General features: G+C 41.3%; 5 protein-coding genes across 5 annotated transcripts in view; 3 read left to right on the top strand and 2 right to left on the bottom strand.

Annotated features, from left to right (window-relative positions):
• LAPTM4B (lysosomal protein transmembrane 4 beta) overlaps nt 1-29,165 on the top strand; it is a gene marked incomplete at both ends in the record, with an annotated part of 62,647 nt that extends 33,482 nt beyond the window's left edge. The window contains 2 exon segments of the mRNA XM_079533509.1: nt 3,687-3,782; nt 29,091-29,165. Of these exon segments, the coding sequence (XP_079389635.1) occupies nt 3,687-3,782; nt 29,091-29,165 (171 nt within the window).
• Nucleotides 29,166-49,725: 20,560 nt separating this feature from the next.
• Nucleotides 49,726-105,105, top strand: MATN2 (matrilin 2; the record flags this gene model as incomplete). Its single annotated transcript, XM_079533228.1, has 26 exons — nt 49,726-49,879; nt 63,215-63,784; nt 68,561-68,683; nt 73,171-73,293; nt 77,185-77,307; nt 80,866-80,988; nt 84,720-84,842; nt 86,157-86,279; nt 87,857-87,979; nt 88,141-88,263; nt 88,621-88,743; nt 88,835-88,957; nt 89,172-89,294; nt 93,195-93,317; nt 93,412-93,534; nt 93,631-93,753; nt 93,939-94,061; nt 94,285-94,407; nt 94,549-94,671; nt 94,824-94,946; nt 96,662-97,075; nt 98,275-98,427; nt 102,413-102,484; nt 103,049-103,159; nt 103,386-103,473; nt 105,030-105,105. 26 exons carry the CDS (start codon nt 49,726-49,728, stop codon nt 105,103-105,105), a joined length of 3,852 nt encoding a protein of 1,283 aa, XP_079389354.1.
• Nucleotides 105,106-107,004: 1,899 nt separating this feature from the next.
• RPL30 (ribosomal protein L30) lies at nt 107,005-110,405 on the bottom strand. The gene is made up of 5 exons (XM_079533345.1): nt 110,394-110,405; nt 110,265-110,316; nt 109,104-109,249; nt 108,174-108,304; nt 107,005-107,156 (listed from the first exon to the last, which is right to left on the bottom strand). Exons 2-5 carry the CDS (start codon nt 110,283-110,285, stop codon nt 107,107-107,109), a joined length of 348 nt encoding a protein of 115 aa, XP_079389471.1. The 5' UTR covers nt 110,286-110,316; nt 110,394-110,405; the 3' UTR covers nt 107,005-107,106.
• Nucleotides 110,406-132,240: 21,835 nt separating this feature from the next.
• RIDA (reactive intermediate imine deaminase A) lies at nt 132,241-138,143 on the bottom strand (the record flags this gene model as incomplete). The annotated part of the gene is made up of 6 exons (XM_079533142.1): nt 132,241-132,309; nt 132,721-132,776; nt 133,718-133,786; nt 134,618-134,672; nt 135,166-135,271; nt 138,079-138,143. 6 exons carry the CDS (start codon nt 138,141-138,143, stop codon nt 132,241-132,243), a joined length of 420 nt encoding a protein of 139 aa, XP_079389268.1.
• A 263-nt stretch (nt 138,144-138,406) lies between these two features.
• Nucleotides 138,407-144,179, top strand: part of POP1 (POP1 homolog, ribonuclease P/MRP subunit) — a gene marked incomplete at both ends in the record, with an annotated part of 19,792 nt that continues 14,019 nt past the window's right edge. Inside the window, 5 exons of the mRNA XM_079533180.1 lie at nt 138,407-138,533; nt 139,569-139,736; nt 140,576-140,751; nt 143,060-143,308; nt 144,151-144,179. The exon at nt 144,151-144,179 is cut by the window's right edge and continues 59 nt beyond it. Of these exons, the coding sequence (XP_079389306.1) occupies nt 138,407-138,533; nt 139,569-139,736; nt 140,576-140,751; nt 143,060-143,308; nt 144,151-144,179 (749 nt within the window). The remainder of the gene's footprint in view (nt 138,534-139,568; nt 139,737-140,575; nt 140,752-143,059; nt 143,309-144,150) is intronic.

The raw sequence follows: 144,179 nt of genomic DNA, 5'->3' as shown, positions 1-144,179 counted from the left end.
TTTGGCTGAGCAAGGACATCCAGCAGTATAAAAGTATGTACACAGAACTTCAAGTAGCATATTTGAAGCATATAAAGCACAGCAGCTTTTGGACTGCACCCCTCTCTGCAGCTGCTTTGGTGAATGGGGCCTTGGTTTCCCCTGACAGCTTCAGCTGTTGAAATAGAAACCCTGGGACTTCAACCTGCCCTTCCCAGCCAGGGCAAAGCCTCCAAGCCCAAATCAGCCTGAGTTGGTAAGCACAAGCACAACCAAAATAAACTCTTCCCCCAGGCTTCTCTGAGCACTCTGTGGCTGCTGAAGATGGCCTTTTCTCCTTCTCCCTGTTGGCCTTTCTTTTGCTTGAAGTAGGTAGGAAGAGGCAGCCCAGAGGTTTTCCAATTCAGTGAGACAGTGTCAGCAAACTGTTATCCTGGTCTCTTGTGATATGCATATAAGTTGTCTGTACAAACTGGTGAGACTGGAAATGGACCACCCCTGGTGGACCTCAGCAGGTGGGAAAGGATACTGCTCACTACATTTTGGGCTCAACAGCAGAGATCCAGTGACCTTTATGTAAGGCCAGTTCCAAATGTGAACATCAGACTCCCAGGAGAAAACTGGTGTGTTGCCAGCTCTGTGGTGTGCATCTTCACTCCAAGAGCTAAAGTGGACCTCATCCTCTGAGATCCTCATGCATCTAGGCTGCAGGGCTAGAACAGCAGCTGGAAGGTGAAGCAGTTGTGTGTGCATATATTGAAGTAAAATACGAGTAAGACATACGAGGAGTGGCTGAGGTCCCTGGGTTTGTGCAGAGCAGAGGAGCTGAGGGGAGGCCCGATGGCGGCTGCAGCTCCTCACGGGGAGCGGAGGGGCGGCGCTGAGCTCTGCTCCGTGTGACAGCGACAGGGCCCGAGGGAACGGCATGGAGCTGCGTCAGGGGAGGGGCGGGTGGCGGTCAGGGACAGGGGCTGCAGCGGAGGGCGGCGGGCACGGAACGGGCTGCACGGGGCAGTGGGCACGGCCCCATGCCGGAGTTCAGGGAGCGTTTGGGCAGCGCTCAGACACTGGGTTTGGATTTGGGGTGATCCTGTATGCAGGCAGCAGCTGGATTTGATGATCTTTGTGGGTTCCTTCCAACCTGGGATATTCTGTGAGTCTGTGATTCTATGATACGTTCACCACATATAACAGAATGAGGGAATTCAAAAATAAATCTCCCAATAACTTTTCCCAAGGAGTCTGAAATGGAGCTTCCCTCAGTTTGGATTTGAACAGAAGGACTGTAGAGATTGGTTTGCAAATGAGTGGCTTTACTGTGCACATGTTCCTTGTGAAGGTGTGCCACATCTGCACAGAAGTGTCCTGCATTCGGCACTCTGCTCTGTACTCGCTGTTATGCCTCTCTCAGTGCACTCTGAGCACTGCAAGCCACTGAGGGACTTTGTATTGTTTGCAGTTAGCAACAGTGGCATCGCTACTTAATTCTGGAAAGAGACACAGTCCTTCATTTACACAGGTTGTTGCAGTAGGCCGTGGCTCACAGAGCCCACAGCTCAGGGTGCAGAGCCAGCCTGACCTCCTCAGCACTGAGCTGACTCATACATGGCTTGTCCTCACTTGATGGTAGAAAGTAACATTCCCAAGTCATCCAGGGCCATAAAGAAGAGGAAGCAGGCTTACTGGATTCTAGCCAGCTCGATCCAAGTGGAAAAAAAAAAACAACACCCTCTTCGTGATGTGCAGTCGAGTGATCTGTGAGTCATGTGGCATCCTAAAAAACAGCTCGTATGTGACTGCTCTGGAGGGGAAGGAGGCGCAGGGCAGCTGAAGAGGATACGAGGGTTTTGGAAGGTCATCAGTGAAAGTGAGTCACAAAATATGACTCACTCAAGAGAGATGCACATGCAAATCCAATCAGTGCTAGCAGTTTAACTTTGCATACACTAGGTTTCTGGAAGGACTGCTATGCAGAACCTGCTAAGTAAAGATTTAAGATGGGCATTATCAAAGCACACTGTTTTTATCATTGTGTGTGGCTATGTGAGAAGCAGAAAACTCCAGAGATAACTGCTTAGCCTCACTCTACCAGCCTTGCTCCGGGCATGCTGGGGATCTGAGCCCAGCTGGTCCACATGTGTTCTTGTCTCCTCTCTCTTCCAGCCACTTTGCTCCTCTCTGCTGGCCAGACTGGAATTTGTCCTGCTGGCAGAGGAGTTGCTGGATGTGTACACTTTTCCTAACCATTTTAAAAAGAGCTGGAGACTCCTAGCTCTTTGCCAGGCAGCAGCCTTATCCCAAGCTGAGTGAGCTCCAAGAACAAAAACAGCAAAACAGCAGTTTATGATCCTGTGGTAGGATTATTGCTGCAATAACTTTTTGTTTCTTCATACGGAATATATAATATTTTTATATTACATTATAATAATAAAGGTTAAAAGGAGGGGAATGATTTCAGATTTCAGTAAATACTTTTACACTGGCAATTTTCTCTGGTTAGGCAAGAATAAGAAGACCCTTGGCCCTTTCAGTTATATGTAATGCATTGATTTAATCTCAGATTAAATGGAGTATTGAAAAAATGCACATGATTTATGAGACCATTACGTAGTCACCTGCCAGGCTTCCACTCGCAAAATAGGAAGGGATTCCTGTAATTTGCTCGATGATGCTTCAGTCTCCAGCCTGCTTGCACTCATCTTAACTGGGGTTTGCTTCAACTTCTAGTACCACTAACCACCCAGCAATGATGCTTAACAGCCTTACCATGGAGGAGCCCAGAAGTGATTTCTGTTTACATTTTACTATCATCCATGAGGTATTCTGTATCTGCAACACCTTATCTCATGTGTACATTCATTTTATATTTTAAAACTTACTCCTGGTAGTGTGCAACATCTCATGCATAGCTTTGAGATGTCTGACTGAACTCACGTATCTCTGTATTTAGAGAGGCATAGGAAAGAAAGTCTGTGTATGTGATGTGCACATTTCAGTAAAATGGGGGTTTTATACACAAAGTGTTGTTATTTTGCTTACATTCAAGCCCAAAGAAACTGATGTTTTTTTTCAAAAAATTAGTCCATAATAAGTGTGCTGTAATACTAAGTATCTGTAAACAGTAAATTCTACTCAGATAGGTCTAGACTGTCTAAATGAAGCAGCCTTCTCAGTCCAACCCAAGTCTCCATAAACTCCTGCTCACTATGAGGTTTGGTGTCAGATGACTTGCTGAATTCCTAGATATGCTTACAAACACTGCAGCAAGCAGGCTTATATTCATATTTGTATTAGTATTTTACTGTTTAACTGCCCTGCTTTGTATATGGAGCACTGGAAAGCCCAGCTCACCCCACACTGCTCTGCCTGATCTTTCTGTGTCTGTTCCTTCTAGTCACAAGACTAAAGCAAGCACACAACTTAAAGAGCATCATGGAAAGCTTCCTTTGTAATACGGCCTTTCATAAAGACAAAGAACAAAGAGTCACGAGGCTAAATTTTTAGTACTAAAAGAAAGTTTGAGAATCACATTTACGTTTTTCTCAGTGTTTGTTTGCATTGAACTTGCAGTCTTCATGCTCCCCTTCTGTTCTTAATGCCATGCCAGGGCTTTTGCTCAGTCCAGGATCCAATTTGCACAAATCTGTGGCATGAAAATATACATGGTTTATTTTCTGTACATAATGATATAACACTTCTCTTTACAGGGTTACTTGATAAGCTGCGTGTGGAACTGTTATCGATACATTAATGGCAGAAACAACTCAGAAGTGTTGGTGTACATTACCACCAATGACACTGCGGTAAGGATGTCAGACCACAGAGAAAACCTTTCTCTAATATTCTATTTTATATCTTCATTGTCTGTAAATTTCTGACTCCTTAGTTAACCATCTTAATTCTTTTGAGAGTTGTCATCCATTGGTTTTGTTTAGGCTTGAGATTTAACAGCCTGGTGCTCTGTGGTTGAAATGGCACCTGTTGCTAAAATACCGGTTTTATTTTATGTATATAGTCTAAAGAATATGTGTTAAACATCAACTAGAGCTGACTTCATCATCCCAGGAATGCTGCCAGCCCTGAGCTCTCCAGCTGTGTGATAATCCCTTATTAAGCTATGAGATGGCACGAGCCCCCCCTGCACTCTGAGGGACACAACTGGGCCGTTCAGCCTGGAAGACAATCCCATGGAATGTCCCAGCTGAAGCTATTATCTACACAGTGTGGGGCATGATTAGGAACCAGGGATGCCATTGTCTACACCTGCTGTGAGGTGTGGATGTAGTTAGAGAAACTGTGATTTAGGACACTCAGCCCTTGGCATAGCACCATCACAGAGTGTCTAAAAAGCGACACAAGTTCAGTGATCGTCTCTCAGTACATCATTATTCTGTACAGCAAGGAAACAGAATGAAACAGAGCAACATGAAAAAAGTTAATCAATGAATTTTAACCACAAAGGATGGCAGATGTCAGTTCACTTTGTAGCAATTCAGTGCTCATCGATTATGTGCAGTGCTACTGCTAAGTGATTTCTTGCTGGTTGTAGAAGGCACTGAAGGAAAGAGGCAAGAAGGAGTCCCCCAGAAAGAGCCAGTTGTGTTTGCAGTGATCTCTATGGAGCTACCACATGGTTCCACCTAAGCCACACATGGAGGGCACTGTGCCAAATCAGTCCCTGGGTGAATCCACTACTTTATGTGATTAGTTTATGTAATTTGTATAACAGAATCATAGCAGCATGAGCTTGGTTCTTTGGAGTACCTATGTAGAATTTCAGGATTGTCTTCCTCAGGTTTTCTGAAAGCGTGTGTGGTCTCCACACACTGACATTAGGTCGACTATTATTAGAATGAGTGATTTCCTGTGCAGCCACAAAGGCTAGGAAACTTCAACTGCTTGCACGTCAAAGCAGTAGCTCTTGCATTTGTCTACAGTATCTGGAGCTTTAAGAAAAGCATAAGAAATGTTACAGGCTATTATCAGAGCTGGCAACTAGGACATTTAGGTATAAAAATATGGGTTTATTGAAAACTAAGAAATATTACTACATTCTTTAGGGGAATCTACTTTGAGTAAAACCAGGAGTTTTATGTGAAATGATTTTGATAGCTCCTTTGTTCAGCTTGTGGGTGGCTGTAACTCATCTTCAGGCATTGCTGACTTCACAAGCCACAGAGCTGGCAGGCTCACTGGTGGCAAAATGCCAGCTGAGCTATCTAAAAACCTCGACTTACCAACGCTTTTTAAAACCTGCGTTAAAAGCATATATTACACTGCTGCCTTTGCAAAGCAGACGACTGGTTTTCAGAGATATGTGGTTACTGCACTTCTCTCAATGCTTCTGTAGTTACCCTGTGATTATGCATATATCTACCAAAGAGATCTGAGCTGCCTCCTCATTTTTTAATTCCTTGTAAGTGTTTCTGTGAGGAAAGACAGCCCTTATATATACTTCTATACAGATGGCATATTCTTGCACTGAGATTTTAATGTAACTTTGTTTATCTTGATCTTACAAGACAGCTCTGGCAGATATAGGTTTTGGGAAAGGCTGCACACCCTTGGCTAGTGCCCTGACCATTGTACATTTTATTCATGTGACTGTGGTCAGAATCTCTTGCTTTCAGCTATGATGTATTTTTGTTCATTCTTTGTAAGTAAGCTCAATGCATGACCTTAGATCAAGTCCTGTGGAAAGTACTGGTTGGGATTTCTCAGCTGTCACTTTCACCACGAAATTCTAGTTCAGGAGTACAGAAATGCTAAAGAGCTGTGCTGCTGGGGAAGAGTTTCACAGGCCCAAACGGGCAGGAGGACAGAGAGTAACTACTTGTCTGGGTTTAGGGATGGCAGCAAGATTCAGTAATACCCATGCCTGACTGCTTCTCTCCAGTTCCTTCACCTCAAAGTTTCACAGCCTCTCTCCACCTTATGAACATCCTTCCCAGACAAACTGCATGGACACCTGCCAGTGCAGTGCTCTCAGGGACGTGATGGAAGAGGTGACGCGCTCCTGAGCAGCCTTTCTTACTTCTGCTTATTGCTAAACTTCAGCAGAGAATAACAGTTTGTAGGGCTAAATCCTCATCACTTTCCATTATGAATGAGAAGATTCAAGAAGATTATGCTCTTCCTCTATTCCCCAAGTGGTGGGCTGGAAAAGATGTTTTTTCCTGTGCATAGAGTGAAAGAGATGAGCAAAAATCCCTTTTCACATAATTTTTAAAAGTGACCTCAAAACAGCTGGAAAAAAAGAAATATCAAAATGAAGTGTGGAAGAATGGGGCTTAGAAAATTGAGTGCTGGGGACTACGGAGATTTTAGGAATCTTGAAGAAACACCAAGAAATTTAGAAGTGTTCTGATAGGTCACTCTTGTCTGTTGAATTGTATAACATTCCTTCCACACTGAAGTGCATTCATGTATAAAACAATAAGTTTTCATTCTCTTTGATGCTGGGAAAATTCTTTTGGCATGGCCCCTCACCCCAACATGCCCTTAAATTATAAACTACAAGTTTCTTAAAAAATGTGGGTCCATCTTGCCCTCTGCTTCAAAATAAATCTGTAATTTTTGGAATCAAACCTGCCACATGAATTCCAACAAAGCTGTAGATTTTATCTATTTTATCCATAGGGCATATTGTATTCAGGAATCATTTTTGGTTTTTTGTTTTTGTTTATGTATGTGTACACTTATCATCTGCATTAGCTGAAACAGCACCAATCTGTGCAAACAGAAGTGAAAATCTGAGCTTAAATATGGGATTGGATTTAATATTCGGTTGTTTCCCTTCCTTCTTTTTGTGGTTTAATTCTCATGTAACTTAAAATGTGAGAACAAGCAAAGTGTAGACTGTTTCTAGGGGGAAATTCCCAGCACAGAAATTTCTAGTTAGTTTTCCCTGATCTTAATAATAACGCTGATAAATGTGAACTGTAACTCAGTTGCTGCAGTTATTGACTACCAGATAATCTGATTTTTGTCACACAATGTAAGTGGCTTAAGCCACGCTTTTTGCAAGCCTGCCATCTGGAACAAAGGCACGTCCTCTCCACTGCTGGTTGTGAACGGGACGTTCCTGTTAACTCCATTAGGTGAGATATCCTTTTCCTGTGGCCCTTCATTTAAGTTTGACACCACAGGAATGTACCCAGCTTGGCTCCATGACAGCCAGTTTGGGGACCAGCAGGTGCTGGGCTGGGGACCCCAGCTGATTGGAAGATATCATGATGTTATGCGCCGAAGGGTGATAGTGGCAGGTCCAGCTGTAGAAATAATGGAGAGCCAGTTCTGTAACTTAGTCACAACAGCATCAGTGTTGCTCAGGAACATGTAATCATCTCCCTCCTCTAAGCTTTATTCCAATGCTGCAAGAGATTTTGGCATTGCAGTAAGGTAGCTCCCACACAATGAACCACAGTAACCTGAGGACAATTTTTCTCCTTTCTCAGTCTGGGATTGCTTTTCCTGCCAACTGCTTTGAGCACACCACGGATGAAGATTTGTTTTCTACACTAATTTAAACTGTCACAGCAGTGCCATGGAAATGATGGTCCAGTTTGGAGATATTGCCAATTTATGAGTGCAGAAGATTACACAAAGTTATTTGTTCTCTGCAGCATGAATAGCTTCTTTGTGCTCTTGAACAGTCAGGGGATTTCATTTTGTTTGTTTTTAACCCTCGCAGTAGCTAATCAGTGAAAGTTTCATCTCCAGTCATACTGCCAGTGAGCTGTAAAGCTGTAAATATCTCTCCTCAAACTGGGATTTAGTTACTTACATACCTCACCAAATCACTCCAGTGAATCCTATCCGACACACGTTTATCTGCAATGGTTCATTTGCATTTTTTTAGCAGAGACATATTTGTTCTGTTGACATGACAACCAAGTAGTTTGTAAATAATCTGCCAACACTCCTTTGTTTGTTCTCCCTTTCCCAAAGCAATGGGAGACCTATTTCAGCAGTGCAGTTAGGTCTTTCATTCCTGCTAAATGATTCCTGTGAGCAGGAGGTTGGAAGAGCCAGTCTTCATGTTACTGTGTAATTCTGCATGTGTGGAAGGTGACTAGTTTATGTACAGAAGGAGAGAAGGATCCTTAGACTCATGCCAATTAGACAGAATTGTGAGATGAAGCCCAGAAACAGACATACCATGTGCAAAAATGTTCGTTTCTGAGAGGATCTTTGGGACTTCTGATTACCAAATCCTGAGCCAGTGACAAGAAGGTACTCACCTGAATGGAAGACATCTCTGAGAAAACTGCTTCTTTAAAGGTTTTTTGGTTTTTTTTCCCCCATAGTGCATTATAAAAATCCCAGAAACATGGCAGCTCTCACCAGGTAGCTTGTCTTGTCTTGTGCAGTGGCCTGTATACGCAACATTATGGCTAGGCCACTAAATCAGAGGCAGCTTTTTCCACTGATTAGCAACCACAAGCATACTTGAAAGTTAGCACACACCACAAATGAATGCTGAATGCATGACTCAACCTCTGAGCCCTTCTCAGAGCCTCAGCTTAGTGCAAGGCAGAGGAGTTTGCATCTTCCTTGGTGGAAACTGTCTGATAAAACCTGCAAGAGGAAAGCAGATAAAGAGGGAGGCAGAGAAGAAGCAACAGAGGCAAGAAGGAGGAAATAAAAAGGATGCAGGCAGATCTGCCCAGCACTTGAATTAAAATGGGTGATTAATTAATGGCCACATGTAATGGTCTGTGTTAGAGACCTGAAAGTGTTTTCAAAGGCTGGATCTGTTCTGCAGAATTGGTCTTAGAACTTCAAATTGTACATTCCCACAGCAACGTCTTTAATCAGAGAATCTTCAGAGGGCTCATGTCCCATGTGGATGCCAGCACTCACATCTCTCTAATGTACGTGAGCACTTCTGCTTCTTCTGTTTGATTCTCAACTGCAGAAAAGTATGAACAGCCTGTTTCTTTCCACAAACAGCTACTCTGCTGCTCCAGCATTTCACTTTCCACTGCAGTGAAGTCTTATCCCTTGTCAGTTGTCCGTGAGTCTTAATGAAGAGGTTGTGTTGCTTCTTCCTTCTTCCTTTTTTTTTTTCCAACATTTCCACCTACCAATTATCTCTACTCAGCTCTTTCTTCTGATATTTCCGTGTTTAAGTATGGATATTTTCTTAAAATCCAGCATTCTCTGCTGAATTGCTTCATGCTGCCTGTTTGCTCTGTTGCTTAGTGCTGTTTGCCAATCAAACTTCTTGTTATAGGTCTCAGCTATTACCAGGTGCCTGCTATCAAAAGCCAGCTGTGCTGCTTGGAAATGGCTGTTGATGGTGTTAGTATTGGGCAAATGCTGTCCTAAGATGAAAAATAATACTTCCAAAACATTTTCATTTCTCTTTACAATCACTAAATTTACATTCACTTGCAAGTAAAAGTACGAGATCAAAAACTGTTTATCTCTTTTCCTCAATATAATCTTATTTCAGTCAAATGAAATATATCCAGTGATATTTGCAGCTCAAATACTGGAATTACTCTAATTCATTAAAAAAAAACAACCAAATGAACAAACAAACAAAAAAAAACCAGTAAGAGGTTTGCATTAGAAAGAGAGAAATCTGTTTTCATTGTTCATAATTAAAGAAAAAACACAAAGAGGAGATGTGTAATTTAGTTCTTCCTTTTTTTTTTTTAAATTCAATAATTCAGAGTGTTACAATGCAGGAGGAAAAAAAAAAAAGTGTTTATAAATTGACAGTGTTTCTTCACAGACCGTTTTCTAGCTGGCTTGATTCACTGCCATCGGACAGCTGCCTTTTTGTAGGCTTCAGAAAATGAGTCCAAGTCTTCAGTATAATTCTGAGGATATGTATCAGCGTGGCAAAAAAAAAAACAGTGACAGCTTAAATCCTTATTGCCAGGGATATATATGGGTTTTTCAGGTCAAGCTCAAGCCTGTGTAGTTACACAGCATAAAGAAGCATGGGGGAAGCCTGAATACACCCAAGCAAATATTGTTCAAACCAGGAAGAGTAGTGGGGCTATTGGGTTGGCCCTAGAATCCCTGCCCTTCTATGAGGCTGCCTTCAGCTCAAAAGCGAGCTCACCCTGCTAGCTTTGCATCACATCACCTTGCTCAGAGCAAGCTGGGCCATTGCCAGGTGGAGGAGCAGCTCCCCACAAGACCCACTTGTTCTAGCCCTGGGCTCCTGTGCTCCAACGCTATGAGCTACGCAGAGGCGGAAATAACATCAGCTGTAAGTTGGGTAGGAGGGAGATGCTGTCGATGGTGGTTCAGTAGGTGGCATTGTTCTCCTAGAGATTGCACTGAAACAAAGCTTAGAGCTTAGCAAGGCTACTGGGGAGCTGTGCAGCTGCCATTGTTTTGTTGAGGGTGTGACAGTTGTCTAGAAGACTGACTTCCTGCAGTGAGCAGCTTCTGGTGAATTCTGGACCCTTTGTCCAGTCTGTATTCATTTTCCATAAAGGCAAGAGCTTCCAGTAGAGCAGTTGCTTTCTTCCCAAGCCTCCCTCAAGACTATAGAAATCAGGCTTCCTTGCTCTGCTGCAGCCTGTTCTGGGCTGCACAGCACTCACAGTCTCAGTCTTCTGTCTTACGAGCAGTGAGGAAAGTGAGATCTGATTTAAATGAATGCCATAGCAAACTTTGCTTAACTCCAGAATGGCTGAACTGTCAGTCATGTGCCAGATTTAAAAAAAAATTAAAAATTCATGAGAGCTTCTGTTTGACAGGTGCTTTACAAATGTGATTTACAGACATTAAGAGATTTCTACATAAATGTAAGACTTTTATCTCAAGCTGCCATTTCATCACCTTTCTTGACACTGGTGCTTTGTAGTCTTAATGCAGTGTTACAGTAATTTTGTTATAAACAAGGATTTTCCTTCTGTTTTCACTAGGAAATGCCTAAGCGCATTGTGCAAGACAAATTGTATTTTATATTAGTGACACAAAAAGAATGTGCTTGTATAAAAATAGTAATTAGTGAGAAATATTGATGGAAGACAGAACTGGACATCTCAAAGTCCCATATCTTACTGCTCCCAAAGTTATAATGAAATCAAAATCTGCCTCCAGATTTTACAATTGGCCTATCTCTGCTGTGGTGCGCAGAGATGACTGTCCACATCCCTAGACAGAGAGAGCAGAACAGTCCATCTGGTGTGAGATAAACATAAGATGGAAGTCTTTCCAACAGTACCTAGAATCATCCTAAGATTCTATCTGTAGTGCAGGTACACCTGATAACAACACTCCTGGGAGATGACCACTGCTATTAAACAATTTGGCTGCCCCTTGGGAGCTATCTATAGGTTAACTTCATCTTGTAAACTCTGGAGTGGGAGCAAATGTAATTATAAGAGGCGACAAGGTTGGAGGTGGATGTTAGTAATAAAAATGTCAGTTGAAAGATTAGTGTGCTCTCACAGCGTGTGCACTCAGGACAGCACATCAACCATTTGTTACACTGAGCCATAATGTACTTCTCCAAGTCATCAGTACTGGTGACATGCAGTCCAGTGCTCCCTTAGGAATCACATGCTCATCCACTAAATGCGTTTTGAAAGCATGAATGATGAGCGCTGTCCACACGAGATCATGATGCACAACGGGAGACGCAGCAGCAGAGCGCTGGCCAAGATGCAGAAAGGCTTCTGTGGCCTGAGGTGCACTATCTCTCCATGCTTTGAACAGAGAGGATAATTACATCATTATTCTGGATGACTTTTATGAGGTTGTGCATGATGAAAAAATAGACAATAGCTTCCTCAATCCAATTTTCTTCCCATGCAAGAGCAATCACAATCTGTTTCTAAATATTGCTGTGCCCTAGTAATACATGCATTTATACATCTATCTGCAGTGATGAAACCGTTTTGTTTCATTACAGAAATGCATAAGTAAATCATGTAAAGTTTCTTAAACAGTGTCTTGGAGAGCTGGTGGCTTAAATAATAATAAATTATAAATAAATGAGCAGTTTTGTGAAAACCCTGACTCTATACAGAAGATTTTGCAGCACTGAGGCCTACTTTTTCAATCATTCAGTTGTAAGTTGTCTCCAAGCTAGTCTGCTTCCAGTTATTCCATCTGCAATCATTCTAGTGTGGTTTCCAATGGAAATGCAAGCATAAAAACATGACAATACTTCCTGTCCATGTTGAGAGGAAGGTCTCCTGGGATTTGACAGATTCATGAATCTTTTGACAGAATCATGAAACGCTTAAACCAATAGCAATTAACTAGAATGTTTTGGGCAAACTTTTCAAGGAAGCACATCTGTGAATACAGCGAAGTAAAACATTTCTCATTTGATATTAAATGCTATCTGGCACTAATATGAAACTCTGGCTCTGTATCCAGAGGTTGTTTATCTGAAGACAGAGGAAGGAAAAATAGGCAGATGGGAAGATTTTTGTAAACATCACTTTCTACTCTCCTGAAAAGAGGTTCCTTTGACTGCACTCATGTGACCAGAGCAGCCAATTCAGATATTTATAAGCAGCAAAGAAAAAGAATTGCTTCCGTGGCATAATTGATCTCAACTGGAAGAGCAGAAGTCATGTAGAGGAAAAAGCCTGGCAGTCTCCTGAGTGTGAAGGAAGCATCATTCAGATTGAGGCCAGCTCCCTCTCCAGCACCTTTCCTGCTTCTCTAATGTGCCTGGCCTTGGAAATCTGCTTTATCCTGGACTCAAAAGTGCCAAATAAGTTACTTAGTATTACAGAATTAAGTGAAGACTGTCCTGCAGGGACGTGAGGATCCTCAGTTGGAAGAGAGACAGAACAAGAAAAGAATGTGACAGAGGTCTTTAAAATCACAAGTTGCAAAAAACGTAAACAAGGAAAAATGTCTCTCTGCCTTAGCAAAAGAAATAGGGGAAATTCAATAAAATATCAAGTCACAGATTTTATAGCAAGCCAACAAAAGTATTTTTTTTATGTAACACCAAGATTACAGAACTTCGGGATGGCCGAGGCTGGCCCATGGCCAGGCAGCTTCTGAAGGTTTCCAGTGAAGAAATCTCACAGCTACTGGGCAATTCGTGCAAGTGCTCTGGCACTGCACTGACTGGTGCTCAGAGTGAGTCCCTGTGCTCCATTTTGTGCCCATTGTCTCTGGTCCTGGCACTGGGCACTACTGAATGGAGCATGGCTGCATCCTCTTGGCACCCTTCCTTCAGATATAGACACTGATGAGATCCCCCCTGAGCCTCCTTTTCTCCAGCCTGGGCAGTGCCAGCTCTCTCAGCCTCTCCTAACAGGAGAGGTGCTCCATGCTCTGCAGCATTTTGGTGGATCTGCGCTGGACATCTTCCAGAATGTCCAGGTCACTCTGGATGGGCCCAGAACTGGACAAAGTACTCCAGGTGTGGTATCCACCAGTACTGAGTAGACAGGATCACTTCTTTTGACCTGCTGGCAAAACTTTGCCTAATGCAGTCCAGAATACCCTTGGCCTTCTTAGTGGCAAGGGCACATTGCTGGCTCACGTTCCACTTGGTGTCTACCAGGACCACTAGGCTCTTTTCTGCAGAGCTGCTCCCAGCTGAGAGTCTCCTGCATGTGCTGGTGCCCGGGGGCTGTTCCTCCTCAGCTTCAGGGCTTTGTGCTGTTTGTAAACTGCTTGCTTGCTTCCCCACAGATGAAAGTTGTCTAGGCTGCAGTTAATGGCTTCTCACGGCACCACAGCTATGGAAGGAAATCCCTCTCCTCTTGAAGAGGTGAATCACAGGAAAGCAAAGAAGTCAACATGAAATTAGAAAATATGATTGGACAATATTTTGTGGTCTGAAAACTCCTTCAGACCACAGAACACCTGTACATTTATCAACCTGTACTTTTACATTCTTAGACTGGTACAGATAGGTAGTTGATCTCATGATGGGATCACTGAAATGAAATGAACCCAGAGTGGAGAACAAGTGCAATTGGGCTTGTGCTGCTTGAAGCTTCAGATCACAATCAAGTTTTCCCTGAACCCAATGCATCAGCCCTGTGTTACACTGAGGAGAAGCTTCATCCTGAATTCAGAAAGGAAAGGGCTAAAAGACCAGCCTCAGCCAAGAAGACATGCAGTAATGTTTTATGTCAGCCTGCAGCCCGTGCCAGCACTCCTCCCATCACTGTGCTGGGGCTGCATGTTGGACAGAGGTTCCTGGATGAGGAAATTCCTGTGGTTCAGCACTTTTACCCAACAGCACTTCACGATTCTTGCTCTGGCTCTGCCATACTCTGTCTATCACTATTCACTTTGTGGTTACTCTCTCTCCCTAATTAAACAGGAAGGAAAGCCTGTACCTACTGATACTTTCTACATCAGCTGCTTGAAACAAAATGCTTCTTTTGCCCTCTCTCCTCCCTGGATATCATAGATTCATAGAAGCACAGAATGGTTTAGGTTGGAAGGGACTTTTAAGATCATCTAGTTCCAACCCACTGCTATAGGCAGGGACACATCCCTTTAGACCAGGTAGCTCACAGCCTCCTCCTGCCTGGCTTTGAGTGCTTTTAGGGAGGAGGCATCCACAACCTCACTGGACAACCTGTTCCAGTGTCTCACTGCCCTCTCAGTAAAGACTTTCTTTTTATTATCATAATGTCTGCCTGGGCCTCTCGTAGAGATTACTGATAATGGCCTGGGTGTCTGGGAAGCAGAAGTCACTGCTGCAGGAGGATGAGATGTACTGCTGTGTACTGTGGCTGTGATGAGGCACTGGGGGTAAACATTTCCAGGTACAGGTCAAATTCTCTGCAAATATATACGTAGGTTGTAAGCGTATCCACAGTTTACTCCCTGTCTCATACAGCCATATACAAGTTTCAGCCAAGAGGGTTTTAAATTGATTTAGTGGTCCTGATGAGTGAAAAGCTGGACATGAGAAAGCAGTGTGCTCCTGCAACCCAGAAGGCCAACAGTATCCTGGACTGCATCAAAAGAGGGGTGACAGCAGGGAGAGTGAGGGGATAGTCCCCTCTGCACTGCCCTTATGAGGCCCCTTCTGGAGTACTGTGTCCAGGCCTAGGAGCCCCAGTACAGGAAAGATGTGGAGCTGTTAAAGAAGGCCCAGAGGAGTGCCATGAAGATTATCAGAGGACTCTCTTACGAAGAAAAATTGAGGAAGTTGGGATTGTTCAGCTTCAAGAAGAGATGGCTCCAGTGAGACCTCAGTGCTATCTTCCAATACTAAAAAGGAGCTTATAAGCAGAAGAGGGGAACAACTTTTTATGCAGGTAGATAGCAACAGGACAAGGAGGAATGGATTTAAACTGAAACAAGGAAGATTTAGTTTAGATGTTAAGAAGAAATTTTTTATTTGGAGGGTGGTGATGCGCTGGCACAGGCTGTCCAGAGAGTTGTGGGTGCCCCATGCCTGGAGGCATTTAAGAGCAGGCTGGGTGGGGCCCTTGGCAGGCTGGTCTGGTGGGTGGCAGCCCTGCCCATCGCAGGGTTGGAACTAGATGATCTTTAACAGCCCCTCCAATCCCTTCCCCAATGATTCAATGAAATCTGTCTTTCAAGATGTTTCAAACAGTGTTCCTGCTTTACAAATGGGAAATCTTTCCATGAGAAAGTCAAATTATTTGTTAAAACTCAAAAGGTCCCAGACAGAATCAGGACTGGATTGCCGTAGCAATGACTTTAATTCTACTCCAATCGTGCGTTGATCATATGTCCCTGTTTATGTATTGTGTTTTGATGTAGTGTGAAGTCCTTTTATGAATTTTAATTTTAATGCTTTTAATGAATAGCTCATAGGTATTGTTTGCTGTCAGACCCTGAAATGTATTCACATTGCCCCATGGGCTCTTTAGCAGTAAATCTGGAAGTTGCTGTGCCTTGGAAGTGCTCCTCTGGGTGACAGAGAACTGGAAGATAAACACTTGTTTGTGAAGTAGAATCCAAGCACGTATTCCTTCCAGATTTATGAAGAAGTGATACTCTGCATTTTACAGAGCAGTTGTTGAAGTACAGAGGATTCATAGGGCAGGTCCCAGAACATACCGCTCATTTCGATACGTGGAGATGGGTCTTGTTCATGCCACAGGAAGAATTCTCAAACACTGGGCAGCAGCTGGCTCTGTTTCATTTCATATTTGAAAAATCAGAATTTAAATTATTTTACAGTAAATTTGTATTTGTTACAATTTTCTTATCTAACCTGATTGATGTATAGAATATTGTTTTCCAAATGTATTCTATATTTTATATAATAATCCTGGGTTTACAGACAGTAGATTGAAGGGCTGATGGGTCTGGCAGTGAAAGTCTGAGAGAACATCTTGAATGCTGACTACCACCATCAGCACTTAAAGTAGAAATTTTTAATCTGTAGCTTTTTTGACATTATCAAGCACATATATATTTGTTCTAGAAAGTGTCTGAAAAAAGTATTGTAGAGCTGTCTCTAATAGTGTTTATTTCTATTTTTCTGTGGGAACTCACAAAGGTTTCACATTGTTGCCAGCAGTTCAAACCAGAAGCTGCTTGTGTCAACTGTACACTTCCACTCAGAGAAGAACACACATTGCACAGGAAAATGTGATCCAATGATTTCTGTTCAGTTCAGTGAGTTGTGGGTCAGGCTCACAAGAATGCAGAAATAATTGATTACTCAGATATTTAAGTTTACTCACACAGGACTAAGCACATTTTGTCCTCTACAGATGTACTAGACACCAAACAGATCCAAGATCTTGAGTTAAAACTGGAGTACATGTAGCAATATGAGAGAACTTGCACAAATGCTGAAGAAAAAAAAAAAACTTTCTAGTGAAGGTTCAGGTTAGTGGGGAAACATTTGCAAAAAAGATGGAAGGATTATTGAAATTATACAATTCCTCCTTACCTCCCAGGAGACCTTGGGGTAAGATTGATTCCAAACCATTTGAATCTACAAATATTTGCCTTTGTTTCTTTTTAGACATGTTTCTAAGTAATGACTTTAAAAACTTATTCTCCCAAAATAGATTAACTAGAACGTAAAAAATAAGAAATGACATATGATCATATTAACCGAATGTGTTACAGCTATTGGAAACTCATATGGTAATTATTTCTCCCAGAGAAGATCATGTTCCTTGTAATAGAGAGACACTTATGTAATACAACTATCCAAATAAGTGGGATGACAGCAGCTAACAAAGAATCAGGATTTCTTATGAGTTACTTCTGGATTTCTCCTGCATGCTATAAAGCAAGACTGCTTATTACCAAACGCTTAAATGGCACTGGGTGCAAAGCTCAGAACTCAGGACTCTCTCCGTCTCACCTAAGTACTAACTATGGAGTTACAGAGTCACACTTTGTCTTATTACCTTCCTTTCCCATAGTTTCTTTCATACTTGGCTTTGCTCTGACAACAGAAGGGTGGGAAATAGCCCTTCCAGCCTAACCCTGTGTCTGAGAAATTTATCTGAGAATTGGGAGATGTGGGTTTGAATCCTGTTGGTTTGGGAGTCCCTACAGCTCTGATCTCACAGTCTCTGGGCAATGTTTTTGTCACATTATACAAACAGTGAGTAATGTCACCTCCTTTTCTGGCTGCATATTAAAGGATGATATAACAACCCTATGGGATTCTTAAATACAGTTATAGGGGTTGTGAAAGAAGTTAGAACCTTTCTTCTTTTAGGTTTTAGGCATCCAGTGGAACTGAACCCTAACCTTAAAATGTGCTAGTTGGTCTAGCCATAAAAATACAGGATTTTGCTTCACAGGAATCAATGAGTTCCATAAAATGGGGGCCCTCTGTATTTACTCACTGTAATAATTTTCAAGTGACAGTCTCAAATACTCTGTAAACATTAGTTCTGGAGCAATGAACAGGCAATGAAATGCTCAAATGTAGTGCTCAGGAAGCAAAATGCTTCAGTTGTCTTAGGGGATACCATGGACCTAAAGTATGCTTATGCTTTTGTCATTCACTAATTATTTTAGGCTGTACCTATCCTAATTAGGTTCTCAGATAAAACTGAATGGAGTGTTTCTGTATACTTCTCCAGCTTTTGAATTTATCCTTTCACTAAGTTACTGGCTTCTTCCATGTTAGGTCTTTGGAGAGCATATTTTGCTGCAGTAACCAAGCAGTTTATGACCAACGCACTTATCTGCTTCCATTACATCACACTGAGATTTAAAATTAAGATAAGACATGAGAGAAGTGTCGTGATTATCATTTCATCTAGTTTGGTATAAATTAATCCATTAAAATTCAAATGGAATTCTCTCTTCCTTGAGATTTTTGTAACCATTTCAAGAGTAAGTAGTTAAAAGATGAGATAATTCAGCTTTTATATTTCTCCATTTGGCCAAAATTGACTTAACTGTGAAAAGGCAGAGAAAATATTAGGGGAAGTAATGACCTGAAACTGTTCCTGTCAAAAACAGAACTGCAAGATTTATAAGTATCATATCATAGAATGGCTTGGGTTGGAAGGAATCTCAAGTATCATCAAGTTCTGACCCCCCTTCCACAGGCAGGGTTTCCAGCCATTAGATCAAATGCTAGGTCAGACTGCCCAGCGCCCCATCCAACCTGGCCCTGAACACCTCTAGGGATGGAGCATCCACAAGCTCTCTGGGCAGTGTGTTCCAGCACCTCACCACTCTCTCAGTAAAAAACTTCCCTCTAACATCTAACCTAAATCTCCCTTCCTTTAGTTTTGTCACGGAGTTGACCAGATCAATCTATGTCCGTGACAGGGGCGACAGGCCTCTGCCCTCCCCCCCCCCCCACCCCAGTCCCACAAAAATGGGAAGGAAGGAAGGGAGGAAAAGAACAGCGGCAACAATCTATGGAGGAAAACTTATTTTACTATAATATCGGAATACAAAATAACACACTATATACAATTTAATTGAAATTGAGATTAATAAATCAGACAAGATAAGAGAGAGAGAGTTCCCGGGACCGATTCAAACCTGAAAAAGCTTGGAACGGCTAGGAAAGCACCCTCCAGCACCCACTGCAAGGCAGCAAGAGAGCACCCCCCCCCACCCGGAAGGGCCAGATCCCGTGACTGCTGTAATGGACAGGGATAGGTACTTGGAACTGGGGCAGTGACACTTTAATGCCCCGTACACTACATGATGTTTTGATGTGGAATACTGAAACCCAAAAACAAAAAACAAAAACAAAAAAAACATAGAACCATGACATTCCACCCCTTATTCTACATCGTTACATCATGCTTAAAATATATATACATATATACAAACAAACAAAAAAATGATTAAAATGCATTAGTCACACATGGCTATATATATATATATATACACATAGAATTACTGACTGCACTCCCCCGGCATCAAGTTTCCTTGTGGTACACATTGGACATCCCCATTCTTCTGCATTATCCACCAAGTGGATCCTGGTCCCTGGGCAAAAACTGTACCACGGAGAGGTTTGCCCTTTCCAGAAGCTGGAAGAACCCAAACTGCCTTTCCTAACATGTTTTTTACATGTACAACAGGGACTTTATCTCCCTCTACGGTATGTAGGGAACTGGATTGGTTAGGACCATCACGATTGATAGATCCTCTGGTATTGACTAACCAGGTAGCTTCTGCCAAATGCTTCTCCCAGTGCTTAAATGTTCCGCCACCCAGTGCTTTTAGCATCGTTTTTAACAATCCATTGTATCGTTCAATTTTACCAGAGGCTGGTGCATGGTAGGGAATATGGTAAATCCACTCAATGCCATGATCTTTGGCCCAAGTATTTACAAGAGAATTTTTGAAATGAGTCCCATTATCTGACTCAATTCTTTCTGGGGTGCCATGTCGCCACAGGACTTGTTTCTCGAGACCCAGTATGGTGTTTCGGGCGGTAGCATGGGGTACTGCATATGTTTCGAGCCACCCAGTGGTTGCCTCCACCATAGTAAGCACATAATGCTTACCATTGCGAGATCGTGGCAAGGTGATATAATCAATCTGCCATGCCTCCCCATATTTATACTTTTGCCATCGCCCTTCCTCCCAGAGAGGTTTCATCCTCTTGGCTTGTTTGATGATGGCACATGTTTCACAGTTATGAATAACCTGTGCAATGGCATCCATAGTTAAGTCCACCCCTCGGTCTCTAGCCCATTTGTATGTTGCATCTCTCCCTTGATGACCTGAGGTCTCATGGGCCCATCGAGCTAGAAATAATTCACCCTTGTTCTGCCAGTCCAGGTCTATTTGAGCCACCTCAATTCTGGCAGCTCGGTCTACCTGATGGTTGTTTTGCTGTTCTTCAGTAGCCCGACTCTTGGGCACATGAGCATCTACATGGCGCACCTTTACAACTATAGTCTTTGTTCGGGCAGCAATGTCTTTCCACAGTTCAGCAGCCCAAATAGGTTTACCCCTTCTTTGCCAGTTATTTTGCTCCCACTGCTGTAACCACCCCCATAAGGCATTTGCTACCATCCATGAGTCAGTGTAGAGATAGAGCATTGGCCACCTCTCCCGTTCAGCGACATCTAAGGCCAGTTGGACAGCCTTTACCTCTGCAAATTGGCTTGATTCGCCTTTCCCTTCAGTGGCCTCTGCAACTTGTCGGGTGGGGCTCCACACAGCAGATTTCCATCTGCGATGCTTTCCCACAATACGACACGATCCATCTGTGAACAGGGCATATTTCTTTTCGTTCTCTGGTAGTTCATTGTATGGTGGGGCCTCTTTAGCACGAGCTACTTCTTCTCCTGGTGGTGTTCCAAACTTTTTACCTTCAGGCCAGTCCATGATGACCTCTAGGATTCCTGGACGGCTGAGGTTCCCCATCCGTGCTCGTTGTGTAATCAGTGCAATCCACTTGCTCCAAGTGGCATCAGTAGCATGATGGGTGGAGGGAACCTTTCCTTTAAACATCCAGTTCAGCACTGGCAGTCGAGGTGCCAGAAGGAGCTGTGTGTCAGTACCGACTACTTCAGAAGCAGCCCGAACCCCCTCATACGCGGCTAAGATCTCCTTTTCAGTTGGAGTGTAGCCCTCTTCCGACCCCCTGTAGGCTCGACTCCAGAATCCCAGGGGTCGGCCTCGGGTCTCTCCTGAGGCTCTTTGCCACAAACTCCAAGTGGGACCGTTCTCTCCAGCAGCGGTATAGAGGATGTTCTTTATACCCTGTCCCGTCCGTACTGGCCCTAGAGCCACGGCACGGGCTATCTCCTGTTTAATCTGTTCAAAAGCCTGCTGCTGCTCAGGGCCCCATGTAAACTCATTTCTCATTCGCGTCACATAATAAAGGGGACTTACAATGAAGCTGTAGTTTGGAACATGCATTCTCCAAAAGCCCACTGCACCCAGAAAAGATTGTGTCTCTCTTTTGCTAGTGGGTGGAGACATAGCAGTGATTTTGTCGATCACATCTGTCGGGATGTGACGACGGCCATCTTGCCACTTTATGCCTAGGAACTGAATCTCCTGGGCAGGTCCTTTCACTTTGCTTCGCTTAATAGCAAAACCAGCACTCAGAAGAATTTGGATTATTTGCTCTCCTTTCGTGAAGACTTCTTCTGCTGTATCGCCCCACACAATGATGTCATCAATGTACTGCAGGTGCTCAGGAGCACTGCCCTGTTCCAATACAGTTTGGATCAACCCATGGCAAATGGTCGGGCTGTGTTTCCACCCCTGGGGCAAACGGTTCCAGGTATACTGAACGCCCCTCCATGTGAAAGCAAACTGTGGCTTACATTCTTTGGCCAAAGGGATGGAAAAGAAGGCATTAGCAATGTCAATGGTGGCATACCATTTGGCCGCTTTTGACTCCAGTTCATACTGGAGTTCTAACATGTCCGGCACAGCAGCACTCAGTGGGGGTGTGACTTCATTCAGGCCACGGTAGTCCACCGTCAGCCTCCATTCTCCACTGGCTTTACGCACTGGCCATATGGGGCTGTTAAAAGGCGAGTGAGTTTTGCTGATCACTCCCTGGCTCTCTAGTTGACGAATTAACTTATGAATGGGGAGCAAAGAATCCCTGTTGGTGCGGTACTGCCGCCTGTGCACTGTTTTTGTGGCAATCGGTACCTGTTGCTCTTTTACTCGCAGCAGCCCCACAACAGACGGATCTTCTGACAGGCCAGGCAAAACAGACAGCTGCTTAATGTTGTCTGTGTCCACAGCAGCTATTCCAAAGGCCCATCGATACCCCTTAGGATCCTTGAAATGCCCCCTTCTGAGATAATCTATACCTAGTATACATGGAGCCCCTGGGCCCGTCACAATAGGATGTTTTTGCCAGTCCTTACCAGTGAGGCTTATCTCAGCCTCCAACACAGTCAATTCTTGAGAGCCCCCGGTCACTCCAGAAATATGGATTGATTCTGTCCCTTCATGACTTGAGGGCATCAGAGTGCACTGTGCACCAGTGTCCACCAGGGCCTTATATTTCAGTGGTTCTGATGTGCCAGGCCATCGAATCCACACAGTCCAATATACTCTATTATCCCTTTCCCCCCCCTGACTGAGGGCAGGGCCCCCCTATTCATTACCTGTGGTAACTGGAGCAACTGCACTGGTGGTTGATCTGCCTTGTAATTCTTTCACCCGGGCTCGTAGTACAGGAGTAGGTTGACCGTGCCACTTCCTCATGTCTTCTCCATGGTCACGTAGGTAATACCATAAGGCAATTCGTGGTGTATTATCCCTTACTTGAGCCGGAGAGCGTTTGCCTCTAACAGCTGAGATTTTTGATGGTGCACGTAAGAAGGAAGGTTCATCGTCTTTAGTTAGGTGGGCTCGCCAAAATTTCATCATCTCCTTCACCTCCTTCGCTAGACTCATTTGATTATCCTGATCTTCATCAAGCGTCTCTGATACTGCTACAGGTTTGTCACGGTTAATCAGTTGAGACACTTGCTCTGTCATTTTTGATATAGCAGCAACGGCAGCATGAATTGGGGACAGCAATTGTTCGTAGTTTTGGAGCGTAACAATTAATTCATAAACTAAGGGCGTTCTCTGTTGTTCTTGGTATCTGTCACATGCTGATGTTAGTGTAGCGGCATATTTGTCCGGTGCTGTTGTCACGATTTTCTGCCATATCTCAGGCGTTGTCCTCACTTTTTCAGGGTCGCGGTTTTGTTGTGGGTGGTTAGGAACAAAGTTAGGGTCATACAGCATTTCCACCACGCCTATTTCCCTCAAATACTGGATACCCTTTTCAACTGTATCCCATTTCTTCATCGCAATCTTCAAGCCATTTTTGAAGGGATACTTTTCCTTCACGGCTGTTAACACTCGTTCCCAGAGGGAGGCAGCCTCATCCGAACATCGACTAATTCCTCTATCAATAGCTGGATCTCTGGCAATGGCACCTAGTTGGCGAGCTTCATTACCATCCAGAGACAAGCTATGGGCCCCACTGTCCCAACAGCGAACCAACCAGGAAACAAGAGTTTCATTCGGGCGCCGTGTAAACTCCTTTCTTGAACCTTGGATTTCAGTCATCTTTAGAGGCCGGCGAGTAGTAATAGAGACTTCCTCTTCATCACTCTCTTCTGCATGTCTCTTAGTTTTCCCTTTTGCCTTTCGCGATGGTGGTGGTTCTGAGGAGGGCCCCTCGCCTGGATCTTCCTCCTCCTCCTCCTCTTCTTCTCTTTTTCGTTCAAGACGCGAAGACACTCGTTTCCATTTCTTGCCCTCCACAGGAGCAACTGGTATTGTTACTGGTGTCTCCTGTGATTGATTAGATTTGACTTGGGGATTTTCCCCTTTGGCTTGAACCTCAGCTCGGAAACTCTCTCTCTCCAGAATGGTATTATATAGGGCACGGTAAGCACAAGCCAAACCCCAAATAAGTTGTACCTCCTTAGATTTATGCAAGCCGCATAGTCCCTGACTCAAATACTGGCTTAGTTTCTCAGGATCCCACAGGTGTTCAAGAGTAAAATCCCATGACACTGCAGGTCCCCATGCTTCTAAGACCTTTCCTAAACCTCTCCATATTCCCTGCCAGTCATCCTTCTCTAGTTTTGGAGGAGACTCCTTATTACGGATGCGTTGGAGTACATTCAGGAACATTAACGACATGCACACCAACATGAGTATTGATGACACACTCACCAACATGAGTATTAATTCAAGATTCGAAAAGCGTTTGACAAACCGAAAAGAAAACCCGGACACTGGTCTGAACATCGTGTTGTTTGTAAAATTAGCTATTCCATTTGGGATGTAGCTGTTTGTGAAATTAGCTACTCCATTTGGGATGTAGTTGTTTGTGAAATTAGCCATTCCTTCTGGGATGTAGATGTCAAAGTTCAAATCATACCACATTGCAAATAGGTAAAACATAGGTGTCTCCATCAGTGCCCTTAGATAGTTATATACGGATGCAATTCCAAAACACACAAGTGTGAGATGGATTATTGGCCAGTAGGTTGTGACTAACACCATTGCTTTTAATCCTTTACCCAGCACCCCCACGATAACGAGTGGGTTCATCGCTGGTGCTTGCTAAAAAAGGGTTAATGAATTGAAGCTAACAAGATGAGGGAAAAAAAAAGAAAAAAGGCACTACTCAGACTAAGTAGTGCTCAAAGTTTACAAATATCCCAGAACACTGGCAGTACGCCTAATCTTTCAAGGTCAGGTTTTCCAGCACAGAAACCTGAACTACTGATAATGCTCCCTAACGAAGCTCTCTAAGAGCAGAGAGAAAAAGAGATTCGTTCAAAAAGCTAAAAAACAGTGCCCCACGTTGGGCGCCAAAAATCTGTCACGGAGTTGACCAGATCAATCTATGTCCGTGACAGGGGCGACAGGCCTCTGCCCTCCCCCCCCCCCACCCCAGTCCCACAAAAATGGGAAGGAAGGAAGGGAGGAAAAGAACAGCGGCAACAATCTATGGAGGAAAACTTATTTTACTATAATATCGGAATACAAAATAACACACTATATACAATTTAATTGAAATTGAGATTAATAAATCAGACAAGATAAGAGAGAGAGAGTTCCCGGGACCGATTCAAACCTGAAAAAGCTTGGAACGGCTAGGAAAGCACCCTCCAGCACCCACTGCAAGGCAGCAAGAGAGCACCCCCCCCCACCCGGAAGGGCCAGATCCCGTGACTGCTGTAATGGACAGGGATAGGTACTTGGAACTGGGGCAGTGACACTTTAATGCCCCGTACACTACATGATGTTTTGATGTGGAATACTGAAACCCAAAAACAAAAAACAAAAACAAAAAAAACATAGAACCATGACAAGTTTAAAACATTTCCCCTTGTCCTATCACGCTCTACCCTTGCAAAAAGTTGATTTCCCTGTTTATAAAGTCCCTTTAAATACTGGAAGGCTGGAATGAGGTCTCCCCACAGCCTCCTCTTTTCCAGGCTGAAGAAGGCTGTCTTCATAGGAGAGGTGCTCCAGTCCTTGGATCGTCTTCATGGCCCTCCTATGGACCCTCTCCAAAAGCTCCACATCTTTTCTGTGCTGGGGGCCTCAGACCTGGATGCAGTACTCCAGCTCATGAGGGCAGTACAGAGGGGACCTTTTCCCTGCTGACCACCCCTCTTTTGATGGAACCCAGGATACCATTGGCCTTCCAGGCTGCAACAGCACACTGTTGACTCATGTTAAGTTTTTCATAAAATATATTTTCAAAACATATTTTATGTTGTTTTGCTTTGTTTTATATGTATTATCTTATTAGAGTGCTTGAAGAGCTTTTCAAATCATCTTGGAATCTGAATGATTACTAGCCTTACAGCTGACAAATGATTAAGTAACAGTAACAAAAACATACTGACTGAAAGTAAAACAGTTAAATTAGATTAAAAGACTTTTACTGTACTAACAATGTGATACACTTGGAGTCCCACATGGTGCTGTGGTGTATTCCATAAACTCTGCCTCCTCTCCTCCAAGTTTTGTCCATCATGTGCATTCCTATTAATTTTTATTAAGCATCCCATACTTTTTTTAATAACTCAAACACTGCTATGCAAATGCAAAGGAAGTAATTTTGAATTTTGCTTATTATACACTTTTCCTTTTTTTTAATCTCACAATTCTGTTCATGTCAAAGAAATGCAAGATTGGGGTATTTAAACATGAAAATCTCTGGAGAATAAGCGTGTAAAATTCATCACTAAGGGAACAGCTAAGATAAACAACCCTTACCAGCAATAAAGTGACTATACACCTTACAGACAATTGCAGACACTGTAGCCTTACACTGTAGATAATTTAATGCAAAACTTCTGGACTTCTTTAATAGCCTCCCTAGTTAATAACCTATATGCCTTGAATATTCCAATAGAAGTTCAGATGCCTTAGGAATGGCCAGTGGCTTCTCCAAAGTGACTCCTGTAGATGCTCCTATCTCCTCTCACTTCTTACAAAACTGTTGAGAATGCATTTGATGAGGCTCCTTGGCGTTAGTGATGTACGTATGAGTTTTGGGTCCATAGAACTTAACAGAACATTCATGTCTTCAGAGCATGGTAAAAAGACTTGCTGAGAAGCTCTTCTCCTACTTGGGGGATTTCATTTTGTACAAGAGTGAAGGGAGTGAAAAAGCAAATTCTTCAGGAATGACAGTAACCACAATGCTAGAGTAGTGATTTTAATGTAGCAACAGTTATTTTAGCTTTAACAAGACCAAGTGCCTGGTCCTGCGCTTTGGCCACAACCCCATGCATCGCTAGAAGCCTGGAGCAGAGTGGCTGGAAAGCTGCATGGAGGAAAAGGACTTGGGCATGTTAGTTGGCACTGGCTGAACATGAGCCAGTAGTGTGACCAGGTGGCCAAGAAGGCCAACGGCATCCTGTCTTGTATCAGAAATAGTGCAGGCAACAGGAGCAGGGAGGTGATCATCCTTCTGTACTGGGCACTTGTGGGGCTGTGCTGTGTTGTTTTGGGCCCCTTGCTACAAGAAAGACGTAGAGGCCCTGGAATATGTCAAGAGAAGGGCAACAAAGTTAATGGGGTGATTGGAGCACAAGACTTACAGACAGGGAGCAGCTGAGGGAACTAAGATCATTCCATCTGAAGGAGGCTAACGGGGGACCTTACCGCTCTCTACAATTGCCTGAAAGGAGATTGTGGTGAGGTGGGGGTCAGCCTCCCCTCCCAGCTAACAAAACGTAATGCCTTAAGATGCACCAGGGGAGGTGCAGGTTGGATATTAGCTCAGAAAGCGTGATGAGGTATTGGAACAGCCTGCCCAGGGAGGTGTTCAAGAAGAGGGTTGCACTGAGTGGCATGGTCTAGAGTACTCGCAGGCATGGGTTGATGGTTTGACTAGATGATCTTAGTGGTCTTTCCAACCTTAGTAATTCTATGATTCCATAACTGAACTAAATGAGAGAGAAGTGGAGCACAGGGAGAGGTGTTGTTCTCTATTAATTAACTAGTAGATTTGGAAAATTGACAGCTTTTGGAAATGAATCTGCTGTAATTTCTTATTATGTCTAGTGAAATGGATGCTAAACTTGAAAGAAATAGACAATAGTTTGCGGCAGAGCATTACAGAAATACAAAAAAGAAAGCTAACATCTCAAAGTGAACTTGATTCATTTTTAGAATCATCTGTGGATTACATTGAATTACAAATTACATTGTTTCATAATGCTAATGAATATGTTCCAGTACATTTTAGAAATAGTGCCTTTTTTTTTAGAAACAAAAGGCTTTTACCAGAGACTTTTAAGAGTAGTAAATTAATGGTCAGCACCAGGGAGATCTCAGTTTTAGTGTTCTTCACAGTTTACATGTTCTAGCGGGGTGATTTACTGAGGTTACATTGTAATATATACTTATGATTTTTATCACAATATTTTACAAAGTTCTAAATGTTGTTATAATTTAATTAGATAAGTGGTTTGCCATAAATTGCTTACACCCTTTCAACCTGACATAATTAAATTCATTTTAATACAGAGCTTTTTACATGTTGTAGCTGATGTATCTATCATATACTGCATTTAGAAACTTAAACATATGGTATTGATAAAGAGCAATGACTGATAATTTCCTTTTCTAAATAGTGAAACTTTTTGATTGAGAGCAGCAGATGCCAAGGTATCTGTTTTGTAATCCAGTGAACATGTGCACTTGAACATGTGTACTTGAACACAGTCATCAGTGCACGTTTGTAAACTCACATAAGTATTATATGAATCATGCTTGGAACCATCCTACAAATAACAGATCCAAAGTCTACTTAAATCTATAGGAAGATTCCCACTGATTTTAACATGCTGTGGATGAGGTCCAAGCTAAGTGACTATGAACGTTTCTTTGAAGAAAGCAGATTATCAATTTATTTAAAAAGAAATCCTCTCATAGCAAAGTTTCCATTGACTTCAGTGCAGTCAGGATTTTCCCTGTGCATGTTTAGACAGTCAGCTTCATGTGCCCTTTAATGACCAAGAAAGGATGTTTATAAATTTGGAAATTCCGTCACGAATAATTGATTGAGCTGTGTAAAGTATCTCTGCCAATGTACCACAACTGTTATTTTTATACACTATTGATATATTTCAGGGAATGCAAACTACATCTTTGTTTAGACATCTATTTTACCCTCAGTTCCTGCCGGGATTCACAGGCCGAGTGCTCTGTCACTTCTTTACATGCAAACTACTTACTGTCAGTGCAGATGTCATTAAAGCTGCACGATAGCTAGCATGCTGGCTTAAAGAAGCTGAAACCTTGGTTCAAATCCTTCGTCTTCCCTGTGTGGTTTAAACTTGCATCTCCCATGTTGTAGGGAGCTGCCTGGCCTCCTGCAAATGGGCTGATATATGATTAAAGCTGCTTTAATTTCTATCAGATGTTATTTACTGGAGGGGCTTCTGGGAATGCATGTCTTCCCTCTCACAGCTGAGAGCCCCCGAAGCACAAAAGTGGAGATGTATTGAGACATTGGGTAATTTGTTTTCAATTTTCTTTCCTTCTCCCCACTCCAAAGTAATTCTTAGCTATTCCAGTGAGTTTTCGGAGAGGCTCGGGAGACTTTATTCACTCTGGCTTAGGAGCCTGTGCGCTCTTCCAAGAGATGTGGTTCAAGTTCTCCAGACAGAGGGCAGCTGCAGAATAGGCAGCTACTGTCACTGACACACTGAAGAAAATCCTTTTTGACAGTATAACCTTTTTCTGCTTTCCTGCAGGTGCTGCTGCCACCATATGATGATCCTGCAAACGGAGCTGCTAAAGATCCTCCACCACCTTATGTGTCAGCATAAGAGGGAGCTCTACACCTAGGGAGGATAGCTTTACTTTTCAGATATCGGAGCAATAGTTTGATAATTTCACTTCCATGTTTCAACATCTATGGGTTACACACTGCTGTTCTGCTGACATATTGAAACCTAAATTTTATGATTAAAATTCTGTAGATAGTTTTAATAATTTGCTGCAACTACAGCTGTGTGCTGAACTAGTTTCAGAGCAATTCTGGGTAGTGATAAGGTTACAGTAGTCACTGAATAGCTTTGACCACTTGCAGTCATAGAGAGTGTAGGACTTTGCATCATCAAACAGGTCAAACAGGTTCAGAGTAATTTCCTTTTTTTCCCCCTTAATTTATAAAAATTCCAAAGCATTACCTTTTTTCTCAGATGCCCAATTTGACCTTCAGAACACAGACCGAGTCCAAAAAGTGACAGTTTCATTCCCGTTCTGCAAAAAATTATTGTGCTACAAAAAGATGATTATTGCAAGGAGTTTTATATATTATTCTCACCTGGCTAGTAAAAAGCAAATCTAGTAGGGAAAAATAAAAATAGGAAGTCAGAGTACACATAGTAGTACTCTGTGACGTCTAACAAGTCAGAACCAGAACAAGTGGTCCAGCAGGACTTACTCTGTCCCAGCCTGCAACTATTCTAATATTCAGAGCAAAACTTAGCAACTGGTGATTTTCTCTTCCTGCCTATGCCCCCTTTTCCTCTCTAGAAACTTCTCAGATAGTACTTTGATGTCACGAGATCTCTGTTTTTAAAGCCCCATGGTTAGGTGACAAAGCTGCATCTTTCACAGTCAATATGCAAATGTTTTCCCATTGGAATGTGCCTGTAAATATCGCAGTGTTCTGTTGAGAGTGAAGTAAATTATACAGATTCTAAGATACAAGCTCCCAACCGATGGGAAACTTATGCATGTAACTTCCTCTAGCATTAGCAGATATTTTTAGTGTGTTTCTCATGTACACCAACGTGGGGATTTTAGATTCCTTTTGTAACTGAACTGGTAATGCTGAGAATCCTTCTCACAGGTCTCATCCATCCATGAATGTTTGTGTGAGGTATTTTTTTGTTCCCCAGAGAAGTGCCTCCTGCACATATAACCTTTTTTGTTGTTGATGAAGGTTCTACTTTTAATTGGAAAGCATCAGGGCAAGGAAACAGAATGTGTGTCTCTACCTCTCACCACTCCTCCCTGTGGTGCCTCCTCTCCTTCTAAGGTGATCGACAGGCTGATGCCACTGTGCACAGGGAAAGGGCAGTGCAGAGGTGGACCACAGTTTGGAAGAGCACCAGAAGGACCCAAGGTGCCATCTCCCTGCGACCCAAGGTGCTGGCACAGGAGCCCATGCCCTTTCCAAGGAGGACATCTGTTCTCACACTCAGTGCATTGACTCCATTCTGCAGCCCAAAGGAGAGTGGAGCTTTTCTTGCCTTTTTCTGGAAAAGAGCTTTCCAGGGGAAGACAGGACCAACTGCTTCTTTTCACAGAGGTTCTCACTGTGACCTGTCCTTGCATGGGTCATAGAAGGAAGAATCAAACTCTTCTACCACACCTCTGGGAAATGCAGGTTCCAATCTGCCTTTTGGCATTTTACATTGTGGTTCACTCAATCTGGGATCAAAATAAACAATGATTTTGACCAAACACATCCTGAAGTCCATCCATCGATTTCTGTCACAGCCCTATTGCTTCCATCAGAATAACTCCATTTATAATTATCTCACTGTAGTTATCTTTGGGAATTTATCTGAATTTGAGGGTTGGGCTGGCTGGTTGGGCTTCTGAGCTTCGTTTTCTTTCATTCCTGACAGATTTGTGAAGGATTTTAAATAGCCATCTGTTTGAGAAAAGCTGGTTGTAAATACATCACATCTGTGTATACAAACTTCTCTACAATAAAGGGACGTTTCCTCAAGAGTGTGGAAATCATTTTTGCTGAACTTCCAAAAACAAACCTACACAAATTCCTCTCCAATCAATCTGACATGGTAGGATTTGCTCTGTAATGAACTAAACTACCATCTTCCCTCTGTACTACATAAGCAGAGAAAAGAATAGGAAGTTTATCAGGTAACTTATTGTATAATAAAAACAAATGATAATTGAAGCTTTTGGTTTGTTGTCCAGAAGTGCAGGCAGTTTCCCAAGTCTGATGAAGTGCATGATACAGAACAGGGCTATACTGAGCTATACTAAAAGCTGTGGCTTCTTTTTCTGCACATCGTTACGGGGATAATGTTGTGCTAATTCATATGAAATTTCTGTAGATGCTAGCTTGTCAGAATGAAAAAACAAGACCTCTTTATTCACACCATACATGCATAAGTGTGACTGCATTTGTGCTCCTGTCAGTTCTCCTTATATAGTTCAGATTTTGATCAATTTGAGATAAAGGGATCACGGGTTATGGTGTCAAAACCATGACATTTCAGCACATCGTGTTGACAGACAGCTAGGTAGGAGGGAGCAGATAATGCATTGTAAGTTCAGCTCTGCTGTTGTATCAGGGGATATGCATGGGAGATGAGTTCCCCCACTCCCAAGGAGAAGCTGGATGCTCAGGGTCATAGGAAGAGATGTGAACCCCAGCCAACAGTTTTTTATCCTCAGTTGTTGAAATAACTCTCCATTTCTGCATCTAAGCCTGGGGAATTTACACCACAGCTTTTCTGGTACTCATTTTTAATAGTCAGTCATCTGTGACACACAAACCCATTAAAAACCTGGCTTGTTGGGTTGCTGGGAGCTTTGGGAACTGCTTGTTTCTAATAGTCTTTTCTCACTATTCTTTGCACTTTTCTTCATCTCCTAGATATTAGGAGCACACACTTCCTCAAAGCGTTTCCTGTTTGCTTATCTTAAACTCTAAGGCTTCATGAAGTCGACACATGATAAAACATAAATTCCATTTCCTTCATCTGTTCCTAACATTCTTATTCCTAATGAAACAGAATAGCTTCCCTTTCTCAAACACACATCTGTGCATCATCCTGGGGATAGTAAAGAGGAATTCATTCATATGGTGACCCGAAACATGACACTTGTAAGTACATGACATTTTCTCAGAATTAACAACCATTGTTTTAGATGTTAACCTGTCCATATTTCTTTGGGAAAACTTTTGGTCTCCAGTCCAGAATTGATATCTTACCAAAGGCCGTATCAGACTCATTTACAACCAGAGAAAAGCTTGGCAAGGAAGCTGAGGGAAAAGAAATGCATGCCCTTTAAACAACTCAGAGGGAAAGTGTTGTTGCACTGAGAGATTCACTGCTACAAACCTGGTTGGTTTATGTGCCTTCTCCTATGCTATGGTCAGAAATATAATTGCTCCTGTATCCTTCTATTAGGCTGTTACACCAGCTCTGTTGCAAATTTTCATCACTGGAATGGATAATATCTTGGTCTTACATGTCATTTGAAGACATCTCTGGATGTCTTTTTCTAAATCTAAGGAAGCAATGATTAAATTCCTACCAAACTGTCCAGTTTGACAGAGGACTCCAAGAATTTATTTAGTGGCTGCTTCTCTGAAGCTAAGTTATATCCTCCCCATTTATAGGTCTACAGGAGGTCTATTTCTTGCAAGATGTTGGTTCCTGTGGCTAGAGAGATGTTCCCGCATTGTCTCAGTTCACAGCTCAGAGAAATCCAAACAGCAGCCACAGCTATCTAAAGGAAGGCTGGGCTCTGATAAACCAGGATTAGAATCCTTTCAGGGAAGGACTCTGGTATTTGTAAATGATGGCTCCACACCCATGGATTTGACCCAAAATGGTTCTGCGACGTGGCCAGTATTTCAGCAGAATAGCTCAACAGGGTGTGGAAGGCATATCTGTGACCTTCTGCCTGCAGCCTGCCTACCTCCAGCAGAACGGGATACCGGAGCAACAGGAGTGCAGCCCCGTGGCCTCCCAGCCAGCACATACTAAGTCATTTCAAAGCAAAAAGGCTGTTCTACAAAAAAAAAAAAAAAAAAAAATCCCGGACAGTGAGCTACAGCTGTAGTTTAAGTGAAGAAATAACATGATGTGCGATGTGTATCTTTGTTTTCTTTCAGTTTACTCAAACCTTTCAATCAGGACTGGTCTGAAAAAGTCACGAAATGTCTCTGTCCTTAGTAGCCAAAACTGGACTTAAGTAATTGGCCGGAGATGAGAAAAGCGGGTTCCTTGGAAGGCTGACTGAGCAGTGAGGTGATGAGTCAGGGATGTGGCAGGGCTAGCCAGCAGAGGAGCTGCAAGGCTACCCTAAGAAAGGGAGCTGCAGCTATTCCAGAGGGCTCCGCTTGCTCTTTCAGGTCAGTGTGACCAAGAGTAGCAGGGATGAGCCACACAGTTTTTTAGCCCAGAATCTGGGCATCATTCCAGTACCTAAATGCATCCTGCTTATAGCTCTGTCTGTTTTCATGTAGACTATGTCTGTATATACAAAACAATCTTTTGTTTGTTTAATTGTTTGTTTTGGTGTTGAAAGATGTTTTGAGCCTTCTTTTGCTTCATCGGTAGGAACTCTGCAGAGATCGTCCCCCTCCAAAATGCTCCATTTCAGATTCATTCATGACAATGGGGACAAGGATGCAACTGGAGACAGAGGTGCAGCACTGGCAGACTTAGCATCAAGTCCCCTGAGCACATTTAGTATCAGGGTGGGCTAGGTGCTCTCAAATACAGGTGCCATCCCAATAAGACAGGTGCATTCTGCCTTATGGATGGCAGATCTTTTGGGCTGCACAGATATCCTGTGTCTTACGGATTTTCAGTTATATTTTGTAACTTTTATAGTTATATTTTGCATATCACCCATACACCAGTCTAAGACTGCTAGTTAAACAGCAAATTGGTGGAGCATTCTGAAGATTGGTCCGATTTATATCGATGAGGTCATTCTTGGCAGCTTCAGATACACTCAACTGAGGACAGCAAGGGCAATAAAAGTTCAGGAACAAAGGTGAGAGTTGGACGTTAGTTGTAAATATTAATCTTTTGTGAGTTCATGAATTTTTCTCTTCATCAAATTGTTATAAAATTGGAATTGTTTCATTTCCTTTACTGTATTAGAGCCAAGGATGAAATTAAGTTTATCAGTTACACAGACCAGCCTAAGTTTCCTGCTATTGTGTGATCCTGATTCTTTGCTTTTCATTAAAAAAAAAAAAAAAAGTAAGAAAAAGTTCAAAATGCTTTTAATGAAGAAAAGCAGCAATTAGGTACAGCAATTTGTTGTTATTGTGGAGGAAGTACAGCTTCACCTTCACCAGGTGGAATCACAAGCTGGGAAAATTTTGTGATACAATCCTTGATCATGTGTTTGTGATGACTACATGCATTCCACACGCAATGTCTTTTCTGGACATTTTTTAGTTTAGTTTAGTTTTTACTGCAAAGAATGCAAAATCTTGATGTTGATTCTACTTTACTTTTGAAGCAAAAAAGAGTTTATCCATTTTGTTGTGAGTCTGTGACTTTTCCTTTTGGTTGGAACGTGTTTGGGTTGGACTCAGTTTATTGCCCAAATACGTTTACCACATCGACAAGCTATATTGAAGATGTTACTACGGATCTTTGTCCTGGCACAGTTTTTCTTTACTGTGAAATCTAATCTTGCTTTTGGATATTTGAATTTTCCAGATATTTGGGGTCAGGGAAGTTGAGGAATTTTTTTTACATCACTAGGAAGGCATGACATTATTTAAGATATTATATAGCTTCAACCAGACAGTAGTACTTTCAAGAAATCTTTCATTCTATGCTTTCACCAAAACAAAGTTATCTTTCTTTTCAAACTTTATAAGCACAGCGGCCTGGTACAAAGCCAAAATATTGGCAAATGCCATTGTCAGTAGTGGTATTCAAAAAGCATATTTTGGAGAGTTTCTGAATGCTTAGACTACACATATCATAGAATATCCATTATACAAAGCTGTAACCAAAAGAGGCTGAATACTGTTCCTGGGAATTTTTTAGGCCACCTCCTCTCTAATTTTTTCTATTAATTGTGTGATTTGGTGCATTACTCAGAAAACTGATAACGGAACACAGGACTGGGAAAGCAGATCTTTTCAAACTTTCTTAATGGGGCTGTGGAATGGATCAGTATGGGTTTGAGTGGAAGCATTGCACACTTGGACATTTCTTAGGCACTTCATCTGATACAGTATAATATTTTGACTAGAGAACTAGAATAACATAGGGACTGCATTTCACACATGAAATAGATCGCAAAAGAGCTGATGAATCTCAGCTGTATGTAAGCAACGAACTCTCAGCAGCAGGAATCAGTTTTTGACTACATGGTGCTTAAAATTCTTAATCCAAGTTATGTCTTGCCTATACCTTAGGGCTGTAAGTAATTCATACAGAATGTTTTGAAAAGACTGGAGTGGATTAGTGAAGACCTGAAAGAGTCATTAGAGAGTTGGAAAATATGCCATTAAGCGAAAAATTCAGAAAATGCAATGCCTGTAATAACTCAGATTTAAGAGGTGACTTAAGGACACTGCATAAGTATGTAGGGAACAAAACTTTAGTAACAGGTGTCTTCAGTGTAACCAACAAAAGTTAACAGAACCAGTGGCAGAAAGCTGAAGTTAGAAAAATCAGACTAGAAACAAGCTGACTTCTTCTATCCTACATCCCTCTCCTTCACATTTGATAACATTTTGTAAGGGCTTATTTTTTCTTGTTTGCCAGTTTTTTGAGTAATAACTGAATGCTTTTGCAAAGCAATTCATAAATGTATTCAGGAGTGAACAAGTGTTGGAAATTTCTGCCTCTTTTGATATGTCGAAGCTTTAAAGAAGAGTTCCAGTTTATTCCAAAACTGGTATCTAGACACGTTCAGTCACTGCCTATCCTTATGGATGCTTGAAAAGCATTTGGGGTCCTCTGCACAGCCTGGCAAGCACAGGAACAGCCTGGGCAGTAAGGACCAGCCTTATTCTCTTCTCTTACCTTGAAACAGGTCTGGCAACCAAGGGAACTAACACCTACATTTCTCATGCTCTCTATAAGGCACCAAGTCCTCCAGGAACTGTTGTCACAAGTCCAGGTATTGCAGGACCAGTCTTTCAGGAGTCAAATCTGTTTTAAGGGGATGACATTTTTAAGAAAGCACCAAAACTTCTGAACACATATTTAACTCAAATTTCCTTTCCATCTATGCTCAGTGTAGGCTTTGGTGCCTCCTGAACATATCCCTTTATCTTCTTGAGGTGGGTGACAAGCTGGACTTATCTGGGAACCAGCATGGAAGCTGGAAGAAAAGATGCTTTCAGTCTGCAACATTTAATCAAACTAGTTCATAATAGCTACAGTTCTACCAGAGGAGCCTTTCGACAGAATATATTGCTCCTGAGTCACTTTGTATATTTATATCTTTATACCTGCTACGACATAGCCTGCTTCAATTTAATAGTATTAATACTATCAATTAATTTCATTAAAGATGAAATCAGAGTAAAACTCAAGTCAGGAGCACTCGGGGCATGGCTCAAATTACATAGGGAAATGTTGCAAATGTAATTGTATTGTACACATGCTGAAAGTTACAGGCAAAAGTAAACTGTATGAATACAGAGCGGCAATCCCAGTATGATGTTTCAGCTACTTGAAGTGGGTGAGTGGGTTCTGCAGGTAAATTCAGTACACTTTTGAGCTATTGCAGTCATTTGAAAATCTCTCTGTAACTAGAAGGAATTCATGTTGCATCTTTTTTAATTACCTGCAGATCTAGCACTTTCAAGAATCAGTGAATTAATTTCATTGAGAATTGAACCCAAGAAAGAGCATCTCATCTAATTAAGGCTGGTGCTTCCAATGATGGCTTTCAATCTGCATACATATTGTAAGCTGTGCTTGAATAATGGCAGTGCAATCTGCATTATCAACTGAATTACTAGTACACACACATTTTCATATTTCCAATCATAGGGCTATGATACAAGCTTTCAGTGACTTAAAAATACAGACCATTTCCCTAGAGATTAATATGGACACTTAATAGTACAGCAGCTTTATTATTTTACTTATGAGCATTTCAGACCTTGCATGTGAATAGAAAAAAAAAATGGAGTTATTCCACTGGCAAAAGCTGTAGCCTTTATAGCACTGACACCATTTTAATATACTAATCTTAACCTTTTGGGGTTTTTTTGACTACAGTCTAATATTTTCTTCTTTGTGATAGAATCTAACAAACCATTGATCTAGGCCTTTCAGAAATATGACTTGCTAAAAACTTTGCTGTCTGCAAATACTTTATTATAGTCAACACATAGGCAGTAGAATAAGTAAGAATGACAGCAAGTGCAAGTAAGGGAGACATGAACTTTAAAACACGTTCACATCATAGGGAGCTGACAATTTCCATACAAATGACAGCACAGGTATAATGCCAAATTTTCTTAAAGTTCTACTGAATCAGAATTGTGCCCAGTGAATAGCAAACAGTAGCTAGGAGGCACTTAATTTGTACAAAGGAGGCACTTAACTTGTACAAATGCATTCTTAGTTTAAGGGAAAAAAAATAGAAAAAGCAAACAATAATTAAAGATGCTGCAGAACATGGACAAGCAATAAAGACAGGACTGGTTTCTCATCACTAGGCTGTCCTCATCTAACCTGTTCGTTTTAGGCAAAGGAAATGCATTCGATCTAATCTACCTGAACTTCAGCATAGCATTCCCACAGGAGAAATTATTAGTTTAAATAGGAACTCGGAGAAAGACTGTAAGTACGGACTTAGCTAATAATAGGAAACTGGGATGAGAGAGTGTTCAAAGTGAAAAGTTATTAGTGATTTCTGAAAGATCAGTTTGAGGACCTTATTAACATTTAATTTTTTCAGTCATTAAATTAGCAATCAAAAGTGAAAGTTTCCTGGCAAAACACAAAAGTCAATTGGTATTGTAAGTGGAAAGGAAAAGAAGGATTTTACTTGGAAAGAACTGAATTATTTGAAGAAAGAAAGAATTGAAAGTGAGATTAAATGTAATAGTATTAAAAAAAGATCATGTATTAGCTAGATTCATCCGCTAGAAAACAGGTGCAGCTGCATATATCAAGGATACAAGGAAAGCAGTGGATGTTATGTACCTTGACTTCAGCAAAGCTTTAGATACTGTCTTCCATAACATCCTCATAAGGAAGCTTAGGAGGTGGGATAGATGAGTGGACAGTGAAGTGCATTGAGAACTGGCCGAGTGGCAGAGCTCAGATGATTGTGATAGTCTAGCAGGAAGCCTTAATTAGTATTGTTCCCCAGGGGTCAGTACTCAGGCTGGTTTTGTTCAACATCTTCATAAATTATCTGGGTGAGGGGATAGAGCGTTCTCTCAGCAGGTTTGTTGATATAGAGCTGGGAGGAATGGCTGACAGAACAAAAGGCTGTGCTGCCATTCAGCAAGAGCTGGACAGTCTGGAGACTTGGGTGGAGAGGATCCTAATGAGGTTCAACAAAGAAAAAAGGTAGAGTTTTGCACTTGAGGAGGAATAAGCGTAAGCTTATTCTCCCCGATTCCATGCTTAAGTACAGGTTTGGGGTTGAACTGTTGGAAAGCAGCTTTGCAGAGAAGGACCTGGGTGTCCTAGTGTACAACGTTTGCCATGAATCAGCAGTGTTCTCTTGTGGCCTAGAGTGCCAGTAGTATCCTGGGGTGCATTAGAGTGTGGCCAGCAGGTTGAGGGAGTTGATCCTTCCATTCTCCTCTGCCTTGGTGAGGCCACGTTTGGAGCTGTGTGTCCAATTCCAGGCTCCTCAGTTCAAGAAAGACAGGGAACCAGCTCTGCCTTGGCTGGCACTCCACGCAGCATGGTTCTTGGATTTGCAGGGCTTAGTGATTTTAGGGCTGAAAACGATGATGAAACCACTTCATCTTTGCCTTTTGCATTCCTTTTCACTGTTTTTTGTTTGTTTTCAACTTGCGAACAAAAATCACAATGCTGTGCAACAAAGCAGAATTTTTTGCTTCTTCATAAGTGGCAAAACCTTGTAAAACTACTGATAGAAACGCCACACTCTGCTTTCTCCACCCGGACGGTGCAGCTGCGGGGACAGCTCAGCAGCGGTGTCCTCCTGCACCCGACTCGCTTATTCCACCGCCTCTCGCAGCATTTTCCCTGAGGGGACTCCTCCAAGCTCGGGCAGGGGCGGACACACCGCATGATTCACCGGGGACTGTTTGCCTTGGCCCCGGAGGCCCATCGTGCGGGGAATGGGATTTCCATTCCCCAACGCGTCCTTTGGTAGGCTTCCCTGGAAGGCAGCGCGGGCCCACACGCCGCCGGCGGAGGCTCCACGTTCCCGTGCTGTAGGGAGAGCCCCTGGGCCGGGGCAGGGCCAGGTCTGACGGCTGCGGGAAAGGGGCTGGAAGGGGGGTGAGACGGGGACACCGCGGCCGGGAGCTTGCGTCCCTCAGCGGAGCGGCGGGAAGGACGGAGCCGACGCGAGGGCTGCCTGCCCCGCTCCGTCCCTCGCGTCAGGCGGGAGCGCAGCCCCGTGCCTGGCGGAGCGGGCGGGCAGGAGCGGGACCGCGTCCCTCAGGGCGCCGGCAGCTCCCGGGGCAACCTCTCGCCAGCCAGGCTGCTCCCTCCCCTGGGGCTTCCTCCGCCCGCGGCCGCCCGGGAGGCGGCGGCTCCCCTCAGCCCGCGGCGCTCCCGGGGGGGCGGAAAGGGGAGCGCTGTCCGGGGCCGCACCGAGGGGAGGAGGCTCCCGCGCTCGCTGCCGGCCGCTGCCCGCCGTCCAGCGGAGCGGCCCCTCAGCTCGCAGGTAAGCTCCGCGCCGCCCTGCCCCGCCGCTCCGGGACACGGCACGGCCGCTGTTACCCCCGGCCCGGGGCCCCGCGCGGCGGAGGGACCGTCCTGCTCTGGGCCCCGCCGAGTGAGGGGCGGCCGAGCCGGGGGCTGCGGCGGCGGGCCGAGGGAGGCGGGGGGCCTTGCGGGGTGCGGGCGGCTCAGAGATCAGGTCCTGCAGATAGCCTCGCTGGAGGGTTTCCCTTCGGAGTGCGCGGTGCTGAGGAAGTTCTCCGGCTGCCGTGTTCTCCCGCGCGTGTTTCTCTAGTTCGTGTAGCATGCGCTGTAAGGGGAAAAACTGACCGTATTTTACTAGCGGTGCAAACATGGAGCTGACTTTACCTAGGAAGGTTTGCAGCGCGCAGCCTGCAGGTGCTTTGCCGGCCTGCAGCACAAGCAGCGCTGTGTAGCCCCGCAGGTAGGGCCGGGAGCGCTGCCCGCGGCCGGTTTGACCGGAAGGGAGGGGCAGCGGGGCTCGCGGCGTGCCACGGAGCTGCCCTGGAGACCCAGCCTGGGCGGTGCTTTGCAGCCTTGCAGAGGTGGTTTTGGCATCTTTAATAAGTGCGTATCGCTGCTTCAGAAGACAGTACTTGGAGTGTCAGACTGACCTGTGCCATGATGCTTGATAGTGCTGGCTCAGAGAGAAGATTGCAGCCTCCTGATCTATGTAATGCTTCATAGAATCATAGAACGATGGAATGGTTTGGGTTGGAAGAGACCTTGAAGATCACCGAGTTCCAACCCTCTGCTATAGGCAGGGACACCTCCCTCTAGACCTGGGTGCTCACAGCCCCGTCCAGCCTGGCCTGGAATGCTTCCAAGAAAGGGGCATTCATAACCTCACTGGGCAACCTGTTCCAGTGTCTCACCACGCTCACAGTAAAGAATTTCTTCCTAATATCTAGTCTAAATCTGCCCTTTTCCATCTTAGAAGCATTTCTCCTTGTCCTGTTCACAGAATCACAAAATGGCCAGGGTTGGAAGGGACCTCAAGGATCTTGAAACTCCAATCCCCCCTGCCACGTGCAGGGTCACCAATCTCCCCATTTAATACTAGACCAGGCTGCCTGGAGCCCCATTCAATCTGGCCTTGAACACCTCCAGAGATGGGGCATCCACAACCTCACTGGGCAGCCTGTTGCTACATGCCCTTCTAAAAAGCCCGTCTTCAGCTTTCCTGTAGGCCCCCTTCAGGTACTGGAAGGCCACAATAAGGTCTCCTTGGAGCCTTCTCTTCTCCAGACTGAAGAGCCCCAGCTCTCAGCCTGCCCTTGTAGGGGATGTGCTCCAGCCCTCTCTTTGTGGCCCTTCTCTGGACCCACTCAACAGCTCCATGTCCTTCTTATGTTGCATCACCTGTATCTGTGATAAATACCTGTATCTGTGATAAATGCCCAACCTGTATCTTTTCCTAAATGCCTGGGTTTTGTTTTCCTGCCATCATTCATGGGGTCAATGAACCTCACTGAGATCTGGAAAGGTGGCATGTTGCATTTTTGCTGTGCTATTCTCAGGCAGCTGACATCAGAAGAAATTGTCACACAGGATCCCATAATAAATTTGTAGGTCAAGAACTTAATAGAATACACATTGGGCTTTTATAGCAAAGTCCTGAAACTTGATCCAAAATAATTTTGATTGACATATTGTTCACATAGATATGACAGCTTTAAACATCAGATTTTTAAGAAGAGGAGTTCCAACTCCTCTGCCACGAGCAGGGTTGTCTGCCACTAGATCATACTGCCCAGGGTCCCATCCAGCCTGGCCTTCAAAACCTCCAGGGGTGGGGTATCCACCACTTCTCTGTGCAACCTGGGCCAGTTGGGTAAAGATGTTCTTACTAACATCTAACCTAAATTTCTACTCTTTTAGTTTAAAGCTATTCCCCCTTGTCCTATCACTATTACAGTGTGTAAAAAGTCGATCGCCTTTGTGCTTATAAGCTCCCTTCAAGTACTGGAATTAAACTTGATTTATATCCTAAGGAAAGGTAGCACTTAATTACTTAACGCTGAGATCCTACACCCTGCAGGCAGTATTTATACAATTATTTTACGTGAATCTTTCCATTGACTTCACTGGAATTTCTCACAAACAAACCCACACACGCTTTAGGGCTTATGAGCTGGGACCCAGCTGTAACAGTAAAGACGTTTTAATCAGTTCATGTGAGCTAGGGAAAGGCTAATCAGATCTAAATACTCTCCTATGACTTATGAATTGTCTCCATGGGAGGGTAAACCACTATCCTTTGCTATTTAATTATACTCTGGACATCATTAACAAGCTCTTTTTATATAGTGTAATCATTGTTAGGTTGTTTTCATTGTGAGTAAGGAGTATTGGGAACAGAGTGTGTTCTATTCCCAAAGTACCATTTTGCACTATGCTGGTACTGAGGTCAGTGTGGGTTTGCAAATAGGTTTTAGAACTACGATGTCTTTCTGCAAATTTTCTGTTTGCAGTTAGTCACAGTCCATTATGGTCTTCACAGAGACAAAACTCAGCAGTTCACATACATATTGTATGTCATATAATATGTGGTTTTATATAAATACCTACTCAGAGTTGTAAAAGTGAAATTTCTGTTTTGCCACACAGCTCATCTGCAAACTTAGTGGAAACACTGCTGCCTAGATCCAATTCAGAACCAGAAAGTACAAGTAAGTCTGCCCCTAAGGAACATGATAATGAAAAGGTCTGTTGTCCAAGTGGCAGCTGAAGGAATTGTAACATGGAGATTGATGCTGTCATAAAGTGAAAATTCCCAGTGCTAAAGCTTTCTGTCTGACCACTGGAAACTATGCAGTGTGAGCCATACTGTGGGGGCACTGTTTTACAGCATCACTGGTAACTTTTGTATGAAATTATTGAAATGATCTTCAGCTCTGAGCAGAGGTCGGATCTGATGACATCGGTGTTCCCTTCTTACCTCAGTTATTCTTTGATTCTGTGATTTGGTACTTACTACTTTTACCTCGGCGATATCAGGAAGCCTGTAAGTGATTTAGATGAGTGAGATAAAAAAAATAAATAAATAATAGATTCCTTAGTGTTCCTTATTTTGTTAGTTCTAGAAAATTAATTTCTGCATGTAGCATGCATACTCTAAGCTCTATACTCTAAGATAATGAAGTCCATTGCGTAGAAGACCCACTATCATAATTACACCTCGCTATAAAATGTAATGCAGAATCAGCGTGCTGATCTTTGCTTTTCCTGATATGTTCTCTGTTTTGGCGTGCACGCTCTCTAAGATGTGTGCATGTGGCTGGCCTCAGTGCTTGAATAGGCAGACTGTTCTCTCCCACCCACAGCGCTCCTCTGACAGCTTCCAGAATGTGGTCTCCCTTACTGCAGCACTTGAGCCACGCTGCGTATGGGAACTGCACAGTGCTGGGTTTGTTGCAAGATTTGGCTGACCACCTGATGTCATTCATATCCCTTTTAGAAACTGCCCTGTTTTGGATCTTCCCTTTACTTTTTGTATACTGTAATGTACAGCCCCGTGCCATTTTGGCTTTATTATGATGGTTTTATTGTAGCAGCAGCAGACAGAATAATTAGGTACACAACTTTTGGCCTGAACCCACTGCAGGCTTTGGTTACTGTTATTGTCTCAATGCTCATTATCTCACATTGGTAAAGGACTTGATGTTGCCAAATCAGCAGTTAGTTTTGCCATTGTAGCTTGCAGTGCTGTTATGAAAGCTACTTGCATTTGGGTTTTTTTTTTTTCTGAGAATACACCTCATTTACTAATGTACTTTTAGTTAATGGGTTTCCCAGATTCTTTGATAGTACTGACAGCACAAACGGCCTAAGTTAGCCACCTGGAAGGAGCTAATGAATGTATTAACGAGGGAGTGCTGCTCTCCAAGGCTTGGTGTCACCCTGGGTAGATTCATGCACTCCTGTATGCATGGTGGTGCCTGCCTTGAGGACTGGGGAGAAATTTGCAAACTTGGAGCACCTGTAGCCTTGTTCCCTCATAATACTTTAACTGCATCAGTGATTTGTGTTTTAAAGCTGTGGCTTTAGGGGAGTTCTACCTGTGCTGTTCTCCCGATACTAGCAAAGATGTGCTTGTGCAATAAGGAGTCATGGAAAGTCCAGTTTATCTGTAATGGAACAGGATGACAGTAGTGTGCTCCTTTGTAGGGATGAATGTTCTTCTGCTGATATGATAAATATCTTCTAGCTGCCCCCACACAACACCTGCATAGCTAGGGCAGATATTTTCCAATGCTCTGAGGAATTCTGTAACTATTTTTCAGATTGGAAAATGCCTGTGTCAGCAGTCCGGTCCAGAAAGAGGGAGGAAATTATTAATAATCTGTATCCCGACATCCATGCCACACACAGTGATTTTAATGAGTAATGGACTGGTAATGCATTTGCTGGCTTGTGGTAGTGAAATACCTTGGAACAAGTTCTAACTGATAGTTAACGGGGCTGTAAAGTATCTGCTGACTGGTTTTGTTGTTTGTTTTTTTTTTTAATATCTGAGGCAATAGGGATTGAGCGTTAGATATCTTCTGGCTTGCTGATTGGTTTTCCCAGCAGCTCACTGTGCTTTCTAGATGGAGAACGTAAACTCTGACTTTATTGACTTGCATTGATTGCTTGCAGTTTCTTTAACTTCAGTAAAAGTTCTTTTTTTAATCACAGTTTGCTGTAATCTTAAAAATGGGGTGGATAATGAGCACTGAAAGAACTTGAGAACTTTCCTTTTATGCATTTATGGACTTTACAACTAAAGTAGAAGCAGGAACAGGTAACTGGGGAGGAGTATAGGGATGCTGCTGGGCTGTGTAGGGGTGGGGTCAGAAAGGCCAGGGCCCAGCTGAAACTGAACTTTGCAGGGGGCACAAAGAGGAATAAGAAAGGCTTCTACAGGTACATCAACTGGGAAAGGAAGGTCCAGGTGTGCATACCTTCCCTAGTGAGCAATACAGGTGGGCTAATAACAACAAGGAGAATGCTGAGGTGTTTGACAACTTTTTTACCTCAGTCTTCACCACTGACTCCTCTACACACAGCCCTCGGGTGGATGGTTCTGAAGGTGGGAAATGGGGGAGTAGCACTGCTCCTCCTGCTGTAAGCAAAGGTCAGGTTTGTGACTGCCTGTGGAACCTGAACATCCACAAGTCTGTGGGTCCTAATGAGATGCATCGCAGAGTCATGAGGGAGTTCACTGACATAGTCACCAAGCCACACTCGATGATATTTGAAGAGTCGTGGTGGTCAGGTGAAGCCCCTGGTGACTGGAAAAAAGGTGATTGAGCATCTGTTTTGAAGACGGATAGAATGGATGACCCAGGGAGCTGCTGACCTGTTAGCTTCACTTCTGCACCAGGGAAGAACATGGAGCAGATTCTTGGGAATATATGCTAAGGCACATGGAAGTTGGAAAGTATGGATTTGCTGAGTGGACTGTTCAACGGACAAGAAACTGGTTGCAAGATTGTACCCAGAGAGTGGTGGTGAATGGCTAAATGACTGGATGGAGATTGATGACAAGGGGTGTCCCTTAGGGATCAGTACTGGAGCCAGTGCTCTTAAATAACTTCATCAGCGACACTGGCAGTGAGATTGAGTGCACCCTCAGCAACTTTGACACCAAGCTGAGTGGTGCAGTTGACACAGCTGAGGGATGGTATGTCAGCCAGAGAGACCCAGACAGGCTCAAGCAGTGGGCCCAGGTGAACCTCATGAGGTTCAATCAATCCAAGTATAAGGTCTTTCAGGGGTCACAGCAACCCCTGCTATCAGTACAGGCTGGGGGATGTAAGGATGGAGCATAGCCCTGCTGAGAAGGACCTGGGAGTAGTGGTGGGTGGCAGGCTGACCATGAGTCGGTAATGTGCTCTCACAGCCCAGAATGCCAGCTGTACCCTGGACTGAATCAAAAGAAGCATGGCCAGTAGGGCAAGGGAGGTGATCCTGCCCCTCTGCTCTGTGCTGGTGAAGCCTCACCTGGAGTACTGCGTCACTCCAGATGTGGAGTCCTCAGTACAGGAGAGACATGGACCTGTTGGAGTGTGTCCAGAGGAGGGCCACAAAAATGATCCAAGGGATGGAACACCTCTCCTGTGAGGATGAGCTGAGAGAGCTGGGGCTGTTCACACACACCTCTGGACACACTCCAGCCTGGAAAAGAGAAGTCTCCAGGAGACCTGAGGGCGTCCTCTCAGTGTGTAAAGGGGGGGCTGTAAGAAAGACGGAGACAGACCCTTTAGCACGTTATGTTGTGATAGAATAAGGGGAAATGGTTTCAGACTAAAAGAGGGGAGATTTAGATTGGATGTAAGGAATAAGGTTTTTTTATATTAAGGGTGATGAGATACTAAAAGAGGTTGCCCAGAGAAGTGGTGGGTGCCCTGTCCCTGGAGACATTCAAGGTCAGGCTGGATGGGGCTTTGAGCAACCTGGTCTAGCCGTAGGTGTCCCTGCTCACTGCAGGGGATTTGGACCAGATGACTTTTGAAGGTCCCTTCCAACTCAATAATAGTATGATTCTAAAAATACTGAAGTTATATCTCCTGGCAGCTTAATGAAAATAAGTGTATCTTAACTGTCTGTATCTTAACTATCAAACAATGAGAGCTGAAGTCATCTTTGTAGCAGTAATTGCTATCTGTGGTGCCTTTTTGTCTTCCTTTTCCTTCCCAGCAATGATGAGAAGCTATATAAGGTTCAAGAGAGGGGATGCTTTCTGCACTTAGTAAAGGTGTTAAAGTCCTGGGTTAATGCTGAGAATTAATTATTCCTTCTGTACATTGAGCTAGTTCTGGTAGCAGCCGGAGAAGGTGGAGAGGCAAGGGTCTGTGGACTTGCTGTGTCTGATTCAGCCTTGGGAAGGAACTCCTACTGCAGGGTGAGGATTGAGACCACCCAGAGCAGCAAGAAGCACGAGCTGAAACATTTTACTGCTCTGGTTTCCTAGTTTGTTTTTCTGTATGATCTGACCAGTGAAAACATAAATGAAAAAGGTGCCCAAATAAAAAAGTTGTAGCCTTTGTGGCTTTCAGGATCAGAGGAAGGGTTTCCTAATTATCTGTGCAAAAGAAGTTTCCCTAAAGTGGGGTAAGAGATGGAAGAACTCTGACTGACTGAAGAACACTGGCATGAACCACAGAGCATCTCTTTCCTTGTTTGAAAGCTGTCTCTTGTTTAAGAGTTAACCCAGGAAAGAGAGCAAATATTTATAACGTGCACCATGCAATGGAGAAGGTCATTGATACATCACTTCTGGCCCTGAAAAGTTAGTAGCATCTCTGTTCAAACCACAGCATTACTTGCTTCTGAGAAGACTGACTTCCATAGAAGGGTATTTAAAATGATAGAAACAGGCTTGTATCGTTTGAGTGTTGTCCACTGAAAGAAATGTGATTCTGAAAGATGGAGCCACAATTTCATTTTTCAACATTCTTGCACTGTAATTCATGATGTTTGAAAATGCATTAGAGGGTATCAAAAATCATTCCATGGCGTGGCCATATGGCAGAGTAAGCACAGGTAAAATTGATAAGAAAATACCTTGGAGCGTTGAACTCTTATCTAGGAGCCAGCTGGGGAGCAAGGGAAACCTGCAAAGGAGAATGAATCCTTCTTCTTGATGTCTTTTGCTTTAGAGGTGTGGGGGATGTTTGTCATACAGCAGCTCGGTTTGGGGTCAGCCAAGCTGAGTTGTCTCCTGATAAATATTTATTTCAGCTGAGGCAGCAGCTGGAATTGAAGTGCTTGAAACATGTTTTCCAGGTAGTTACTAACAGTAGGTGTTTGTAACTTCGGGAGCTTGCTCTTAGCTTGGGAGAGCATGGGTTAGTCAGCAGCGTGATGCTGCAGAGGGCTTGCCAGCAGCTTGGCTTAGCCTGCTGGGAAGATGAGGTGTTAAATACCAAGTGTGGTGCAGTAAACACCATCCAGCTTCTCAAGTGAAGACAGCAGACTTTCAGAAAACCCAGAAAATAAACAGAACCGTGGGAGGGCTGTGAGCAAAGGAGCTGTGCAGCCACAATGCAAACTGGTCATGTAAAAAAGCAAGCAGCAGCAGACACGAGTATGTACCTGGAACTTGTGCAAAGCTCCTGAGTCAAAGCTGCCATCACCTCTGCAAAGCAGTGTAGATGTTTTCAGTTTGGGTTAAAGGGTGGAGAAAGATGAACGTGGGCTTTGATCAGTGGTGCCTTCAATCACATATGCAGCTTTTGGATTTGGGATTTTTTATTTAATTTTTTTTAAATTTGAAAATTGATGCAATTTCCCATGAATTTTTATTTTGGGTTATCCTTGTGTATCCACACTTGTAGGATGTGGCAAGTAAATGGTGAGAGAGCACTGGAAAAGGTTGCCCAGAGAGTTTGTGGAGTCTCCTATGGAGATGTTCAAGTCTGGATGCCTCCCTGTGTGACCTGTTGTAGGGTACCTGCTTTGGCAGGGGGGTTGGACTCCATGATCTCTTGAGGGCTCTTCCAAGCTCTGCAATTCTGTGCTTCTGTGAAAGCTCTCTGTAAAACATTGCTTTCTTTTGAAACAATTTAAAAGTGCTTGTGAGGGTAGGGGAACTTTGTTAATAGGATGCTTATTGTTCATTTGTTTTCTTTACGAGATATGGACCTTTTATGGTGGGACTGCTCTTACGTTTCCTGTTACTGAGTTTTATTGACTATTTAAGCGTGGTTGGGCATTTTGAGGGCAAAGGCTCCCTTTGATTTGCTCTGTGGCAAAATGGCATACGCACCACTGTATTCATATTTGGGAATGCTGAGTAAGATGCACAAAAGGAAAAATAGATTGATACGCAGAAAAATAGCTCAGTGTGTAATGGTTATGTGAGATAGGCCTAAGAATCATGCATAAAAATCTCTTTATTAGAAGATATTTACACAATTGTGTATTCTGCCAATGAGTGCCTCGTTGAAAAAAAATCTAATTCTTGCCCCAGGTAAACAGGACATTGAGTTGCTTTCTGTAGCAGATGGGTAGCTCTGTGTCATTCTCCTTATGGAGTTTAGGACCCTATTAAAATTGTTTTCAGCATCTTAGTTACTTGGCCAGGAATTGTCATTAAAATATACACTGTTTTAAAAGTTGCCACTCAGTTTTATGTGAAATTGTCCTTTTTTGGTTGTGAACGTGTTTTTTACAATTTTTTGCATACCTAGAGAAACTTCTGACCAAACCTCATCATATCACCATTCCAGGGTGAACCTAGCTACTGTGGGATAGCCTTTTCACAACACAAAACAGTCATGGTTTAGGGAAGGCAGCGCATCTGAGGATGTCAGGTACAGCAGACATGGCTGGAAAGTGAGTCTTAGCTCTCTGCTCGTGTGCAGAGTCAGCCATGGCTTTTGATGGTGCCCTTAACAAACTCCTTTTTTTGTCAAAAAAAATTTATTCTTCTGTATGAAAAAACTTCTTAACTGGCAAACGATCGCCAGTTTTAGAAGCCTTCTGGAGTAAACAAGGCTCCACCTGCGTGCTTGTCTTCATGCCAGCAGCAAAGGACAGTCTTCTGAAAGAAAAGTGTGAGCGGTTGCCAGTTCACATTTATTGCTGCTGTTTCTGGAATATATTTCTTACACAAGATCTGCATCTAATTTCTTGAAAGTGTGGGTATGTGGGTATATCTGTGTGATGGCACATGATGAGACAGAAGCATTTCAGCTGGGTGGTTGGAAAGGTTACAGTGTATTTTTCTGTCAAATTACAGAGCTCATCTCTTTCTCTCCTTATTGCAGTTTTGCATCCTTGAATGTCCCTCTACTTCTTGAAAATGAAGACAATGATTGCATGCTACTTTCTGCTGTTTGGGCACGTTCTACTTTCCACTGTTGCTGTCATGGCAAGAGATCTCCCTGGAGGATATTTTACCCGAAAAAGGGATGTTAACTCTCAATCTCTACTAGGTAAGTTACAAAAAGCACAAAAAAAAAAAAACAAACAAAAAAAACAACAGAGGAGTCACCACCAGCACTTGAATCAATTTCAAGTATAAGGATAATAAAGATAAAAAGCACGAGCAGTTGGCCAAACCTTGGCTGAGTTAGTTTATAATAAAAAAGGAGATTGTCGTTTTCAAGCAGGAATATGAGAGTTTGGTGATTTAGCAGCTCTGGAAAGAAAGCGTTTACTTTCGGGATATTAGATTTATTTTATGTAGGTGCTGTGAAATAAGTATTTGCTACAAGATTCTTGTACTGGATAAAAAAAAGTTACTGAAATCAGTAGCTGTTGAAATGGGGCTTATTAAATTACTTTTCCTTTGCTCACTGTTTAGTTCAGTGAGAAAATCACAAACTCAGATTACAGACAGATAGCATGGACTTAACTTTGGATAAGGCCTATCTTTATGGCTTCATGATGCACATTAGTAGTAGATCTCACTAAATATCTCCCTCTAGTCAGGAGATGGTAAGTAGTCTGCCTCCTTATGCCTTTCACCTAACCTAGGTAACAGAATCACAGGTAAACATGAGGAGTGTGAAATGTCCAGGGAAGAAGGCAGAAGATGGGAGAATGTGTGAGAGGGAGGAGAGCAGTGGGTTTTATCAGAGTTAAACTCTTCTTCATACAAAATGGGATCCTTTAAACAGGTAAAGATACGTGAAGTACCATTCACAATTTGGCATGACTTAGCTTAAAAACCAGAGGTTTTCAATTCCTGTAGAACAAATTTCAGTCAGATGACAGCAGGTTTCTGACTGTCTCAGAACTAATACATGTGGTCTTGGGACTCTTAGGGGTCTGCCACTGGGGGCTGAAAAGCACAACTCTGAAGAAACAGCCCTTCAGAAGGCACAGATGTAGAACAGCTAGAGAAACACCTCCATTCACAACTTATTCAGCAAGACTCTTAATCTTTCTAGGATCCTAAACTCTAAAATGAGATTAAATGACAGCCTTTCCTGAAACTTTCAGTCTTCAGCAAATATCCTGAATTAACTTATTATTTTAAGAAATGAATTACCTATTTCCCTAAAAAATGAATGCAATAGTAAGGTGCTATGTAGAGAAAATAAAAGTATAATCTTTCTCACCTTGCTTTATTTTTTTCTGTGACTTTATAAAATTACTCCTATAGTCCCATTTTTATATTTTGAACTGTGGAAAAGAATGGAAAGAACTAGTACTTGCTATCAAATCAAAATGCATAGATTAAATTCTTTCTTCTTTTAAAAGTCAAGCAATTTTGTGGTCCCTACAAAAGTCTGGATCCCTATTCAGTTTGGCATATGCAGGATGCAAACAGTTCTGGCAAATCTTACTGAAAGAACTGTTTCTAGACATTAAATGATGCAAGAGACTGGGGACAGTCTCTGGTCCAGCACGTAAAAGTACGTGGCAGTTTGGAATCAGACTCTTGGGCATTGCTTTCTGTTACAGTAAATTAGGTCACCTGCTTCAAATTCAGCAGTTGCGTATAAACAGTGGCATAGTCAAAACGTGCCTCTCTGCAGAGAACAGAATGTGTAAAATGTGTGCCACTGTGCTCAGAAGCTGCAGCGATCTTTAAATGACATGAGAGAGAACTGGGCCAAATCATGATCTCAGTGACATCAATTCTACTGACTGAATAAAATCACTGCAGACTTAAAGTAATTTAACAGGGATTAAAAGCCATACCATCCTGTGTAATATGTGTACAATAAATAGTGGCAGTGACAATTGCTGCTGTTGTGGAAAGACTTGCTTAGCAGGCAAAAGTGAGCAATATAGCTGCACTGAACCAAGAGATGCATGGAAAAGCAATAAAAGTTCAGGAGTTTGGGATTTTTTTTTGTTGGGTGGAGCTCTCTGCTTTTAGGACTAAAATGTGGGATTATGCCATTTGAGTATTAAGTAGCATCAGTATAATTTAATTCTTTTTCATTTTGTTTTAAGTTTTTAAAAATGAATATGCAGCTATGATTGGTATTTATTGGTAGAGTACAGGCAGTGGCTATGAACAGAAGTAAAAAATCCTTCCTGTGTGAGACTGGCAATATGAATAAACAAAATGGAAAAGACTAAAAATCCTGTGGTATTGTTCAGATACATGTACAGTTACTTCAGGATCAAGCTAAATTGGGATTGATCTGACTTTTGGCAGCCGTATGCTTCATAGATTCCTTAGTTATCTTAGGGCTAATAGGTTATGTTTTAAGGGGACTTTCAGAAGAATTGAGCTATGTCATTTCTGTGTTTGTCTTACTGTCTTTCTGCTAAGCCTCAGTGTGTGTTGTTCTCATTTTTCTAGATCTTTGCATAGGTTATCATTGTTTAAAATTATTACTGTAGCTAGTGATTTCCATTAAAATTTGATGTCTTGTTGTGTAGGCGTCAATTGGATGTCAGTAAAGCATTTGGAACTCAGTGTGGCTTTTGAAAGACAGTCTACTTTGGATAGGTTTGACTTTTCACACTTTGCTTTTTTTAAATCCTTAAGCAAATCCCTGGGTATTTAAAACTTGTCAACTGTGCTGATTTAATTAACTTTGTTAGTATTGTCATAAATCTTCCTTGCAGTGTGGTTAGCTCTAGAATAAGTGTGATTGGTTCAGAGATAGAAAATGTGTGTGTATTTCTTGTATTCACAGAATTTACATTAAGTTGTTGGAAATTAATATAAAGGATCATTTCCATGGTTCTGCATGTACTTGTGAAATAACAGAAAGAGAAGAGGTGGCCCATGGAATCTGTCTTTCCTGGAGCAGAGGGCAGTCCCCTCTCAAATGATACAATAACTAAAACTGGTGTTCTCTTTCCTCTTATCAGTAGTTTGATCCCAACTATTGGATGTGTTTGCTTATCCTGGTATCTTAAAGGAAATTAATCTTTTGCTTCAAAATCTTCTAAGTATTTTATTAGAGCTCTGAAGAGTTTTTACTGAGCTGTCTGACGAAATCTTTGTTCCTGCTGAGTGCAGCTGCTTTGTTAGATTACATACAGATCAGTGAAAGCACAGTTTGCCAGCTGAGCTTTGCTTTTGGATACTCAGGAAAAGAGTAATGGAAATAAAGTTGGCTACGTGTTTTTCAGTATAAAATAATGTCTGTTGCATTAGCTAATTTCCTTCAGGTGTAACTGAGATGGACCTCTGCACTTAAATTGACTGATTGACCAAGGTATGTATCAGTTGTCCAGAGTGGTGGTTACCATACTGTGATTTCAGGCTCACAGCAGCTGTCCACAGCATCTTTCAGCAGGTTGCATGTTCAGAAGTGACAAATGCCCAGTCCTTGCAAGATATGCTCAACATTGTGTATTAGGGAAGGACGGAGGGGGTGGGGGCAGGAGGCACCGCGATGTTCCTACCGCATTTTTGGCATTTATTGTACAAGAAGGCAAAGCAAAACTTCAAAATTGTGCTGAACTCACAATTGTGGGTGTTGTGTTTTTTTTGTGAACTCTGATCCTGTAAACTTAAAACTGATCATTTATTTCATGTCACATGGGCATGTTTCTTTGGAGAGCTCTGAGGTGGATGCATGGAAATTTAATAAGTTGTGGAATAATATTCTAGCAGTTACATTCTATCTGCTCTTTAGGAATTTACATCTAAAACATACATCTACCTGTTTTTGGAAATAACTACGTAAGTGAGCGACAATGCTAATCCAGGAAGCATTCCTACATGATACCAGAAGAAAGAAGCTACAAGAGATTTACTGATACTGCAAAAAACTGAAAGAAAGGGAGGGGAAAGGAGGCCAGGAGGGAAATGTACTTGGCCGCTGTTCAGTAGAAACTGCTGCTGAGCTCAAGTGTCTCATCTGTGTTGAATTACATTTTGCAGCAAAATATATAATGATTTATCTCTTGGTTGTATGTATGTGGTTTCAATAATGATACAAAGGGAAGCTATGAATTACACAGTGCTCTCTGAATTTATGAATCACTGCTTCAGTCTGTTAAAATTATTTCAAACATCCTTATATCCAACCAAGCTCTTAAGCTGGTGTGTATGTAACTTCAGGGCTCTAGAGCATTGTCAGGTTAACCGTACAGGTTTAAATTTTAGACACAACTAAGAGCAGAAAATAAATGATGAAAGTGAGTGCACTCTGTAATGCTTCTGTGAAGTGCAGAAAAGATTTTTGTTTAGTTTTGGTGCAGTTCATTGTACATTTATACACTGAGGGCTGTCCAGAGATCTCTAAATCCTGCTCATGTGGGCTACTGAACCACACGATAACTGCTGTAGAAATCTTATTTACAGCCTCACCATAAGTGTGTTCATGTTATTTTTTCATATAGATGTAATTCTTCCAAGTTTTTTTTTATCCTCACGGACGTTAAGTGATCATTGCAAGGGAAGACTGCATTGCAGTTGAAGTCAGGATAATGTCATGACAACTGCAACATGTTTTTGACATGAGATGCTGGTATTATATTTGAGGAGATTAAATCTTTTTCATGCAGTAGATAAAGACTGGAAACAGTTGCAAATGGCATCTTTTGAATTATCATATATTTAGCTAAAATGTAACTGAAATCCTTTTCTAATTAAGAGTTAACCAAACTTTTATAAGGTTACGAAGTAATCAAGTTCTTATCAGTTTAGACTTCCATTGATGGAAACATAAAATTGCCTCATATACATAGACATATCTATATAGATATAGATATATCTATATATAATATAGAAAGAAAAGAGAGATCAAAGCGTTTTATAGTCTGAAATCACCAGTTTCTTCCCTCTGAGATGTTTAGGTGCAGTCATTGTGCTATAATGGAGAATTAGCAATTGCTTGCTTTGCTTTCAGGCAGTGATAGCTGAGAGGTCTCTCATGGCCTTTATGCCAAGGCTTCGCACTTCAGTTTTCATTTTAACATCCTAGCTGTCAGCCTCTTCCCTGCAATAGCTGATGTCCTTAACCTGCCTGGCTGGGTGTTAAGCAGTAGTAGGAGTTGCACCTGCCCAGATTCCCCCACTCTCTTAGGCTTCTGTGTTTTCCTGGCAGTAAAAGACCCTTTCTCTGTAGCTCGGAAGCTTGATAATCTGACTTTCACTAAGGCTGTGCCTCCCCAACCCTTAGTAGAGGACCTGGAGGATGAGAAGCAAGATGTGAGTGGGGCCGTATCCCTGCCAAGTCAGTTGTTCCCTGCAGAAGCTGTTACCCCTTAAGCAAGCCCAGCTTGTGGAGGACTTCTGGGACTGCAACAGACTTCAGGGATTTGTGTCCTGTTCTGGATACACTCCTTTGCAGCCAGACGTTACAGAGATCAGAAAGTTTGGGTTTTGATTTGGGTTAGCAGTTTCTAGCCACGTTACACTGTTATGCTTGCCAACTGTTGTATTTAGATTTCATTATTAATTTTAAAGTCTTGCATCAAAATAGCATTCGCATTTCAGCCACTTTAAGTGCAGTTCAGTAATTAATGTTATATATGATATCATATTTCTAGCAGCACAAGTAATTTTCTACTTGTGCATTGCAAAAGTATGATGTAGATGTATTTCCTTTGCATAATAATTACCTGTAATAAAGCCTGTGTATTTCTCTCTTTTCTTTCTTTTTTCTTCTTTCTCCTTCTTTCTCCCTTTTCTTTTCTGTTGTTTCATTTTCTTATGCTCTTTTTTCCCTTTTTTTCCTTTGTTTTTTTTTTTTTTTTAAAGTGACTTGCAAGTTTTCCACAAGGAGGAAAGAATATCTCTTGCTACAAAGATAACTGAGTTATGTACCAAACTGAAGATGCTCTGTTTGTGAACTTCTTTGTTACAACCCCCACCAGTTACTGAGAAATGCAGCTTCTGTGAAAAAGAATTAACTTGTCTTAACGTGTGCTAAGTAAAATGACAAGCTCCATTTTATATGTGTATTCTCAGAGGGCTCAAAGCCTCCTCTTGAGTATTTTATTTTAAGGAAGACTAGGCTGAAAAAAAGAATACAAACACTGAATGTTCAGAAGTTTGGTGTTTTTGGCTTCACTGTAACAATTTAAAAAAGCAAAAATGCAAGATTATGTGGAAAATCTTGGAAACGGTATTTTTGTAACCTAAGGGACAACTCACTTTATAAGGGTGAGTGGATAATCAGGCAGCATTAGGTAAACAGATGTGCTCTTTAGGTCGCTTTGAAATCTAAAGATTTTCTACCTACTTAAGTACTGCTGTACTGATAGAACTACAGTTTGCCAGTGGGTATGATGTCCCATGTGTTTATGGGGGCAGTGGGAGATGGTATATGGCAGTACCCCATGGTGCTGTTTCTGAAACTATTCTGGGAAAGAGTACAGTACTTACACTGTTACCAATGGATAGAAATATGTGGTTTCAAGTCAGCTGATCAGTGAGTAATGTTGAGGTTGCTAACAGCTTTCCCTATAAACAAAGACGTGAGTGGCTTTGAAAAAAAGTACGGATAGGAGTTTTTAAAACATTATGCTAATGTTGTGAAAGGAAAAGAGTTCAAACTCTTTGGTCATTTTGTTTCATTCCTGCTTTCTACACTCCTGCTAACAGTTGTTTACTTTTTCTACCTGTTCCTTTTCTAATAATTTCTGTGTCCCTCAAACAGTGTCTGAGACAAGATAGAGGTTTCAGTTATTCAAGGAGAAAGAGAATGCTCTATCCCTCTGTCCTGGTGTTCCCCTGCCTGCAAGAGAAAGCAACCCCACACCCCCATCCCCAGTCCTCCTGACTACGAAAGCAGAGAACCAGCAGTGTCCATCGCAGAGCAGATGAAATGTCTGAGAAGAACTGAGAAAGTTGGCAGCATCCCAGCAACTGGAGTGTTGCACCAGACACGGCACCAATCTCAGTAAAGAAATGGAGAAGTATTAGGAGTCACTTTGGGACCCTGGGATTAGATGAAATCTTATAGCAGTAATGACCTTGTTATTTTGGAATAGGTGACGGGGAAATAACAGAAATAGTGAACAAAGGCACCTCCTGACGTGACGAGTAATGGAGCACTTGCATGTAGGGGAAATGGAAATTTGTGGATAAGAGCCTACTGCTGTACAGTTCTCCCAGAAATTCTGGAAGTTCAAAAAAGATTTTGTCAGAGTCAATAACGAGATGTCTTGAGGCTGTGTTTTATCTGGAGAGTGCTCCCAGATGAAGAAATTTGTAAAGAGGAGTGGGTGAACTGCCAAACTCGTAATGAATCTTTGGGATAGGGCCAGAGGCCTGTGAGTTTGGGAAACAGCTCAGATTAAGAATGTGGTCAGGGAGTATGAGGGCAGGTTTTGGACTCAGGATTTGTTCTGGAAAGAAGTGGAGTCATCTGAACAACTAAGTGCAAGACATACATGTGCCAGATGAGGGGGTCCTCAGCAGTTCCTAACACCAACTTCATACAGTTAGGTATGATCATATCTGAAACCCACCATGGAGAAAAGTGATCGAAGTAACTTGCAAAAGATATCTCACTAGAGTTAGGAAGTGTTTGGAATTATTGGTATCTTTCATTTATTCCTGTCAACAGCCACAAAATGTGTTTTCCAAACAGGCACAGTATTTACTTCTGTGTACTTTGTGCCTGGACCTTATAAATGAAGCTACTGCAGTTTCCCAGAAGGTATATGTAGGCAGTATGTACACACATGTCTTTCTTCCCATCAGAGTGCTTTGCTCTTAATAGATTTATGAAAGAATTACAAATTTGGGTATTGCTAACATTATATGATTATACAGCAAGAAGGTCAAACATTCTTGTTGAACTGAGAAATCTTTTGGAAATATCTGAGTACCTGTCAAACCCAGTCCTTCTGGCTGGATGCTTAGCCAGGGAAAACCAGAATTCTGGAATTCTAAGAATACTGAATACCAACAAGTTCATGGTTACAACAAACTTGCTAAGAATCATACCAAAGTAAATGAAGAATAAAGTTGTAAAGAAAAGAAAGGCAAGCAAGGCTGGGAGAAAATGAAATAATAAAATGGCAAAGAAGAAGTATTTAGGAAGTATTACTTTTCAGAAAGGGTGGTCAGGCACTGGAATGGGCTGCCAAGAGAGGTGGTGGAGTCACTGAGCCTGGGGGTGTTCAAGGAAAGGCTGGATGTTGTGTTGAGGGACATGGTTTAGTGGGAGCTATTGGGAATAGGTGAACGGTTGGACTGGATGATCTTTTAGGTCTTTTCCAACCTTGGTGATTCTATGATTCTAAGAGAAATATAGAAAAAAGTTTTATAATACACTGGCTGGGTGCATAATTATCTCCTCTTTCATTTAAGTGAAGACCTTTGTTCTGTTATTCAGACAAAGATAAAAGTCTAAAAATAATTGTGGTGTTATTGCTGGCAATCTCACACACCATGTAGGTTTTGTATTTCTTAGCTCACTCTGCAGTGATGTAGATACAATACATTGAGTCTTAAAATTGTCATTAATGGATTGCCTACTTAGGCAATAACTTTTCTATGATCTCATTTTTTCTTAACTGATCTCATCTTTCCTTTTTGCTTAACTTGTCTTAATTTATAACAAAAGTCTTCGTGGGACGAGTATTTTGTTATAACTCAGTTTTTTATTATCTAAATATCTTAAAATTGCTGTAGTACTTAAGAAATGGAGCTAACCTCCTTTTGCTTTGTGTGCAAACTGTCTTTAACAGTTATCTATCTCATTTGTTAGGATAAAGATCCACATTATCAAATAGGTTTTATCCATATTACAAAATGTGTTAGAGCATCATGCAGATACAGGACAATAGGAAATAAGTAATTCCATTCTAACCAAACTTTTTGAGGGATTTGGCCTGCAAAAAACTTAAAAAAAAATCATCTAAAACTTGGGTCCTTTGAATAAGTTCAGCTTGAATATCCCAAAATGGAAATGTTTGATGAATAAAATAGCACTGGGGACATTCCTGGGCATTGGGAATCCACTGTTATTGTTTAATTGCTAGAGCAGACTCTGGCACATGTTGATTGGCACCCCCCAAACAATTCCCATGTGTGGTGCAAAGGTTATGGGGTATCAGGGCTTATTCCCAGGAGGCGTAGTGCTGTAGTGGGAAAGTGAATTTAATGCTGTGAGTGCAGCTTAATGTGTATCATAGGCTGCTCTCTGGCACTGAGACCAGTGAGATAACACAGCCTGCATTGATGCTATTGACTGATGGATACTAAGCTTGCAGAGTGCTTGCATCCATATTGCCTGTTAGGATGGGACCCTGGCTCATGCTTATTCCCACATCATGCCTGAGTATTATTTGAAAAAATGTTAATCTCCCAGGCAAAACAGTACCAGGAACCATTCTAATCTTTCAGCAGCATAGAAGATTCAGTTCCTATGCTCAGGAATACTCCCTCCTACTGGAGTGGATCCCAGATGGATTCATTAAGTGAGAACCATTGTTCATTTTGCAGAGGTGGTATGACAGTAACTCATTTCTAGACAAACTGGATATTGAGTGGAGAAGAACACATTTACTCTTGACCTGGCCTTGAAGTTTTGGATAATATAGTTCACACTTTCAGGGCTTTTGCTTTATTTATTTATTTATTTTTAAAACTTCTCTATGGTCAACTCAATATCTTTGCTAACTTTGGTGCTGGTTTCTGGATGAGTAGCTCTTTTCAATGAATGTGTCACTTTTCATAAGGAGAGTAGAAAGGCGTTTCATTGGGATTTGAAGACATTTGCCAAAGTTGTGAAAAAGTTTTTGTTTAAACATAAGAACTGGTAGGAGGAAGAGATTATGGTTTACAGGGCAAGTGTAAATCTGTGAAACTTCTTAAAAGTAGCATGGAAAGTTTATCTGAGGGGGTTAGTGTTCATCTGTTAGCCATTACTGATTGCCACTCCTCAAAGTACCATCCAGATGGAGTTTTGCTTGGTGAAAGATTTACACTGAGTTTTATGGAACCTGGGTTGACTGAATCATCATTAATAATTATAAGGTTATTAAGAACATCCAAAACAAGACAGAGACTTTAAAGATTTTTTTTATTTTGAAATGCTTGACATTTCTATAGGTGGGATTTTTCCTAGCAGAAGTAATTCAGAAATATACAAGGACTGCTTTGAAAGTAATACTCCCTACCCACAATATCCGAGGCAGGTGTTGGTACGGCATTAGAGGCTGCGTCTTCCCTCCAGTATTCCGTTCCATGTTGTTGCTGTGTGACAGATGGCAGCAGAGGGGCAGTTTGGTGGAATGGTGTCTGACGTGGAAGAGTGTGTGAAGTAAAGGTGTGTGGTTGAATTCCTCTTTGCAAAAAAAAAAATTGCACTCATTGACATTTATTGCCATTTGCTGAACATTTATTGAGGAGATCAAAAAGTTGATGTGGGCACACTGAGGCAGCGGGCAGTGTGTTTCAGCAGTGGTGACAGCAGTGTGAAAGACAAGCCATATTCTGGATGGCCATATACAGCTGTCATACCACTAAATGAAGTTCGTCTTGATCAGCTCATCTGCACAGATAGGCTAGTGGTCATGTCTATGATGAAAAACAGTGCTTTGTAGCTGAGACTTTGCTCTATTAGACTGTGTTATTGTGCTGTTTGCTTCTGTTGTAGTTTCCATGGAACTAAATAGGAGGCATTACTTTCAAAGTAACCCACTTACTATATTTTTCTGCATAAGTAATTTAGCAAAATGGGCTTTATTTCTTGTAGCACTGTCCAGTAATGCTATCCAGATTTCTTCCCTCCCTTTTTCATAGGCTACTTCAAAATAAGAAATTGAGTTTCTTCAGGCTGGGATCCAAATCTATATATTCAAATAAAAAATCCTCCATGAAATTCAAAAGCATTCAACAGGAAGGCTCTCATTTTTATGGAAAGTAAAATAGCAGTGATTTTACCCTTCTCCCTACCCTGTCTTTCCCTTCATAAACACTTAGACTTCTTTCTGTAACTAACTTTTTCACCGTCCTGCTCGCTTAAATGTTATTTCAGTGTTATCTTTACATTACAATTGTTCTGGAATATTAGTAAGAGTAATTAATAGTTACACAATTACAATTGTGTATAGATACACAATTGACCTCATAAGTTGGAAGATAGCGGTCAGGATATCTGTATTCCATTAGAACTGGAGTTTTATTCTGCTCAGTTTGGCTTGCACTCAACATCCTCTGATTTTGAAAGACTAAGCAACTTGAGCATATTCCTACGCTCATGAATAAAGCCATACTTTAGACTGCACATGAATAAACCCAGGCGGTCATTTTTATTGTCAGCAAAGAGCATTTTTATTCTATGCCTACAGACTTTCTTGGTAATCCATGAAAGAGGCTTCTGAGTTAACAAGTGAAAATAGGCATCCTTCTCACCCCTTTCCTTGGCAGGGATACATGGTTAGCATTCATCAGCAGTCACAAGCAAGTAAAGGCTTGTCTGAAGACAGATGCTGTTCCAGTCGAGTCTTTGATTGGCCCACTTGTACTTGTGCTGTATGACATGACCTTTAATTATACAATCAAACAACTACTTTTTCCGCAGGGCATTTGCCTGATTCAATGCCCTGTTGGATAAGAGGGCTCTGGGAACTTGAGTTGCACAGAAAGGGAGGTTTGTGGTTAGAGTTATCTCAGCTAAGCGAGGGGAGATTTCTTCTGTAGTTTGATGAGGATTCTAGCTACCTTTAATTGTTCTCTTAAACTTCAGTTGATTTCTCATCACCAGCATGCTATTAAGTCCTTCAGATTCCTTTTGAACTTTTACCATACACAGCCTTCTGTAGCAAGGTTCAGAGCTCACATCCCCCTGCTTGCTTCAAGCCTACCTGTGCTGACTTTCTGCATAGGCAAAATGAGCAAATGGTTAATCCTTATCTGTTCTCATGTGCGTGTGTCTGCACTGGAATCTGAGCAGGAGTCAGTGAGTGTACCCGGGGCTTTTGAAAGCTTGTAGCATGCCCAGAAGGCAGCCATGATTGTTGTTACCTGCGATAGTTTGGTCTGACTGCCTATGCAGTTTTCAGATACAGACATACACTGTGGTATTTCTGGCTCTTGGAAAAAAGAAAAAAAGGCAATGTTGACAACTGAAAGAGAAAATGACAGGAAGTGTATGGGCGGTCTTTTTTTCCAAAATGAATGCCATTGTAGAAAAGTGGATTTTATCTCTGATGCAGCCCCAGAATTTCTGTGTGACGCTGAGCTAGTCCAGTAGACTACACTTTTCCCAGATGGCCATTAATTATGTGTTTGAAATCATGGGGTATGATTTGCAGAAGTGCTGAGCACTCACAGCTGCAGTTGACGTCACTGAGAGCTGTACTTTGTACATGCAAAGTGCTCTTTAATGCCAAGTTCCATGAAAAATCAGTTCCTTTGTATCTCACTCACTCCAATTAGCAGATACTTTTGACCTGTATTTCTCTGTGGCTGTTTCCTTGTTTGAAAGGAAGACTAGTAGTACCTGTTATCTGATTAGGATTTCTGAATTCTCAGACCCTACAACAAAAAGCATAAAGGTGCAGCCCATTAAAATAATAGCTATGTTATTCAGAGAGGATTTCCATCGTGTGTGGGGTATGAGTCCAAAATCTCAACAGTGCCCATCCTGAGTACTAATCTCACAAAAAACTGATCTACTGATCATGTAACAGGCAGATACTGTCATTAACCAGAAACCACATTTGGATTACCCAAGTAGCATTACTTATAGCATTTCCTGTTTTTTTTTCCTGTCTCTTTCCAACTCCTGGCAGGGTATTAACTTAGCATCTTTCCCAGAATCATAGAATGACTTGTGTTGGAAGAGACCTCAAGGATTATCAGGTTCCAATCCCCCGGCTGCAGGTTGCCAACTGCTAGGTCAAATACTTGATCAGGTTGCCCAGGACCCCACCTGGCTTTGAACACCTGTAGGGATGGGGCATCCACAACATTTCTCGGCAGTGTATTTCAGCACCTCACCACCCTCTCAGTGAAATACTTCCGCCTGACATCTAACATAAATCTTCCCTCCTGTAATTTAAAACCCTTTCCCCTTGTCCTGTTGTTATCTACCCATGTAAAGAGTTGATTTCCCTCTTGTTTATAATGCCCCTTTAAATATTGGAGGGCCATCATGAGGTCTCCTCGTAGCTTTTTCTCCAGTGTACGAGCCCAGCTCTCTCAGCCTGTTTTCATAGGAGGGGTGTGCCAGCCCTATGATCATCTTTCTGGCCCTCCTCTGGGCCCTCCTGAAAAACTCAGTATCTTTCCAGTGCTAGGGCCTCCAGACCTGTACTCAGTACTTCAGATGGAGCCTCATAAGGGCAGAGTAGAGAGGGGCAATTTTTGACACTTCAGGTCAAAGCAATCCGATCTGCATTTGAAAATTCTTGTATTTTTGTTTCATTTTGTCTTCTAGAAAATACTTGCAACAACAAACGTCTGGACCTTGTCTTCATCATTGATAGCTCTCGCAGTGTACGTCCGTATGACTTTGAAAAAGTGAAAGAGTTCATTTTAACAATCTTGCAGTTCCTGGACATCAGTCCTGATGCCACTCGAGTAGGCCTGATTCAGTATGGCAGCACTGTCAAACATGAGTTCTCACTGAAGACGTTCAGAAGGAAACAGGAGATTGAGAGAGCAGTGAGGAGAATGATGCACCTGGCGACCGGCACCATGACCGGACTGGCTATCCAGTATGCTGTGAACATTGCGTTTTCAGAGTCAGAAGGGGCTCGACCTTTGAACCAAAATGTGCCTCGCATTATCATGATAGTGACAGATGGGAGACCACAGGATCCGGTGGCAGAAATTGCTGCTAAAGCTCGCAACTCTGGAATTCTGATTTTCGCCATTGGAGTGGGAAGAGTGGATATGAACACACTCAAGTCCATTGGGAGTGAGCCACACGAAGAGCACATCTTTCTAGTTGCTAATTTCAGTCAGATTGAAACTCTGACCTCCGTCTTCCAGACTAAACTTTGTGGTAAGGTTTTTATGTATTGGTTTGAATGCATAGATGAAAGTAAAACATGGGGGGAAAAAAAAAAGTCATGTATTGTCCTTAGTTTTTTTTTTTAATATGGAACCTAATCTGTTAGAAAATGTACATTGAAAAAAAAGGGAAACTAGCTAAACAGTATTCAGAACAACAATTATACATATGGGGAAAAGCTCATTCTACTGCTCAGTGCCGTAAAATATTATTCCTAGTGATCGTAAGCAACAAGGCAAACACACATACATGATTTTCCTATTCACTTCTGTTTTAGATAAGCTGTTTAATTTACTGATTTTAAAAGTGATTTCCTTTAGTAGTGAAACTTCAGACTGATAAAAGTTACTGTTGGTTGTTGGCTATTAAAAAGATTCTGTGGTATTCCTCACCCAAATCTGTATTAACTAAATACAAACAATTATCTTGTAGAATGCCTTGTGACTGGAAGAGGCGTAACTATACAATTATGTGATAATATTTGTATTCTATCCATTTTAAATTCAAAAAGATAGGAAAAGCCATTAGCGTGATTTTCATTCATTCCATAAAGTAAGTAATATCTTAATGGATATTAATTTACAATAGAGAAATCATTTCCATCTGTAATTCCCAGATTAAAAACTACCCTTTACAAATACAGTGTCATGCATAACTTATTTTACTCCAGTCTGGGTACTTAATATAATTTTAGTTTTTCCTGAGATAAGTTTGAAGGATCTTCATAGAGATTTGGCATGAAAGTGAAGTATTTACAGCAGAGTCCAGAAAATGAATACATGATGATATTGAATGCTCAATCATCTCTAGGGATGCTTTTGCCAGGAAAGAACTGAGGCTTATTGTCAAGATAGCCTGGAGAATTTTCATTACGTGGTATTTTCCAGAATTGTTTCAAAGAGCAACAGAGCTCCAGCTGAACTGCATCAGCACAAGACACCATCACAGACAATCATCACATCATTGATTTTTTTCCTGTTTTTAACTTGCCATATTATTTTCTGGCATAATGTACATTTAAAGAAACAACAAAGAAAGCAAACTAAGCATGAATTGAGAGCTTAAATGGAACAGATAGCAAATGATATAAAATTCAATTTTATTGGATTTTTAATAGCATTTTAGAAACAAATCCAGTACAAGTACTATTTATTCCTTTTTTTTTCCTGACTAAGCAGTGCCCAGTAAATGTATTCAAGTTTTGTAGATCACCTTTAATCCAAATAGACATGATCCTCAATAAAACCATTCACCCTGCAGATGGAGGAGTATGGAGGTCACAAGGATTGCTGCTGCCTCCCTTTCTAAGGGAATGCCTCCACAACATTTGCTGTTTCAAGAGCTGAAGGTGAGATACAAAACAACCACTTACAAATCCAAGTTCAACAAAGAACTTAAGGTGCCAGCATTCTGTGGATTTCAACTTAAAGGACTACATCATGTTAGATAGGATCTGTAATGTTTTGTTGAGTGTGGGCTGTGAAGAGCGTTCAGCTTGCTGAATTTCATAGAAAACCCCAAGTTGGAAGGAACGCACAAGGACTGTGAAGTCCATCTCTTTGCTTCACACAGCTCCACCCAGAGTTCAAACGTTTGACTAAAAGGAGAGTGCTGTCCAGACATTTCATGAACTCCAGCAGCTCAGGACCGGCCCTGCTGCCCTGGGAAGCTTGTTGCAGTGTCCACCTCCCTCTGGTGAAGAATCTTTTCCCACCATTTAACCCGCCCCTCCCCTGACGCAGCTCCATGCCGTTCCCTCAGGCCCTGTCGCTGCCCCTCCGCTCCCTGTGAGGAGCTGCAGCCGCCATCAGGCCTCCCTTCAGCTCCTCGAGGTGTTGTGGGCTGCACAAACCAAGGGACCTCAGCGCTCCTTGTATGTCTTGCCTTCCCTATCTTCACTGCCCTCCTTTGGGTGCTCTCTATTGGTTTTATGTCCTTTTTGTATCTTGGTGCTCAAATCCGCACCCAGTGCTCGAGATGAGGCTGCACAGCACAGAGCAGAGTGAATCAAGTCCTACCCTCACCTGCTGGCAGTGCTTGGCTGTTGCACTACAGGGTACAGTTGGCCCTTTAGGCTGCTGGGGCACACTGCTAACTAGATTCAACTTGCTGTTAAGAGAAAATTGTACCTTGGACAATTTTCTGAATCAATTCAAGGCACCCCTATGGTCGCAATCTGCTAGGCTTCATGCCTTGGGAAAAGAACTGGACTCTTCAGTTGTGTTTGGACTGTCCTTATGTCTATGTATTCATGGTTCTTATGAAGTTAAGAGAATAATTTTGCCAAATGATGAAGCTGTGTGGGCAAGGTAAAAAGTAAAATGAATTAGCCATAGTTACCCTATAGATATCAGGGATTTCCCAGTCCTTAGCAATTAAATTCTCAGAAGAATCCATTTAAACTGTGTGGGCTTTCCCTGTGGTTTCTGCATCTGGCTTCTAAAGGTTCAGTGGTGCTAGATACAATAGTTCAGGCCAGGGCATCCCATGGACCTCTTTCTATTGCCAGTCAGCAAGGTAAATTAGGAAGAAGCAATGTCTTGGGAAATCAGAAGCAAGAGGAGTGAGATGAGATGAAAACTTAGAAAGGAAATGGAATTAGAGATAGAATCCAGGAAAACAGATGGAGATTAAATAGAAGAGCGAGAAAGACAAAGAAGTTGGGCTGGAGCAGTCAGAAGCAAGTAGTCTTTTTTATCCTCCTAACATAGAGTGTGGTGTCATCCTTATTTTATGCTTGAGGAACAAAACCACAGAATCAGGGCTAAAACTGTCAGCATCGTCCACTATAAAACTTTGAGTGCACTCAATGGTCTGATTTTCTGGAGCACTTTAGCATGATGGAGTATATCAGCCACAACTCTACACCCATTACTTGCAGCTGAGAGCCCTGCATTCTTGCAAATCTAGTTGCAAGTACTTCTAGCTGAAAGCACAGTGTGTGAACATGGACGTGTCCTTGAAGATACTGATATTATTGACTTGTCTAAAGTCAAATAGGGAACCTGTGGCAAAGGTGGGGATAAAACCTAATTCAGAAGGCTCACATTCAAATTCCAAAACCATACAATTCTTTTATTATTTCAGTCTCTTGTTTTGTCCACCAGACAAACAAGTTCCTACAAGAAGTCAGGCAGAAGTTGAGCATACAACAGCCTCTTTCAGCACAGAAAAAAAAATAAATAATTGATATGTGAAGTTGGTAACAAGTAGCAGCGATATATTCTCAGAATGAACTCAGTTGCTCGGGATGCTTTTTTTTTTTTTCCTCCACTGTATAAGATTTGACAGTTGGAGGTCTGAATGTTTTTGGAGGATTATTCTTGGAGGAATATTATGGATGAATATGGTGAGATTTTTTGATATGTAAACTGTTGACATTTTTATGTTTTTGTCATATTTTAAGTGCCTCTTTGGTCATAACAAACTGTACCTGATGTTGCAAACTAGTGAAATATAGCCAGGATGAAACTCATGTTTAGAAAGTATCAGAGATCATGAACTTTACTTTTAGAAAGACAGAAGAATGAATAGACCAGTAATACCAGCAGGTGTGCATTCACAAAGATAAAATCACTTGTTTTGTTATGGCAGACAATGAGTTCAAATAAGCTGTTTAAGAGATTTGGGAATTGTGGTTTCTGTATTAGCAATAAATGCATAACTTTGGTAACTGTTCCAAAGACTCAATAAATAGTATGTATTGTAAAAACACTATTTTTTTTTCCGCAGATGTTCCATGCCTATTACGTGTGAAGTTATTTATTAGGCTTTTATGGTGGCTGCTAGAAAATTACTGTTGAATATCTATTCCATAAATTTTGATGTTTGCCAGCCTAGCAGTATAATGAGCACATCGGTCCCTAATTGTCCTTGAGAAAAAAACAGATTATTTTCCACACATTATTCTCTGAGAACAATTCACCTGTATATTATAGGAGTGACATACCAACAGTGCTCTAGTGGAAGAAAAAAGTCAATGAGATTCATTACTTCCCCACAGAAAATCTGATATGGGAAAAAATAATAGCTAGGTAATGAATTTGGCAGAATAGACCTGCCTTTTTTTTTCTTCCTGTCACAGTCTGTTGCATTTTACTATTTGCTATTAGAGACATAAAATATGAGCAGATTAAAAAAAAATAGGCTCAGGAACAGTTATACTCTAGAGTGTAGCTCAGCTCAGCTTCCTCTTATTGAGTTTCAGAGATGCTTGACTTCACTGTAGTCATATCTTGTCCAGACATTCCTCAAAATTAATAAACTGGCAAACAAGATTCTTCATCAGGTATTTTTTTTCCAATCAATCATTCTTTCTTAGTGTTGAGCTGTAGGGTACTTCATTCAGGAAATTAAATGTTCTCTAGAACAATTTGTAATTAAATTACACTTATTTCTAAATTTGGATGTGGTGCCTGTTTCATTGTTTTCATGGAACCAATAAGTAATTAGTGTTTCCAGATGCTCTATTGTAATTTTTCGTTGTTTATATCTCTCTTCCATGAGTAATTTCATGTCCAAAATGATGTCACCGTTGTCAACCAGACAGATTATGTATAAAGTCCTATTTTTATTACAAATAAAAGTATAATTCTGTTTGGTAAGGGTTTTTTCTATACTCAGCTGTAGGCTTAAGCTTCCATTTTTGTCTTGACTGTTGAAATTTAACTCAGTTTTTTTAAATGACTTCAGTAAAGTATTTTAAACCATTTGTAACAACAAATAAACAAGTCCAGTCATTAATAACTTCTTACTTTTTTCTTTCAGTGCCCCATATGTGCAGTATAGCTGAGCATCGCTGTGATCATTTCTGCATAAATACCCCAGGCTCCTATGTATGCAGATGTAAACAAGGTTACATCCTGAACACTGACCAGAAGACTTGCAGCAGTATGTTATCTTTCTAAACTATTCTTTCTTGTGCCACTCAAAAGCACTTAATGTCAGTGGTTTGAGTTGGGTTCATAAAGAAGATCTGAACTCATTGTGTAATTAATGGTAATCACAAAGAGTCTAAAAAGGTGAAGTAGTATTTTGTGTGTTTTTTTTAATGAAGTTCTTGCAAACCTTTGTCAAATATTTCAAGCTAAGTATCAAGCAGTAGTGCACTGTAGCTACATAAAGTTGCATTTGAGTTTATTGATGTAATAAGTTTAAGAATGAAGCAACGATCAAAGAAAGAACTGTTCCATCATCTCGTATTAAATGATCACAACTAATTTAGTAACCTGTCTAGATACTGGTTGCTTTTCCTGAGTGGCACAGTAAGGGACAATAAACCACATACTACAAAACTGGGACGTAACTTGCCATTCTGGAAAACTTTATAAACTCTGCATGAAATACAACCTTAAAATCTTTCAGAAGAGAGTTTCAAAAGCCCTTGTGCTCTCATTTGTTCTATAAAAAATTGTTTGCTTTTAAGCAATTGGCTTTAACTGTATAATTCATAGTAACATATTTCAGTTTAATTGTGATCTTTGTAAGTAGTATTTCTTTTGTCCATTTTGTCTTGCATCCTCATAATTAACAGCAGATTACATGAGAAAGATGTGCCAAATTTATTTCTCTATCCACAATTATTTTGAATTAATTGTGAGGTAATAAGTTTTATCACTTGTGAAAAATACACTCGCTAAAAATGCAGTTCCTTACCCCACAAAGCTCCATGGATTCAAAGCAAATTTGTCAAACCGATTTTAGTTGCAAGAATTATTTTGAAAAATGTCTTTTGAAAGAGATGAGAAAGCCATCATGGTGAGGGCAAAGGATGTCCCCCTCACAATACGTGATTTAGAGATGAGGGGAAGGATGCAAGCTCAGATCCTGTCCTTGTATCTCAACATCTTAATCAAGTAGTTTGGAATTAAGGGGTTCTTTGTCTCCTTTGTGATGACTGAAACAATGGGAATATGTCAGTGTCTGAGAGGACTCCGCAGATTGACTATTAGACTTTTACATCTGTAGTGGGACACAGTTTTAGTCAGAGCCTCAGCAACTAGATATGGGGTCCAGAAGATGTCAGTGCTGAAATTGTATGGTGAATTTTGCTGGTGTATGGAGACAAGTTCAGATTCTTTGGGTTGTAGGAGGAAATTGCTTTTGAATTGTTCACCTATTGTAGTGTTGAGCCAGGGGATGAGCTAGTTTGAGGAATCATTGTTTTATTTGCCCTTCTCACCAGCATCCCTTATAAAATGTAGATATATGTCATACACAGCTGTCTGAATTATGTTTTGTGTTTTCCACAATTTATTCAACATTTATTTGTATGTTTATTCCGGCTTTTGTTTCTTTAAGAAGAAGCAAAAAAATTAAATGTAATCTGAAATATTTCCTAATTATTGCTTGGTTTAGCAGCTGAGCCAAACAAGAATAGTGACAAGAACAGTTTTTAGACAGCCTATTCTCTATGCTTCCATGTATTTGTACTTCCAAAATGAGTGGTTGGAATCCCAAATGAAGGCTCCAACTCTTCAATCATATTTCAGTAATCTTCCCTAACTACTTCTTCCCATTTTTCCCCTTTTAAAGTTCTTCTCATTTAAGAGTTTTGTATCTATTTCTTTCATCATTGTTCTGGAATTTACTTAAAATACAAAATCTCTCCTTTCTTAAAATTTCTTCTTACACATTTTTTTCTGTCCTCACCCCTAACATCAGTTTAGACAATTGAATTCGGAGAATAATACTGCTAAAACTGGAAAATAAATTTGGTTCAACTAAGGGTACAAAATAGAAAAAATTTTAATTGTGAGTATGAAAAATAGTTTATTGTGTCTTCTGTTGTATTGTGTTTTATTTTCATTGTTTTTATTAGCCAGTAGTTCAGCTTATGCTCACTGCACTGCTGCAAATTACAGATTAATTTTCAAGACAGTTTTGGAATGATATGGAGTTTTCCTCCTGATGACCTATGCATGGTAGCATGTGCTGCTTTTATACAACTTTTACAATTCACTGCTTTACTATTCATTTAAAAAAAATTTTGTTATGACACAGTTTTCCCTATTTATCTATCACACATGATATGCTTGACTATGTACTTGTTTTGATCATCAACCAGATGGTAGTAGATCTAAGTTTGCTAAATATGAAAGGGACACAAGTCATTCCATGTATTTGTAGCCTATTGTTCTACATTACCAAACTATAAACTAGTTTTGACAGTTGCACTCAAAATCTAAGATTAGACTGTAAATCATATAAATAGTTTATATTAATTAAAACAGTATAAAAGCTCAGAGAAATAACAGAATTCATGAGTAAAGGGGACCAAAGCTGGAGAAACTGGGCTGCTTGTTTTTGGAATGATGCTGAGCAGTAGTGATAGAAGAGCCCGAAGTCTGTGACCATGTTAGTTACTTTCGAAGTTATTTTTCACCCATGCACAGGGACAACATGTTCTTCACTTGAACTCTAAGTAAAATAAATCTGCATTATATTGATGTTTAGTGCAGTACATGATCAACATAAAACAGATATATTTATCTAAGTTTTGAGTGTACTTCTTAGCTCGTTCGTGAACAGTTTCCTCACATGTATATTTTAATACTTACTAAATTAAACAGTGAATAAAAAATGAACTGTGTGAACATAAATATATATTCTTTTCAACTTTTGGAACTCTTTTTTATGTTGTGAGAGTACAGCATGTCACTGTTCAGTTCTTACAAGCCCTTAGCCAAATGACTTAAATCAGCAATGAATTAACAGCTTTGCTCCAGACTGAAGGGCATTCCTCTTTTGAGTGGATGGTAGTTTTGTTACTTAATGCATTTCAGTTCTGCATGGAAGTCCTTCCCCCTGTATTCAGCAGTAGTGAGGCCACACCTCGAGTATTGTGTTCAGTTTTGGGTCCCTCACTACAAGAAGGACATTGATGCCCTGGAACGTGTCCAGAGAAGTGCTTCGAAACTGGTGAGGGGTCTGGAGTCTTACGAGGGCTGTCTGAGGGAGCTGGGATTGTTCAGTCTGGAGAAGAGGAGGCTCGGGGAGACCTCATCTACAGCTTCCTGAAGGGAGGTTGTGATGAGGAGGGGTTTGGCCTCTTTTCCTAGGCCACAAACAGGACCCGAGGAAATGGCCACAAGTTGTACCAGAGGAGATTTAGGTTAGACATAAGGAAAAACATTTTCTCTCTTTTTTTCTCAGAGAGTGGTCAGGCACTGGAATGGCTGCCCAGGGAGTTGGTGGAGTCGCCATCCCTGGCAGTGTTCAAGAGGCATCTGGATGAGGAGCTACGAGATATGGTTTAGTGCTTGTGGTAGCTGTGGTAGTGGGAGAACAGTTGCACTAGATGATCTTGTAGGTCCTTCCCAACCTTGTGATTCCATGATTCTATGAAAGAAAAAAAAGTGCTGTATTTGTGATTTGTTGCATTCCACATGAAAGGAAAAAAAAAGTTCAACTCACCTATCTTCCAGAACAAAATCCAGAAAAAAATGTTCCTTTGTTCAACATAAAATGTTCTTGCATTTGTGATGTTTTTTGTTTTTTTTTTTATTTAGATGGTTTTGCATCCATGCAAAAGATGGAAATCATTGAGGTGGTTTTGTATTCATGCAAGGATGAAAACCTCTTTTTTGCTCCTTTCACCAAATCTGATCTAACTTTTCTAGAGAAAAGTGGCTATGGCAGATAATGGCTGTTCTATACTCATTGCACTGCTTGTTTAGTTTCATATCTTTCATTCTTCTGTAGTTACACTCAAATCTTATGTTAATACACAAAATAGTACAAAAGAGCATATATGACTGAAAAAAATTACTTATTTTTGGATGTTTATATTGGAACAAGAGAGTTAAATTACTGTTTATGCTGTTCATCATGCCACATGATATGAAGCAGAGAGCTATAAAATAAAATTAGTATTTGTTTGGCTAATGTCCTTAAACATGTTCCAGAACGTGGGTTTTTTTTTTGTAGCTGTAAATTATAATTATGTGTTGAGCAGTTTCCAGGCCTGATCCTGAGCAACACAAAGTACTCTGCCTTCCAGGGATTTCACTGGGGAAACTTGGGATTCTCAGAAAGCCACTCTTTTTGGTCTGTGTTAAAGGCAGACAATTGTGCTTCATTACACCAGGAACTGAACTGACCTTGTTTGCTGTAGTAATTTTGCTAATGAGACTTGTTGTTGGGAGGGGTAACTTGTATTTTGCATGAAACAGAAAAATGATAAAACTCAGAAATTAAATGTTCATGAATCTTTTCATTTTCATTTTCTTTGACAGAATATTGGCATGTTCTTTGCTAAAATTAGTTCAATTCTAAAGAGCTCTTCATAGCTTCCTGAAATTCATTTTCAATCTATAGTCAACCTGTGCAATATAGAAGGTCGAAGAACTTCATATTTGTGCCATTCTGCCTTGTAGCTCAAGACCTTTGTGCTGTGGAGAAGCATAACTGTGAGCAGATTTGTGTGAACACGCCTGGGTCTTATGTCTGTCAGTGTTATGAAGGGTATGAGCTTGATGCAGATGGAAAGAATTGTGTTGGTGAGTATGAGCTTAGCCATTTGTGTTTATCTCTTGAAACAAACCAAAGAGAGGTCGAATGTAAAGTAATGACCAGTTTAGACCTCATAATGATGGGAAGCTCTCCTCTCTCATGAGTGATAAAGATAGAAGAATGTATGTTGGCATGTTTTTAAGTCTTTGCCTATAATTTCACACAGCAAGTAACACTATTGACTTGGAACTATGTATGTAATGTTTTACTGTATATCCATGCAGGTGACCAACATTGTACTGACGTGATATGTAATATAACAATTTTTCAAGGAAAACATTATTACCAAACATGTATCTCACTTCTTACTTCTTCCTCATTAATATACAGTAAATATTTTTCAAATGTTAGGCTGTCACCCTTCTCATACATCCCACACATTTCAGGAAAATATTATCTTCTAGAATCAAATGCATACACTAACACTCATGCACACAAGCACACACTCATACATAATAACCTAGAGAGTCTTTAAAGAAAAAATGTTTAATTTGTTAGGTATTCTCTTCAGGCAAGCACTTAAATTCGTGCTTAATTTCAAGCACATGCTGAGTTTCCATGGAAGTAAATCCAAGTTGAATGCTTGGCCCCAAGTTTTGCCATAGGCCACCACAAATTACCAGGAAAACCAGTTTCCAACAATTTACACTTTCTTGTTTGTTTGGCTTTTTTAAGAACTCTAATGTAATACAGTCTCTCTTTTATTACTTTCATAGAGTGATTATCTTGCAGAATAATCCTATTTTGAGGTGCAAAATAGATATAATTTATGTATGAAATTGAAAATTCCACTTGCATTTCACTTGGGACACAAAAAGGAGGTTTTAATTTTTTTTTTTTACTTAGAATAGCATGAAAGATAACATGAAAATTCATGACTTCTCTTGGCAGGTTCTTGTATCCGTGGTTCTTTTTACCATATATTTTCATCTGATACATTCATACTTAGTGCCATGAGCTGTTATTACTATTTTGTTCTTTTCCTGTTCTCTGAGGGGCTAATTTTTCTATTTAAGGACCAAAGGCCATGTTAATTGTTTTATCCACAAAGCTGTCAGACATTTACCTGGATGGCAATAAGTTAATAAAATCTCACAACAGGAGATTACAGTGCATCCATTTAAAGCGGCCACTGAATGGACAAGCAAATTTGTGAAAAATGTGTAGATTAAGCAGTATTTTCAGCAGTAATTGTGGCTAGCAGAGCAGCATCGTCTGCCTTTTTAAGCAGCTTTTCAGTTAGCTGTCTTTTATATGACCAAAATCCTGTCAGTTCTAGTATGGTGGAGATGAGCCCTACTTTCTCCATTATGCTGAGCAGGCAGTCTTCTCAGTATTAGTCCCACTCTCTCCATCTTCTTGGTGTTGCTGTCTTTCCTGGCACCGGTGGACTGTCTGCAATGCTGCTGCAGCTGTTGGGCTCGGGCTCTCTTCACCTGGCAGTGATTTGGCTGCTGGCACCTGTCTGCAGTCCTGGCACTGACGCATTTTTTGGCTTGTTTCTAAGTGTTAACTGGTCTTCCATTAGTCTCCTTTTCTCCTTCCTCACTTTATTTTTCATTCTTCTAACTTAACGTTACCATTTCTTCCTAGGGTTTATTCCACCCTTTTTCCTAACATATTTCATTCTCTTAAGACTAAAAACCCATGTAGACATTAGTAGTGATACAGCAATAGCAGAGAAGGGTGATCTGTGCTGCCTGCAGGCCGGAGAGGACAACATGAGCAGCCAGAGTGCAGAACTGGTAACTGGAAGCAAAAGACGGCTCTCACATCTTGGTAACTACTTCTAAGCAAGAAAAACATGGTGGAGCAAATCAGGGGAGATGACAACTGGATTCATTGCTTGCTTGTGCAAAATACTACTGTCATTCTTTTAGAAAAAGATTATATTGAAGCAGTCATGGTTAACATTAAGCATTAACATTCTGGTTTCAATATCTTGACAGTACAGAAATGAGAAAATAGTAAGACTTAACAGAAATGAGGAGAATATCATTCTGCATTGGTCTTTTATAGATTTTGTATATTTACAGTAGATTACAGTGCTTCAGTATATGATATGTAAGTTTATAATTCTTCCCAATTTTTTTAAGGAAGATGTAAGTTCACTGGCAGCTTACTTGCTGATTGACAGCCTGTTGGCAAGTTTCACTTCTAAGCAAGGGCTACCAAAATGAAATGTGAAGCTGAAAGTGAAATTAAATTGTAGGCAGATTAATAATGCCAGTCTGCAAGGCCAAGTCTGTGTGGAATAAGGGCTCAGTGAGGGAGTGGAAAGATAAATATGCATCTCCAAAACAGTGTTGATCATGAAGGATTCTAAGACTAGTTGACCTATTTTAGTTGTCTCTCAACTTCCTAATCATTAGTTGGGCAGTTACAGGTATTTTGGCAGAACTGCATGTTTACTGAAGTTTAAATGCAAAGTGGAAGTGATTTATATGGACTGCTTCTTAGGGATGATGATGTATAGAAAAAAAATTATGTATTTTTTGTGTACTTATTTGCTAATGTGTCTTCTAAAACACTTGAAGATGTGCATTTGGTTAGAATTTAAGAGGAAATCTGACTAATTATATAACACTTTAGATCCTTGTAGTAGATACTCAGCAAATATGTTTTTATATGATGCTGTTTGGTCTGGAAACAGGAAGCTACTTGCCAGGAAAATGTTTTCACATGGTAGCCAGTAAGTAATCTAATTTGGCTTAATTCAGCTCAAGTATTCCAGAGGCTTAAAAGAAGCTCTTTCTAGGTAACTAACTAGGTTACTTACTTTCCTGACTAGATGACCTTCAGTATCTTAGTATACCTGAGTGTGCATTGTTTGCAGAGAGAAGTCCATTACAGAGAAAAAAATGAGATAATTAAAACAAACTACTCACTCTTAGAAGTAGTTTGGGAGGGTCAGCAGCATAGAGTATAGAGTCATAAAAAATATTACTCAGTTGGCAAAGATGGGGAAACTGTCTCAATAAACATCTGTGTTAGATACATTAAGAGTTGAATAAACTTGCCTGAAGTGGGCCTGGCAGCTTTTGGGGGCAGGACACCTGCTTTGTGAGTTGTCTCTGATTTCTTCTAAGGCCTTCAGTGTAAGGAAACAGCTTAACGTGTAAAGAAATAAAGCAAAAAACAAAATTAAACACAATTAATTTTACTTCCTTAGTGCTTTCATATGAGTGTGTCTGAGTAAACTCTGAAGTATTACATTAATACCCTTTTGGCAATCTATCTTGCAAATACGCATTTGTGTAATACATGACCAGACTTAAAAAATATGTGACTAGAATAACAGTGTTTTATTTCTTTCCCACAAATGGCATTGTATAAGCAAAATAGCAGTGAAAATCAGCTGAAGCTCTCAGGCCTCATAGTTGTGCCTGATTTTACAGGATGATTCTGGAGCAAAGTAGAAGGTATTGCTGTCAGTCTCTCATGTATTCAGGCTGCTGGGACAGGTCTTGATAACTAATAGAGCTAGGAAGGAATTAAAGAAAACCAGAGCAATACCAGGGCTGGATCTGGACATACAGAAGACAAAACTAAATAAAATAAATTCTGCAGCTTCCTGGTCTACAGTATGAAGATCTGGACAGAGCTAATGAGCGAGGCATGGTTTCCAGATTTGAGAAAACACAGTGAGAAAGTTCCTGACAGAGTTGATAAATGTTCAGAAAGTAGGAGAAATAATGTGGGACTCGTGAAATCTAATTTGAAGTGCGCTGCTTTTTGCAGAAAGGCTCTTTTGGACAAAAATTATGTCAGCTTTTCCTTCTCTTGTAGCTACTGTGTGTAACTAGTATATAATTTGTATGTATAATAGTTCTGATTTTCTATTTCTAATTATACATGTTACTCTTGTTCTTTTTCAGTTGTAGACTACTGTGCTGTGGATAATCAAGGTTGCCAACATGAATGTGTTAACACAGAAGACTCTTATTACTGTAGATGCCACCCAGGGTTCATTTTAAATCCAGACAAAAGAACTTGCAGAAGTAAGTTATTATAAGGTTTAATTATGAACAGTATGTACTCCTTCTTTCTAGTTCTCATTGTTCATGGGAACACTGAACAGTATGTCGGGTATAGAAAATGATAGAGTGCCCTTGAAGCCAAATGTCATAAAAGTTAATAAAGCTGTTTTGAGCATTAGTTTGTTTTTATGGAGAGGATGTAGATGTAGAGGCCCCTTCTATGAACAGGCTCCTGTTCCAATAGTTTGAGCTTGTCTTGCATAGTCTCTTTGATTATCCAGATTTTTCATTTAGAGTATCATCTCCCTACCTAGGTGAATAAGGCTGTACAAGAGGATTTGTAATCGTCTTGGCTGCTAAAATTAAACAGAGTAAATAGTCCCACATCAGAAGAGACACTGCAGCCTATTTTCCTATGGATTTTCTTCCATAGTGTATTCTTTGATACCTTGTGCCAGAGGTATCTCTGGGAATATGAGCAGCCTCTACAAAGCTTCCATGTTTCTACCAGGCTATAATAACTTCAGAGGTTTGCTTGTTTCTCAAATTTAATTGGCACTGGACCAACAAGTTCTAAAGTTACTGGTATTGGAAGAGATATAAAGTGAAAGCGAACATACAGACCAGAAAATACTCTTGCCAAGGCTTCCCTTAGTTCTCCATAGAGTTTAATGTAATAATGAACTTCAGGAAGTATGAAGGGAAAGCCTTGATATACAGTCCTAATTGACTTTTTTTCTTGTAAAGACAGACCATTGCATTTATAGCTAGAAAAACCTCATTAGTTTTTAGGTGAGTGGAATTGCTGACACCAGTGATAAATTTAGCTTGTTATCTAATAATGAGAAGAACTATTTTTTCTCAAAAAAAAAAAAAAAAAAAAAATCCTAAATATAGCACTGCATTTCTGTGTTTTTACCAAGGGCATCTTTATCTTAAGAGAAGATTGCTCTGGGCATTAAGCTTGATACCTGTTTCACTTAATATTTAGAAAGAAAATGTCTAATTCAAACTGTACATCTGACCTCATGATCCTTAAAAAGAGACATACTTCCAGAAGGTGTCATACCTCTCCTGTATTTTCCTTGACTGTATAGGGAGCTACATGTTTTGCCAGACCAGACACCTGATTTCTAAATAAACAATCAGAGAATTCAGAGAGATGAATTTACTTCATCCCCAAGGGACAGATTATACTTGAAATCAGTTCATGTTGCTTGTAGTTTGTATGAAGAAGCCCATTTGTCAAATATCTGTCAGCTAAGAGCTGCCTGAATTCTCTTGTACTTCCATATCCATATGTTTTGGAAATCTAGTATAGTGTAAGTGCATTCCACTGCCCAGGCAAAAATTCTTGCGAATTCCTTCAATTTAAGATCAGGAATTTTAATCAGTGTTTTCTCTTCCAATTTGAATTGATCAAAGACTTTCAAACTGCATCTTTTACATAATAGTTTATGTCTTGAGTTGTTTGTAGCTTATTGTCTGATCCTATGAATTGTTTTAACCTATTTAACTTGATGAGCTATAGACTCTGGAAGCTGAGAGAACGTTCTGTGAAAGCAGTATTTCCCACTCATCCTATTTCTGTCCTCTGCTTTAATTATTGGTGGAGATGGGACATTGGGCTATATAGATCTTCAGTCTGATCATGTGCTGCTGTTTTTGTGTTCCAAGCATTAAAGCTTTCAAATGTTGGTTGGACAGAATCTCTGGAAGTCATCTATTTCAGCCTTTTCTTTAAAGTGGAGCTGCCACAAGATGAGGTCAACTATAGTTTTGTCTAATTGAATCTCAGAAAGCTCCAATAGAGAATCCACAACCTGTCTGTGCAGCCAGTTTCACTGCTGGTCTGTCTTTCTAGTGAAGAACTTTTTCCCATGCCAAACCTGAATCACCCAAGTCAGTGATCCTTGTTTTATCATCTGACGCTACCAAGAAAGGTTTAGATCCACTACCTTTGTAATGACATAGTCTTCCACTTCACCAGGCTAGGTAAGATAAGAATCCTGAAGTACTCTGAACAGGTCATGTGCAGAATGCCCTGGACAACATTAGTAGGCTTTTGTTGAGCCCTCTTGCATTTATTGCCTGTAACTGTGTGGGGAAGTACTGTTGCAGAGCAATGTACATCAATGTGACCTCACCAGTGTTGAGAGGAGGAGCGATAGTAATTTCTGCTTGCTGTGCTTCACTTGTGTGTTCCAATGTGAAGTTTTCTTTATTTGCAGTGATTTACATTGTTGTCTTGAATTCAAGATCACATTCACCATAAATCCCAAGGGACTTTCCATCACAGGTGCTACTCAGCTAGTGTCATAGTCCTAGTGGCACCAGCAGTGCCACTGTGTACTGTGTAGGTGTACTGTGATACATGGTGTACTGGATAGGCTGTTCCTTTAAGGACCCTAACACTTTCCAATATTATCTTGGGCTCCAAATGCGTTGGGCGAAATGCAGATGAGCTCTTAGAAGCATTGAAAATAAATAACAAGCTGGTTTGGGGGGGAAGAAAATCCACAGCAAACGAACATTAGTAAGTAAAGATGTAACAAATGATCCATCACAGTGTCCTTTGAGCCAAGCTTTTCAAACATTTTGAAAGTCTTATTCTAGCATCATAAACTGTAATCAGGGATCTCTCTTAGTCTTTGAATTTTCATCTGTGATAGACACTGACCTGATAATCAGATCAGTTGTCTTTTCCACCACCCCCTTGGTAGACCAGATCACAGTATCAGTAAACAGGCCAGGGCCAATGGCTGCAGCTCCCGAGAGCTTGTGATTTTCTTAGAATCATGTTTTTTCTTTCAAAAATTGAAAGTAAGCTTCAGTGCTCATAGCTTCAAAGAAAAGTTTGAAAATGTGAATGTTATCGCACAGTCATGCGTGTCTTACAGTTTTTTTCTGAGGTTTACTCCAGTTTTTTCAGAATGAAATAAAAGGAGCACAGCTCATTAGGGGACTCCTGCCAACACTGGCAGACTACTCTGTGTGAAGAGAGCGGTAAACTCAGACTGTTGGTGAGGAAGGCAGAGGTAATTCCTAGCTACTGAATTAACAAGGGGATTTCTGGCACTGCTACTGCTTGGTTTATTGGTGAATGCTTTCAAAACGTGTAAAGGCTCAATTGCATTAGATCACCACACATACAAGAAAAGAACAGTTCTTTCTCCAGGAAGCTAATTATCTCTGGGAATAATAATTTGCAAGTACGTAACAGATCATATCAAACTTCCTCTGAGTAAAATAAAAAGGCAGTTCTGATGAGATAGTGTGTAGGACTGAGCCACGAAATATTAAGAAATATTTAGTTTTCTAATTTCTGTACTGCATGTAGTGCATGTGTTTTTCAAGAATTCATTTAAGTATGCATATCTGGCATACCCAAATTCAGCAGACATTTTAGATGGTGAACATGTTATTTTCACAATTTGAAACAATATGTTACAATAAGTTACAAATGGTGCATATGGAAAAAAAAAAGTACCTAAAGAAAAAAAAATTAGCTAAGTGTTTTTTACCTAGCCTACTTCTGGGAAATTATATTTATCAATGACCTGAGTTCTTCCCACTTAGGACCAAACTACTGTGCTCTTCAGGACCATGGCTGTGAACAGGAATGTGTTAATACAGATGATTCCTATTTCTGTCGATGCCAAGAAGGGTTTAGACTTAATCCAGATAAGAAAACATGCAAAAGTGAGTAATCTTTTGGACATAGTGAAGTTCATCTGCTTTCATTTCTTAAACCTTATGTGAATGCTCTCCTTTCTGAAAGGGTGAAAGTTTTCTCTATAATAAAGTTTGAAACAAATCTTTCTTTATAAACTCAAATTTTACCTGAGCCATTCATATCGGAAAGATACCCAGTTTGCTGCTTTGTAGAGTAGGTTGTGTATTAAACATTTTTTAAGAGATTGGGTAAAACTTGAGGAGTAATAAAGGAACCAATATCAGCTCAAGACCAAGAAGTTTACTACTCTTTTTAAAACTTTGTTGCTTTGTCTTACAGTGACATAAACAGTCTTCTTTAGTTTTTGGTTTTATTTTTAATTTCATCTTGCTTTCCAGTGTTGTTTTAGCCAAGAACAAATTTACCTCATTAGCTGTGAGTAAGTAATAGATTGTAATGTAGTTATGAAAAGCAACTTAAAATCAAACATGAAACTCCATACAGTTTCCTTCAAACTGTATAAACAGCCTCAGTAATGTTGGGATTATAAACCAATTATACATATTATTTACTTCACAAATACTGTTTGTGTTACAGCTCTTTCCAAGCAGGGATTCGGAGTCACACAGGTTTTCAGTGTAATGCTGTCAATAAAATAACTAGCTTGATCTGGTGACACAGTCCTGGGGGGAGTGGGGAAGGGGAGGGATTTTACTGCTGATATTCTATGAATAGGAAGCTTGGTTAGAGCAATACAATTATTGTCTCTTGACTCTAATAACTTGTATGTATTTTTGAAACTGTTTTCTTTCAGTCTTAGAGATGCTTTCTAAGAAGCATCTCTAAGAAGCACTTTCACACAGAGGGTGGTGACACACTGGAACAGGTTGCCCAAGGATGCCCATCCCTGGAGTCATTCAAGGCCAGCCTGGATGTGGCTCTGGGCAGCCTGGTCTGGTGGTTGGTAACCCTGCACACAGCAGATTTTAAACAGTAGGTTTTAAACCGCAGGATGTTTTCAACCCAGGACACTCTGTGATTCTTTGATTGTTGATGCAGTGCTGTTTGTACAGCAATCCATGCTATTCTCACTTTTAATATTTATATGGTGTTTCAATACATCCAGATTTTTATAGAATGGATGTGTCTTGGTGAGCATAGGAGCAAAAGGACTGTATCGTCTCAAATTCTTATTGCCTAGGATTTAATTGAGAATTAAGGACAAACTGGGGTACTTTACTTTTCCTTAACTTTAGGGTTTTTGAATTTGGCTGTAAATCTTTTGCCCTCTTCATAACATCAGGGAAAAAAAACTCATTATGTATAACCAGACATTCCTCCTCCACCAGAGAGCATAGATTCTAACGACTGCTGGAGCAAGAGTGTAAAGTCTAAGCTCAGTCTTGCCTAGCCAAGTATTCAGAGACAGCTCTTAGATCCTCAAGTCATTATCAGATGTACACAGCTTTAAAAGTTGTGCAGATCATAGAATCTGGTACCATTTAAGGAAAGTGAGTCTTTCCAAGCTGTTGTACTTAAGAAACCTTCCTGGCTGGTTTGAATTCTTCACCGTTTTTCTCTCTCTGTAGGTAAATATCTGTGAGTTAGGTCAGCATGACTGTGAACATGAATGTGTTAATTCAGGAGAGTCATTTATGTGCAAATGTCATCTTGGATACGTCCTGCCACGTGATCACAATACATGTAGAAGTGAGCATCTCGTGAACTGCAGCAGCTGTTACTGCAGTGGGGTGAGGTGTGAATAGAATGAGAAAATGCCCCTGAGTCCTTTCTGAGATCTTTCTGAGTTATGCAAACCTGTGTTTCTGTAAAGTCAGCCACAAGCGAGCTCTAGTAATGCTGTAGTAAGATCCCAGATTTAACACGGAACTAAAGCGTCATCTTCTCCAGTCCTAATAAATGGGAAAAGTTGTTCAGCCATGCTGTTTAAACTGCAGCACACGCAAAACTAACATATGTTACAGAGATGCATAGAATAGAGATAGAATAGAGATGCACAGAAACTTCTTTCTTACATATGTTTACACTTTCATCAATCTGTTTGATAAAATGCCCTCTATTAATAAGAATGTCACTGAAGGACCAGCGCTGCACCAGAGAACACCAACACCACTGCCCACTTGCTCTCACCTGCTTTTCAGAAAATACTTTTTTTTTTTCAGAGAACTATTTTGCATATCACCTAAATTATGGGTAGCATTTTTGTCTTATGTACTATTGACATATATTGCCAAAGGAATGCTGTCAATTAAGTTAAAAATAGTTTATAGGCCAGAGAGTATTATTTTTAAATAAACTATTTGTGATAAGGCTATATTTAAGGAAACTTGGATGTGTTGCAAGAGCTGAAAACATTTTAAGAATTATGTTTTTAGGCGATCACAAGTTGAATATCTAAAAATAAATGTATCATAAGACACTGGTTGTCTTTTTTTATTAGTCATATAGATCTTTCCCTCTCCCTTCCCCTTATCATCCTTCTTAGAATTGTTGAAAAAAGAAATAAAATGTAATGCAACATACATGGTGAAGAAATGTGCATTTATACTATTTTCTAAAACCTGCAAATAGGCAGCTGTCTTGAAAGCATGTGTTAAAAGATTCTGCATAAGAAACCAAAGCATTTAAATGTTAAAATTCACATTAGTGTAGGTGTTTGTATTGTAAAAGATGGCGCCAAACAGCTCTTTTTTTTTGGACATTTTTAATGTGATCCAAGAAGTTACACAAGCCTCTTCATGATGATGTAAGTCCTTGGAATAAGGAGAATGTTCCAGCTGGAACTTGCTTAAACTAGTAAAAACTTTCACCTCAGCTTCACTTGTTTAAGCCAATGTATCTCTATTTATGTATAATGGGAAATCTGGACTGACTCATTGCAGTCCTGCAACATCATTGCCTAGCTAAATAAACAAATAGATGTCAATATTTAAAATGAAGTTAATTGACATTAAGTGTAGGTTTGTTGCTTTTTTGTTGTTGTTTTTTATGTAGACAGCTACAGACGTGTCTGGTCACATCTGTGAATGATTTGCAAATAGAAACATGTGAGACTGTGCATGCCTGAAGGAACTCTGCTACATTTGATCAAGTTAAGCTAACGTGATTTGAGCCTATACAACTAAAAATAGTCATTAAGAAGTCAGGAATAAAATGTTATGAGAAAGTTCGCTGTGAAGTTTTTTTTCCTCAAATGTGCTTTTGCTCTACTTACAGAGTCAGCAGATTACATGGTACATTTGCAAGTGCACGTATCTCAGCCTACACCTTGTGCTGTCTGTTTCATATAAGATTCAAAAAATATTCGATTTTATCTTAGTTAGAATCGAAATAACAATAGGAAAAACAAATAAATGGTAGATGTTAATACACTCCCTTTCTCTCGGAGACAATTTTATGGTGAACAAAAGAGAGTCTTGCCTTTTAAAGAAGGAAAGTGTGATCCTGTGGGTAATACCAGGCAGAGCCTTGAGACTTTACTTTGTGTTAGTTTGGCAAGGGAAATCTGTGCTTTATCAAGTTTGTTGTTTGCTTTGTGGAGTTGCTGTATTCATTTCACTTAGGTGTTGTTGATTAATTCGGTTTACTAACATAGATGGGGATACTGCATAAATAAAAAAATATATACTGATCTTTTTCCCTTGCTCTGTAAGAGCATTGTGCACGAGCTACAGTTTTGTGATGTATGTATCTTAAAAAAAAATGTGCTTTCTTCAATTATTAACACAAATAATAGGAGTGGACCACTGTGCAGAAAGCAATCACGGTTGTGAGCAACTGTGCCTAAATACTGATGACTCCTATGTCTGTCAGTGCTCTGAAGGATTTGTCATCAATGAGGACCTACGAACCTGCACACGTAAGTCATCTGAAAACATGTTAGATCTCAGCCCACATGGGAAAGGTTTCTATTCTCACAAAGAGAAGAGGACACACCTGCAGGGTGAGGGAAGAGATGCCATCCAGAGGGACAAGGACAGGCTCCAGAGGTGGGCTTGCACAAACCTTCTGAAGTTCAGTGAGGTCAAGTGCAAGGTCCTGATCCTGCATCGGGACAGGATCTACTAGAAATAATTCAAATGCTATCAGAAAGAAATGCTGAAAAATCAGAAATAGACAAACTGTATTTTTAAGAACTTGTGAATGGGAAATCTGTTTTTCCTTTGTAGTAAAAATAGATGTGGGTTGTTTTTTTGTGGGTTTTTTTTTTTTTTTTTTCCATTCAGTCATTTTCCTCCAGACTGTAATTGGAGACCCATCAACAGCATTAAAACCATGCTGTGGCTTCCAGAATCCCTCCATGCAATACACTGGAGACCTTTTGAATGATTCTTGCCCATGCATCCCTCTCCTTGTATTTATTTAGATATAGGATGTCTTACTGCTGAGCTCCAGATGAGTTGCTGAAACCTTTTTTTTTAGACTATCATGAAAGGTTTTTTCGGCACTTTGTGATACACTGAATGAGCAGCTGAGTGGAAGGGATTAGCATTTAGCATTTACCACTCCTAAAAGGAAAACATCTGGGAATCACAACACTAGCGTCATACACAGTTGCGCAGGTATCTTAAGACAGCTGGGAGAACACCTGAGTGGTAAACAGATTTCTACTCTGACAATGAAAGAAGTGTGATACTGTGTCTGTAGCCTATAAAAAGTAGTCAGTCTGCCTGCAGAGTGGGAATATTATGTCTTGGTACTTCAAATAAGAAACCCTTAGGAAATTTGAGAAGAAAAAATGGACCATATTCCATAAGTCTTGTTTGCAATTCTTTGCAAAAGCTCGATTAGCCTAAGCCAAGCATCTCTGAGGTCCCACAGGGATTTTCTGCCTGCTGTGTTTACGTCAGATCATTTAGACACCATCTTTGAAGAAGGTTCACCTACTCTGTCATTGCCACTGTCTTTTATAAAAACATCGTTAAAGTGTCAGGTTTTTGTAATTCACTCTGTGAGCACTGCGACTCAGATTCTGTTGAGTTGTGCTACGCATTCTCAACTCCACTTACAGTAATTAATGCAAAGTATACCACAGGGCCCTCTTAAATTTAATTGAAGGTATATATATGCATATTATCAGATAAAGGACAGAATTGGTGCTTATATGCCTTGCAAATACTAGAAATGATGGTTTAATTGTTAATTATTTCAATAACTTCAATTGCTCCTGCAGGAGTTGACTATTGTGCTCTGAGTGATCATGGCTGTGAGCATTTGTGTATAAACGGTGACAAATCTTACACTTGTCAGTGTTTCGAAGGATACAGGCTTCGGAATGATGGAAAAACATGTAAACGTAAGTTATTCAGCAAGTCAATGTTAGATTTTTATTACATAAAAAGAAAATAAGACTGTAAGAAGGATTTGATTGCTTAAATGTTGCTTTCCAGTGACATTTTACATGCTCTAGGATTCCAGAAGCTCACAATTTTCCCTTTGGTGTCACGTTTGCCAGCATTATGTTCAGGTCTTCGATGCTTGCGGGCATCTGAAGTGGCACTGAGTGCAAACTTCCAGGCACCTGAGTCACACCCTAAATGTCTGGAATGTATAAAATTAACTGTGTCTGGTGTGGATCCAAAATCATTGGATTCCAACTTACATTCTTATATCAGACAACTATAGTTTTCTTCTCAAATCAAGACAAAAATATGTAACATTTCAAAAGACTTACATAGCAAAAAGGAGCCTTCAGTACTAATGGAATATTCATTCCTTTGCCCAGTGTGAGATAAGGTTGATTGCAAAATAGATATCGTAATTGTATTATACATTTGGCTACATTATGTAGTTATGATGAATAACAGAAGCATAAAAAAATTTCCCTGGTATTGGAGTGCATGCTAAGTTATCAGAGAAGAACTGTGGACAAGTCTTTGGAAAACACAGGGATAAAGTATTCTATAATGCCAATCATATCCAAGATTTCCATCAGCATCTTCTGTTAAATAACATTTAAAAGAATAAAAAAAAATTAAGTAATCCAGACACTGACATGACAAAGAAAAGTTCTGTATTATCAGTTCTGTATTGCATTTATCAGCTTTGTATTACATATATCACATCAACACCCTACTTTGTTAGTCCGTGTGAACAGAGATAAGTTTTGCTTATCTCAAAAAGAAGTTACAGTTTGATATTGCAAAAGCAAGTGAAATTTTGTGTCTATGCAGCAGCCCTTATGTGAAAACAAAGGATATGGGGAAGAAAGTGAAAGTTTAGTTTATCCAATATTAATAAGTAGATGTAATTTTATTTTATTTTGAAATATAATTTGTAACTAAATCACATGTCAGAAAAGTTCACGAAACATTTGCTCAACCAGTTACAGCTGACAGTTTTCTAAAAGTCTACAGCAGAATCATACAATTTGTTCCTCATTACATTTAAGCACAACATACACTGAGCTCTTGTAATTTTTGTGTACAGAAAAATGACAAATACCATCTGAACTCCAAGGAAAGAAAGCTTAACTATTTCAGGTTTGGGCACAAGTTTGTTACTGGAGGTAAAATTACGGTGATGGAAAGATCCTGGTTTTTCACCAGGAAGTTTACTTGAAATGTGGATGTGGAGTTTAAATGCTTTTGGAAATCTCTGCAGGACATTAACCTGCATGATGGGGACGCATTAAGTTACACAAACTCTGGAACCAAAGCAGTGCACTTTTCCTTACAATAATAAGGTTGTAAAAATTGTAGAACAAAGATTTGGCTCTTTGTTACAATAAAAACTTACATAAGTGCTGTAAATGATTTGCTGAATTGAGTCCAGAATACCAGCAAGAACAAGAATATTCAGTACCTGGAAGCTGTAAGACAAAACATCTTGCCTTTAACTAGCACAGTTCTTTATCTGTTGATTTATTCTCAGGTAAAAATGTCTGCAAATCAGTCAGTCACGGCTGTGAGCATGTTTGTGTTAGTACTGACAATTCTTACATCTGCAAGTGCCGTGAAGGATTCATATTGAGAGATGATGGGAAAACATGCAGAAGTGAGTAACCCATATATATTTAGAACATTTTTGCATGTGCATTAGGCAAGGAAAGAAAGAAAGGTATTTATCACTTCTTCACTTCTCACTAGAAAACATCCTTTTGATCCTTTTGAACACGTTATCATTCCAAACTGTATCTATATCTAACTAATTCCCAGGACAGGACATCTGCAAATCAATCAGCCATGGCTGTGAGCATATTTGTGTTAACAAAGATGACTCTTATGCTTGTGAGTGTCATGAAGGTTTCCTATTGAGAGAAGATGGGAAAACATGCAGAAGTAAGTATTCTGGTAGACTTTTATCTATAGTATGTAGATTTGTGGAATTATTTTAACTAATAACACTTCCATAACTTACTCATAATGTGGAATTAATGTTGTTATACCTGCTAGAAGCTTGTAAGAGACTCGGTGAACAGTAATAGTATACTTTAGTAGCCAAACTGCTATGACTGAAGACAAACAAAAAACGATGCCTACAATTCTTCAGGTACCAAGAACTAGAAGTGTTTTCTGCCTAAATTTTTGTCCATTTCTTTGAATGATGTCAGTGAACCTAATAAAAACTACTACTTCTCCTTCCATAATATATACATTGAAGATGTGCTTTAACCAAAAACCATCAACTGTTCTCAGATAAAGACATTTGCAGTTCAGTTGACCATGGCTGTGAACATGTTTGTGTTAATGCTGATGAGTCGTATGTCTGCCAGTGCTACGAGGGATTTGCATTAAGACAAGATGGAAAAACATGTAGAAGTAAGTGTACTTACCTTTAACAGAAGATTCCTTTTATAATCTGGGCATTTGCAGACATGGTTTAAATACTGGCACTCTTATGTTTTTCCAGATAAAGACGTTTGCAATTCTGTTGACCACGGCTGTGAGCATGTTTGTGTGAACACTGATAATTCATACATTTGCCAGTGTTATGAGGGTTTTGTATTGAGGGAAGATGAGAAAACATGTAAAAGTAAGTAAATTATTGATGTTACTGTAATTTTCTCACTTTGGAGTCACTGAGGAAGCATGTTGTGTTACAAATAGGTCTTCTGATTTGTGATTTTATGCGATAAAAAGGAGGATAGATTCTTTATTTTACTAGGAATTTAATACTTTTAGTCTCTACATTTTTTGAAATGTTCTCAATTTTAAACTGTAGTAAATGAAATCTACATTATTCCTAGGTAAGGATATCTGCAAATCAGTCAATCATGGCTGTGAACATCTTTGTGTTAATATTGATGACTCATATACTTGCCAATGCCATGACGGATTTGTACTGAGGCAAGATGGGAAAACATGCCGAAGTAAGTTGCTTGTCAATAAAAGAGCAAATATAATTTCCCTTCTATTACGAAATTATTCACTGATTCATGGTGGTCAGAATGGAATATTGTCCTCTGTAGGTCACAAGATTTCTATAAATTATTGTTTGAATTTAAAATGTTTTTCAGAAAATCAATCAATTTTAAGGTCAGAATATGCATTTTTAAATGTGAACTTCATTTTTAGACTATGTCACGATTTAAGCATAGTTAAAAGCATAGGAGCATAGGATTTTGCCTCATTTGATTGTGAGGAGTTGGAGTTCTGTGTATACTCACGTAGACCATAATTTAACTGATCAGCTTAGCCTCTTAACATGGTTTTAGTAAACAGTAAGCAGGTGAAATTCCTTCAGGCTCTCATAAATCTCTTCTTACTCTCCTGAAGCTTCTATTTATCAGTATTGTTGTGGTGATGCCACAACGTGGAACATAGTACAGAGTCCTCTAATACAGCATACAGCAGGGTCCAGCATACAGGAACTGTTACCCACCTAATTCTTATTCTTCCCTTCTTTTATGACCAAAGACAGTGTTAGTCCATGCGATTCTCCTAAGGCTCATGTTCAGCTAGTTATATACCATGAACATAAGCCTTTTAAAACTCTCAGTCATATAGATGTCCCACATCTTATGAGTACAGCCTTCATTCTTTGTTTCTAAATTATGTAAGTTTACTTCTGGTTATTTTAAAATGCTTACAGTTTGTTTTTACTCAGCTTGCAAAAAGGTTTGTGTTTCCTTACATTGGCAGAGCTGTATTTTTATTTATCATTCTCTCAACAATAAAGTAACCTGTAAACTTCATTAGTGATTATTTTATATATATTTTTAATATTGTTCATTAAAATTTTAAGCAGTAGAGAGCAGGGCGCATTCTTAGAAAGAAAGGCACTTGATGATTCCCCATTTACAGTTTATCCTGAAGACCTCTCTAGCCAATGTTAATCCATTTAGGTTCATTGAATATCCAGACTGATGTCCTACTGAATTCCCTGAGCATTATGAACCAGCTTCATAATCAATTAAAAAGATTCTTATTTAGTTATCTGAGACCTATTTTTTCATAATATAAACTTGAATATTTTTCTTTCTTTCATTTTTCCTAAATCAAAGTCCACATTTATCTACTTGGTTGTTTGAATGCAGATTAACGCCAAGCGGACAGGCTTGCAGTGAACTCATTATACTTTTCAAACACTGTGTGTGTAGGCTCTGGGGATGAAAACTTTAGTGTTTTGGGACTTCCATGGAGTTCCAGGAGGTAACAAAAATGATATTAAGCATCCAAAATGTTATTCAGCCAGATCTTTTTACATCTCTTGGCTGCAACTGATCTGGAGTTACTGCTGTTTCTTCAGTAGATACTGTGTGACCTGCTTCTCAACTGATGAAACTCTTCGTTCTAACAGTATCGTCTGTAGCCTATATTTCGAAAAATTCAGATCTGAGTATTTTTAATATTTTTACTTTTATGCATAAAGATGGAAATTCTAGTATTTCTACCTACTAATTAACAATATATTGTGAGAATGGTTTTTTGTTCCAAACACCCCTCAAATAACGTATACTGTCCTTTATTTTGTTGGCATTGCAGCTTAGCCTGTGTCTTTTCATTTCAGTGTTTCAAATTCCACTTATTTTCAATTTCAGTAAATAATGTGAATTTTCCTTTCATTGATTATTCAAATCTTACAGCTGTATTCTATTTCAGTTTCTCTTCCTTTTTTAACTATTCTGGTGTTCTTTTTAGATGTTGTCTGTAGGGTTTTTTTCTGGGGGAATCCAGTACAGCAAGATTTAATACTACAGTCATCATTCACTTTTGTTTGAATTATTTCACCTCTGGTCACAAAGTACTTTGGCTCACAATTGCTTTCAGCTATATAAAATCTATTCTTTTTAAGTAGAACTTTGTTGCTCATTTATATTTCATTCCATTTGAAAATAATGAATGTTGCATGCAGCTTTGCATAAGCTGATGCTAACTATTGCTAATTTTTACCTCCATAATCATTTCTTCTTTACCTGCTGGAATGGGATCTAGTTGAGATTGTTATGCCTTGAATGTAATGCTTGTTGAGTTAGAAGATTGTCCACTCTAGCATTTTTTGCAATTCTTTGTATTGGCAGCCTGAACTGTTCAAGTAATGTACCTTAGGCTGAAGTTCTTGTGAAAAAATATATTTTTTTCTACACATTAAGCCTAATTGGTTATTCTGCTAATTGCTGAGAATCAGGAGAATCCAGCTGATCTGATATTTCTGGATTTCAGCAAGGCTTTCATTAAGCTTTCTCACGTTATCCTTTTGGACAAAATGTCTGGCTAGCCAAAAACATAATGCAGATGGTGAACATTTGACAGACAGGTTGGGCTCAAAAGGTTATAATAAAAGGAGTTACATCAGGCCAGTCACTCCACCTCCAATTTATGGCCAGCTTTTATCAGTGTTTCTGAAAAATCTGAACGCAGCACTTGAATGCATACTAAGTAAATATGATACTAAATTAGGAAGAGCTATTGACTTCTCTTAGGGCAGAGAGACCTTGAAGAGAGGTGTTGACAGGTTAGGAGGCTGGGCAATCACCAACCAGTTACCAGCGCTAACTTTAACAAGAGAAAGCGCTGAATTCTGCACCAGGGATGGAGCAGCCCTGCTTATATGTACAGAATGGGGAACAGGAGAGCAGCCCCAGAAAGGAATCTGGGGGTTCTGGGTGATGGCAAGTTAAACACGAGTCAGCAGTGTGCCCTGGCAGCCACAAGGGCAACCGTACCTGGGGTGCACCAGGCCCAGCACTGCCAGCAGGTGAGGGAAGGGCTTATCCTGTGTTTGTGCAGCGCAGAGCAGAGGAGCTGAGGGGAGGCCTGACGGCGGCTGCAGGAAGCGGAGGGGCAGCGCTGAGCTCTGCTCCGTGTGACAGCGACAGGGCCCGAGGGAACGGCATGGAGCTGCGTCAGGGGAGGGGCGGGTGGCGGTCAGGGACAGGGGCTGCAGCGGAGGGCGGCGGGCACGGAACTGGCTGCACGGGGCAGTGGGCACGGCCCCATGCCGGAGTTCAGGGAGCGTTTGGGCAGCGCTCAGACACCGGGTTTGGATTTGGGGTGTCCTGTGTGGAGCTGGGAGCTGGGCTTGATGACTCTTGCGGGTCTTTTCCAACTTGGGATACAATTCTGTAATCTAACAGATCTGAACACCGCTGTTAGTGGCATCCAGTGTTGTAGTCGCTGTGTAAAGGTTGCATTAGCAACTGAGAATATTTTCTCTTTTTGTTGCAGTGAGAAAGGAACAGGGAATGCTGATAGATGGGATGACTTCCTTTTCTACTTTTTCTTTCTCTGTTCTTGAGGAGGTTATGGCCAGTTGGCTTTAACATTGCACTCATAGAAATCCCCTCATCAGTTTTTCCCAATACTGCTGATTTTCTTCATGCCCTTAAATCAGTAGTTCCTACACTCCTGAGTTTTGCTTGTGCAGATTCTTAGCATTGATGTAAGAATCCTAAAGGAGCGCTTTGCTTCATGTGCTGTGGTTTTTTGTTCAGTTTTGTTTTCACTAGCATGAATTTTTGCTAAATAACTATACTAAATATTCCTTCTTTTACTCTTCCTGCTGCCCATGTAAGGTCCTCCTTCTTAATCTAGTCAGATTGGTCCTAAAATGATTCAGCATCACTGGGAGACCATCCAAACCACGTAGTTCTTTCTGCTTAGACAGTAAAGAACTCATGCCTCATGTGAGGTAAGCTGTCAATCCTTTAACTAGCTTTCAGTGTGCATGCTTCCATATTTCTTTGCTGATGGGATTACCCCTGCAGTCTTTATGAAAAATCTGAAAAAATTTTAACTAGCAAATCACATTAAATTTTGTCTATTTCCAGGCAAGGATATTTGCAAATCAGTCAACCATGGCTGTGAACATGCCTGTGTTAATGCTGGTGATGAATTTGTTTGTAAGTGTCGGGAGGGATTCCTGCTAAGAGAAGATGGAAAAACGTGCAGAAGTAAGTAGTCTGATATTTATCAGCATGCTTTTTATCTGCAATTCAAGGTCGTGTAGAAATGTATTAACTAGCAAGAGCTGTCATCTGTTCTCAGATAAAGATCTTTGCAGGTCAGTCAACCACGGCTGTGAACATGTTTGTGTTAATACTGATGATTCGTATATTTGCAAATGCCATGATGGATTTCTACTGAGAGAAGATGGGAAAACCTGCAAAAGTACGTAGCATGAGAACTTAATTTGATGAACGACACGTAACAACATAATCAAGGCCTCTGCTGATATATGTTAACTACCAACTCTTTTGATGGCAGACAAGGATATTTGCAGTTCAGTCAACCATGGCTGTGAACAAGTTTGTGTGAATTCAGAAGAATCCTACATGTGCAAGTGTCATGAAAATTTCATACTGAAGGAAGATGGAAAGACATGTAAATGTGAGTAGCCTGAGCAATAAGAATGTTTTTTTTTGGCTTTAAGTGTTATGTCTTCTAAGTGTTGTGGCTGTGAGAGTTTGTGCATGAATATGTTTATCTGTGATTCATAACTACACAATCTGGTAAATAAAAGATATTATCTCTCCCTAAAGAACCTCACCTAGCAAACTGTCCACTCTCCTCAGATAAAGATGTTTGCAAGTCAGTTAACCATGGCTGTGAGCATATTTGTGTTAACACTGACGATTCCTATATTTGCAAGTGTCATGATGACTTCATACTGAGGGAAGATGGGAAAACTTGTAGAAGTAAGTTGCTTAGTCTTCATTATGTAGTTTCTGATCTATTCATGAAACTTATTATTTATATGGTGTGCTCTTTGTGTTTTTAATAATCAGCTTCACAAAATAAAATGAAGTCAGTTTCTTGGAAATGAGTTCCTTCATGGAAGATTATTGTTGTACTTTTTTATATTTTGTGAAAGTTATTTATGTAGCTAACTGTGCTAAATATAATTTTCATTACTCCAAGGTAAAAATATCTGCAAAACAGTCAACCATGGTTGTGAACACGTCTGTGTTCCAGCTGGTGATTCATACACTTGTCAGTGCCACAAGGGATTTATACTGAGGAGAGACAGGAAAACATGCAGGAGTGAGTACCTAAAACTTTTATGGGGAATATGTCCTTTCAGTCATAAAAATAATTACAGACTTAATTTTTCTCAAAACTGGCTCATGCCAGCTTTGCATTTAAGAATAGATCTAATAAGGAAATTCTCTTAATGATTCTCAGATAAAGACCTGTGTAAGTCCATTGACCATGGCTGTGAACATGTGTGCATTAATAATAACAATTCATACAGCTGTCAGTGCCATGAGGGATTTGTCCTGCGACAAGATGGAAAAACATGTCGAAGTAAGTAACAATTTGTCTGTCTGCCATTCTTCAGCATTGCTATAGGAAAAAAAAAAAAAGATAAAATGTTCTATTTTGACATGTGTTATTTAAATTATTTAAACGTTGTGTTTGGAGTCTCTGAATTTATAAATGTTTAAAATGTTTCATAGGCAAAGATGTCTGTAAATCAGTTGCCCATGGTTGTGACCATATTTGTGTTAATAATGATGATTCATACGTCTGCAAATGTCAGGAGGGGTATGTACTAAAAGAGGATCAGAAAACCTGCAGAAGTGAGTACATTATATTTGGATATAAATTGTTTCTATGAGTGTTTAAGTTAGTTGACCTCACTTCAAAAGCCTCAGTTCAAAACTTATATAACTGATATAACTGATATTACTGATAACTGAGCCCGAAGCATATATGAATGTCATAGAAAATGTACTGAGCAATTTATCTTCAGGCTCTTGTAAGCAAAAAACTAAGAATTTGGAACAGTTGTTTTCATATAGCATCAAGTACAATAATAATCTTTCCCAAATGTCAAGAAAAAAAAAAAAAAGAAATATCAAGGAAATGTGTGCCTTATTCTTAGCTTTTAATATGACATGCTTAGAGCATTATATGCATTTATTGCATCACCCTTTTAGTTCCTGGAGGAGAAACTCTTCTGCTGGAGCTCAGTAAAAGCGTATATTCTGCAAAAATGTATGCCTTTCTTGGGGAGCACATTATTATTACTAAAACATGTTTGTGACTGAATTCAACTGTAATTAACCCAGCTCACCTTGAGCTGTTGCTTCATCCTGACATATGGAGTGATACTGAAGTGGTTCTGATAGTCATTGTATTACCATTACTTTAGTACATGATGCATTGTTTCTTCAGCAGCAAGGAATTCTTGGACAGTAGTTCTAAAAAGGCTGTTGTCTAAGAAGAAAAGTCCAAACATTAGTGAAAATTCCTTATTCCTACACTGACTCAATAATAGATGTCTTCAGTATGTTCTGCAATCAAATCAGAATGCTTACAAACCGCTTTGAATTTTGCATTTGCACTTAACCAAGTATGAGACTGCAAAGTTGTCAGGCTCTCCTAGATTGTCTCCCAGCTTCAGTGGGTGAAACAGAAAAGATTAATTTCAGCAGTGAGTTACAAGCAAGGTATATAAACCATTTTTATCCAACATTAGCAGCTAGAAATCCTTCTAGCATTTACTGCCTCACTTTTAATTTTTCAGTTGTTTTTCTGCCACTAGAGATGTAAGCTTGTGCTATAAAAACATGAGTGTTGTCCATACTCTGTCTCCAGACATGAACCTAGTCCTAAACTGTAGGGCATTCTGTGTAACCCTTCTCTCTCAGCCTTCCCGGAGCTCTTTGGCTCCTGTCTCATTCTTTCCTGCATTCTTTCCTCTAAACATGACTTCTAGATTTTCTCCTTTTATGTATGTGTGGCTTCAGCAACTCTTTCATTTTTTTTTTTTTCTTGTATCATCTTTACATTTTTGCTACTTCTGCAGTACAAACACAGCTTCAGCAATTCTCATTATTTCAGGCCATCTGCATTTTCAGGTAAAGTTAACATACTGTCCTATGCATGTTAGCATCCAATCCCTGGAAGAAAATGATGGAAACTTTGTTTCTACATCCTGAAGATCTTCAGTTACGCAGTTTTCTCCACTTAACAGTCATTCTTAAGGTTTTCTTAAAAATCTGATTTACTGCAAACTCACAAAAAAAGAGCAGTATTTTTTGGAGTTGTATTATTCTACAAAGTGGCACGTATTGATAGATAGACACTGTGATTAGGTTATTGTTAAAAGCTTTTGACCATTGGCACACTCTTAGCTTTTGATAAAGACTGTCCACAAACAGTTCTAGACACACTGCAAGGTTGGCTGAGCCAGGAACAATGTACTCAAGGTTATCTCTGTGTTCATGCAGTCCTATTAACAGCTTTGTGCAGTTTTTTCATTATCTGAACACTTCTGCTTATTTCACAGGATGCACTGAAGGCCCAGTTGATCTGGTGTTTGTGATTGATGGATCAAAAAGTCTCGGAGAGGATAATTTTGAAATTGTAAAACAATTCGTCTCAGGAATATTAGATACACTTGAGATTTCACCCAAAGCTGCTCGAGTTGGTTTGCTTCAGTATTCCTCTGAAGTCCGCACAGAGTTTACATTAAGACAGTTTAGCACAGCCAAAGACATGAAGAAAGCTGTATCACAAATGAAATATATGGGGCGAGGCTCCATGACAGGACTGGCTCTGAAGCGAATGTTTGAGAGAAGCTTCACAGAAACAGAAGGAGCCAGACCACTGTCAGCAAACATCCCTCGAATCTCCATTGTGTTTACAGACGGACGAGCCCAAGATGAAGTCTCTGACTGGGCTGCTAGAGCAAAGAGAAGTGGTGAGTGGCGATGTCTTTCATTCTTTCAGAAAGGTAAACATGGTGCTAAATAAGATGTGGTAATTGTATGGATGTGTTACAGTACCTGCTAATCAAGACAGTTTGCCACAGCAGTCTGGCTAGTTGAGTGACCGTTGCAGCAGAACACCAGATCTTTGGTTTCACAGAGCCATTGCCACTGAGTTCTGTCATTCCTTCTGTGGCACTAATGGCTGAGTGCCTCACTACTGGGGTTCTGTGCCATCCACAGGTAGTGCGTTGACTCACATGGATGCCATGCATTTCCCTGAGGGTAGGTACTTGATACTGGAAAATTCATCAAAAATTCTAACAGTAAGAAGACACTAATTAAAAAAAAAAACACAACCCTGTCTCTTCAAAATACAGAAATCTACTGGGAAGTTTACGTTGTTTAATAATTTAATAATTGATTACGTTATATCTTTATTTATTTATATTATGTATTTTTAACTAAGTCTAAGCGCTGATGCTGTTCTGGAAGGAAGAAGGGCTCTCCTTTCGTATGCATATAGCTTCAGTGCTGTCTTCCAGCATGACAGATCATGCCATAAAGTAACTCTAAGGTGCTGGCTTTTAAGACAAAATATGTCTGGGACAGAAGGCTGTCATGTAGGACACCTGCACCACAAATCAAAAGCTTTACAGCTATTCAGCAGAGATTACTGAAAATTTTCAAAGCTTTTCAAGAAAATGAAGGATCCCTTTTTTCTCTGCAAAGCAAAGCATTTTCTGTGTTCTGAAAAATTGCATTAAGAACAAAGGCTGATGGCCTGCAACATAGAGAGTACAGCCAGACTTTAGAAGATGCCGCAGTATTGACTCCTGGGGTACACAGCTAGTTACTGACCTCCGACTAGACTTTGTGCAGCTGATTTTCTTGGATGTTTTGCAGTGCTCTTTCTGGGTACATTTACTCTAGCAGTGGCCAAGCAACTCTCATCTCTCTGTCATAAAAACTATCTGTCAAATTACAGTAAAGCAGTGAGTTTCTAAACATCTTCTAAATAACAGAAGCATTAATATCCCTCTTCGTACACAATTTTGAAGATATATGGCATATATACATTTTTCGTGCTTTCCTGCTCTCTTCCTGAAATGACTAATACTCATATTTTCCTTTCATGGAGGATCAAGGGTTTAGGACTGCTGATGTAATAATTATATGCAATTTCTTCTAGGTATAATTATCTATGCCATAGGAATAGGAAAAGCAATTGAAGAGGAACTGTTGGAAATTGCTTCTGAGCCATCATATAAACATCTCTTTTATGCTGAGGATTTCACAGCAATGGAGGACATAAGCGAAGAGCTGAAAGTTCAGATCTGTGAAGGTACCAGTATTCTGCTTTAATTGATAGAAGAGGAATGCATGCTTACAGATTTCTTTTGCAGGCTAAAGGAGTAGTACTTTTATTCACAGTGGCCTCTGTCATAGCATAGATCATTGCTACGACACATTACAAGGTGCCAGTCACTCATGGTGATTTTTCTGCCTTTTAATATGTAAGGAGTATATACACACCATCTATCGCTAGGTAAAGGTGCAGGATTTCTTTTCCTTTGTTTTCTTAACACTTGTATAAAATGTACACTCCTGTGCTCAGAAGAATTAATTGCTTCCTCCCCTTTCTTTCTGCTACGCTCAAGTCAGCAGAGCACTGAACCCCACCCTGCCAAAGCAGTGTGATCTACTTCATTAGGAATGTGGGAAAATAATAATGGGTTCATAAAGTTTTAATGAGAATAAAAAATTGCTCTTAAGTTCAATAGCAAAAAGCAAAACAAAACAAAAACATGGAAAAAATTATCAAGATATGTAGTATATATTTATAAAACATTTAAAATAGTTCACTGAATATACATGTTCAGCTACAGAGAATGGATCACAGTTGTACATAAGCTCCAAGTTTTGCTCCACAAATATAGGTTTGTTGCAAAGTACCCTTCCTCATTTGGGCACAACCAGCCTCTCTCTAAACATTCCCACCTGATGTTTTGCAAAGGAAAGAGGGAATGTGAGCTGGGATTAAATCTGTACAGCCAGAGAGGACTGTGTGTCTCTTCTACTCACATGCTCCCAGCACTGGATATTATTAGAACATTCAAATTTGTACTCAAAACAAAACACAGTAACTTCACAGTGAATAATATTGAGAGCAGCACTACTACTACAGGATGGTTTAATTTTCACTACTTTTATTTGGTTGTTTTTTCTTGAAATTTAATGCAAAGATGTTTTACTTTACTCCTTAGTGTTACTGTGTACAATTGGCTGGCAAGGAGCGGTGCATTTCTTCCTCATTCAGACACCAAGAATCTGAAAAAAAAGAAAAAAAAAAGAATGTGAGAATATTTCCTAGTTTGCATATTCTTTGGGCTTCTCTTAATAATAAGAATCTTCTAGCTCAGTCTTTCTGAAATTCAAAGTACTATGATAACATGAAACCGAGTCTGTTCGTTAACTTTCTTACTAGGCAGATAATCTACTGATGACAGCAAGTCATCTTAAAAGCCTGGGGAGACGCCAAAGACAAAATTATCTGGCAACTGGTGAAATAATTCTCACTCATTAGCAAACCCAGAGCTCAGTGATGGAAATACATCCTTCAGGTACCCACAACAGTATTCAGCAGCTGTAATTTTTAGATTTTTTTTAATACAGTACCTGCAACATGAAAAATAAGTAAATCCTGCCCCTTTGTGGCAGTTTTTAAACTGCACCTGTAGTAGCAGGGCAGAGCTTCTGCCTCAGAGCTTCTGCCTGCCTCCTCCTGGCTCACCTCTAGGCAATGCCTCACACCAGTGGATAACTCTGGACTTACCCAGCTGGTTATTTTCCTGGACACTCTAGAACTACATATTGCTCATCTACTCACTCCACCAGAAATTCTGCCTCCAAACCTGTTCCACAAGCTGGAAGTTCATTTTTTCCTTTCAGTTTTTCCTCTGGGCCTAATTTTTTTCCCTCCTTTGCAAGACCTAATCTAAGGCTTATGAGGGCAGTGAACTTTTGAGGGCCCTCTGAACTTGTCTGCAGCCCAGACATGGACTCCACTGACAAATCCTCTCATCCCCAGTCCCTGCCTGTTTCTAAGCAAAGCAGAAACCCTCCAAATCTGTTTTGGGGTAAGGCTTTCTCCTTTTACTCTGCAAGAAAACATCAGCTCTGTAGAATAGCTGCTGATTACTATTATTCTTGATGACTAGTCATGAAAATGTGTTTTTCTCTTCTATTACAAAGAGGAATTATTAATAAGGATAGTTCAGTCGGAAGATTCCTATTCATTGCCTCATTTAACATTCAATTCTCATATGATTGGAAGCACTGACAAAGCTACAGCAGTGTCACATACAATAGGCACTCATCATGGTTGCCTTTTGACGCCTTTTCAGAGCACGTGTGTTATGGGAGCCTTTAATTACATGGTTAGATTTATGTTCGTCACAAGACTCCAGCACTGATCAGATGACAGCATTCAGCAGCCTGCTGCTAAACATTTTGTTCTTTCAAATTGCAGACCATTATAACTGCTGCAAATAGTCAGCCACTGCTTTGGAAAACACTTTCTCATGGGCTTTACTTAAGTTTTGTTCCAAAAGAGAACACTAGAAACAAGCACCTCAGTTTAGTATGAGTTCTGCCCCCCCAAAAAAACTGAGTATGTATGTTCACTGCAATGACTTCATCATTACTGCTAGCAACCTGTCTGTACTTGTCTGATTGTTTACAGCTTTGCCAGAAGCATGAGAACAGAATTCTTCAGGTCCAAACTATTTTCTGAAACCTGAAATAGAGTTTCTGAAACGCCTGACCTCAGACTAGAAACATTCTGCCCCACCTCTGCCAATGTATCTCAGTCTTGTTTTTTCCCCATCTTACATCCAAATCCTCAGCGTCCAAAGCTCAGACTTTCCATGTCAGTCCCTCTGCTTTAGACAGTCTTATTAGCCTACTACCCTTAAGCAGCTTCTAGGCCCATCCATTACCTGGTGCCAAATACTCAATGTTCACCTTACCTGTTTTGTCCCTCCTACATGTAGAATTTCACCATTCTCGTTCCTAGTTGCTCATCCTTATGCTGAACTCATCACCTAGTTTGTTTCTTCCTTGCTTCATGATCTCATCCTACATGTTTCTATCCTGGACTGTTTTCTCTGAGATCTCACTGTTCCATCAAGCAAGGTCCCAGTCCTGCTTTTTAAATGTATATAAATGCTCTAGTTCTGTCCAATAAACACTGGTCTTATTCAGTTACTCACCTCTTTTCCATCGCCCCATCTCCATTCATTCCCTGTTCCTTGTGTTCAGCCATTCCAGCTTCCACCCCAAGTGCATCATCTGCTTCCCAGTGCAACTTAATAAATCTGTGCGTTGTCATGTATTCGTCAAAACTCACGGGACCAATAGAAATAGAGCTCCCAATAGCTGTGACAAACACGTCAGGTCCAGAAGAATCTTCCATCTGCCTGCTGCATCTTGATGGCACAAGCATTTGTGCTCTTACTATTTCTCCTCATGTAACCACTTTCTAGGATGGAAGGAAATTTGGGTACATATTGCAGAATAAGGAGGAAGGGAGTTCCAGACATTCACATGCACTCCCCTGGCACAGTAGATCAAGGTGTACAGTGGTTCACTGTGCACTTTCCAATTCATCTGTGCACCCAAGGGCTCTAAAATTAACTGAAAGTAAAGCGTTTCATTTTCTGGAGAAGAACTCCTAAGAAACAAAAGCTGCCTCTACATTACCCTCTTGTGGCAGGAAACAGGCAGTGTGCAGAATGACCCTTGACAAAGATATTTCCATTCTGTCAAGACACTAATAAATAAATTAGACTTCAGTCTATGCTTCCTTGAGCTAGAAACCTGTACTTTTTCTAGTAATTATAGTGCATTAAAGAAACTACCACACCCTTCTCACCAAGCACTTCCAAATTCCTTTCAATGGGGAAAATAATATTTCATCTTTCTGTAAGCAGTTTTTATTCTTATTCAGTTCACCCTCAAAAAACTCACGGGTAACAGTGCAACATGCAAGAATTTTCACCAGAAAAACACAACATAGGCTGCTGTGATTTCACACTGTTTCAGCACTGTTAATCTACTTGTGAAGTACTTTCAGTTCTGGGAGAGCTCCAATAGATGAGTTGAAAGGTGAGTCGTGTGTTGTCCATCAACACTGGACCTCTTGAAGCCGGTATGAGGCCATCTCCATGTATGGTGAAAGACAAGTAAGATTTGATTTTCTAGGGAATTACATCTTTATTGTCCTTTCTGTGATCTCATTTAATTAAATAACCATTTCTTTCTACCAGCCTTGAGAAATTCAGCTCACCGTCAAGATCTGTCATCTGGAAGGCTCCATAGGACTAATCCACAGTCATCAGGTTGGCTGTTTGAACTCAGTGTCCCGCTGTGTCCCCAGTCAGCGCCGATCACTGCGAAGCTGCCTCAGCATGGCTTCTTCTGCAGAGCCCTAACAATTCACTCAGAGGAGAACTGCTTTCCCCACCCATCTCCCCTGGAGTCTTCTTTTCTGCAATTCAGATTTGCTCCTAGTACAGAAAATTTGAGATCCACTGTAACAAATGCACGGCTGCATGCTCCCTTTTTACACCATCCAAATAAATTACTTCAAGGGAAAGCTTGTATTTCAATACTGTGCTCGATTTCTGTGAAGCATGTTCAGCTTTCAATCACTTGTTTCTCACAGGAACCTTCACAACTCCCTTTCAGTTCTGCAACCCGCAGCTTAAATCACATACACAGTAAACACAGCCTAACAGCTTGATTCCTTCACATCTTTGTATTGCTAGTCCTCTCCATGAATGATCCTCTCACTACAATTAGTGAGATTACTCACTGATAAGGGAAAACTGTGCATGTGAGTAGCAAAAATACTGTACCATAAAGTGGGTATGATTTTTAGACTTTTGGGGGGTTTCCTGCAGGACCTGAATCAACCACAGTAGAAATCACAGATGTCCTTGCCTGTCCCAGTCTTGCAATACAGCATAAGTATCTTTTTGAAGACAGTCACACTCACTCAACAAGAACAACAGGTAATTAGGTTCTTTGCTTAGGTAATTCTGCCTGATCTTTTAAGGAGTGCTGTGTAATATTTTCCAGTATTTACAAAATCTGCCCCATGGCATTCCTGTGGATGTTGACTTGTTTTGAGAACAGGAAGCTGTACTAAACTTGCTCTGCTTTCAGAAGTCTTTGTCTTTCCCCCTCTCGGACCCCTGGATTTATTCAGCATTTTGTCTATGCTTGACTGTTTTCCAGCAAAAACTTCAAAAGACCAATGCAAATGTGAAAACCTAGTGACGTTCCAGAACTTCGCAACCAACGAAGTAAGACGACTCACGCAGCAATATATCCTTTCAGAATGTTTCTTTTGCATAGATCAAGAGCAGGTTATAAGAAATTATAACCTGCAAGTCTAAAGCTGTCTCCATGGCTCAAATCAATCTACTGTAATGAAGAGCTGAACTACTTAGAGACTGTCAATCTCCAGGAAGCAGGGCTCTTCAGGCTTGAGGTCTGCTTCACAGAAGGGACCAAACATATTAATAAGGATCATAACTTCTAATAATTTCTAACAGTAAGCATCTTCAGGATCAGCAAAGGAATGACTTGTCAAAAACCAAGCCTAACACTCTTTGCTTTGTTTACTTCGGATAATAACAAAATATCATTTAGTAGCTACAGGGATCAGGAGGTATTTCCCTTCTTGACTGCTAGGTGAAGCACTTTAAGGCATTTTAAATAAGATTCCCAATGTAGAGGAATCAAAGGACATGCAGTCTGATTAATTTTGTAAGAATACACATAGAAAAAGGAGTTAAGTGCACACTGATAGCCCTTCCACAAGCTAGGCTGTCTTTTCAAGGGAGCTGTTAGTAGAGTAGCCTTTATGATATCTTAAACGTCCATCAGGTCTCAGGAAAATAGCAGAAAACTGTTTCTCCTGTATTCTGCACCAAACGTCACATATACAGCAAACTCCTGGATTTTTTTCATAAAACCTGCTTCTGCATAATCAAATTAAGTAGTAAGAAGGCATCACACCTTCTGTTTAAGTCTTCTAGGAGTCGTATAGATGACCAGTAAGCACTTATTTTCTGCAAGAAGTGCAGTGATATATAAGCAGCTATTTGTGTGCTTCCTAGACAAGAACAGCTTTAGACTGAAATACTGTGGAGTTAAACATGTCTGTCCACAGTCAGGCTAACAGAGCCCTCCAGGGTCTTGCTGGCAGTACTAGTACCTTAAGACCTCCACGTAGATGGCTCATCTTGGAGACGTCTAAGAATGATGCTATAAGCACTAGAATCACACACAGAATTACCAAGGTTGGAAAAGACCTCTGAGATAATCCAAGTCTAACCATCCTCCTATCACCAGTATTTCCCACTAAACCATATCCCTCTGTACAACATCTGCATAGCTCTTCACCTCCAGAGATGGTGACTCCACACCTTCCTGGGCAGCACACTCTAGCACTTGACCACTCTTTTAGAGTAGTTTTTCCTGGTGTCCAACCTGAAGCTCCTCAGTGCAATTTGAGTCCATTCTTCATTCGTACTGCTAGTTACATGGGAGAAGAAGTCGACCACCACCTTGCCACAACCTCCCTTCAGGCAGTTGTAGAGAGAGTAAGGTCTCCCCTTAGATTCCAGAACAATTTCTCAGCAGGTTTCCTCAGCAACTCCCATAAGATTTGTGCTCCATACCCAACATTGTCCAAGTGTTTGTTCACCTGTTCACAGACTGGGAATATGCTGATATACACTGATAGTAAAGCTGAGTGTAACAGTTAACATCTTAAGTCAGTGCACATGTCCGGGCCCTAGCAGAAATGTCATGCTCAGCAATATCTGACTCAGACACCTGGCATTTTTTAATATTACTGCACACCATCATCAGCTCTTTCCTTAACTTCTATATACTGGAAGAAATGACAAAGAGGATGGAAGACTTGGAAAACAGACTAAAATACTGATCAAAATTTAAAGCTTATACTACACTGTGTATTTATACATACAATGTTGTGAGAGCTATTTTGTTACACCGGTTCAAAGTAAAATAACAAATCCTTGTCTGAAGTTAAGAAGTATTTTGGAGCCCTGCATCTATACGTGTTCTGTCCTGCATTGACTGCAGATAAGTTTTCAAAGTTTATATATAAAAACAATTTAGCAACTAGCAGAAATCCTCATTAAGTAGAACTTAACCAAAAGAAGCTATGCAAAACATTAAAATGCTGTTATTTTTTCATGTGAAAACTCCACGTTTTGAAGTATTTTTAAGCTGTGAATTTATTTGGCTTGCTTTTCTGTACTTTCCTCCTCCATTCACTCTGTTGCTATTTCAAGCATTCTACCTATGTGACTACGTGTATGTATACACACACATATATGAAAACAGAACTGCATTCACAGCAGTTAGGTTTCATACAATCTTTCCAACACATGCAGACTGCAGAAATCAGTTGGAAGTAGAAATACACATTTATACACCTTTGTTGAATGGTGATGAATGTAAATGAAGTGGGAAATCTGTTGAGTTACCAGAGCATCACAGCTGGAAATTCCAAGTACTGTTTCTCTTGCCAGATTCAGACACGATGATGTTTCCCTCTTTGGTCTTGGTGAGCATTCAGCAATTCTTGAACTTCCCAGAATACAACTAGCATTTTAATATGAAGACATTCTTTGGGCAATAAAACCAGCTGCACATTTGTTCATCAAATGCTAATATGAAAATGAAACAGCAAGTTGCTTCCAGCCATTCTGGAAGTGCCTTAAGGCCAACTGAAGTTTTACTTCTGCCCTCGTAACAGCAAAAGCCCTCTTCTTATAGCTTTATTTTTCATGCCCACAACAGTACCTGAACTGTACTGAACTAATCCAAATTCGGACCTCAATAGATGCATAATCCAGCTATTCCTTCTTTGCTTCACGTGTGTTTGCCTCTTTACTGTCTCCAACTTGAGATGTACAACCACATCCATTCCGTATCAGAAACATAGTTGCAGCAAAATTAGATTTAAGTGATTATGGATCTGATGATCATGCATGTGTACAAAGAAGCACCTTGTATTTTAATACACTTCAGAAAGCAGAATGCAAGTTCTTCAGGGCTGCTGGTTCAAATGATTGTCATTAAGCATTCCTTTAACCACATGTCAGCAAAATGCAATATGCCATGTAGTGTGCACTAACAAATATCCTCAAATTGTGGTAAAAAAAAAAAAAAGGCAGAAATCCAGCAGATAGCACCATCCTCCTCAACAGTGACTTGAGAACATCACCTCAATCACACTCTCTATGTTACAAATATGCTCTACCTACATCATACTATCATACTATATGTATGCACACATGCTCTACCACAGCGCATTCAGAAGGTTTTTTTTTTTTAAAAAAAGGTACTGACTTCAGACCAGTTTGGAGATGTTCAATTTGGTATCTTACTGAAAGTGTAATGTTACACATCACGTCTAGCAGTTAGTTGGTTTGCACCTGACATACATATTCTCTTGGAAAGAAGAGACAAGAAGAGTAATTTGCATTAAGAGCTTGTGACTAAGTTTAAAAAAAAGTGTTAAAAAATTAAGTGTAAGTAAATCCTGTGGAGTCTCCCACCAACATCCCAAATTTGCCACTACCTCATTACAACTTGTTTTCCTATGAGCACTCCAAAAAAAAAAAAAAACCAAACCAAACCAAACCAAAACCAGAACACTTAAGAAAGCCACAGCCTGTTGGGATTTGATACTTACCACGGTCAGGTCTTACTACTGAAGCTCAACTTCTACAGGAGGCAACAAGCAAGTTTTGTCCTGTGAAGGTTACTTCTAACAGAACAAGACAGACAGCAGTGATAACGAATCTTCATTTATAGTTTGTTCTCTAATACCAGCAGAAGTATAATACAATACAAATTTCTCTTAAAACAGATCTGAAACCAGTTTATTGTAGAAAGACCACCTTTACAGCATTTACTTCTCACTGGTTTGTTCTGGCATGCTTCTAATGATGTCAGAGTCACCTGTAAAACAAAAATACATTATTGCAACAAGATCCATTCCCAGAAATAGGCAAAAAAATTTAAGCGACTCTATAGTCAAAGCACTCAAGCAATGCAAAGATAGTTAATTAGAAAAAAAAAAGTAATTTTGATGACTTAAAAAATATTCTAACTGCATTTTTGCTAATCCATGCACAATATGCTAAAATATGATAATTATGTCACTAGCATTTCCAAAGCCAGTACTAGAGCAGCAGTCCAGTCCTGGAGGACACAATGCACAGTTTTAATATAGCGAATGTCTAGCCTCCCCTGATCACCACAGCATCAGGACAGCGAGAATATTCGCATGGTACTGCACAGCAGAAAGCCTAAGCTCCACTTCTTTGGCTTACACATAAGCTTACAGCTACTATCAGAACACCAACAATCTAAATAAAGGTTTCTAAAGAAACAGGGAATTTAAACTGAATGCTACTTGGACAACATCTGGGAGTAGCTAAAACAGAAATCCACGTATGCATTTAATTAGAATGCTTTTGATCAAATTGAACAATGTAAGATAAATCTGATACTTGTCATAAAATTTTGGAAGATAGATAAGAAATCACATACTCAGTAGTTCTCCAGAATGAGCTTGAACAATTCTCTGGAACAAAGAGTGCTACCAAGCAACAGTAATTATGCACACATTTAAAATGTTAACATTTAATATGATTTTCAACTCTGGCACTGGATTAGTATCCATCTGCATATAGCTTATTCCTTCTGTAGATATAAGACAACTCACCATCCAGCCGTTTATTTTACCAAGGTCCTACATTAACAAAGCTGAACAGGAAAAGGAGCTGTATGCAAATGTAAGAAACCGATTCTTGGACTAACAAAGTAGATCTTGGGACTACTTTAAGCCAAAGGAGACCAACAAAATATGACCGTACATCTGCACCTTACTTGCTAAGCACTGCTACTCACAGGTGAATACAAGAACCACTGATACATACCCAATTTGTTCATTATATGGCAGGAGACACGTACCTGGGTCAATAATAGCCAGCGTGCACACTCTGTAGTATTTTCCACATGCTGTGCCCAATTCGATGTTGTTGCCACTGTAATGATGGACACCAGTCTTTGCAAGCATGGCGTAGTATTCAATCTCCGATTTTCTAAGATTCAAAAACTGGGTATTAAAGTACTGACAAACAATTTGATTGACCGTACAACAAAAGCAGCTTAAATTCACAATTGTACTTCAATCCAGAATCTTTCTGCCTAGAAAAACACATTTATTTCCTGCCAAGAATAAAACAGTCTCCCCATTTCTCAAGTATCTATGTTGGTTCTTTTTCCTGTATCTGCAGTTCCTTTAATCTGTTGATACTCACTGCTGACAGAAGGGGACCAGAAGTTCAGTAAGGACCGTGTCAGGAGATGAAGATTACTGAAGACTTCATTCTCCTAGAACAGCTTCAAACATTTCTACAAGCAGTTCTATGCTTCAAGCATTTTAAATTGCTATCAATTGCTAGTTTTTCCTACTTGTAAAATTATTTTCCAGTACCAACTTTGATAAATCAGGAATTGAGTCTCACTACACTTTCACACAATGGTTTAGGTTGGAAGGGACCCTGATGAAGATCACTTAGCTCCAACCCCACCGTGTGCAGGGACAGTTCCCACCAGACCAGGTATGAACCTATGCTGATTTCACAGTGTGAAAAAGCTTACAGAATCTTCTGCAAGGCAAACTTCTTGTATGAGAAAGCTATAAAACAGCTGGAAAGCACTGTAACACATCCAGACCTACAATCTGTATGCACCAAACAACTCATCATGTTTATTTCACAGCACTGTGGAGTATGTGTACAAACCACTCTGCATTACCAGCTTGCATGAATCAAATCTGCAGTTCTACAAAGCACCTGCCTTAGTTTTTAACAATTTTTTTTTCGTACACCTGCTTACCTCAAAGCAGGACAGTTGTTGGCTAGGATGACCAACTTGGCTTTGCCTTGACGAATCATCTTCAGAGTCTGTTTGTATCCTAGCACATATTTACCGCTTTTCATCACCAGCTGAAGCCTGGAGTTTATGGACTCCAGGGACTTTTTCTGCAAAAATAAGAGTTTCATTACATGTTATTTTACCTTTCACAAAGTGGCAGAGAATGTAAGGTGAAGAAACTCCAATCACACACAATCTTGTCCCAATTATTTGCAAGGCAGAATAAAAAAGCCAGCATGCCATACAGTTATAAGAAAGCTTGTAGGTAAGCAAGATGCTGGTACTGTTTGCCAACTTTACAAAATACCTTTTATCCATTACTTTGGTAATGTAATAATTACTACATTACTCCTGGTAGCGTGTGGATGGTTGCACTAGATGGTCTTGTAGGTCCTTTCCAACCTTGCGATTCTGTGATTCTACTTTGTAATTAAAAGCATTGCCACTGCCAACTATGTTACCCAGTCACATCATGGAGTTATTTTGCCTTTACAAAACTCAGCCAGTCATGTTCAAATATAAACTACCTCTACCCCGCAAACCTGACCGCATTCCTAGTTTGGCACTTTGCAGGGCATGCACTAATAGGCGTTCCTCTGGTTGGCAGAAACAAATAACCACACGCAGCGGGTGCAGCCCCTCCAATAGGTGCGTGACAGCCAATAAGGAATAACGAACACCGCCATCTCAAGCGAACCTCATACTTTCTGCAGCAGCTTTAAGACTGAAAACTAAAAGTTACCAGGAAACACAAAACCCGAACGCTGCGGCCCTTTAACCACGCTATGAACACAGCTGCAGCCTCCCTTGCCTCCGGCTGGGGCAGGGAACCCAGGAGCAACCAGGATGCTGCACAGGAGAGAACCGAGTACAGAGAAGCCGGCAACGAGGAGCCGCGGTGCTGCGCTCAGAGCTACGGGCCCAAGGGCCACTTCAGGCGTCTCAAGCTGCGCGCAGCTCCCCCCGCCACCCCGCCTCAGACCGCGCGCGGGGCCGCTCCTCCCTACCTCAGGCCCGGCGGAGCGCCCCGGCACCACGGCCGCACCGCAGCGTGCAGCGCCCGCCGTCGGCGGAGGCCGGGCCGCCGCCACGTGAGGCCACACGCGGCCCGCTCCCACTCACCGTCTTCTTTGCGGCCACCATCGTCGCTGGCTGCAGTTAAGTCGGGCGGTACCTGGAAGACAGGAGCAGCAGGGGTCGGGTTAGCGCCCAACAGCGGCTCCTCGGGCCGCCCGGCCGAGCCCCACTCACCGGACACGCGCCACCAATATGGCCGGGCCGCCAGAAAGGAGCGAGCATCCGGCGGGCACCGCCTATCCCCGCTGCACCTCTCGCGAGAACGTCTCTGCACCGCCTCTCGCGAGAGCTTCCCCGCACCTTCCTGCTGCTGCGCACGGCCGCCGTTAGTAGGGTGGGGTTGTGGGCGTTCGGCCGTCTGTGGTGGCCGAGGCGGCTCAAAAGGCTTGGTGCTGTCTCTGCCTGTCTCCCCTGCCTACAGTGCGCTACGTTTCACAGGGCGATTTTGTCTCTTCGTAGCCCGACGGGAGACTTTAAGCACCAATCCAGGAAGCCCCTTGCGGAGTAGAGCCCCAGGTGCCTCCCTTCCTTGTGAGGTTGGAGCTTGTGAAATGCAGCCCCTGGCCGCGTGCTGAATTACGATTGTACGTGTGCTACTGCGTGCGGGCAGCTCTGGGACAGAGACTGCTCGTGTGGGCGGGTTTGGGTTTGGGCACGTCTCGTAAAGCTGGCTTCTTGTTCGAGGCAAAGGTTCCTCCAGTCCTGCTTTCTCCATGGGGCTGCGTGGATGGGCACAGTGCTGTCTCTGTCCCTAGAGGGGTGGATGGCAAGCTGGACATGAGGCAGCAATGTGCCCACACAGTCCAGAAAGCCAACTGTATCCTGGGCTGCATCCAAAGGCGCGTGGCCAGCAGGACAAAGGAAGTGGTCCTGCCCCTCTGCTTTGGTGAGGGCTTACCTGGAGTACTGTGTTTAGATGGGGAGTCCTCAGTACAGGAGAGAGAGAGGCCTGTTGGAGCATGTCCAGAGGAGGGCCACAAAAATGATCCAGGAGGTGGAACACCTCTCCTATGAGGACAGGCTGAGAGAGCTGGGGCTGTTCAGCCTGGGGAAGACTGCAAAGTGACCTGATAGAGACCTTCCAATATCTAAAGGGAAGAAGGGGAAAGACTCTTTACCAGGGTCTGTGGTGATAGAACAAGGGGAAATGGCTTCAAACTCAAAGAAGGTAGATTTAGCTTAGATATAAAGAAAAAATATTTCACAGTGAGGGTGGCAAGGCACTGAAACAGGTTGCCCAGAGATGTTGATGCCCTGTCCTTGGGGACTCTCAAGGTGAGGTTGAATAAAGCCCTGTGCAACCTGATCTAACTGTGCATGTCCCCGTTCATTGCAGGGGAGTTGGACTAGACAGCCTTCAGAGGTCCCTTTCAGCTCCAATAATTCTATCATTCTATGATTCTGCTGATGAAACTTCACACTCATAAGATGTACTGGAACGTGTGCAACACTGTGGTGAGGCCCTCGCACAGGCAGCCCAGAGAGTTGTGGGTGTCCCATCCCTGGGGACACTCAAGGCCAGGATGGATGGGGCCCTGGGCAGCCTGAGCTGTGGGGGGCAGCCCTGCCAGTAGGTTGGAACTAGATAATCTTTGAGGTCCCTTTTAACCCAAGCCATTCTATGATTCTATTATATGAACCCCAACATATACACTTTATGATGGATGAAATGACAAAAAACTAGCATGAAATCTTTTCTATGTTTGCCTAAGTTTGCATAAGCATGGGAGAACATTGTGTTTGTTGAGTTCAAGAAGTTTGATGCTTTTGCCAACATGCATTATGTAATAACTAACTAAAAAGCAAAGGGAAAACATGCTGCATTGAGTTACTGTTAATGTAGCTTATCTTAATTAACAAACTGAAATCATTTGTAGTAATACGTTGATGCACCTTTCTACTGGCGTAGCTACCTCGGCATTGATTTTTTTCTGATGTAAGCCTACACATCTCACCAAGTATTTCTGCAAGAACCGCCTTCTCAGTGGCACACTGCCCAGCTGAACCACGTGGGGGCGATATGCAAGTAATAATCACCCAAACAAACGGGTATCAGTGCGCTAATCCAACCGTGCTCAAGGCAGGTTTCCAGAGGACTCGCACTATAACCTACATTTACTTTGTTTCAGAATTTGTAAGTTCACTGAATCGTGTATTTAGCTGCCGCGTTTTTTTTTTCGTGTGAAAATAATAAGTGTGTTAGGATACAATCTGAAACACATGTATATTTCATACTCAGAAATAATTTCAAAACGTTCTCATCTAAACCTGCCTTTACAGTTGTAAAAGGGTTAGCAAATAGAAAATTAATGACTTGCTTGGGCAAGCCAAAAGGTCGGACACCCATGGCTTATGTTATCTTGCTGTCACCCGTGTTATGTTATCTAAATGTGGAAGCCCTCCATCTCCTGGAGAGGGAGCTGTCTGCAAATGTGCCCTTTGCATCCTGAGATCAAATTAGGAGAAAATGTAATACTTAAGGACTTGTAAAACAGTGTCACATTCTGAAAGAAAGCAAATGAACAAACAAAAAAATGCCTTTCTGGAATAACTTTCCGTCAGAGACTTCAGTCATTGGGACCCAAATTGTGGCCTTAAACATAGAATCATAGAACGGCTTAGGTTGGAAGGGACTTTGAAGAAATCTGTATGTGTGGGGAAACACGAGCAGAAACAGGTGCATCCAATTGTCTCTCACACCCCAAATCTCCCTTGTGTAGTTGCAAAGGCACCTCCTGAGAGTCTGTGGTCCATAGAATGTCCTTTATTAATCCACAGGGCTGTTTCAAGTCAGGTGAAGGCAACATGAAAAGTAAGGAAAGCTTTGGCATCTTGAAAGTTCTTTATTATACGCTCACTCTTTCACTAAATGTCAGCAGCTTGAGCAGATGGGCGTTTACAGTACTCTGATGGCACCTCAAGGTGTCTCACCAACTTCATCTTCACATATAGTGGGACTGTGTAAGAAAACACCAGGTGAAGGTATTTGGAGACATAAATGAGCAGTGTGGAAGATGGAGGACAGTCACATTGACCTATCTAAAAAATTGGAGAGTGCCTTTATCATTTCCTGGAGGAAAATGCAACAAATGCAATTCTGAGTAATCTAAAAGAAGAAAACTATGCATGATCATAATGAAACCTTGTTTTCATAGAATCATAGAATAGCCTGAGTTGAAAAGAACTTCAAAGATCATCCGGTTTCAAACCCTCTGCCACAGGCAGGGTCACCAACCACCAGACCAGGCTGCCCAGAGCCACATCCAGCCTGGCCTTGAATGCCTCCAGGGATGGGGCATCCACAGCCTCCTTGGGCAACCTGTCATTTTCTTTGATTCTGGACTTGTGATCACAAATTACTGTGTCATGAGTCATTGCTGTATTTTACCTGGAGTCATAACTTCATGATGCATCAATTTCAGTAGAGATGGCAGCAAAAGGAGGTCCCACCCTGAACTTCCTTTCTTTTTCTCAGAGTTGTTGTTGGCTGAAACCAGTAATCATTTCATAATGCTGTCGCACAATGGTATTGACACCAGTGATGGGATGTCCTGCTGTGGGTGGGAGGAGCACCAGGGGGGAGGGAGGCAAAAGAGTGAGGCAGGGACCTACTGAGGTTGTATGCCCCTGACACTGGCATATCATAACACTGCAGTGCAAGCAATGGTAGCAAAGTGTACAAATCCTTGAGGAAACAGGCAAACTAACAAGTTTTCCTTCACAGATGGAGCTGCCTGAGGTCATGGATGAGGTCTCTTGCAACAGCTGAGCTGCAGTCAGTAAGTACTGGATACACTGTGCGGAGGCAGACCTGTCTGTGCAGCACAGGCACATGCGTTTGTGCACAGAGATCCCAAAGCAGCTTGTTCCCCATATTGTAGAACATGAGACGCTGCCTCCTCCAATGCAGTGATAATCATACCATCAACTTTCTAGTCGAGTAGTTGCCCTGCTTTTCTGAACGTTACATATAATCCTATGACAGTAAAGTGAAGGTCAGAGCAGTAATTATGTATGCTCTTGTAGGCAGCGTGTCATCAACTGAATAATAATACAAAATATGCAAAGGTATAGTCTGGAAGTATAGTTCTGTTCTCTCCTACATTTTTAGCCCTATCAAAATCTCTGCACAATTATACAACAACTTTGTGTGAACACCTGCATTCTTTTGCACTCATCAGGGCTATTAAAAGTGACAGACTATGTTGTCTGATCATAATCACATATTATAGCAAATTCAAACATGTTCATCCAATTTTCACAGGGTCATGCACTTGAACTATCCCCTTCATTGTCAGCCAAATACGTACAGATCTTCGTTTCGGACCGCTGGGAATTTGGAATCCAAGTAATGTAGAGGTCTGTGGAGTCAGTATTCAAATCTCTGCTCAGACATCCTTCCAATGACTTCACTGTGAGAATGGACGGGAGGAAGGAAAGGAGCTGTAGAGGAAAATGGGCTGAGCAAAGAAAGAAAGGTTACCTATTAGACTACAGGGGAAATCTTGAGGTTAAATACTATCGTGAACATCTGGATAGCTATACACCTTGGTTATGCTTTTGGTCTGTGAAAGGATGCTAAGGAGTGTTTGCACAAGTGTATATATGCAGACATATATAAACACATGCATACATAAATAGATAAGCATATAGCAATCTTAAAAAGGGTGCCAATAAAACAAAGTATTTACATTTCTAAGGGCATAATTGTGCAGAAATCCAAATATGCAGATTTCTAAAAACAGAAAGTAGTCTGATAAGAAGATCTTTAGATTCTCAGCCATTGCCCTCCCAGGCAAAATAAAGAGTTGTGTTTTAGGAGGCAGCTTTCTGCACTGTGTAAGTGACCATCACAGAGCAGATGCAAGTGGAGCTACACAAATCTCTAGCCATGGAAAATCTGGCTTGAATTGTCTGCCACAGTAACTATCTAGAATATCTTACTGCCTGCTCAGCACTGTTCTTCTGGGAAAGAATAGCCAAAGAGTTGAGAAAAGGAGTCAGTTTAAAAAAGAAATCTCATTATTAATATATTGTTTTGAAAAGTCTACAGTAATTTACTAAGTCCCAGGATGTGTCTGTGTTGTTTCAGGGATCAACAGATAGACATCGATGTACAGTTGCAGTAGGAATCTTGTCTAAAATACTCAAAATTGTGAACAGCTGTGAGCTCCAGAATGAGTGACACAAGTCTGATCATGAAGCACTGGCCTGGAGAAGTTAAAAATCGCCAGGACCTTGTTGTCAATCTTTGCAAAGATTGCTTTTAGCAGCATCTTTCTACTCGAGTAAGACAATATATAGGTATTTGTTGCTTTACCTCTGGAGCTATAGTTAGCACTGAACACTCACGGCTTACATTTTATTTTAATTCCCTGATATGTATTTCTGAATAAAACACATTATTTTCCTTTGTTAAAAATAAGTTATGTGAGGTGATTGTTTAGTTTGCATATCGCCAAAGGTTATTTTTTTAGCTACTTGGGTACTGCCTTCATTTAGGGACAAAGCAGGGCGGCTCAAGTTGGAGGTGGCAGGAAGGCTGTGGGGAGTTGCCCTGGCTGGGGGAAGGCAGTGAGGGACTTCCATCTGCCAGCACAGTGCTGCAGCTGCTGGGTCACTTGGGGCTCAGAACAAGTACAAGCATAGCTTGTTGCTGCTGCTGCGGTAACCCATGCTCCCATGCCATCTCCCCTTCCTGCCTTCAACTTCTCCAACCACCCACCACACCTAGGAACCTTGTATTCTTTTCTGTTCCATATTTCTGTCTCTCTATTCCTGAGACTCTTACTTCCAAAGCTCTCTGCCTTTCAATTTCACTAGCAGGTACGCATCCCTGCCACTTACACCAACAGATAAGCATGCTAATATAGCTGTGTGCCATATATAAAGTAGAAATCAGAAGATTGAGCCTATCTTGCACCAGCCCCAGCCCTGTCTTGCCTCTGTGGGGCTTGCTTGGGGGTGTGCACCACTTCTTGTTTGCACAGTGATGTCTTGAGTAATGCCAGTCAAAAATGAGCAGCACACCTGCCATCGTACAATCATGGAATCCTGGGAGTTGGAAGGGACTTCTGAAGGCCGTCTGCTCCAACTCTCCTGCACAGAACAGGGGCCTCCACAGCTAGATCAGGTTGCTCAGGGTCTTATCCAGCGAAACTATGGCACGGAGCAGCAAGATGTGCTCGTGTTGGCTGATCTGCAGAGGGCACGTATTGTCCAGGCCTGAGGCAGTAAGTGGCGGTGGCACAGATCCCCTCAAGTGCTGTGTCACTGGAGCTCCTGCCTCCGCGTATCCCAGAGCTGGTTCACCATGTTTGCCTCATCCCCGAGGAGCCATATGCTGAGCTGCAACCCTGTCTTGCCTGCCTCCGCCTCCGGCCCTCACATCCCATCTTCCTGCTGAAAAAGTGGAACTTTCCCATTACTTGGGACAAAGGGAGAAAGAGCACCAGCTTGTCCTTTAGTGATTTCAGGAGCTGCTGCCAAATGGTCCAAGCCATTCCTAAGCCCAGGACTGTTTCTGTGCCCTACCCAGGGTCTGTTCAGAGAACACAAAGTGTGGAAGCAGCCCTGTCCCTCTCAGCAAGCACTCTGATGCACGCCCACACGTGTCCTCTCTCTCTGGCCCAGGTAAATCTGGAATTCATTTCTTCACAGTTTCAGTAAGATGGATGGCAGGTGTGTTCTACACCACTTACCTTTGGTTGAGGAATGGAGAGAAGCAGGGACAAAACTTCTCAAGAAGGAAAAGGAGCACAATGTAACTTCCATCTTTCTTTTTCTCAGTGCCCAATACATAATGAGTCTATTATGGTGGCTTGGCCACCTACTCTAAGAAATGATGCTTTACACTGGACTTGCTTATGCAAGCAAGTATATGACATTTTTCATCCTTTCTCTACAAAAATACTAAGCCCTGTGGACTCCAGCTGAATTGCCTGTATGCAAAGATAAAAATCCTATTAGCTCTGTTTTACCCGTAAGGCTGATGGCAAGGATGTTACAAGTGGCTAGCGACCCCAAAGGGCTCTGCCACCAAGAAATGCCTTTGGGTTGGCAGGCTGAGCCATTGCCCCATGTGTGTGCACACAGACACATGGAGATGGAGGACACAGGCAGATCTGTGCCTTCAGCAGCACCTCCACGCACTGCTACCAGAGCCCGTGTACAGCATAAGAGCAGATAGCAGTCAGAGCTGAACTGCTCTTGTGAACAGTAACTACGAAAGGAATTTTTAATCATAGAAACATAGAATGGCTTTGAGTTGGAAGGAACCTTTAAAGGTCATCTAGTGCAACTCCTCTGCAGTGAACAGGGACACCTACAGCTAGATCAGGTTGCTGTGAGGACAGTGAATCAGAAATAGTGCAGCCAGTAGGAACAGGGAGGTGACTGTCCTCGGCACTGGTGAGGCTGCACCTTGAGTGCTGTGTGAGTGCTTTGGGCCTCTTGCTATGAGAAAGACATGGAGGCCCTGAAGCATGTCCAAGCTGTGAGGGGTCTGGAGCACAAGTCTTAGAGGGAGCAACTGGGGGACCTGGGATTGATCAGTCTGGAGAAGAGGAGGCTCAGGGGAGACCTTATGTCCTCTACAGCAGCTTGAAAGGAGGCTGTGGCGAGGCGGGGCTTGGCCTCTTCTCCCAGGTAACAGTGATAGGACTAGAGGTAGTAGCTTGAAGTTGCACCAGGGGTGATTCATGTTGGTTATTAGGAAAAAATTATTCTCAGAAAGATGGTAAGGGATGGGCATAGGCTGCCCAGGGAGATGGAGGAATTGCTGTCCCTGAAGGTGCCCAAGAACTGTGTGGATGTGGCACTGAGGGACGTGGTGAGTGGGCATGGTGGGAATGGTTTGGAGGTTGGATTAGATGATCTTTGGGGTCTTTTCCGACCTTAATAATTCTATGATTCTACAAATCACTGGAACAACCACCCCACGGACTTGATCAGATGCCCATCACAAGAGGATTTGAAGGTACAGTTGAACAGAGCGCCAGGTAATCTCATCCAGACTCCTTTTTCCCACGAAGTCTGAACCTGATGGTCTTTCGAGGTCCCTTCCTATGCGGGCTGTGCTGTGATTCTCACTCCTGTAACTGCAGGCTCAGGTTCAGTTCTGTGGGATCCAGTGCCAGGACAAGAGGCCGTGGGCACAGAAGGGGCTCCTTCTGAGCACCAGGCAGCACTGCTGTGCTGTGCGGTGCCGGAGCACTGGCACAGGTTGCCCGGGGGCTGTGGGGTCTCCTCCCTGTACTTCTTCAGAAGAACTAAAGAGCGGACACCCCCGTGTTAAAACCTCTCGTGCTCCCTCGAGAGATCGCGCAGCGGGAACCCAGCCCCTCCTCGCCCTCCCGCCCCCAGCCCCGCCCGCTGCCTTCCCTCGGAGTTGCCGAGCCATGGGCTGCTCCAGCAGCGCCCGCAGCCGCCCCCAGGAGCCCTCCAGCAGCAGCGGGGCGCCGACGAGGGGTGAGCGGGGCCGGGGGGTGGGTGAGCGGCCGTGCCGGGTGCTCCCCGTGCCCCGTAGGGGCTGGGGAAAACCTGAGGGGCTCTCGGCTCCTTGGAGTGCACACTGCTGGGAGCCGGCAGCCTCTCAGGTTTTCCTAACGTCTTGCAAAGATTCCGCAATATCTTGCGAATGCAATGTTTCCCCTTTTTATTTTTTCCCCAAAAAAGTTTGGGAATCGTTATTACAGCAACTTGCAGGTACCAACCTTGAGCTCTCCAAAACCTGCATCCCGAAGCAATGCTATGGCAAAACCTGCTCGCTTTTCAACTTACTGCGTTTCTTTCCTCTATCCTGCAGTTCTAAATACCTCCCTGCTGCCATGTTCCGGCTGCGGCACCCAAGTTTTCCACCTGCAATTTATTCTTTATTTCTTGTCCTGGAATGCTACAGCTTGTTGTGATCGCTGAGGTGCTATGGGTTGTGTGAGGGGAGGCTGAATGTGCTGCTATAAAGCTAGCACATGGAGCAGACCCACTGCAGAGATGGGCAGAATACTCCTCGTGTCCTACCTGTGTTGTGGTCATGGTCACCTGCCAGTTGGGCTCTTACCAGCCAGATGTGTTGGTTGTTTTCTAACTGAGTTGAATAGGAGAGGAGAATTTGAAATAGATGCCTCTAAGTGTGCTGTTAACAGAAAAAAAAATATCATTTCCTTCTATGGATGTGTAGCTCACAAAGTCTTGAGGCTCTTTTGGAAAGGAAAAAGAAAAGTCACAGCATTGTAACCATGGTCTGCTTAAATTCAATGCGCGATTTGCTGAAATTGTCTGTGGCAGGGAAAAGAAAAATTGTAAATGATGGCCAAATCAGAAATTATAGACGATAAACTAAAGGAAACAATAAGGCATTGTAGGAATGCTGGCTGCCACGTGATTTTCATTCTTGAGGATGAAGGTATTGAACAGATTACCAGGAGGGTTTGTTTTTTCCGTATTAGAGAATTCTTTGCATCTCAGTTGAGAGCAGAGGAATGGTTCAAGGCTTTCCAGCAGTGCAAATGTCTCGTTGCATGAGAGGATTTTATAATCCAATTCATATAATTAGAGGCCTGGTGTTCATCCAGAATCCCAATACTAATTTTTTAGAGTTGTGTTGCTGTTACTGGTAGTACCAATTCAAAGCTCTCTATGACATGCTCATTTTTGTGGCTCATGCTCATCTATTTCTGCCCTTTAGGTTTTCAGTGCTCCCCATTCACCTGATGCTAAGCAAGGTGAAGGCATGAGAAGTGTCTAAAGGGATAAAAAACAATGCATGAAAAAATCAAGTCTGTTCTATTAGTGCACTGCGTGCTTTGTGGCTGCAGTGAGACTTCTTGGAGGTGTGTAACTTTCACTAAATGTTACTCAACACTAGAAGCTGCTGAAATTTGTACAGTGGATGGACACACACACAGTCACAGATCCCCTTGGATCAGTCATAGAGTCATAGAACAGTTTGGGTTGGAAGGAACCTATAAGATTACCTAGTTCCAACTCCCTGCTACAGGCAGGGACACCTCCGTCTCGACCAGGTTGCTCTCAGCCCCCTTCAGCCTGGCCTTGAGTGCCTCCTGAGAAGGGACATTCACCATCTCGCTGGGCAACCTGTTCCAGCATCTCACCACCCTCACAGTAAAGAATTTCTTCCTAGTGTCTAGTCTAAATCTCTTCCTGCTTAAAACCATTTCCCCTTGTTCTGTTGCGACATGGGTGCAGTGTGGGCTGTCTCACACGGCTGATGTGCTGTAACTGCACCTCTGTACAGCTGCAGATCTATGTGTAAGTGGCCTTTCACTGCGTGTGTGTGCTTCTCGGGCCTTTAAGGGGTGCTACAACCCAGTGTGCTGTCTTCTTTAAATCACGGCCTCAAATTCTTAGAATTGTCAGATTTTGTTTTTCAAGCATCATGAGGTGGAAAAAATCACACAGAGAAGTTAAGCTGACAGATTTAGCTATTGCCTGCTCATGCTGTAACATGTATAATCCCAATGCAATGTTATAAGCAAGCCATAATACAGCTTGTGGCAATACCTTATAACTGATGCATTGAAGACCTGGGGTTTCACCACGTGGCTCTAAGCCTTGCTGACATCCAGCTGGCACACAGATTAATTACAGTGCCAGTGAGGCACTGTGAGGAGGACTAGGACCACAAAGCAGCTCGGTGCCTGCCCTGCTTTGACTGTCACCACAGGAGCTGAGTGGGCTGAAGAGGTCCTCCTCTGGGTGTCCCCATGGTCTCCTGTGGTCCTCTGCTGAGCTCAGGAGGCAGCTGAGAGAGCAAAGCACGTGAGATGTCTGCTGGCCACTGCTCAGCATGAGGCCTGGCTCCTTGTCATGTTTTTTTGGTGGGGGCTTAGCCTCTCCTCAGGTGGTTTTACAGTTCCCAGAACAAACAAGATTTTACACGTCCCATAGTCCAAGTTGCTTTCTGTACACCTCATATCTCCTGGTCCTGCCCCCTTCCCGGTTCAGCTGCCCTTCCCTGTGCCTGCACACACTGACTTGGTGGTGCTTGCTGGGGAGCTGTTTTGCTTGGGTGCCTCAAAAGAGCTGTAAGTTTATCTAAAAAGCAGCAGTATTGCAGCAGCCTATTCAAAAGTGAGATGTATTACAATTATTTTCATTGCTGATCCATGTGTGTACAAATTGCCATGCAGTTCTGCTCACGAGCTTTGACACTATAGTAATAATTTCCCCAGAAAATGCAATTCAGCCAGATCTCATGATTATTACATAACAAATTTTGTGCATGACCTCCCAGTCTTTCAATCCTGACATTCCTTTCGAGAAGGTTAAGCTCAAGTTCTCATCAAATTGAATTTAATTAGAAAGTGATTAAACTGACCTGATAGGTAGGTAGAGCTTATTCTGAGTCTTTGACATTTATCACTGAATACCTGTCAGGGCAATTTTGGCATTTCTTTGTGCATAAGTTTTGCCTGTCAAGAAGGCCTGTTGCTTCAATTAAGTTGACGAGATGTGAAAGAAGAGGAAGTTTTATTTAGGTGAGTATTCCTGTCATTGAATGGCTTGCTGTACAAAGTCATGTCAGTGGTAGTTTAGTATTTAACAACGGAACAAAAAAGAAATTAAAGAAAAAAACAACACTGATGTTTGTTTTAAGAAATAGCCGTGGTCTCGCTCTGAGTGAGAAGGGTATTTCCAGAGTTTTCTGTGTAGCCCACCTGTAGGCACCAGCAGATGTTCATGGGGCAGCGATTAATGCTCAGCATGTTGACCTTGTGCTTGCTTTGGGCGTGAAAGGTTGCTTCCTGGAACAGCAGTCCATCATCTGGCGAAACTGCTGCGCGCTTCAGATCCTTAAGGTGAAATGTCAACTCTTTTCATGTAAAATTGTATTGTGTATCACAGAAACACTGAGTCCTAAGGGTTAGAAGGAACCTCTGGTGCTCACCTAGTCCAACCCCTGCTGTAGGTAGGTGTTCTGGTGGGTTTTGAGCATCTCCAGAGAAGGAGAGTCCACAGCCTGTCTGGGTTACGTGTGAGTGTGTGAGTAGTGTTGGTAGCCCGGTGTGAGCTGTGACAGGCAGTGCTTGTGTGGTGCAGGCCCAGCTGGGCCCATCTCACCTAACTGAAATGCCCACTGAATTATCTGTTTTCTCTTTCTTTCCTTTGCCACGACTGATAGCATCATCGGGGGAGAACTCCCCGGTTGCTGATGATTACCAAACCGTAGCTGACCAAACACAGCTGGATGCAGTGGAGGGTGTGAGCCTGGCCTCTGAGGAGCTGAAATTGGGCGACCACCTGCCAGGGGAAGAGGCCACAGCCGTGACTCCCACCTTGGAGCCAAAGATTGACTTGGTCCCTGAGAGAGAGGAGCCGGAGGGTACTGAGCCGCCACGTGTAGCACCGGAGCAGAGCTCGGAGCTGCCATCTGTGTGGCGAGAGGAAAGCAGCGGGACTTCACCGCCAGCACTGAGGGACGGTGGTGGGCCACCAGCACCACGACCGGCAGGTGACAGTGCGCTGGTGGAAGGCACTGACAGCGTTGTGGTGGAAACCATCAAGAAAGTGCATATTGCTGAAGAGGACCACTTCATTGAGGGTAATATTTGTGCTTTTGTAAACTCAGGAGACCAAATGCTGTCTCCAGAGACTTGTCAGGGGGTCCTTTTGAGTTTAATGAGAGTCACTAGAGAAGTTCTGGAGCCAGAATTTTGGCCACGGGGTCTGTCCAATGCAGAGAACATAAGGATGTGGCTGGGGAAGCCTCAGGCTCACAAATGCAAGCTGTAATCAATCAGTCGTTAGCTCTGCTGTTTCATTTCATACCCTTTGTGTTCTTGGTGAGAACCATACCCCTCATTTAGAGGCTGTGTTTCTGTGCATCTCACTCACAATGCTTCCTATCTGCCGAGACCAAAAGCTCTAATACATGGTTACCTTTATTAATCATAAAGCAACTGTCCCTAATCACATGAAGTTGGAGGGTAGGTGACTAGGTTGTAGAGGAAGAAGCAGCTCTTAGATGTGCCCCTGGCATGTACCATTTTGGAGGCCTGGTGACCAAATAATCATAATGGAGACAGAGGTGGAGGACCCCAGGAGTGGGCTCCCCAAAGATCCCTGGGGCTTGTCAGCCTTGGATGTAGGCCAGAGGCTGCAGGCTGTGCTCTTTGGGTTGGTGCCCTGAGAACATATGTCTGTCTGTAGAAGGTGAACACTTCACAGGAGAAATCAACTTTCTCCTAAATGGTACAAAACAGCCCAGTAAGGAATTAGATACTTCCTCCAGGAGCAGCTCTTCTGAGAATAAGCAGATGGAGCACACCAGAAGTATTTCCCTGCAGAGAAATGTGTTATTTGTAGACTTCCTCACTCCACATCCACCCTGAAGAAGTGCAAAATGCAGATGGACTGATTTATGGGGAGCCCAATTGCATGTCCTGCTTCTTAACTGTGGAGCTTTGCTGTGCACGAGCTGGCTGCATAAATTTGACTGCATTCCAGTAGCTGAGCATGAGCGTTGACTTGTCTTCCACTGTGTCTCTTTGTAAAAGAGCTTTGAGGTTTTCTTCTACATAAAATGGAGATCTGTCATTTGGAATAAGGTCTCATTTTATGTAAGAAGTAAATGATGGGATGCCCACTTGTATGAAATGGAGTTTCACCCAGCTGAAAACTCCAATGTCATTAATGACCATTTCCAAGCCTCATAGTGCAGCACTGGAGGCAGCACAGCACCACCTGAGCAATGCAGTGGGACCTCCTGAACACAGACACCTGGAGCTAAATGTTTGCCTGGACATCAGTCACAGGACTTTGGCCACCAAGCAACTCATGCTGCTTGCAGGGCAAGAAATTGAGTTTTGCTTTTATTTGATCAAACTAGAAATAATGTGGAATGATGGCATGTTAACTTGTGTTTTATCTCCATGAAGTGTGTGACTGCCTTTCCATTTTTACACCCTGGTGTATAAGATACTTAGGACTTGTTTTGTTTCCTTTTCTTCTTTAGTAGCTGCGTGAGTAAAGATGAATTATGTAGCAGCTTCCCTGCTGCAGGCTGGATGGGACGTTACTGTTTTGTTCCCATTGCAAATAAAACTGCGCATACCTAAAATAAAACCCAAAACTTGGAAAAAAGTGGTTTGAGCAGAGCTGGTACTTACTATGTTTAATCAAGAGAGTGCCATGGGGAATTGGTGAAAGCATGGGGGGCATTTTATGGGCACGTGACTGGATGACAGAAAGCAATGGGGAGTATCTTGGTTGCTCCTTGCTGACCCATTGAGCCCTGTACCTCTGTGCAGTGCCCCTGTGAGGGGAGCTGGAGGGTTGCCAAAGCAAAATCAGGAAGGAGCTGGGCACGCAGTGCTGTTACAGAGGATCCTAATTTGATCTCCATCATTACCGTTCCCAGGTGAGACGGGAGAACAGGTGGAAACTGAGCTGCTCAGTCAGATAGTAAGTGGAGGGCCTGAAACAAAAGAAGAGGAAACAGGAGAAGTGGATGGCGCAGCAGCGACAGAGATAGGTATGTTGACAGAGGAGAGAAGGACTGCATGGGTTATTGCTCAGGAGGCAGAAGCTGTGCTGTCCCTAGTGTGCACATCTTCTTGTCCCTGTCCCTGGATACAGCTTCTGCTTTTTGCAGTTTATGACAAGACAGTCATAAATATTTTTATTCACGTTAAGAAATACTGTTGCTTTTTGCTAAGTGTGATTCTGCTTTTTTTCATGAACTATCTTTACAGAATACATTCCAACCCAGACCATTCTGTGATGCTATAATAAGTTATCCTTGTCTGAGGAGAGTGCTGAGTGTAGTCTGTGAAAATAGAATCCAAAGTTAAAATCATAACTGCTCGTTAGTATTTGCCACACTCACTTTTACAGGTTAATGCCTTAACACTGCTGTGTGATTCTATTCTGTGATGAACAACCCACTTTTCTTCATTGTCAGATGAAATCAGCAATGTAGCACTGGGATGAAGGCATGTTGCACAGCAAACACAGTCGCGTGGGGAGAAGCAGAAATGACAGGGCAAATGAATTGCCTTTGGAGAATCATAACAGCAGCTAAGGGAATTATGCGAGGGAAGAGGACTAGGACTGTCCCTCCTGCAGACTTAGGAATTATATTCACTTTTCTGTCATCACATTCTTTCTGCAAGTATTTCTTCTTCCTCAGCACTCACTGAGGATCCTACACTCGCTGGGAGTTCACCATATAAGGTAGCAGTTGTGTGGATGTCTATGTGCCCCAGAAGGCAGTCATTGCCCAGTGGCATTGCCAGGATGCAGAAAAGGCTGGGGGGGCAGCATGGGCCCTCTCTCCTAATGACTTGTACATGTAACTGTTCTCCCAATGTCTCTGAGTTATTGGGTGTTCCTAGGGTTCAGCTTCAGGCGGTCCTTACACCACTGCCTTTCATGGCTTCCCAACGAACCCCTCACACCTCAGTAAGTCTTTGCTCTCCTAGCACTGCTACGTGTTTGCTCTGGCCTTTGAAACATAGAGCCCTGTGACAAGCCAGCGAGTCTCTCTACACCCATTGTCCTTCCTGATGTGCTGGGTGGACACAGAGTTTGGTTTGATGGGAGGTAAATGGGAAGAACAAATGTCTGTGTTCCAGCAGGGTGCATGTGTTGCTGGACAGGACTAGAAAGACAATCTGAAAGGTTTTGCAAGAGGTTTAACAAGCCAGCTTCTGGGGCCGGTATAGAAAGATAATTTCTCAAAAAAAAAACAACCCAGTGACATTCTAATGAAGATCAAGAGATTTTATCATGTGACGATTGCAGCTTGATTGAAACACTTCCTGCATTTGCTTACTTTGGTAGTATTTTCTCAACAGTATTTCAAGGGACGCAGGAAGAGCAGCCCCACTTGTTTCTCTGTAGTACATCTCAGATAGGAGCGTGCGAGTGCAGACTGCTCAGCAAACAGCTGTGAGCATGAAAAACAAATCACTAAGAATGGGACAGTGACCATTTACATCTGGGATGCTGTTATGTAAGGAAGCAGTTCTTCCATCTTGAAAGGATATTGAAGAACTAAAGAATTCTGGGCAGGGAAGCAAGATTGCTGAAGGGGATGGAAACATCGGTACACTGTGAGATCAAAGCATTCCAAGCCTTTGGCTCTGAGAGGATATGACTGAAAAGATATGAGCTGATTGCAGGTCAAAATAAACAGTGCTTTAAAGGTAGTTGAGGTTCAGCTCTGAACGAGGGAACGCACTCTAAGGGTTTTGAGTGGCTCTCTGGATTTCACATGAATGAAGCCTAGAAGAAGAAGGCTGTGCCTGAATGGGGTCGGAGAAGAGGAAGCTCAGCCGGTAGCTGCGTTGCGTGTGGCTGCTTCACGTCCAGACAGAACATCCCTACAGATCGTGGAGAAAAGCAGATGCCCCTTTGTGCTGTGATACTTCAGGGAACTTACACCTTGAATTCCTGTAGGATATTTTGAATATCAAGCTTTACCCTAAATTAATTGTTATTTTTTTCCATGTGTTTCAGAGGCAACTAGTAACAAAGACTAGAAGCTGTGTCTGTATGAACATCCTCTTGTTGGGCCGGCCCTTCTGTCCACATGAAAGTTTTTTAATTTTGCTGCGTTGGGAAAATAGAGCTTTTTATGGATGGAGCCATGAACCAGAATAAGAAGCATCAAAGGAGGTTTTATATATGTTTTTGAAGTCAAGCTGCCAAGACTTCAAGTGTTTGAAATACCTGACCTGGTACCTCCCTGCCACAGAGTGCCTTCCGTACATCGCCAGCACCGCGGGGTGATTCTGACAGATGTATAACCATCCAGTTTTCAATTAGGAGTCTTTCCAGGTTCTAACTTCAAACCTCTGAAACCTAAAGCGTTACATAGGATAAAGAATATAGTGTAGACTGGTTTTAGTTTTATTTTAATGGTAGCGTAAGCAGAAAGTCAGAAAGGGAAGTCCTACTTCTGAGAACTCCTGCATGTGCAGGTAACCCCTCCGACTGCCTGCACAACCAGGTTTTGGAGCTGCTGCAGCGAGCTGCACTCAGAGGAGTGGAACCCTAACTGCCAATTTGCTGGGTGTAACTGAATGCAAAGGTTAGTTTTTCAGGTAGTGAAAGATACACAGGTTGCAACGTACAGTAACCAAGTAGGTGCCTTCTGCTAACTCCATTTTTAAACATATTTACTGAAAGGAGGAAAAAAGGCATTTTTAACCAGGAGGAGAATGTTTTAGTCTTCTGAAGTCTGGCATACTTAAAATACAAATCCACAGTTGTTAGCACGCATGGTGATTAATAGGGCATCTTTAGCTATGTAGCTCCTTACATACACTCTCAGCTGCTAAAACAGATACCTAACCAGTGACGTATGTAAGCCTGTTCCCATAGGAGAGGTCATTGTTCTATTCCCTGTTTCTCCAGGAGAAACATGCATTCAGGAATGGTGTTATGTTCCAGAATGCTAAGGAAGTATTTCAGAGCTGAAGCTGAATGACAAAACCTTCAAACAGAATGTATGTTGAAAGAAAACCCCCAATATAATTGGTCTTATGGATCTGATAGAGTAGAACTTCCATCTGATGGTGAGTGATGCAAAGGGACTCTGTATTTTTATTGGAGACTGTTTGGAAGACCCTCTGGTGTAAGGAAGTAGAACACGAAGGAAAGGTCAAGCATCTCAGAAGGGAAAAGGTTGCTATTTTTATTACTGTACAAATGGTCTTCAACAAATGTTACTGTCAGCAGCAAATTATCAAAATCCCCTCTAAGCTAAATTTTGTGCTGCATATGCATGCCTGACTTCAGCTGACTTTGGCCTTATTAAATATTTTAATTGATATCCTTGGCCTATCAGCTTTTTCTCCTTTAGCTGATGTTCCTTAGCTGTAGTGCTGCATTTAAGGTTTTCTGCCAGTCAGCAATCTTTTCAGACTGGGCTGTGTTCCTCCTGTATGCTGGGGATTTGGTTTCACTACCAGCACCTGAGCTGGCACCACCCAAATGTAGGGAGTCTGCTGTGCTGACTGCTTGCAAGTTACGTTAGATCCAGAGATGCAGTTTGACTCGATATATTGAAAGATTTAAAAACAGAACTGATGGCATTTCCATAAAGATCAGCAGCAATAACAGCACCAGCAGAGACAGCGTTTGGAAATAAAATAGGAAGATACAAGAGTCAAGATAAACTGTTCACCTCAGAATCACTCTCACTGCCACCATTGTTACAAGGAAGACAGGTGACAGTATACACTCCTACCTCCTTATTCAGCTTTTTCAATCATTAGAAGCAATGCTAATTGGAAACAAGAGGAAGGTTACCCGACCAGTGACTCAGTAGGTCAGCCCTTCTCTGTCATCGTCAGTCTTTACGTATCTTGTAATGCTTGGCACTGTGCTAAACATGAAATGTTAATTGTATTAATTACAAAATCAGAATTCAGATGCTAGACTTATGCTGAACATCCCTCTTTTGAGAAATAAGACAGGATCCCGCTGAGGCCTAGTATTTATGGTCTCTAAGCTATAAAATGTGTACCATGCATAAAGGGCCAAAATACACGCAGTTATTTGTTTCTGCAAACCTCTGCACATCACAGAGATTGCCAAGGGCAGAAACTGGTCTGTGGATCAAACAGCTTGCTCAGCTTGAATGCTGAGAAGAGGATATGCTCTGGTACCTGCTTACAAGATATACCTGCAGAGCTAGTACAATGTACCTTAGCATTTATTTTAAACATCACCAAAATAAAAAGGCATAAATGTGTATTGAAAGCTAGACAATCTTAAATCTCAAACTTCATCCAAGCTAGCACTTACCATTCTGTGCTACACTAAGTGTTGAATAGAATCATAGAATGGCCTGGGTTGAAAAGGACCACAATGATCATGCAGTTTCAACCCCCTGCTATGTGCAGGGTCGCCAACCACCAGACCAGGCTGCCCAGAGCCACATCCAGCCTGGCCTTGAATGCCTTCAGGGATGGGGCATCCACAACCTCCTTGGGCAACCTGTTCCAGTGTGTCACCACCCTCTGGGTGAAAACTTCCTCCTAATATCTAACCTAAACCTCCCCTGTCTCAGTTTAAAACCATTCCCCTTGTCCTATCCACCTTTTTTGTCATTCTCCCTCCTGTTTAGGAGGAATAGGACTCTTCATTGAATAGATCTCCACTCTAACTAGAAAGGTAGACATTTTGTTTCAATTACTGAAAACCACAGCCTTCTAGAAGTTAAATTTGGACCCTGCTGGATCTGTGCAGATATACATGCTAGTGGTAGGATCCCAGAAGGTACTCAGCAATCTGGCTTGGAAAGGCTGCTCTTCTACTCAATGCATAACTTCTTTCAGATGAATACTATATTGAGAGCAAGGTGCTTGTAGCAGAACATTAGGCAGGTTAAGCTTTGTTACATGTTTTAACAGAGAACAAAGTTTTATTAAAATTGTCTACCAAGCTTTATTTTTGCATTGTTTAATCTGTGGGGAACATAATTGTTAGGATAAAAAAAAGCTAAAAGAAAACCCTGGGAGAATATGCAAATTTAGGAACTGCTTTGCTTTTGCAGAACTAGAAGACCTCATTTTGTTTCATGCTGGCAGCTCAGTCTAGCAAACAAAGAAAAGCTTCGCTTACCTTAAGTCCATTTAAAACTGAATTTATTAAGTATTTTATATGTTGCTGAACCAAGACCAAGGAGGTACTCACAACAATTGTGTTTCATATTGGATAATTATATGGCTCTGCTTTTTGAAATAAAAAACAGAATAAAGAAATATGACAACTGCTTTAAAAAAAAAAAAGTTTAAACATCTGTGGAAGGCTGATGTTTATGTTAACTGCTACGTTATAGCTGTAAATTACTGAATAATTGAAAGAAGCTCTATTTGTGTACCTGAAGAATACATATTTAGGCATCTGGACTCCAGCTAAAAGCTAGATAATATTAGAGCTAAAAGTGATTTTAAATCATTACTGCAGAATGGCATCAGTTATATTTCAGACTCAGTCTGAACCTTTCTGAGGAAAGCAGTGATATATTCACATTCTTTGGACCAACGAAGACACCCAAAGGAGTTCTGTATTGCTGTGTGTTGTGCTGAGGGACATGGTTTAGTGGGGAAATACTGGTGATATGAGGGCAGTGGGACTGGATGATCTTAGAGATCTCTTCCAACCTTGGTGATTCTGTGAGAACAAATGGAAAATCACCAGCAGGAAGCAGAAAAAAAAAAAAGGAAAATAAAAATCAAAACTGCCATCTAGTGTTAGGTGTTAAGATCAGCAAAGCAGCCGTACAGAACAATTAAGGCAGGCATCTTACACTGAAAAATGTTGCGAGGCAGAACTGTCAGTATTTCTTGTACAAAAATGAATTTAGCTCATGTTCAGCATTACTGAGATCTGCTGAACTATAATTGTGCTACAAAAACAGCTAACTGTGTTCCAACAGGGCAGTTATATGTGAGCAAAGCTGTAGCAGAGAAACATACAAAAATATAAATTAGGAATCTGCTTAAATAATCTAATTCCACTTCATTGTGTTATTCTTTATTGACAGAACAAAGCAACTTCTGCTCTAAGTTTCCTAGAAAGTTATATTCACATTACTACTAATTCCTAACACGTCCGACGCTGTTTTGGTGGGATCACTTCTTAAATCAAAGCTGTAGAAAATAAAAGATGTTGACAGTATAGCCAGAGAGAGAACAAGGAGAAGCCAAGACTAATAGCATTCATGTGCAGAAACTTTATGTGTAGCAGTCAGGTACTTTTCAAAGGTCACTGCTTCAAAGTTCAGAAAGTAAAAAGAAATTGTTCATTTACCCTAAAAACACACACACACAAAAAAAAAACCCAAGAAAAAAACAAAGCCAATATTGTGTTAGGTAAGCAGTTACAGGGAGAAGACAGGGAATCAAATCTAGCATGAGTCAGATAGTTTTCAAACTAGTTCTTAAAAAAAAATTAAGTAAAAACCTCCATTTCTGCTTGCTTAGATAGAAGATGAATGCAGAGGAATGGGATAGCTTGCTAACACCAGCCTGACTTCTCAGTACTGCTTAAACACACCAAGCAGGTTCACTCTCTCTCTCAGTGGCAGAGAGAAACGCCAAGAACTGCACTGCCATAGTAGCTGAAAGATTTCTCTCTTGAAGGATTGTTTTCACCCATAGCCACTGGGCAAGAGATAATGAACCTACTCTTTTGCTTTGAATCATTTCTTAAAGAAAAAGCAAGATAGGGATGTTGGGTTTTGCTGGTTTTTTTTTGTTTTTCCCCCCCCCCCTCCCCCTAATGGAACACCAAAGTATAATCAGGAAAAGAAAAGTTTGCTCCCAGAAGAGACAAGCACATTTCTAAACATGCAATTATTATTTATTCTCATTAAACAGGCTTTTCCCCCTCATATAATTGGAATGTCTTTTTCTCCCCCAATCACAGTACAGTCAAAGTTGAATGGCTATGAAAAAGACTATGAAAAATGTTGCAGGTAGAGATTCATTTGAAGCTGATTTGTAACTACGAAGATGTGATTTTGAAGAAGCATCACTTTCTTCTTTCTGAAATGAATATCCACCCTGATTAGCAATTGCTTCAGCGTGAAAAGTGTAATTGAGTCTCAGCACTAAACCATTCTGCAAAGAAAGCATTTCAGACAGTTTAGAGATGAATACAAACGAATTTCCCAAAACACAGAAGTGAAAATGAATGCTAACCAAGACAAGTGTTCTATTGTTTTCACATTTCTCACATTTTTCTCCAATATTTAAAATTTTTACTAAAAAACTACTATTGCAATTAATGATTTTTGTACGTCCTGATCACCCACAGTGTAACTGTCATACGTGCACCTAAAATGTGTACTTTAATACCCAAATACTATCACAAAATAAGGCTCCTGTTCTATAATCAAACCCAACAGACTTTAACAGCACTCATAGGTTTCAGGCTTTGCCTGCAGAAGTCACTGTATACTTGCATTTCATAGACTATAAGGCTGCAATTGAGAAGAAAGCACCTTTCCAGGTAAGCTCAGTGTAGGACATTCAGTCTTCACTTATAGAGAGGCTGGAACATTCTGGATGGGTCCTTGAATGGCAATAGCTTCAATCTCAATCTGGGCACCCTGTGAGAAAGCAATGAAGAAACATATCAGGAACTTCAAATACCTATTTTATTAAGCCCTTGGGTATATAACATGACCTGATGTGAATAAAAGAGTGACATCTAGAAATTATATATTCCTGGCAGTTGCATTACTAATTTAGCAATGTTAAAGATTCACTTTGTTCTTCCTGAAGTATTGGAAACCCTCATTTCTAGGGTTGTAGCCATCTTTCACCATACTGCCAGGTTCTCCCATGTTTTCAGAACTCTTACAAGGCAGGAATAAGATTGAAATACTTACAAGCAAAAATTAAATACTTAAGAATATTCAATAAAATAATCACAAACAAAGCTGCCACAGAATGAGAAATCTGTTATAATGTTTCAGAAGCAAAGACTTTCAGAATTCATTTTTGTAAGTTACACTTACTTTTGGCAAAGCAGCAACCTGAAAGGATACTCTGGCTGGGCAGTTTGATTTGAAAACTGCAATTGAAACAAAAACATCCACTAATCATTTAAGTTTGCTTGATAAACAACAGAGTAGAAAATCATTTGCCTAAAACGCAATCAAGTTTCAAGTTCAAGAATATGAGACAAATAACCTTCAGTCCACACTCTCTCCTCTTCAACTCCTCCTGCCTCCCATTTGTTTCCCCCTAGTTTTTTCTACTAGTGAAAGTTAACACCAACTTCAGAAATGGTACAGTCAGGCTCCTGCAGGGATAAGGCAGGCTGATAACTCACACCAGAGAACAGCAACAAGTGCTTTCTTTAAAAATAGGCAGGAGAGCTCTGTGGCAACAAGTAAGTATCCAGCCTGTCTGTTTTCCCTTTACTTAACATACTCAATTCCATTTTGACACACAGATTGTTCATCTAGAAAGACTTCATTCAACATGAGACGCTGCTAAGTCACCAAAACCCACATCTACATAAATAAGGAACTAATGGGCATAGACTCGTAGCTCACTAATCACCAACTTGAGTTTACAGGCAATTTGGTTAACCACGCGTTGTTATTTAATTTCCAAGTGCAGCAGGGTAGCTCAGCCTTACACAAAAACTAAGCTTTGTCAAAAATACAAACAGATTTTAAAGAAATGAAGATACACAGTCTGAAATTAAGCATCTTAAGGCTGACTACAGCAGAATGGTGTTAGAGACAACATAGCATCCTTCAAGGCTAGAAGGTGTAGAAGCTCAAACTGCATATAAAAAAGTTAGTGAAATGGTAGGACGAATCCTCACCTAATTGGCCTTATTTGTTATGCTGCTTGCACACAGATGTTCTGTTCTCATGTTGCATTTCTACTGAAGTCTCAAAGAACCTGGGACCACATTAGCCGAGTCATTGGAACACTGCTTATAAAGAATATCATCAAATCTGCAAGCTGTACTGGTAAAAAAGCAGCAAGCCTACTTACATTGACCGTAAATATCATTCATGTCACTGAAGTCCTTCATGTCTGCCATCAAAACTGTGGTCTTCACAACTAGAAATTAAGTGCAGTTATTTTGTACCTCTTTTGTACAAAAGTTTAAAGTCTTTACTGCATTTCTGCTTTTATTCCAAACATCTCAAATATTTGAAACACTTTGAAAAGTTTTGCGAACGTATATTGACCATTAGAGCTGCCACCTGCAGAACCACCAAGAAAAATTGAATATCTACTAGATAAAACTTGCATATTCTTGACCTGTTTTGAGAACAGCTCTTCCATTTTAGATTTCATTACAAGCCCAATTCTTTTAAAAGGGACCAAGGTGAAGAAGACTGATTAAAAGAAGCTTTAGTATGTCAACTGTTGGCAAAAAGAAGTATATCATATGATATCTGCTGCCCAAATAGCCCATTAAACATCTGAGGATATGGTCTATGCAAGAATTATTTATTTATTTATTTTTAAACTCATGACTGCCCAAGCCAATACCAATTCCAAATTTGGCTCCATTATTAGAATCAGCCACAAAAGAAAAAAAGATATTGCACATGCCTGTAACGTGAATGCCACGGACATGGACCCGTTTTTATTGGGAGTAAAGGATGCTTAAAATGCCTCTAGCTTTCTAGTTTCAGTTGTAGCTTGAACCTATCCATAAGCTGCTTCAGTTTGAACTGAAGTGTTAATATCATGGACAGAAGCTTCAGGTGAGAGGCAGCATCCCACTGATACCCATCACACAAAGACTTGCACATCCATTCTTTTCCTCTTTCTATTGATAACAATTGCACGTTTGTAAACAGCCTATTTATTTAATTAAAAAAAAAAAAAAATCCAAGTGAAGAATAATGACTTGCTTGCTACCTTCATGTCAGCACTTACCGTTGCTGAAGTCACAGCCTGCAGCTTTCAGGATTTCCCCCAAATTTTTAAACACCTGTTGAGAAATGAGACAGAAGTCTGTATGTATCATCTAGGCTGTATATGGGCAAGTAATAAACATGAATTGTAACCTAGCTACATTTACATTGTAGCTCACCCAGCAGGCCTTCAGCAGTCAAAGCAAAACCAAAAATAGACTAAGAAGTGTATTAGTAAAAGGTAACTTTTAATAAACTAATACTAAACCATTTACTTATTAGATGCAAAAACAACACAGCTTCACCTCGTCCTATCTACTACCCCACACAGCTTCTTCCGGGGGAACAAGTCTTGCACAGATTCAGTGACTCAAAATATCAATTCCTTCTTGTATAATATGCAGATGTTTCCCTGACCTCCAGATTGTTTGGATGAAAAATGACAGTGAAGGAATTTTTTCTTGTTTTTACCTCACCTTGGAGGACGTGCAATATGCTCTAAGTCTCCTCAATTTCTCATGAGTCCACATTTAACATAGCAGAAAAGATTACTGGTAGAGCACATCTTACCTGCTTAGCTTCTTCCCTTACACCTCCAGAGACAAGCTGCCCGCTGGAAGGTTCTATACCTATCTGTCCTGCAATGTACATGGTCCGGTCTACAAGCACTGCTTGGCTGAAAAGAAAAATGACATTTCAGATTGAAAGGTTCCTCAAACCACTTAACTATCCAAAAGTACTCTCCTGGCTGCAGAAAATATGAAATGCACTTAGAATATCTGTTTTTCTGAGATATTATATCATAAATTAAATTGGAAAAGATCGTTAATATCAAGTCCAAACATCAACATGACCTACCGAGTCCCATCACTAAACCACAGTGCTTATACATGGGCCATGCATTCAATCCATACATATTTGATTCAGCTGGGACTGGCACAATTGTAAAAGCACACAACTACACCAGCATAGCTCTATTCTTGAGATAATAAGTACTGATTCCCCAGAAGGTGCAAGACCTGAGCACAGCAACACAACATTAAACACAGTTACACACTTTCCATGCTGCAGACTGCACGGGAGGGAGACAGAGCAGCTTTGCATCTACCCAAATAAATATCCCAGCTTAAGAGGTGGTTCTTTGCCTACCTTACATCTCAGCTGCAGCACAATAAGATAAAAGAAAGAAAAATCAAGAGGGCTGATCACTACAGTCAGCATTTTATTCTCATACAGGCACCATAAATGAGTTATGAGCTGCAATATGAAGCCTCACAAACATTCTCTGGCAATATTTCTCCAATAGTATGAATGTGGCCAGTTCCATTCCCAGAACAGTGCCTCTCCTCTTGCCAGCTAACCTGGATGACCTGGGTTACTTCAGCAGATGAAGAATCCAAGCAATTTTTTATATGTACATCAAGTGTGCTTTTGCTAAAGTAGACTTAGAGATGTCAACAATTGCTACAAACAGATTAAAAGATTAAAACAAAGACTTTAACCGCCTAGTAAACATTATGCAAGAGACATAACATACATCTCATCAGATGGTATTAGTATTTTGCAAAGGAATTGGAGAAAGGCTCTTTTCAAAGTGTTTGTGGTGTGTCAACATAACCTTTCTTATCTCTTGCCATCCAATAAGAAAATACATTATTCTAACAGCTGAACAAGCCTCTGATATTGCACAAACTGGGGTTAAATTCCTCCCTGATGTATCTAAATTAGAATCTTAGCTCCACTTCAGCATCACTGTTGAAAGAAAGCCACTCTTTAACAAACACTTCATTAAATCTCTTAATTGCTCAGTCTCATTGACAGGAAATGTACATATGAACACAAAATATATTCTTCAGTTTTCTTTTCTAGCATGTCATACTTTGAGGCATAAGCCATCAGATGACAACTCATGTTTCTATTGAACGTATAGGGAGCCTTGCAACAAGTTGTTAGCATTCTGAGCTCTCTGGAAAAATGAGATTGTTTTATACTGCTTATCATAAAGCAAATGACAACATACGTGCTTATCCTAATGAAGCTTTGAAAAATAACAAATTGTGAGTAACTGTGGGGAAGGCAGAGGGAGAAGCACAATGAAGCCTTCTAGTGCCAGATCAGCATTTTCAGCAATCTTGAGCCTTCTTCTCTGTTCCTCGACTTCCTTCTCCTTGTATGGTTACCATGGAATCCCCCACTCACTGTCACTTTCAACAGCTCACTAACTAAAGAATATACTCCTGCTGCAGTCGAAGGCATGAGCCAAGTTCACAGAGACTCCAAAAAGCACAAAAGCTGGGATCAAACTTTAACTGCAGATGTATCCTTACGAGGGTCAACTGTGCATCTCTGCTGGAATCATAAGGAGTAGTTAAGTGCATGTCACACATTGTTCACACTTCAGTACACTGGAGTGCAAAGCTATATGGATGTTACGACCTCGGCAAAAACAACACCATCCCCTTCAGACAGATGGCATCAAGAAACAGGCTCTTCAGTGACGATAAGGGGGAAAAGTTAATCAGACTTTCTTTACACAAAGAGTTATTAACACAGGTACAGCATCTGTCACACCTTTTTAAAAGTTGCGTGCGCAGATGCATACACACACATATAAAATTTCTGGAAATCGGAGGAGTTTAGTAAAGAAAGTGTAAAATAGGGTAGAAATAGCACACGGAAGGGTTGTAGCAAAACCAGGAATGCAGCACTTCTCCCATCCTTATTAAGCCCTCACTGAGCCCCATGCTCAGAACTGAGATGTAGCACTTATTTCTTACGCAATTTTTTTGCTCAGTGGACTTTGAAAAGCATACTGGAATGTGACCACTAAGCTTACCACTAACTTAACTGATGTTAGCTCTGCGAGTTCAACAACAGGCTGCACAGTAAGCAGCATTTCATCAAGAACTACCAGTAAGCACGGGACATGGGAGTTAATCTATAGCAGAAGGCTATGTTAAAGGTTAAGCCAGTTGGTGCATATGTGTGGCTGAAGAACCCTCACTTTCCACATCTCGGATGTTCCCCTACCCACAGGCGATACCAAGCCTAGCACCCACCAGCAGTCTGCTGTTGGCAGAAGGCACCCTTACAATGATGGGATTTTCTCTGCTCCTACACCTCACTGGAATTACAAAGATAGAGAGACACAAAGAACAGCAGGTTTGAAATTCAGAAAGTTTCACTTCAAAGTGATGGGAACAAAAACGCTTTTGTAAGGCTCTAAAGTGCAACAGGTGGAAAAGTCAGAACTGAGGAGGCTGCATTGATAACAGGAAAACGAAGCCTAAGCCCGCTATTAAAAGCCTCTAGAAAGCACTCCGGTACCTCCCCCCCCCCAGTGCTTACACAGAAACCTTCCACGCTTCTCAAAGACGCGGCAACGCAAAACTCCTCTGTTATCACACACGACGGACACCTCATTGCACCACCAATCGGGACGGACCATAGACCTCCAACAAACCTCTCCCGCCCGGGCCGTACCTGTAGGCACCCACCGGCATGGGAGCCTTAGCGGTGCTGATGATTTTCCTCACCACAGAAGCCATGACGACAACCACGCTCCAACTCCCCACCCCTCCCGCGCTCCTAAACACCACCCCTTCCCTCCCGCCTCCAACGGTGCCCGCCTGCCGCGGTGCGTTCTGGGCAACGTAGGCCTGCTGGGTGCGGCTGCGCGGCGCCCATGCGCCGCCGGGGTTCAGGAGGCCGCGTGTAGCGCGAGGTTGGGGCGCCGCGCATCGCCTGTAGCGCTGTAGGCCCGTCGGAGGGAGTGCGGGACGGTTCACCTGAGCGCCGTATCCCAGCCGAGATGTCCGCAGCGAGGGAGAAGAAGCGGGCCAGGAAGATGAGGAACCAGCCAGCCAGCGTCACGCTCCCTGCCGAGCCGGGGTCCTTTCCCGGCGGCGGCGGTGGCAACAGGGCCTGCTTGGCCCCAGGTACGGCCTCTCCTCCGGGATACGGAGCCGTTGGCCGCAGCTCTCTGAATGCAACCCAGGAACTCAGGAGCCTGCTGTAGGCAGGGCCTGGTGGCCCTGCCTGTGGCAGGGGGTTGGAGATTCGTGATCCTTGAGGTCCTTCCAACCCGGGCCATTCTGTGATTCTGTGATTAGGTATCTGTTGCTTAATTTTGATACTGATTTAGCTGCCTGTACCAGGAATGCGTACTGTAACTGCACCGACATACGTGTCCATGCTTACTTTGTTTATTACTGCAACAGAAATGCGTGTGACTTTACTGAAGACAGAAAGACAAAAACTAGCTAAAGTAACGGGGGGAAAAAATAAGAGAAAAAGGGGAAAGTTTTGCTCTGACTAGACAACAGTAAGAGTCGCTGCTGATGGCAGTCATGTAGGCTGATTTTGATCACAGAATCATCATAGAGTGGCCTGGGTTGAAAAGGACCACAATGATCATCCGGTTTCAACCCCCTGCTATGTGCAGGGTCGCCAACCAGCAGACCAGGCTGCCCAGAGCCACATCCAGCCTGGCCTTGAATGCCTCCAGGGATGGGGCATCCACAACCTCCTTGGGCAACCTGTTCCAGTGCATCACCACCCTCTGTGTGAAAAACTTCCTCCTAATATCTAACCTAAACCTCCCCTGTCTCAGTTTAAAAAATGTTTCCCCTTGTCCTATCACTATCTACCATTGTAAATAGCCATTCCCCCTCCCGTTTATATGCTTTGTAATATGTTTATATTGGTCAGGTCTTTCCCTTTGGGCTTAATGGAGTATGGGAGGTATGGATTGGGTACCGTTTTCAAAATGTGCAAAATGCACATGGATCTGCTGCTGGCTTGCTGCAGGTTTTTTTTTTTTTTTAATTTTAATGAAAAATAACTTTTTTTCAGTTATATATGTTAAATAGTCAGAAGAATGTCCGATGCAATCTTAATAAAGCTATGTTTACAATCCAGTACCTGGATGACTTTGTATTTCTGCTATCTGTGTTTGTTTCTACATCCTTCAGGCGATGTTCGTTCTGAGCAGCAGTATCAACAGCAGAAATTTTTGCATCAGTCACCTGGGCCTCCCTACAGGAAAGACCAAAATAGAGGAGACTCGAGAGGCAGAGGAAGGGGAGGATGGCAGGGAGAGCATCAGAGTTCTTCTGAAGAAATGCCTAGATACATAACAGGTTTGTATGTATAATAAAAGGCCATAGTTTCCAGGGCAACTTGCTAGAAATTGCTTGTTGTCCGTCTTAGATTTTGTGCAGTAGCAAAAATCAGAAGGATGTTTTGGTCAACGTGTGTGTTGTCTTTTGTTTTTCCTGATTTTCTACAAAATAAAGAAAAGTGTGTGCTCTAAAATGAATTACCAGCTATTGTTCAGTGAGTCCTTTCAGACTTCTGAGTTGAAAAATTGCACTCCTTATAACGAGGGGTATGCATTTGGGTTTTGGTTTACCAGTAAAATGAACACTGACAGCCATCTGTTTTTAATTTAGTCACTGGAACTGTTTATGCTCATGTTGTGAGTTAAAGGAACTTCTAACAGAACATTTGTTTAGGAAAGCAAAGAGGCAAATTAGTTTTCCAAATTATGGTAGTGCTATGATAATGAGTACACTTCCATAAGTATTAAACAAAATCAACCTCTGACTTCTTTGTTTGATCATTTTAAAACTGTATGTAGTATCATCATCGCTTCCTGTTTTGTCCATGATTAAGTTTTTCCATCTGTCTCAATAATACATTGCTGCCATGGTAAAGAAGTACTTTGTGCAAGTAGAACTTGTTGGTTATACCTCAGCTTTCAGTATTTGCCGTAACATATTGGTAAGCTTCAGGATATCTGAAGAACAGAAATTACATCCATAAGAGACAGTAGAGGATACCTTGGTTTTATTTCAGGAATTCATTAGACTGGTGCACTAGAGGTACTCTGCTGGAGTTCACTAATTTATGTACACTGTCCCTTTTTTTTTTTATCTTTGCTGTTTGCCGTGCTCTGATGGAGTTCTTTTCATTCCAGTGTCTACCTTTGCTCAAGCTCGTGCTGCTGAGATCAAAGCCATGCTGAAAGCAGTTGCACAGAAATCTTCCAACTCTCTAGTCTTCCAGACTCTGCCCAGGCACATGCGAAGGCGAGCTATGAGTCACAATATTAAGCGCCTACCCAGGCGGCTGCAAGAGGTTGCCAGAAAAGAGGTATAAGTGCATTTTATGATATTTGATGAGCTATACAGTGGACGTAGATATTGTGCAGTGCTCAGCTGTGCATTTATTACCATTCAGAGCTGAGCTTGACTGCAAAGCTTCCCTATATACAGAGGCTCACAAACTTGGGCTGACATTTGGATGCAAAACCTACGTTTTAGTAGGTCTCAGAGTAGTTGTCAATTATCTCTTCGCTTCATGATTATTGCATGTCTTGAAAAGTTACTGGACTAATGATGATAAAATCCCCTACTGCAGGAGCATTTGTTTGGCTAGTGTACCAAGGTCTCAGGTGATGTAGGAGTCCTCAGGAACACCTGCCTATCTTGCAGCTCACCACTGCTTTGAGCTGTGACTTCGCAGGACTCAAGCCAACACAACTTGTTCATAACTGGCAGAGTATAGCTCAGACAGGGTAAGCACAGTGGAGTAGCTGACAGGTTGCATGCAGCTTAAGACCATTCCTGGTTGGTCATGAAACTCATTTTGGAGTAGCATCTTACCATTTAGCCAGAATGCTTCTATGTATTTACTTACTGCTTATATGCCCTGGCATTTCTATGTGTTTAAAAAAAAAAAAAAAAAAAAAAAAAAAAGGTTCAGTGGCTTTTCTCTACAAGGTGGTTGTCTGATGCTTGGCATTGATCGCTTTCTCTGGACACTTAAAGTGATCAGATGAATTTGCTTGGTAAGTTTTCTGCTTATTAAGGTTGATTCATTTACATATTTCTTGCATTCTTTTTCCCTCTTGCTTTACCTTTTTTGAATTCTCTGAGAACTTGCCCCTTCTTCCTCAAGTTCCTGAAGATTCAGAAATTGCATCAAGTACTTCTGCATGTGTGTCTAAGGGTGTGGTTTATTGGATCTTCATAACCTGCATCTCTGCTTTTATTGCTCCAATTGGCATTTGATTTGTTAGTCATGATGATCCACAGCACCTTCTTCCAGAGGAAGGCAGCATGATCCATTTGTGTTCTGCTTTTTTAACTACTTTCCCGTGATAGTATTTCCAACTTCTGTGTGTGTACTCACATTGATAAGTCCTTGCTTTAACTTTTGCATGGTTCTTGGATTTTTGGGGTGCTATAACAGTCCCTGCTGCAACTGTTTTACTTCAACCACGTTCTCTCTCTTTGGTTCTCTTTTTGAAGATTGTGTTTTTATGTAGGATGTTTTGTTTCGTGCTTTCTTAGAGCTCCTGTGTCTCCTGAGCTGTTTCCTTTTTTATAGGTTCAGCCCATTAGTTTTCAGTGTTTGAAGTCTGTTTCTTCAAAGTTGACTGTTCTGGTTCTGTTGTGCTTTCTTCCTTTTCTTAGATCCTTGAATATGACCATGTTAATGCAAAAATTTACCACGACTGTCTCTTACTTCTTCACAAGCTTGAAGACAGATACATTTTTTTGTCCACGTTACCACATCCCTTTTTTCTCTGATTGCCTTTCTTCACACTTATGTACCATTTACCTGGTGGCTTATATTGCCTGATCTATAGTGGAATGATTATTCTGATTGTGACTTGGAACTTTTAAAATTATTCTGTGCACATCTGTCTTTACATCGTGGTTTGTTTCCATGTTTACTTTGCTTGGCAGTGATCTAGCATTCTCATTCTTGTAACCAGTTCTAATTCTAGTTCTAACTTCTAATTCTTCTACTCTAATTCTTAAAACCAGTGATCTACTGTCAACCATTTCTTTGTGAGCCCCCAGAGGACATCCTAAAAAGTAGGGTTTTCTGCCCTTTCTCAAAAAGACAAGTCAAACCTTGAGAGACAAGCCTTCCTCTTCAGCCATTCACCCTTAGTAATTCTATTCTTGATCAGGTCTTTATCAGGGAGTTTGTCTGACGTCACCATATTGGCTTCTACACACTGTAAATACTGTAAGTATCCTTAAGTCTCATCTGCCAGTCTTAGAGTCCGTGCTGCTTCTGTATGAGCTCACATCTTCAGGTTCTCCTGATGCCGTGTTCGTTGGTTCATAGGAATATGCTGATGTTGAACAAAAGCTTTACACACGAAAGCAGCAGTTCTTACAGTTCACTGGTACGTTTCTGAATGTCTGAGAACTCTGGTTTATGGGTTCAAGTTAACCTTTGGTGGAGTTGTGTGGATGGGACTTGCATATATTCTTTCCATCTATTTATTATCCTCAGTCCAGAGAGAGCCATGGAGAGCTAACATAAAAATAAAGCATAAATTATGCTAGTACTTCCTGTATCCTTATATATGCTAACCTTTTTCCCCAAAAGAAGTTTTTCCTTTTGAGATTTACTTCAGTGTTTTCTTTTTTGAAAACAGGCTGAGAAAGTTGTACATCAGAAAAAAGAGCAGTCCAAGACTAAATGCCGCAAAGCCCGAAGACGCCACGTAAATTTGGTAGCAGAGTTTAATCGCAGGCAAAGGAAAAATATTTGGCTGGAAACACATATTTGGCATGCAAAGAGATTTCATATGGTAAAGAAATGGGGATACTGTTTAGGAAACAGCCCTACAGAGAAGTGCTACAGGGCTTGTTACCGAGCCATGACAAATCACTGCCTTCTCCAGGTATCACATTTGCATTTTCCTTGTTCTTTTACTAAGGTGAAGTAATCAGCTCTTCAGTTCTAATGAATGTTTCTGTCTCTTTGAAGCAATGTTGTGTCAGCTGTTAATAAGTGCTAGCTATGAAAGCAGGGGGAGGAAGGTGACCCTGCCTCTCTACTCTGTGCTTGTGAGACCTCATCTGGAGTATACTGTCCAGATGTGGAGACTTTGGTACAGGAGAGACATAGACCTGTTAGAGAGCATCCAGAGGAGGGCCACAGAAGTGGAACTAGGGGTGGAATATCTTTTGCTATGAGGACAGGCTGAGAGAGCTGGGGCTGTTCAGCCTGGAGAAGGTTTTAGGTAGACCTGAGTAGGTGTCCTTGCTCACTGCAGGGGATTTGGACCAGATGACCTTTAAGGGTCCCTTCCAACTCAAACGATTCTGTGATAAATGAGTAATTTCATGAGTGTTGTGAGAGGTGGACAGTATCAGAGAGAATAAGAAGAGTTTTATGTATTAAAAAGGTATCTGTAGCTGAAATACTTCATTGTTAGCCATAGGAGCTAAGAGATTCAGTGAATTCCTGCATCTTCTTGCTGAGAAGGATGCTACGAAAGGCAGACACTTTGTTATGTAACCTCTCTGGTCTGCTTATTCAAGGGGCAGGTTGTTCTCCAAATGAGAAATGCCTGACAGCTGTCCTACAGCAAAAAACTTTAATTAAAAAATAACAATAATAATGATTTCTCTTTGACTCAAGCAGTTGTTTTTCATTCACTAAAATTTAATTGTAAATTATGAAGCTCTGTGTTGACTCTTCCTTGCCAGTTCTTACTTTTCCACTGTCCTTTTGTTTCAGGATTTATCATATTATTGTTGTCTGGAGTT

Source organism: Tetrao urogallus (genome assembly GCF_951394365.1).
Source record: "Tetrao urogallus genome assembly, chromosome: 3".
Taxonomy (NCBI): Eukaryota; Metazoa; Chordata; class Aves; order Galliformes; family Phasianidae; genus Tetrao; species Tetrao urogallus.
The sequence above is the reverse complement of the archived record's forward strand: the minus strand, read 5'-3'. Positions and strand labels throughout refer to the sequence as shown.

Bases quoted from the DNA above. Each gene is read 5' to 3' on its own strand.
- RPL30 (XM_079533345.1), bottom strand. From the start codon at position 110,285: ATGGTGGCCGCAAAGAAGACG. The intron at 109,250-110,264 runs GTGAGTGGGAGC...TTATTTTTGCAG, and splicing joins TGGTGGCCGCAAAGAAGACG to AAAAAGTCCCTGGAGTCCAT. The intron at 108,305-109,103 runs GTAAGCAGGTGT...TTTGAATCTTAG, and splicing joins AACAACTGTCCTGCTTTGAG to AAAATCGGAGATTGAATACT.